At 38.3% G+C, this 123,843-nt stretch overlaps 5 protein-coding genes across 7 annotated transcripts; 2 read left to right on the top strand and 3 right to left on the bottom strand.

Annotated features, from left to right (window-relative positions):
* Nucleotides 1-3,224: 3,224 nt before the first annotated feature.
* On the bottom strand, nt 3,225-17,109 carry LOC139133185 (steroid 17-alpha-hydroxylase/17,20 lyase-like). Of its 2 annotated transcripts, none has more exons than XR_011552545.1 (5): nt 13,934-14,391; nt 7,694-7,972; nt 5,536-5,701; nt 4,842-4,945; nt 3,225-4,394 (listed from the first exon to the last, which is right to left on the bottom strand). XR_011552545.1 is itself a non-coding variant. In XM_070699619.1 (5 exons), the coding sequence occupies exons 1-3, from the start codon at nt 17,037-17,039 to the stop codon at nt 5,567-5,569; spliced, it is 1,092 nt and encodes a 363-aa protein (XP_070555720.1). In that variant the 5' UTR covers nt 17,040-17,109; the 3' UTR covers nt 3,225-4,394; nt 4,842-4,945; nt 5,536-5,566. The 2 variants fall into 2 exon arrangements, 1 of the variants encoding a protein (XP_070555720.1); XM_070699619.1 differs by lacking the exon at nt 13,934-14,391 and adding an exon at nt 16,362-17,109.
* Nucleotides 17,110-40,689: 23,580 nt separating this feature from the next.
* On the top strand, nt 40,690-52,616 carry LOC139133184 (uncharacterized). The gene is made up of 7 exons (XM_070699618.1): nt 40,690-40,833; nt 42,898-43,083; nt 43,542-43,757; nt 44,542-44,698; nt 45,622-45,787; nt 46,221-49,076; nt 50,378-52,616. Exons 1-7 carry the CDS (start codon nt 40,797-40,799, stop codon nt 50,630-50,632), a joined length of 3,873 nt encoding a protein of 1,290 aa, XP_070555719.1. The 5' UTR covers nt 40,690-40,796; the 3' UTR covers nt 50,633-52,616.
* Nucleotides 52,617-52,883: 267 nt separating this feature from the next.
* LOC139133182 (N-acetylglucosamine-6-phosphate deacetylase-like) lies at nt 52,884-80,859 on the bottom strand. Of its 2 annotated transcripts, none has more exons than XM_070699616.1 (11): nt 80,648-80,859; nt 76,772-76,873; nt 70,944-70,982; nt 70,402-70,574; nt 64,001-64,167; nt 62,766-62,894; nt 62,195-62,302; nt 60,900-61,018; nt 59,134-59,290; nt 57,447-57,575; nt 52,884-55,555 (listed from the first exon to the last, which is right to left on the bottom strand). In XM_070699616.1, the coding sequence occupies exons 1-10, from the start codon at nt 80,742-80,744 to the stop codon at nt 57,449-57,451; spliced, it is 1,218 nt and encodes a 405-aa protein (XP_070555717.1). In that variant the 5' UTR covers nt 80,745-80,859; the 3' UTR covers nt 52,884-55,555; nt 57,447-57,448. The 2 variants fall into 2 exon arrangements, with proteins under 2 accessions (XP_070555717.1, XP_070555715.1); XM_070699614.1 differs by having other exon boundaries at nt 52,884-55,580; nt 57,415-57,575; nt 80,648-80,858.
* Nucleotides 80,842-86,450, top strand: LOC139133183 (NADH dehydrogenase [ubiquinone] iron-sulfur protein 5-like). The gene is made up of 3 exons (XM_070699617.1): nt 80,842-80,981; nt 83,351-83,584; nt 85,832-86,450. Exons 2-3 carry the CDS (start codon nt 83,363-83,365, stop codon nt 85,901-85,903), a joined length of 294 nt encoding a protein of 97 aa, XP_070555718.1. The 5' UTR covers nt 80,842-80,981; nt 83,351-83,362; the 3' UTR covers nt 85,904-86,450.
* Nucleotides 86,451-88,911: 2,461 nt separating this feature from the next.
* Nucleotides 88,912-93,036, bottom strand: LOC139133181 (sialate:O-sulfotransferase 2-like). The gene is made up of 4 exons (XM_070699613.1): nt 92,882-93,036; nt 92,138-92,150; nt 91,028-91,321; nt 88,912-89,399 (listed from the first exon to the last, which is right to left on the bottom strand). The coding sequence occupies exons 1-4, from the start codon at nt 92,930-92,932 to the stop codon at nt 89,116-89,118; spliced, it is 642 nt and encodes a 213-aa protein (XP_070555714.1). The 5' UTR covers nt 92,933-93,036; the 3' UTR covers nt 88,912-89,115.
* Nucleotides 93,037-123,843: the final 30,807 nt, after the last annotated feature.

The following is a 123,843-nucleotide window of genomic DNA, read 5'->3' as shown; positions in this document are numbered from 1 at the left end:
TGTGACTCTTGGCGCTGTGCAATGGACAGAGACGCACTTTTACATAAATGCAAAATATGTGTGCAGCTGTTGTTGTTTTGGTAGACTAGCTACCGGCTTCTGTGAGAAGTCCTGTCCGCTTTGATAATGGCTGATCACTTAATCATGTTTGAGTTTGTACTAAAAATCGAGACGTGCGATTCTCCTTTACGTTATTACAAACCTGTGGGCACACATGGGCTGGACAGCAACGAACGTCAACAACAATATACGGTAAGTTGACAACTTTAATTCGGCATATTACATTTCCAACAACATTTGTATTTTTATGTTCTGGGGAGTCAGTGTGCTTTGGCACATTCTGAAAAACTTTGTAGTCAAACATTAATTGATCCACCATAATTGTAAAAGCTACAACCACCCTTCCCTAGGCCATGGCAATAGCATACTAATACTTTCCTGATACACATAAACACACTGTCTGTTTCTCTGTCTGTCTCTGTCTGCCTATCTCTTTGTCTGTCTCTCTAATACATGTATCAGTTCTCTCTCTCTCTCTCTCTCTCTCTCTCTCTCTCTCTCTCTCTCTCTCTCTCTCTCTCTCTCTCTCTCTCTCTCTCTCTCTCTCTCTCTCTCATCAGTTTTCTTCAGATGATGTCCTTTGAGAATGTTAGGGGTACGACATATATATAACTTTATTGTGCCATATATCGGAAAAATCGATACAATCAGACAGAAAGCATTGGGGATGGAATATACAGAAATAAATATATGACAATCTCCACCCTATTTAAAGTACAAATATACAAACTTATATAAAGTTAATGTATCTTCAAGTGAAATTAATTAATACTTTTTAAAGTAAATGTGAATATCTTATTGTTTAAATATGGAGAGGCTGAAACATTAAAACTTATATGATGTATATTATTCTTGAATTGTTATCTTATGTTAGTCGCTAGCCCTACGTACAAACAATTTTCGACCGAAAGAGCTAACACATTGTGGCCTCAAACCCAACATGACGATATCAGTCACTGTAATTTTTCGTAGCGACCTATTTGATAAATTTAGTAAAAAGTTACAACAAAGGAACCGGCGCTAACCTTTATTAGAAAATCTTCATTACAGAGATCCAAAGAATGTCCAATGTCAAGTCAATGCATTATAGTGTGATTTAAAATGTTAAAAGTGAATCCGAAGCAGACATACTGAGGCAGCAGGCATTACTGAAAGGATGTGCTTCCGTAAGCGAAAGAGGGCGCTAAGACGCACAGTTGTCTCAATCTTACTACCAGATACAAAGTTGATGGGTTAGCCTTTCCATATTCAACACTATGTATGCAATTTGTAAGCCCATGCGGCCTCCACAAGTAAAAAGTTGAATAGTGCAATGTTATTATAAACATACTGATCATTTGTCTTGCCATTCGTCAGTTTGTTGTGTATGTATATGTTCGAGGTGAGTTGGTTCCGTTTCATACCCTTTTTGCGTGCAAATAAATAGGCAAACGTATGGTTTCTATCGAATCAAGAAATTGAACCCTTCAATTTTTTCTTATTTCTACACACATCATGCATGTCTCTAAGAGTAAGCTCAAATGTGTGTATGCTATATAAATGACTCCCTCTGTCATGCTTGTAAAAACACTGGATACAAAATCATTACATGTATGGAATAAAGACTGACGAAGATCTGTCGAACACATTGATTATCATCAGATTTTCTCTGACTGGGAATGTACCTTGAAAATGTGGAAATCATTAATTCTCTCTTAGCAACTGCTACAAATAACACAAATATACAAAGAAATCTTCGTCAGTCACTCGAACAAGGGACGAAAGAAACTGAAAATGCAAAATCACGTTACGAACAACCGAAAACATTTTTTCGCATCGTTGACAAGACTATAAATAACAGACATTGAACAGCGAACTAGCAATCTGTACATTTGTTGGGTGTTATTAACTTCACCGTACATTCACTGCGCCCTCAAACGCAATCTCGGTTAAACGATACGTCCCTACTTATATTTTTAATTGAAACTACTGAGGAGGTTTACCGACTCTGCGTCGGTCATTCCCGAATGATAGCTTTGAAAAAGCTGCGATAAGAAACACTTGTTTTTAAGACTATATATATCATCTTACAAAGAGTAGTTCAAGTGGAATGCTTAACTTTGACCATAACATCGTCACCAATGATCATCAAGGTAGTATGCGCCTCGAAATTGAAACACTTACACTTTTGCTGAAACTTTTCTCAAAACAACTTTCAACCCTTCTTTTTCTATATCAAGAATAACAATCTGGAGGTCAGCGAGCGCGTTTGGTACTGGAGAAGCAGATTATCAATATTTATTGACATTTGAAATTCAGAATGGCCGCCACCCGACGGGTTGACATGTAACTCTACGGAGACAATCAGTTTACAAGACTCTTTTCACTCCGTCAGCTTCAAAATGAGCCCCCACGAAAATAGTATTGCAAAAATTTGACTGTTCTGTTCCCGAGATGCATTCTACCTCAACAAAAAACCCTGTGCGTTTGTATCGCATGAAATGTCTACAAAGCTGTAAACCCATATTAACATTGCATTGTGCGCCAAAATTGTTAGTTTATCAAAAGTCACTATATAATAAAAATAGACAGAGTAACTGCAAAACGACAAATACGACATTGTTACGAAACAATCAAATATTTACACTTTTGGAAATCTAACCGATGGTATTTTCTATCTACTGATCCTAAACGTTTCCCTTACCTTACAGATTAATCTTCAAAAATTTGCGGTCATTTTTCAAAAAGTGCCGTCCTTTTGATAACGTCGTGCAATATACTGACTTCTTCCATGGCATTCCAGCAAAAAATTGTTTTCATTCAATTAGATTTTGCTCTCAAGGCACATGAGTGCGCGCCTCGAAATTTATTAGACATAAACTTTTGTTCAAACTTTCCGTAAAGAAACCTTAGACCGGACCCCTTCGCAATCGAGACTAGAAATCAGGGGTCACCGTACAGAATTTTGCACCAGAGAAACAAATTACCCAATAAGATATTTACGGACAGTCATTCGAAATTAGAACGACGACCGCCAACTCTGTTTCAACTCTATGGGGAGAATTACATTTCCGATTTTCACAAAAATAAACCGGGGAACACTTCATTTACTCCTAGAACTTCAAAACGCGCCACCAAAGTAGACAAAAAGCAAAAATTTAAAAGTCCGCATATCTGTCCCCGAGGCGAATTCTAATATCAATCCCAGTTTCAACTTTAAAATAATCTTGGAGTGTTAGTGTGAGTTCATACCTGTTATTCCAAAAGACATTTAGATGTTTCAGTATACATATACGAGTAGAAAATTTCCCATGGATTCCTTTAAATTTAGCCTAGAATATTAACATTCAAATAGGCCCAGCTGACTACAGTGTTAGCAAAGTATTTACAATTATAGACTTGATACGTATTTATATATTAATTACAGAGACACACTAAAATTTACAAACAATGTGTGTACTACAGACGTGCGTCTGGTGATGACTCGGTGAAATAAGGAGACGAGCCGAGGAGTCTCCACAAATTGACGTTTTTCTAATATGGTTCATTTAAAATGAGCATGACGACGGGGCAATCTTTTTGACGTGACCTTTCCAAAAATTGCCGGTCCGCCTTCGCCGACATTGTGATCAAGACGATCCCATTGTATTGAAAGTCACAGAAATTGACATTTGGCGAAGGCAATTTGAACGCACAGACAAAAATAGACCACTACGTAGTCTATCAGATACCCGTTCCTAATTGTGGGTGTTATTTGTGATAAACGGCATTCGCTTTGGATTTAGGAGAGTACAGATCGCAATCCTGTGCGGAAGCATTCCTAATACACCAATCAGCTTTGAAATATTGCTATCCTTTTACGTCACGAAATAAATAGCGTAAAATTTGAAGTCCCTGCGAAACAAAATTCCGACGAAAGTGCCTGTGTCGTCTTTTTTTCCAGAATTTTCTCTGAGCACATTATTGCTCTACCATATATCAAGAATTAAAGCCTTTACTATTGTCATTCCTTTTATATTAGAGCAACGAACAGAAATCTCAAAGAATGTTGCTTTTGAAACGCTGACCGTAACTGACATAACGGTGAAAAATCCCCACGGCAGTACGCCCTCAACAAGGGGTTAAATAAACTTTGTATGGCTTTACCAGTCTAAACATATTACTCGGAATTGGCTCCAAGTCTGGGAAAGGCTCCCCAGGCACGTCCCCGAAATGAAACCTCTGAATCAGGCAGCCAAGGAACAGGAACAGCTCCATCTTGGACAGTTTCTCACCCATACAAGAGCGACGCCCAGCGGAGAAAGGGAGAAAACTTGGCGGGACGACAACCTCGCCTTCCTCGTTCAAGAACCGAGCTGTATCGGAGTACAAAAAGAATAAAATCAGAAAAGAAATACCTTTCAGCTTCAACTCGTCACATTTCAGTATTTTTTGCTCAAAATAAATAAATGTAGAACATTTCGTCGGTGTTCAAGCGACGGTTAAATATTTAAAAGGGACCGTCGTCGGAGCTGCGCCTGTGCGAGTTTCTTGTTTAAAAACAATGTATTTGTGCACGATATGCACCTCATTATCATAGCTGCAACATTAATCATACGATGTAGATTATGACAGACATGTTTTAACTTTCATCAATTAAAATCGAACCTTGGATACAGTGTGTTCTTTGGTAGTGTGGGTCCCATACGACCTTTGACTGTATCCCTTTAAATGCCCCCTCTGGGAAAATGTCTTTTTACGTCACGTTTTCACGACGGAGACTCAACAAGTGATAGCGCCCTCCCTTGGTTAAAAATCCTTACCGGGGTCGAATTTCATGGGCTCCTTCCAGTACTTTGGGTCGTGGTGTACCCACCAGAGATTGCACATTACCATAGTGTCTTTCGGAATGTGGTATCCTCGGAATCTGAAACAGAGTTAGAGAATGGCTGTGATGGTTTCTTGTTTGTAGCGAGACGAACTAGTACAGTACTGTAAACCCGTGAAACCAAGAATTGAAAGTAAAGGTCTAAGGAGATACGGATGTTAATCCGTGCGTCTTTCACTATCGACCACTTGCAATGTGTAAGCCTATCAAGTGTAGGCTACATAATAAGAGTATATTCGAGTATTGTTAAATAGTATTTTAGCGAAGGTTTCTAGATGGGTCTTCACTTGTTCGAAGGCATCGCGTTTGTATATTGTCTAGGCACCGTGAAGCGTTTGCCCTATTTGCGCCCAACGCATTACGTTTCTCCGAAGTAACAGGCAGCTGACAACATGTGAGATTTTTGAGGAAGACGATATCAATGTTGCCGAAGGGGGCGCTTTCCTCGGATGGCAGGCGAGCGCCCCGCCCTTTATACAATAGTGCATGATAATGCATGTTGCTCCGTTTTTCAGAAGATTAATCTCGACCTCGAGTAAGTGCAGTTCTCGCCTGTAGAGAAAGTTAACTATGACTGATGGAAAAAAAAGATAAGTTCTTTCGAATTCGGCATATTAGGTAAAACTTACTTAGTATCTTCCGTTGTGCAGTGTGGTGCGTTCAGTGACGAAATGGAACTACAACGCAATATCTCAGGACAGTGGCGTAGAGATACGGTAGTGAGGCTTTGTCACTCCATTTCGGCAACCGGCTGCCTATGACGTTTGCCATATCAGTGCGTATCTTGACTTGTACCTACAATAAACGAACAAGATTTACTCGAAAATTAGACACATGTTTACTTCAGCGCCACTGAAATTAAAAGCATTAATTTAATATGGCAACCCACGCAAAACATACACGAATAGAGACTTTGACATTTAAGTAATGTATGCGGTTAGCTGTAATTTTACTTGCATTGCAAAAAATTGTGTAGCAGTATTGTATTGTTTTATGTTACCTACTATATTGAATTGTATTGTTTTATGTTGAATGTATTGTATTGTATTGTATTGTATTGTATTGTATTGTATTGTATTGTATTGTATTGTATTGTATTGTATTGTATTGTATTGTATTGTGCGTCAAGTAAGGTCATTTAAAGAAAATTCTTTGTTTGCCGTCCTTGGATTTTTGAAAAACCTACCAGCCGGCCATGGGAAAAAAGTACAGAGACAAAAACACGAGTGTATTAACATAAAGTCAATTTTTAATTTGGTTTCTTTTCGAAAAATAATATACTTATTTGCAATAGTGTTCACATTGTGTTTGTTTTCTTAATTTTCTCTAAAAGCCTATCAGCTCGCGGACGGCAAACAAAGAATTTTATTTAAAGCGCCTGAGATTAAAGATTTGATTGCAGAAACGGATTTCCCTATGGGTGATAATTAGATTGTGGAGGCTCTGTTCAATGTTTTCTATTGAAACTGTATCAATGATGCCAAATGAATTTCATGATGCGGGTACTTTCACTATTCACGGAGTCATATTTCTTTGGTAAAGTTATCATACTTGAGACAGACATTACTTCTCAATGATGACGCTGTTCCGAATAATTAACTTAAGGTAGAACACGCCTCGGGGACAGATATTCGGACTCTCAAACCTTGTCAATTCTTTCTAAACTACCACTTGTGGGTGTTCATTTTAAAGCTCCTGGTGTAATAAAACTTTTCACCGGCTTAGTTTTTCGAAAATGGAAAATCCATTTTTTTTTCTCCATAGACTTAACACAGGGATGGCGGCCATTTTGAAATTCAAATGTCGTGAGTATTTGTTTCTCCAGTTCCAAAATTTGCACGCGCGGTGAACCCTGATTTCTAGTCTTTCATTTGAAAGAGAATGATTGAAATATTCTTTGAGGAAATTTGAGCAAAAGTGAAAGTATTTTACTTTCGAGGCGCATACTACCTTAAAATATCATCAAGACTCATGGAGTCATCACGCGTGACATTGAAGGTACTAACGAAAGGCACTGTGAGTGCCTTTGACAAAATTCTGGAAAAGTATATCTAACTAGCAACAAATCCCGAATAAAAGTGCAATGTTTTAAAGACCGATACTGAACGTTCAGGCCAAGAACCTTTCATGACGTCTACAGATTTGAAGTTCGTTTACATCACATTCTGGAGCCTAGAGCATTTTTAGGACTGCGAACGATAAATGTAGCGACTGTCGTCAGGACTAACATTCATTTCCCGCCCACGTTATCTCCAATACACTATCTGATAACCCAAAGACGGTTTCCATTTTACTGAATGGACTTAACGAGCTAGTGATAATGGGTAAGAAAGTCTCCTTCATTCATGAGGTTGTAAAAAATAGCCAAATAAAAGGTGCCGAACAAAAGCGGCTCTCGAGTTACCCGATGGTCTCAGATATTGAAGAAACTTGATGAAAAGGTGATGATATTTAAAAATGAATTCAAAGCTGCATTTAACGTTGCTGTAGAGGAAATTGCTTTGATGCATTTCATCGGAGAAAAGATGTCTCGGAAACGGTGGGAGGTGAACTGATTTGAGAGACCGACACAGAGATGCACAGAAAGATATCTCATAGAGGCTTCGGGACATAGATCAGTGGCACCCAGAGCTTCAGAGAAAGCTATGAGATATATACTGTCAAAATGGAAATTTGTAAACATGAGGTCATCAGGTTGAATACAGCGGATAGTGAACTTTTGATCCATACAGAGGCAAGGTTAGGTCAAAAAATCATACATTAGAATAGATAAAAAGAACTCTTTACCTCTTGATAGTTCACTATGTACGCGATAGCCCATTTCATCGTCTCTGAAATGGTCTGAAAGCCGCCAGTGAAGATTTCCCATATTGTCATGACAACCAGATCTTCATTGACATCCTTACAGTTTCCGGAGTCTTTCATGGCCTTCAGGAGGGCATCAGTGATGTCCCGTATGTTTGAAGGGTCAAAGGTCGCCAAATGCTCTTGAAATTTCGTCTGCAGCAGCTTATCTCGTCGTGAGACCAGCTCTTCGATCAAGCGCAGTCTTCTGTTTGGAAACACCTGCATGTAATTATTTGAAAACGCACAAAGCAGGTTAGAGATACTACTAAAAGGTCAAAGGTCATTCGAATGTAACTTTTGGTGTATTTTAAAACTCTGTTAACTTTTCTTGTTCTACTCCACATTTATTTCGAAATCATTAGTTATCTGCTTGTTTGTACGGCTTCGTGGATGCAATAATCGAGGAATACACAACACGCAGCGACGGTATACCACGAGATTTTGACCAGTTCACGACATGTGAGCACGAGCAATAGCGAGTGCATATATGGAGTGAACTGGTCAAAATCGAGTGGTACCCGTTGCATAGGTGATTTATTGCTATTATATCATAATATTAAATTGAAATTCTGGCCTGAAACGTTAAAAGGATTTTTTCCTCTGGCTGAGAGCTCGTGCCTGTCACAACCGTGCTATCTTGCGAATATAGCACGGTTGTTTTCACGTCTTGACCAATCAGATCGCAGTGTTTGCGCGTATGCGCCACCAACATATATTGGTACGATGCAATCATTGTTGATGACTAAATTTTATTCTGGACTAGAAGACATTGGTCAAAGGTCATTCGCGGCAGATTGCACACACTGTGTTGTGTTGGCAAGACTTATATATTTTTTATTTCAACATATTATCTTTTGGAGGAGAACTCAAAATAATGTAACGTTATCAAAGTCCCGCATCGTTGTCGAGTCCCGCATGGGTCACTTTTCATTCACCACTGTTATCAAAAGTTACGGTTCTAGTCCCAACGGCTTTCCTCGCACTGAAACGATCTTGCTCGGATTGTAAGTTCACGCCTGTCCCTCTTCATCTCTGTCCAATTATAATCCAGGTTATCTGTTATTACCCTTGGACAGGTTTTCCTCCCAGTGCAAGAGACTCAAGACTGAACAACTTTGCAAGTTGAATCATAAAGAAAGGAATCTTGAGAAGGGTCGTTCATCCGATGGCGAGGTATGCATACTAATGATCAATTTGCATAATGCAATGTTGTTTTGAAGTACGACTGCCACTGCCCACGGGCGTGATTGTAACAATACATAGATGATACTCTTTTGCTGTTTACTGCATTGCTCAGTATTTGTAATTTACAACTGCCAGTACGCTCGCCTTATTATCTTTTTAATTTGGTAATAAGATCATCCGATCGCACGCGATGCATTCATACTCACGAGAACGCAACTTGTATAATCGATAACCGGTCGAGTTTAATGTTGACAGATATTTCGTACGTGCAGTCGGACAGACAACATGATAGCTTCGGATACAGCTCGGTTACTAACCCATGCAAAGTTCAACATAGCGGAAAATAACAGGAAACGGAAGGACGGTGCTCGTGAAAGCCGTGGATGCCAGCGCTGAATGGAAAGGTATGATAGCGCATCAGAAGAAAGAATACTCGGGAAAAGGCGCTGAGAATTTATGAGCGGTATGTTGCTTGGGGCGGAAAGCGGTTTGACCGGCCGAGGAGAGGGGTGCAGTAGAAACTGGACGAAATAGACGATTAATAGTGCATGCACATTGAGATGCACGGCTTCTCACCTCGCATTCCGTAAGCAAACGAGACAGGTGATGAGATAGGCGGTGAGAAGGTGAAAAGCTCAAACTAGAGTAGGTTTTACGTGTGTGTAATTTTAGTAAGTATGGAGTCTGCAAGTACCTGGCGCCCCCTTGTTCGGAAGGGATTTCGGAATTTTGATGTGGTAATGACGTGGCGAATGAAAAGCGAAGCAAGTTGAGCTGTAGCCCGTACCCTAAGGTACGTGTCGGCTCGCTTGATCTCTCAAACTTCCACCTTGTCACGACGCAGCCGTTGTATCCGGTACGCGGTCCATTATTAGGCAGTGCATTATCGTAGACTTGTTATTGAACATCTCGGGTATGTAAGTACCTGAATTTAATCGGCGTCGCCGTTTGTGTTCGTACCTGTATTTAATTGCGTTGTTTGTTTCGATTGTGCCACAATTTGTCCGTTATCGGCATCAATTTATTCCACGATCCTGCGTCTGCTCAGCTCACGGTACGGCATATATCTATATTGAGACAGTCTCTCGTCAAACCTATGTCAATTACGCCGTACCAAGTTGTGTTATCTTGGTGAACAACAATGAAAATCAGTATATGTGTTACGTTTCGATCTGATAGGTGTCAAAACCCTCTAATATAATAACCTATTACAAGAATTTGTTCACTTGAAAGCATGCACGCACTACATACACGTAAGGCGACGTAGCGCAATGAGGTTACGGGTTCAGCCAGCGGGGACTTTGAAATCGGCCTTGGAGTACGTCAACTATCTGTGTCAGAGTCCTCATTGTAAAAATGTGTTTTTATAAGAATTTGTTCGTTAGAAAGCGCGTGCTCACAAAATACACCCCGATTTATAACAGATCTAGACAACAAGGTTATTGCTGGAAGTTTGGGTTCAGCGAGCCAGAGCGTTTGATAGCCTGCATAAGAAACCGAGGCCGCAACATGCAGAGTTTTGCAGGTTAAGTGACGATTGCCAGGGTCAAGGGTCAACAACTGAGAAATAAGTTCATAGACCCCTCGCACGTTAGTGTTGTCTTTACCTTACTATAGACTTGTTGTAATGGGGACCGGAAGTCTTCGATATATCACTGCCACCTCCTGAACAAGCTTTCACCCCTTTATTGAAGAAAGATGACCTCGCGTATAAAAAGCAACTGCCGGTTCGTAATAAAACCAACAAAAGTTTCGGTTCCTGGCTTGTCGACCGTATTTTAATCAACCAACTATGTCGACCTGTGCCGCTCATTAAAAAAATGATAGCCGCAATCGTACAAACGTAACTTGCCATCTTTCGTGATCCAAGCAGAACCGAACGGAGGGTAACGCTACATTCACCTAATCTACACTGCAAGTTAATGCTACCCTCCCCTTACTATCACCTTTGAAACTTGGCTGAAAATTCCTCGGACCGCCTCACGTGCACCCCGGGCAAATATAATCAAATACAATTCGTCTTGAGTACGCAGCGTGAAATTAAGATTTGTGCAAAAACTCTTTGGAAAGAGTTTTGAAAAGTTATGGCAAGGAATATTTCTGTGCTTACAATTTGAAAAAAATGTGCCTTTGGTACAGTTAAGTCCTTAAACGTCCCTAACTTTGCAACCAACGCGAGAAAATGATTTACACCATATCTCTAAGCCATATGGAGAGTACTTTTATTATGGTTGTCGCAATGGCCTCATGTGAAAAAAGTCATTAAAAGTCACACTCGGAGAAGATAATTAGGTCTGCGGGTTTTCCCTTTGCTGCTTCGTCAACCTGGTTTCACAGTAGCTCTTGCAGTTTCCAATGAGGCATAAAAAGTCTCTCAAAGACACCGCCCTCCGTGGAGCGACCTTTTGGCGTTAGTGGTGACATATGTACACTTCGTACTTACCTCCTTCGCGATTGTGATTCTACATGGATTAGTACTAAAGATTGTTATTAATATTAGTAACACCTTCAAGTTGTACCAATTTGAAATATTTTACTTGGAATAACATGCAGTAATTTTTCGCTCACACCTTTTTTTCGTTTGTTCATCCGGTCCTCATATATTTTATTAGCCTCCTTCCATAGGAGTCTTTGCGCCATTCCATGTAAAGAATACGGCGAAAAAGTGTACAGATTTGTGTGCATACATACACGAACTATATGTTCTGTGGCGAAAAATGATGTCCATCAGTCACATCATGACGCATATCTTCGTCGCAACCGCAGAGATAAGATAGTGCGTCGAACTTTCGTACAGTAACACAATTATTCAGGGCCGAACTCTATTCGACAAAAGAGTGCCTTCGGTTTTTGAGGGCGATAGAAGTGATAAAAAGGAAAACGGTAGAGTACGACAATTTAAAATCATACTTTACCGCTATGACTGTCCAAAAAGCACAACAATAAGCAAAGTTTTACTCTTGTTACAAAGCGATCGTTAGATGAAAGTATATTACAAGACCAACACTACCAACCACATAAGCTTGTACAAACGCAAGCGCGCACAAACATACAAGACACACACACATACACCGTCATACTCACACAGACTCACGCATATATCATATACGTATATATATATATATATATATATATATATATATATATATATATATATATATATATATATATATTTACGCATATATTACAACATGCATAAACACACTTATATCTATATGATTACATATATGAATGTATGGAGACAGACAGACAGACAGACAGACAGACAGACAGACAGACAGACAGACAAAAAGACAAAAAGACAAAAAGAGACAGACAGAGAAAGACAGAGCGAGAGAGACAGAGAGACAGTCATGTGACGATCGCTGAAATGTGTGAATCTGAGACAAACTCACGCCTATCAGTGCACATTGCCGTTCTTGCAGAGGTAATCGTAGTTGTGTCTAGGGTAAAACCTCTTAACTGGAGATGAGGCTAAATTGACATTTACGATACAACAGTTCGATGAACTGCTTTCGTAGCGGACTACGAACCAGGAACCGATAGTTTGTAATTGATAAAGCCAACTCTCTGCGTCATATCGAGCATTACGTATGTTTTTGAGGTTTTTAGACAAATGTTCCCGGTGAGAGGGGATTTTAAAGTGATATGCACTCTGAAATTTAATCTCTTTTTTCTTGATTCGGATATTTCCTCTATTGTCGAGGCAGTTTTTAGAAAAATAGGCTGAGTGGGATGGGAAAAAATGATAGCAAATTGTGGAACATGAATGTAGAGCGCCCACGCATTGAGGAAATAAAAACTTTGCCGGGAGCATCTTTCCAAAGCAGGGCTTCACTGAAGTAATCCAATCATCATGATACCACAATCGTCATCGATGCACCATTCATAAGAAGACAATCATCCGCTTTGCCACTTTCTTCTTCCAAGATCTATCGTCTTGACGAAAACTGTCACTGAATGCTACTGCTTGGTTCTCGGCTCGCTTGATCTGCTCCCCCGAGAACAGCATTTCCATGGCTTTCATGCACAGAGAAAAGTCTGACGAGCTCGTATGTATATTCCGTCACACCTGTAGAACACAGGATCATACCCCCCCCCCTCCCCTTCACAAAAAGCAATCAGAACTCGTCTGGGAGTTCTATGAATGATTAATTAGCACATACAAACACACATCCTGAGATAGTAGTGAACTAAACTAAAGCTTAGACAGGGGGGCCAGCGTTTCCCAAACCTGACAATTTGCCGGCAAAGGCATCAAGGACAACTGCTACCGTTCCCGGCAGCAATTTACCCTCCGTTCCTAATTTCTCCACAATTTTATTTGGCCGTCGAGATTCGCGTCGCCCTTCAGCATGTTCAGCGGGCGCATTTCAACCACGGTTTGTGGAACTGTGATTAAACGAAGCTGCCAGCCAGGGGAAAACGAAGCGAAACCAAAAAATCCGGAACTGTCCAAACTGCGCGCATTTTTGCGCTCAGTGTCACGGTACACACCTGCTCAGCAACGTTGGTATAGCAAATACGGTCCCTCCAAAAAGGGGTACGGGCCGCGAGCCAATCGACAGTGGAGAAAGAGCCGGGCACAAATGGAAGAGTGGTTGGTGCTGGGCAAAACGATTTGAGGCGCCTGACATTCAAGGAAGTTTTGATCCCTAAGAGGGGTAAATATTAAACTAATTGCTCACAGTTTGGTTCACCAGCTTTTCGGGGGTGCTGCGGTTTTCTGAAGAAATAAAGTTCCTACAGTAGCTGTGAAACGGAAAAAGGGTATCGGTAGGTGCCATGGCTTTGGGGGAGAGGTAGGAGGGGAGAGTGCTGTTTGTACCATGGGACGGTAGAGAACAAAGTGCACTGCGTCATCGTGGCATCACATGACCCCGTTCTGGCTGACAGCTTCAGCAATTTGGAATGATTCCGAACAAAAGTAAAGCGTCATTGATTATAGTACGTGTTGAGGAATCAAGAAGTGGCTACAACTAATGATAAGCTTACATGTACTTTTTAGCTCTACATGCTCCCGTTTTCCCATGGCTGTGTAACGTGCAAAACGACTGCATGCGTGTGGCCGTCGACTGAATACAATCATGTGTGCGTTCTGACAACAGAAAAATGCAACAACACTGAGCAAACACAAGCAGGATGTTTTTCTTCCGAATACAAATTTCAACCATTCATGGAAATTTCCACCCTAACAGGCAATCGATAGAACATTGGTAAACCGGAAAAGGATATTATGGGGATATGAATACAGGCCTTATGATTTCACTGACGTCATAGCATTTTGCGATAATCGCAAAGTTGATGACGTCATCTTGTAACAGTCCTTGCGTGCGGCGGGAATACGTATGTACCCGTATTACCTGAAACCAGAATGATCAGCGGAAACTATCGCTCTAAACTGACGTGCGCTTACTTATTCCAAGCTTTGTAGAAATGTGCAAACCAAATGCGAATTTCCTATTAAGTATTGATCAGGCGATGTGCTGAGGGCAATTCACATGCGAATGTGTACACATACCTGCTGTTCTACACCAGGAAACAAGTATATACCAGCAGTACACATGGAATGAAAACTGTAAACGAAACGTTTTCGCAGAACTCATAGATGCGTACATTAATTGACAAGAGTAAGATTAGATAGAAACACGGGCAAACTTTTAAGTCTCACTCGGTGATATAAGAGAAATTAAAAATACTACATGGGTCTATACGTGTGTACGTGTGTACATGCATACATACGTATAGATAGTCAGATAGACGAAGATTTTTCCCGAATTGAATAAGTCAAATTATCTTGTTTGGTTTGTACGAGGCGCTAAATGTAAAAAAATCAATTGCACAATCACCCTTATTTCAGAGATAGAACAGCTAGAAAATGTATATAGAGAGGAATTTTAATATATATATATATATATATATATAATATATATATATATATATATATATATATATATATATATATATATATATATATATATTAAAATTCCTCTCTATATACATTTCCTAGCTGTTCTATCTCTGAAAATAAGGGTGATTGTGTAAATTAATTTTTTTACATTTTGCGCCTCGTAGGTTCGCCTAAGATATGCATAAATATCGATGCGTCTGATTAAAATATTCTTTTTATCGAATAATTATATTTTTGAACTTCAGAAAATTGCGCAGTATTTATTTAAAAAAATGCTTTACCCAGACTTTCTAAATTTCAAAGCAGTGTCTAAGTTAATTTTCACAGCACACACACACCCATTCAAATAATCACTAGACCAAGTCATAAATGAAATGCTTTCTGAGTCCGTATAAAATCTTTAACATAATGCTTTTCTCGAGTGATCAGCGGCAATAGCTAAGATGCAAACTATATCAGCCAATGTGCCAAAGACATAGTATGTATAGCACTGGTTGCAGCGTGAAGAATTTTGACTCGATGCAAAACATTGGCAATTATCTGTACATGATAACTGCCAGCGTTTACAGATGATATGTTCGATTGACTTCAATATAAAGATCAACGCAAAAACAAAATTAAGTGGGACTATATGTAGAATTATCGTCTAATTATCCGGTATATACTACCACCGGAAGGTATATGCCTAGTACAATCGCCATTCAAACGGTGCACTATCCGACTGACTTGGCATCTATTGTCGTTCTAGTACGCGGGGTTTCTGAACTCTACGTGTGACAATCCGCTTCGACGATTAATCTTACTCATATACGAAGCAACACATTCTGTCAAACAAAGACATAATCACGGTCATATAAATTATTTCAACTATCGTGCATTTTAATGGTGAAACGCTCCCATGAATAAAAAGTTTCTTGTATTACTGGTAACTTATGAAAGCTGCGACTTAAAATCACCCTTGATATTATACCACACCTGTCCAACGAAACAAAATATTTGGTCCGAATGTCAATAATTGACAATTTAACGAGCGCGTACACATTCTAATGGCTGATAGGGAAGATCGTGACGTCAAGCTTTTATCCGAGAAGTACGAACAGTATTTAAAGTCGGATCGGCCCATGGGTCGAGCCTACGATAACTTGTTTTTTTTTCTTTAATTTAAAAATTTCTTAATTTCACAAGATCAATTTTGCGAGAAAAAATACAAGAGATGCAATATTTCGCCATTGTTTTTATGTTGTCAGAGTCATTACATGGGACTTTTGTATAATCTCGGAGCAGATTGCTTTGACGACAGTAATGTCATTGCAAATTCAAGGCCAAAAAGTGGCTATGCAGCTAGCAGCCTATAAAACATCATTGAATGTTACTGGAATATGAAATACAGCGCGAAAGTCAACTGCAGGTGATCATGCGCAGCAGAGCAGCGCAACATTCGCATTGCAATATTCCAGGTGAACAAACGGGAACCACAGTACTACAGTGTTGAGTTTATTACGGAGCGCTTACCTTTAATATCGGAAGAACGTCAATCGGGTCACCGGGCGCAAGTAGCTCGATCGATTGTCGATTGTCCCGCATGATCATTTTGAACTCCGCGTCGTCGACGCTGTACCGCTGGTTGAAGGTGATATTGCAGATGAAGTTCATGACGGTGAGGTAAATGTCTTGACTGATGTCGACCGGCTTGCACTGCTTTTCTGATAGGTTCTTCAAAAGATGACCAGCTTCTACCAGTATCTTTTCTTCGGCCGATGTCGCGCCGTTGCGGAACGCCGTGTGCGAGTGCAGGGCGAGGGACACGTACTTGCGCTGTCTCGTCCACTGCGGTGTGTAGTCGCCGAAGGTGATGCCACAGTTGTTACGCGACAAGAGACTTATGGAGTACACGTACGGCCTGCCCGAGAACTGATCGGGCTGGCGCACGAAGGCGTCCTTGATAGCCACGTGGTCGCTGAGGACGATCGCCGGCTTCATGCCCAGGTAGAGCGTGAAGACCGAGCCGTAACTTTCGGAAAGTCTCTTCAAAATTTTCCAGATCGATTCACTTTCAAACAGCGTTGGCAGATTACCGATCAGCGGTAACGCCGGGGGTCCCGGGGGCAGATGCCAGCCCACCTGTTTTGAGTATCGTGTTACGTAAAGTATGATGCAGATTAGAATGAGCAGTATAGTTGTCGCGTCCATCTCTCCACGTTGTACCAGGTCTACGCTGTGGAAAGATGCCCGTTCATAGGACCAGTGCTTTCTTTGCCAACTTAAGTCAGTATGCTCCCTATAGGCGCATCGGCTTGTTTATATGTACGCCACACGTGCACAGCGCCGCCGGCTTGGCTTGAGAAACCCCCTCACAGGTGCAACGACTACTTAGCATAACGGGCGGAAGACGGCAGCGCGTCGTCAGCGCGACGGCGTAATCTCGCAATCGGGGCTTGAATTGGATTTTTGATACTTAAGTCATACCATTTTAGGCATAAAGAGCTAATCGATACTAAGTTGGACAAGATCTGATACACACAGTGCAGCTCAACCCAGTACGGTTTACCGGTTCAAGTTGACACATATTACACCCCCCCCCCCCCCCTTTCAATGTATATTTTGACTGATGCTACTACCGGACATCTCAGGTCAGTGCCCGGTCGCGTGACACAGTTCGTACCTATGAATGCATCTTCCCTTCGCTGCGTACCTTATGATGCTATAGGACTTTCTGAACGCTACTTTCAAAATTTTTGACGCTGCGTTTGCAACCGTCCCTTTCAAGTTGCAATGTTCGGTGACGCAGCTCTATCGTTGTGACCGCCCGTCGACCCAAGCAGTGTGGCCCCCGCAGAACGACCCCGCACGTGTACGCGTTTATAAGAAAGTCAAACACTTGAAAAGGCAATGCACTCCACATTCGCACGCAGGGTCTGTGTAACCAGACAACTTCACATATTTTTTTTGCCTATTAGAAGTTCTGTTGGGTTCGTATTCTAATGGTTCGGCAAGTTTCCCCTCCTAACTTTTAAAAATGTAATTTCGATATCTCTGAGGAGAAAGTAGATCAACCATGAAACCCTGCCACAACCCTGATCGTAAATACAAAGCTTGAACAACTAAAGTTGACAAGCTCGGCGGCTCCGTATAATTGATTTTTGATTCGTTGTCCTTCGTATCATTCTCCACATATCCTTCGTTAGTTATGGCATATGTGTAAAATATATATGATACATGTAGGAGTGTAAAGCACGAGAACAGGAGCAAGAACGAGAAATCGTTCGAGAATCGAAGATGGAATACTTTAGGCTGAGTACTACACCTGATATCGAGCATGCGCCGTTTGCAAGAGAAAAAAAATCTTTAGAACTTGAATTGTGGAGAAAACTCGCGCCTAGCAAATATTGCTCATTGCGTTTGGCGTCAGCCCCCCACCCCTGCATAGACGTAAGTTTGGAATTGTGTAAAGCCAACGATGAACTTATGATTTGAACTCCCCCCCCCTCAAAAAAGAGGACAATTTGATAAGAACAAAATAAGGCCAGTGATTAAGTATCATGCATATACATAGAATTTTCATGGCGTAACCGTGGAACACCGGTAGCGCTCAAGATAAACTAGTCCCACTAAGCACGGGTTTGGTTTTCTAGCTTTTGACATTTTGATTATCCACGTCGACGCGAATACTTGCCTCGTTTTAGCACCAGCCATCGATCATGCAGAGACTCATAAAGAAACAGGTAAAGTTACATATTTTCAGAACTCATTATCGTGATTCCTGAACCTAGACGCTCGAAGACGACGTGTGAATAAAACGTAAAATTAAACGAGAATTCATATTCAATGAATTTATCTTTGTTATTCTTTTTTGGACTGGAGCTCTGCGCTAATATTACAAGAGGTAAACATGTGGCAAGTCAGCCTTAAGGCAAGAATTTCATGAGGTCGTGACCGAAACAAACATTCTTAGCAATTTATCAAGTTGTCCACGTTTTACAACTTTTTACCCGACTTTTGAGAGCGCCAAAGAATGCCTAGTAGGGGAAATTCCGGATTCCTTCGGCTGAGTGACCCCCACGTCCCCTGCACTGGGGAGCCCCAGCCGTACTCACTATGACAGTCTCCTATTCTCGTATCTAGAGCGACGAATAGCCAGCTAGCAATCGCCAGAAGGTTTGATCAAGTCAACTACACTGCGTAAATTTCGCTTTTTACAAAGATCCGTGCGCAAACAAGAGGATCAGCACAAAGAATCAATACACCCCACCTCTGAAACTCATATTTTAAACACGTCACCACACAATAAAACACTTACCGAAGAATAAAAACCGTGTCAACAGTAAACAAAGACAACAAAGGTAGTAAAATAAAAGTAAAAGCGAATGAAAATGAAAGACATTCATCAGTTGACGAGTTTTTTGACAGAAGGCGTAGAGGAACGAGTGGGCGATTTTATTTCCCCTATAGTCAACGCTGGATGGATTTTTTTCGAAGCTCTAATATCTCGCTTTTCAAAGTTATCGCAATATATTACCAACCCGCTCCGAGTCGTACGGTGATCCACCCACGCGGTTTTGAATGAGTGTACGGTATTTGGTACAGAACAGTTCAATAATCTAATGACGTCCAATTTTTAAACAATATACGTCTATTTGGAATTTCGCTTTATCATCCGCCTCGTGTTTGCTTAAGCCTTGTATCTTCTTTAGTTTACATTTTCTCTGAAATACCAAGTGTCAATGCAGCTCTATGGCGCTGTCCGTCGAGAAGAGGCCGTTATAAACATCCATATCACCCTACCGCTTTCTACTAATCTGCCCCACAGATCTTTTTTTAACAAAAGCGTATCTTCATGTAGCACGGCATTTCACGCTCATAAAGCTACTTTATGCGGTGCTTCAGGAAACATCTCCGATTTCCCCGGTCAGGCCTATGTAAAGATGCTGATAAAGAAGGACCGCGGTTACGGTGAGACGGTTAGACCTCCTGACTTGTGGCCGAAAAGTCCTTTCATTCTCTCAGATTGTGCCTTGTAATCGTTTTCCAGCAAAGTGAAACCAGAGGCCGAGAAGGCCACGATTCGCCCTACTTCAATAAACCACACCACGCTCTTCACGCCTACACTTTACACGTCTTTTATCTACGGGTCACGACGGCCGTTCTATCCTACGGAAATCCGCGCCCTGTCGATAACTACCCCCTACGGCTTCGCAAAGAAAAAGGTGACGGGAATCGTGCTATAGCGTTTACGTGCGATTAGTGTTGGCATGAATCGCGCCGTGTAGCAGAGTTACCGAAGGTATTTGCACGGTGCCGCCGCCACTGAAAGCGGTCGGAAGTTTTGCGCCACTCTCATATTTTGTCGCGTGACAATGCACGGTAACTGAAAAATGAGTCTTCTCAATAAAAGCTAGACACGCTTCAGTCGCCGACAGTAGGTTGCAATGTGGTTAAAGCCCATGACCAGAGTGCATTACACCGTACGCATCGCGTCGCTGTTATGCCGTTGAGAACCTCGGCCCCTTTGGGTAGTTAACCGGTTACTCGCTCGGTACTTCAGGCAGATACACATCAACATCCAGGAACACCTTCACTCTTCAAATCGTGTAGTTCCAAAACTAATTTAAAGTGTACTCTATCTTTATGCGTAAATTCGAAACACATAAGGGACTGGTCAGTTTCTTCGGCCTGGGGCGGTCGATTCATGGGGGTCACCCTGTTTTTGACTGTAGTGATGGGGGGGGGGTCTCCATGTTTTCGAAATGCCCAATGGGGGGGGGGGGGTGTCATGTGTGATTTTGAATTTTGACACAGGCTCATCATTGCCTAAAATGCATCGCGTCAGCCACAAATTTCATCATTCAGTTGCATTTTTCGGCGCCTCATTCGGGCGCGTAACTTTAATAATCAGATATATTTTTCAGCGCGTCCGACTTATACATATCAGGCACACATATATCAGAGATATCTGTATGTTCAATATTTTTCAGTGTGCTCTTCAAGCGCATTACTTTAATATATCAGACATTTTTCAGCACGTCCTTCCGGTGCATGACTTTAATATGCAAGACATATAAGAGATATCAGGATGTTTCATATTTTTCGGTGCGCCCTTCGGCGCCATACTTTAATAAATCAGAGATATATGTCAGAGATATCTTGATGTTTGCTAAGTGAAAGTGTACCATTATGAAATCTACAGTTCATATGGAAAGCATGATACTTTTCTGTAGTCTCTATGAGAATTCAGTATGCAACATGCACAGTTTGATACAGTGACTTATTTTAGAGATAGAAAAATGACAAGATGTCTTTCGTTCTCATTGATGCAACTATTTTCCTTTGTGTCTCAGGTTTTCTCTAAAAAGATGCTTTTTTATGACTAAAATAACACTTAAAAAGGCAGTTTTCGTCATTATTAGCTGTGCTTTTATGGTTTCAATGTTACAGGAAAAGGTCCTCTAAGACACTGCACACATCAGATTTGGCTAAAATAGCTCTCTATGGCTGCTCAGGAGATTTAATAGGATGGCTGGATTCATGGGGGTGGGGGGTCACCCTCAGTTGTTTTTGACTTTAGTGATGGGGGTCACCCATCAAAGTTTTGGATTTACTGCTTTTTCCTCTCTGACATCAATGATTGACATTCATTTCTGTACAACAGTTCAGCACATCTGGTTAAGCATAGAAAGTGTGAAATAAATTCACAGCTCATTCAAAATGTACTGTATTCAAACTTTAAAATTGACTCTTTGAAATTCCTATCTTACAACTGACATGTCAACAGAAATTCCTATCTTACAACTGACATGTCAACAATTTCATTAAAAGGGTTCAAAGGGTTAAAAGTGATAGGCTAGGTGCCCGCTAATTGCAATATTGTCGCAATATTACAAATTACTCATAAAAACAAGTGTGTAACTTAAAAAGAAAAGCAGATGCGCTTACATTTTTAAAGCGACATTACTTCACCATCCAATTGTCCCAAATTAGTTCCAATCGCGTTATTGGAGAAAAAAGAAGTGATTATAACAAAAAAGCAACAACGTCATTCAGTAATTAATTAGCCCGTCGCAAACCTTTTGTAGGCAACAGGAGAAGACCAGTGTATTAAATGACGTACGCGAAAACAATTGCAGGGAGAAAAACGTATTTGGCTGAAATATGCTTAAAATATTCAGAAGCGTAATTAGCAGGGGGTATTTTAATGCATGCTTTGCCCCTTGAAAGGTTATATTTCATCCAAAATTTACTGCGTATTTCAAAAGTTTATTATGTCACCAAACGGGATGACCATTACATGTAGACACGTGATCTCGTCAATTAACGGCCATCCAATCCAGTGAAAGAGCATCCATCGCTTTACTTCCATCATACAAAAGTTACATCGTTGGGGGCCTATGGGCATAGCTTGTCTGAAAATATTTAGTGCCACACCAGGGTAAAACTGAATTAAATAGATGACTATCAGTTTTTCAGAAGTGTACCGCTTTTTTGCGTGCCAAATTTAGGAGCAATGCGAGCTCCAGCACGTCAGGGCATTCATAGGGTAAGTTGGTATTTCGCATTTACACTAAATAGAGGAAAGTGCCATTTTCTCAATGCAAACTTCTAAAGCTAAAGGTGAATTTCACGTAGTGGGAACATCAGTGGGTTATCGACTGAGTGATTAAGACAATATTAAGGTGATATTACAACGGTCTCGCCCTGTCATTTTCTCGGCAAACCAGTGCGGATGACCTGACAATGCACTGCGCATGTGTACTAATCTACAACCCAAAGCTGCTGAGCACTGAAGAATATAGTATTTCATCCGGAGCATATGAGTCTATTGATTTTTTTGGTGGTTCCCATTTCCGTTTAAAGAAATTCTCATCATAGTTCCAAATGTTCTGAACTTTGCGTATGACACTGAGGTGAACAGTGGCCAATCGGGGAAAGTCCGAAGTTGGAGTTTTAGCTGAACTTGTTCTCTGCTATAGAAAAAAAATCAACCCGATAAAAAATCAAGCAAGAAAATTTCCTTCCAAATTAAGATAATTAACGTGAAATCCATCAGTAATCTGCTGGGACTTGATAATTACGCACCGTTTCAAGTGATTCTTCGAAGAATCGCCGGGATTAAAGGACGATTTTAGAGAAAGGTCTAAATCCCTCCCTTTCAACTCCCTCCCTCCCGAGTAATTCTGAACACGCCCTAGAAACAGTCATATTTGACGCATCATGAACGCTGCCAAACGGCACGTACAACGATCATTGATGATACGCTAAGTGTCAAAGTCTATGTAAAAACCAAGTTTTGCCCTATGGTAAGGATACCCTTTAATCTAGTCTTTTGGAGCAATCTTATGACCCAATGCATTTCGGGGACAGATATGTTTAGTCTCTAAAAATTTTTACAAGATTTTCTTAGTCTGCCACTTGTTGGTGCTAATCTTGAAGCCCTTGGTGTAAATAAGGGTTTCACCGGCTTATTTTTTTTGAACATCTGAAACCTCATTTTTCCCAATAGCGCTAACACAACTCAAGAACGGACATCAAATACCGGTATTCATTAGGTAATTTGTCTTTCTACTGCCAAAATTTGCACGGTGACCCCCGATTTATTCTTTGATTTTAAAAGAGAATGTCATGATCGAAGGTGTATTCGAGAAAAGTCAGTGCAAAAGTTTCAGGCCATCACGGCAGTTTCCAGGTGGATACTACCTAAAAACCTCAGAGAATTAAACACTTTTCTGGTCACAATCTCCCAAAGGATGTGTACTCGCTACACATCACGTGACATTTCTCATCAAGGTAGGCCGGGTGGCATTGCTGTGAGGCCAGCGACGACAGGTGTTAGAAGATACCAGCGCGACCCTTTTGTTTGAAAGAAACGTACGCGTCCTTGTCGGCGGTAAGAAAATAGGCGCCATTGAACAGACTGGAGTACAAAAAAAAACTATTTGTTTTTCCGTTTTCAGAGTCATGATAAAATGTTTTCCCTTACTGAAATAGTACGGCGAACCCTTGCGACCTTGTCAGTCATCCCTAGATCGCCGACCGCAATTGTGGGTCCACTGTACTTTTCACAAGGATAAATGATTGATCGGGGGAAAAACACACTGACCCCAGAAAACACCCTTTGCGAAAGTACAGAACTTTTCCTTGAGGCTCCACTCATTTGAATAGCCCGGATATCATGACAACGGATTAAAGTACAAGGGCTAGGGGCTTAGTATAACTGAAGGTAAACAAACTTTATAAAAGTATACAGCTATCTGTCGACGTTAATAAACTATTAGTCACCATAACAAAGACTATGGAACATTGCTCTGCACTCTGTAACTTGTTCTGAAAATGGCGAAACTATCTAAATACAGGTTATATCAAAATTGTCCGAGTTTTGCTGACTAAGCATATACATTTCAATGGCATGGAAGCTGAGACATTGACCCAAATCAAGTTCAAGGGCACTGTTCGTCGTATCTATTCACGGCGAGGACAGCGACCGCAACCTGCAATGCTACCGTGTACTAATCTACGCGGTATTTCAACTTTTGCGAATGAAAATTATAAACTTTAAAACTTGAGACAAACAATGAAAACAGGACTAGAGATATTAGAAAGATATAACACAGTAAACAAAAAAAGGGTTGTGATAATCTGGAACATAGTTATCATAAAATGTCAGAATACAAGTTATTATGACTGCAATGCGGCCGATACACTTTCTTCCATACGTGTATGACGAAATTGGCTTCGCCAACCGAAATTGTTCATTGTCTCGAACGGAGCCCTTCAGCGACATCCGTCAAAAAGATGTTGTGTCAAACACGCTACAGCCCGAGATTTGTTCCCTAATCGGAGTATTTGAATGGTGTTGCACATGAGGACACGTGTTGGTAATGAGGGCGAGTTGTCGGCGATAAATCAACATTGTTCATACTGGGTCGACAAGTTATAAACTGAACGCTATGACGCGTAAATACATTAGAGATAAGGAACAGAGTACGACGTGGACAGAAAATACAGTAAATACAGGTACATTTGCAGTAACAAGAACGCTCCTTGGGGCAGTATTTTTGGCACGGCAGAGCATGTAACTCATATCAAAACTAGGATTTTAAAGAAAGACGCTGCTTATAAGAACAAGGCTCGTTAGGTAGGGGATTCTCATAATTATCCATTTTCAGTGTTAAATTTTAGGAAATAAAAGGGATTCTTTGCATAATTTCAATCTCTGAAGTCGTTTCACTGTAATCTAATAAAAATACATGTATTGTGGCAGATAAATCATCGGTCACATGGACATCTTGCCTTTGCAACTCTATAAAGGCATGTCTTCTTGTGAATTTAGCTCGCTGAGGGCAATGGACAGTTCCTTTCGGCCCTTTGCTGAGGTAAGGTCCAAGCTATAAGTTAAGCTGAAACCTGGAATACATTGAATGCTTCCCCTTGTGCTGTTGCATAGCACTACTGTTGATAAATTATCTGACCAGTTTTTTAGGACAGAGATGTACAAAACTTATCTGGTGATGATAATTAGACGCAAAGGCTGGAGTAGAAATGAAAAGTATGTCAATTAGCAACAAGGAAGAAATGTATAATACCTTTTTGTATTATAACTCTTAAAATAAATATAAAGTATGTGGTTACACTATGTTGTAAAGTATCCTCAACCTTCAGGTAACATTATGGTATTTTGGCCAGAGTATTCCAGTAGGGAGCATGTCCATGATTAAACGCTTTTACCATAGCTCACATTGCTTCTCCTTACCCCAAGAGCGGTGGGTACCTAGGCCTGTATGTAAATTGGCTACTTGACCCCTTCATGACCTTATATCCTGGCATTTTTGCTGATATGAGGGAATTCCTAAATGCAACATTTTCCCCTGAAAAATGATCCTCTGTGACAATGCACAGTTTCCCTTGGAAGTGAGGCCTTGTGGAAATGTGGATGAATGTTACAGAGTTTTTCATCAACCTGGTAGACATACATCAACAGAAATACCAGGATGTGTGGTCTAAGAAGGGATCACGGAAATGGCCATGTATAGGGTTTGGTTCAATGCCTGTTTTGAAGTGCACGATTATATGTGCAAGATCTGAAGAAATACTAGACTAGCTCAAAGTCTGTGTAGGCATATAAATATCAAAGTATAACAGCAGACTGTCCCATTAGAAGTAGGCTGTAGCATAGTTCGTTGAATGAACGCGATGGCCCACATCAGCCAGTAACTGCCGCCGAGAAAAGCCAAGCGACTTGGGCCAGTCTAAACAAATACTCAATTCATCACAATCTGTCAGCTAAAGGGAACAAAGGAGACAGAATCAAAGCAGTCACCTGCGGAGAGGAGAGAGAACAGAAAAACATGGAAACTCAGAGAAAAATCATAAATTATTTGGAAACTATTCAAAATACAGATAGTGGCAGTGAAAGTAACATATCAGACTCAGAGCTTTTTGTCGAGGAAGAGGATGATGATGTTGTAATCCATGAGATTGGCAGGAGCAGAACTGATGAATAACTTTTTGAACCTTCCGAGACACAGTATACAATGTATACAGGTTCTGGAAGAAGAGCAGGATCTTGGAAAAATAGTTTTCTTTACACCGGTAACGTCTTGTGTCATCATTCAAAATTGGATCAATACTTACTCATGTAATGGGGATCGGGGAGGGGATCATGAAATTTTTATCATTGTAAAAGGGGGTCATCAATTTTAGGGGCAATGGGTAGGCGGGTTCACTTATTTTGACAGATGTACAAGAAGAAATTGCCGGCCCGCCCGCCATAATAACTGGATGCTTCCCGTATAGTAGCTATAATCCTTCATGCTGGCGAGCATCTGTTTGGTATCAGTATGTGAGCGACGGTTATCGATACCTTGCCCTTTTTATCGTTTCCGAGGGTAGGACTTAGTAAATTTTCACTGAAAGAAACTAGCGCAGTGACGGTTTTGCAGAAAATCTAAAATTAAATCCAGAAGGTGTTTGGTAAACGAAATGTTTAATCTCTGATGGATGATTGAGCACTTGCCTTCGAAAGCACCTCCGAAATGTCACTGGTTCCCCGCGGGATTTGGTCGCTTTGTCGCGAACACAAAGGTTTTGTCATTTCTCCTCTGATCTTCACAACACAATGACAACACTAATATCGTCATCTCGCCTATTGAAAACTTATGACGTCATTGAAAATGGCGTAAGTTAATTCCTAACAGCTTTATTCTCATATCTCTTACGTCTGTATAACGCTCTTCTTTTGTGACGAAAATGTCAAAGATTTCTTCAAACGTTCACTTAATTCTTTTACAACCTAACGAATTTCAAACCGACGCCAAGAGTGACTCCACATCCATAGATCTTAAGTATGTTCACCGGTCGTCTGTGATTGTTCGGGCGCCAGTATATGCGGGATTGTACAAAGGCTATGGTACGAAATGTGACAAGATATAAGGTGGTCGTCAAAGGGAAGAATGAGTGTGTGGGTGGGTTTATCTGCGAGGTAGTATCATGCCGCAAAGCACTATACTCCGTTCGTTCAACTAAAACCTTGGAGAGTTGAAAAAGCGTTCGGTACTGGTTTCACACTCCGCATAGTGACTCAAGAACAAACTAAAAATCCCAAAATACATACATACATACATACATACATATATATATATATATATATATATATATATAATATATATATATATATATATATATATATATATATATATATATATATATATATATATATATATATATAATATATATATATATATATATATATATATATATGCAGGTGACGTATTTGTGTGTGTAACATGTATATATATATATATATATGTATATATATATATGTATATATAATATATTATATATTATATATATTATATATATGTATATATATATATATATAATATATATATATATATATATATATTATATATATATAATATATATACTCAAAGTTGATATATAAAAATACAGAATAAAATGAGAATTTCCGAATTTTCGTGCAGATAATGTATTTGTATAAATCTGTCGAGGGAGACAAAACGTATTAAGACATTTAAATGATTTGCAAGGATCGAAAGCAACATATGTGAGTGATAGCAATGAAGTCAAGTAATATGACGATTGTGATTATGATTGCGAGAGAAATAAAGGTCATTTTCATATTTCATGTGCATGTTCATGTGTTTCTGGCTTTAGACAGTGTGAATTCATAAATATTCAAATGAGTTGAATATCGTGGAACTTTGAAACACTTCAGCGGGTCACTATTTCGCCAAAATCACTAGGTCCTTTAGAATATGTATACATATCCCCCACGTATTTGGCATCTGTCAGTTTCTTCGAATTTGAACAGATTTTCTGATTAACTAACAACACCACATATATATGTATTCAAAGAGCCTGCTTGCCCACAGTCAATGTGAAGTGCACAGTCCTGAGACGAAATTTCGCACAGCCAGACTTAGAATTAATCCATTTTACGGATTTAAAATATATGAATTTCAAAGTGTGAGTAATGTCGTAGTCAACAGGTTGGAAGGAAATTTGGTAAGCTGTACAAATGTTTGAGTGGAGGAATGCGCGTGCCGTAGTAACTTGAATGATCCAACTCCGTGAAGCCTCAGCAACTTGCCGCATGCGCTCCCTCGGTATCATCGTAAGTGAAAAAGGCCGGCCTCCCATTGGCTGAAGCCTTTCTTGTCATACTTCAAAAGTTTTCTTTTCACTCGAACACTTATTTGACACTTCAAGGTGTAATCTGATTTGCCTCTAACGATAGTGCAAAGAACTTCTTTTGTGCTCGATCACGTGATGTCGCATCCAGGGTTCGTTTCCTGTGGTCGGCCTGTTTTGAGTGGGCGATCGGAAAACACACATTTTGAACCGACTGTTACTAATTATACACTTCCCCCAGCACCTAGCACGTTCCCAGGGCAAAAATAAGTATTTCGTTCAAAAGTCTGCTTCTGATTCTCTAACGTCTCGAAGTTAACTTTCTCGAAAAAAGTTCCTACAGCCATGTACTTCAGAGTCAAAAGAATGGATTAAATTATTTGCACAGGAGTAGTGCCTAACATTCAGCCACAGTGGATAAGGCTCCTACCAATTATGAAAAGTGCAGTTTGCAAAGAAAAATAGGTGTATACCGGTATAACCCCCAAAATATTGGCAATTTTGATTTTATTCAGTTACCAGTTGTGGGGAGGATGGTTTTGGAAGAGGCTGGCGACCCAATTGTCATTGCTTTGTCTTTTGTATGCATCAGCAAAATAGGGATAAAGACTTGCAGCGCATCATGATAGGTCAGTGCCGTTGTTTGAACTGTACGTTTTCTTGTGGGGTTTGACTCCGCAATTAACGGCGAATATTTGAGCTTCGCTCTTGGTATGAGTTTAAAAGCATTCAATGAAAAGCCACAAAGGGGTGCTTGAAAGTTAGACAATACCAACTTAATTTGAGAGAGAGAGAGAGAGAGAGAGAGAGAGAGAGAGAGAGAGAGAGAGAGAGAGAGAGAGAGAGAGAGAGAGAGAGAGAGAGAGAGAGAGAGAGAGAGAGAGAGAGAGAGCTTATATTGCGTGGTTTCAGTCTATGTCTGTCTCGAGATGTGATTGTTAAAATGGCCAGGTAGTTGTATTGTTTATTTTAACCGTTTGAGATATAGCTTACACACTTGAGTGTGCAAAGATATTAACGACATCGTGCCTTTTGACTTGAAAATCAGACCTATCACCGTACGTATAGAACAAGAATAAACTCATCCTGGAGTGCATATGATCTCAGTATCAATGTGTCAATCGGACATAAGCACATTTTACAAAGCCGATTCAATTTATAGTTAGAAAGGGGTTAACAAGAATAAACTGCGTACCTCTTGAACCGGGAAATAGTTGTGTCAGTGTAGCAGTGTTTGAGATACCATCAGCGTGGCGGGTTTTTCCGCATTTCTTTGGATAGTATTCGCCCCGCGCCCGAGCAGGTCGCCTATATCGTGTGTATTGACGCTCACAAAGAACCATATGCATAGCAATCGCTTGGAAAATAAATGATGACATCATTAGCAGTCTTATGATATTTCATGTCATTCTTTCAGTTATTTTTTTACGAAAAATAGTAATCAGGTGTTTATGTATAGCATGTCTTCTTTACTTTCTTTGTAAGTTTTGGGGTTCTACTTACCTTTAGGGAAAAGCACAACATTTGCAAAATTTCTCCAATATACTGGAGTGTGCTAGTATACGATGAAATGTTGTGGGGTCGCAGATTTTAAAGGTAGAGTGCGCCTTGGGGGGCAGAATCTCAAATATTTAGAATATTTTTTGTGGTCCACCGCTTGTGGGGGTCATTTTAATGCTCTTGGAGTAAGAAACTTGTTTTTACAAATTAAAAGTGTATTTTCCGTCATAGAGTTAGTATAGGGATGGCGGCCATTTTGAATGCCATATTTTAGCAAATAGAGGATTTCTAATTCCAAATTTTGCACCGTGACCCCTGATTTTTATGCTTGATTGTGGCAAGAAAACGGTTGACAGTTTCATTGAGGAACGTTTGAACAATGGTTTCGTATTTCATTTTCGGGGCGCACACTGCCATAAGAAGAGTAGGTCGCGTCACTGGACACTTGCTTGTGTACATGTATTTGCTCAGGGACGAAAGCTTCGCGACCAAAACAATGAACACGAGTCTGCGGTCCAGTAAAAGATGTTTGAAATATAGTTCTTCATAGTGCGGTCCAGTGTCCATGCGTAAATTCTCACATGACAATTTATGCATTGATAAGATACTTAGTAGAAATGCACGGCGTTTAGTTAGCGTATTCGTTCGTCAGTACACGATACTAAACACCGTCTGCGCTTAGAAATACTCTGCACCACAGACCTCAGGTCGTTGGTCCTGCGAAAATCCAAGGGACCTAATATTGTCATTTTAATAAGAATCAATTTGAAATTACCATCTGTTGTTCTTTCGTTCATCGGACACCGATTTCATGCCCAAACAGAGGCGCGATTTATTTTCGTCGCACGGACGGATATTGCTTTTTCTTCGCTGCGAGCAGTAACGAAGCGCCCAGCCCAGTTGTGCGCCCTGGCGAAATTAATTCTTGTTATACAAGTTACACTTGACAATACAGATTGACTGATAAAAGACGAGACCTTTGCGAAAACCAACTGTTTGATTCTTCCGTTATGAGGGTCTTATTAAGAAAATAGCCGTAATTAGAATGAACTTACTTGGCGCTTAATAGTGCGAGAAGCAACCATTATTTCACAGCCTACTTTTTGAATTTATGATTACCCTTCTTTTGAATTGCCGGACGTACGCATGATTACAAATATTCGCGTTTGTCTTGCTGTTGCTCTTTTGGTCGGGGTAAGCAAGGTTGTCATGGAAACAATGTTATTGTTGACTTTGATGGAGTTGACCTGAAATGTGAAAATTTGAAGCAGTGCGCCAGGAACTTAAAGTTTTACTGGGGAGAGAAGGCGCAGTCTATAGGAATATTGTCAGACGTGAATCGTTGAATCAATGTATCGAATAAAAGCACGAGGCGGACGGTAGATCGATCAATCGATCGAAATAAATCTATTCTTTTAGGTATAGAGGCTCTGAAGCTTGCACAGAGTTCGATGACCTTGCTGAGATGGTAACAATGCATTTTGAATCCTATGAGAAAACGAGTCTCAGAAACTTGTCTCAAAAATTTCCTAGTCTCAGAAACACTGAATCTCCTTGATGGCGAATTTCTTCTTGCCAAGCATTCATCTTAAGCCTTATACAGAAATTTACTTACCTCGGGAGTATTACATTGCAATCTGGATTAGATTAAAAAACACAGAAAGAGTTTATGGTAGTTGCACATTCAGTGAATTTCTTGCATAACATTGTGTGAAAATGAGAAAAACCATAACTTTTTTATATGTCCACGTCTGTCAGTAATCCTATTTATACCTCTCCGTCACATCAGCATTGGGGATTTCTTTTACATTTCTGTAGACAGTTTTCAGCATTATGTGACTGACCGTCTGTCTTTGTATCTACTATTTTTATATATCATATCTAAGACTGGTTTTCCTTGTGTCGTGTAACCGTAATTGCGGCAATAAAAAGATTTTAAAAAACTTTTGCATAAAGGAGGAGAGTATTGGTAGTTGTAAATTTACGAGGTTAAAACATTTTAACGATCATTGTCAATCTTTTCGAAATCTTAAGGACTTAGCTGTTGCTACAATATTTCGCATCTTTTATATTAAGTAGCTGAAATATGAAAACCTTTACAAGAAAGAGTTGACGAGTAGTAGCGAGTATTTCCAAAAGCCAAAAATACACGACTGGAACAAGTACGATTCGGTTATCCTATGAATTTCGAAAATATGCGTATATGACGAAGAAAAAATGAATTTCATGAAAATATTGTTGAGTAGCTCCCCGCACCAGCACAACCTCTGCAAACGAATTCAGAAGCGGTCGAATTGCTGAACCCGATCAATAAGTACTTGTATACCCTGGATCCCCGGGGTAGCTATATTCCTCTTGCAACAGCAGGTACACTTATAGGGCCTCTGGTCATATACTTCATCAAACGTATGCGTTGCTAAGAGGTTGTGTACATTGGGTCAAATAATCAGATAAGAGAAACCAGATTTTGTAAACTTCTTGCCTGCTTTCTGTAACATCTTACCTGTGTCTAGTCGTTATCTTATTCCCTGTTATTCGATCGCAGCTCCCTGTCTCCGTCTCTTTTTATGTGTCTCTCATCTCTCCTCATTCCCTGTCTGTCTGTCTGTCTGTCTGTCTGTCTGTCTGTCTGTCTGTCTGTCTCTCTCTCTCTCTCTCTCTCTCTCTCTCTCTCTCTCTCTCTCTCTCTCTCTCTCTCTCTCTCTCTCTCTCTCTCTCTCTCTCTCTCTCTCTCTCTCTCTCTCTCTCTCTTTCTCTCTCTCTTATACATACACACAAGTATCCATATCTTTCAAACAATCTTACAGCGGTGAAGATAGTTTTCGCAACTGACTGTAAGCATTTGCGAAGACACCACTCGTTGAGTCGACGCTTTTTCAACATTTGTAAACATCGAACCCTTATCAGAAACGAATATTGATTTCATGTAAATTATGAGCTGAGATTTGCTACAATGGGCTAATTCATTTGTTTACATTACAGCTAAAGAATTCTCATCAAGGAAACAGCTTTGTTTGAACCCTTTGTGACAGCAGAAAGCAAATACACCTGAAAAGAATGCAGGACCTCTCTGATACAGCTTTCATCCATGTGCAGGAAATCTTAAGTTGAAACGGCAGCCATTGAGGAAAGGGGGAAAAGAAGCAAAAACTGGCCATATTACTGTGCTTTTTTGTAGGTGTCGCAGATATTTGTTGAACAAATTCAAGTTATATAGTAAATGTTACCATGGTAAAAGTCGTTGTACAGTAAGCATTGACGTTCACAAAAATTAAGAGGGCATCGGGTGGAGATCCCTTTAATTTTAAGGTTCGGCCCCCTCTCACATTTAGAGTGTTGAGTCAAATAGCGATGAAGTCAATAAATGAAGCCGGTTTGAGGTACGAAAAATAACTTCCTAACTGGTGAACAAGTATATTGCTATTGTGACGTCGTCAAATTCTCAAAACTGTCAACTTAATTGACATGCGCAAACTCACATAGATGGCATCTTGAGTGTATCCGGTAACATAAAGTGTCATCCAGAAAGCAAAGGTCAGCACTTTTCCGACGCATTGTGCTGGCAGAAATTGCTGCGTCATATGGGGAGAGCGAAAACACTGCTCTCACCATGACGTAGTTTATATGATGAAGGTGTGCGTTGTTTAAAGGCGGAGGAAGTGCTGAAATGGTAAGAAACTCATTTGGAGAAATTTTAAAGAGTGTGAGACACAAAATATTATGGTCAGATACAGCACCTCCACGACGTATCCGGCAACGTTATCAAAATACCCCTTAATTTCTTCGGCACGGTTGTGAACGAGCCCTTTGGGGAAATGTTGCAACTAACTTCAAAAAGTAGATTGAGGGGGAGGGAAGGGGTGTTGTGTCACATTGGTACGTTCACTCGGCCAAAAGTATCGAGACCCATTTCCATTTCCCACAGCCCTTATATGGAATCGAAAATGCATGACTGACTTATTGTGCTCATATCGTGCACATATCGATTAGCATCACTCAAACTTTGTCAGCGACAAACTTTGCGGGGTCAGCTTCTTGATTACATCGCTCAATACAAACACCATGAGAGTGCTTTTTGTCGTATCGACATGTTGTAGTTTGTACAATCTTCAAAACAAATTCGGACTGTTTTGTTAGGAGGTGACAAGGTGACCTCCGAAACGAATAACAGAGATAAGGTAAGCACGCAAAAAAGCAAGTTTGTGGTTGTTTTGTCACAAGGGTGCACGTACGTGCATGTAAGTTTGTGATGGAAAAGATGGCGAGAGAGAGGAGAGAGAGAGAGAGAGAGAGAGAGAGAGAGAGAGAGAGAGAGAGAGAGAGAGAGAGAGAGAGAGAGAGAGAGAGAGAGAGAGGGTATGGCTAGTGAAATAATACACTTATTCGACCTCAGAGGCACGGACGGGCGCATTACGCAGAGGGACAAACAGACAGCAGCCTCGAAAAGACCCTTGGAAGCCAGGACGGAAAGACATATGCGGAGACTGACAAGATGACAAATCAACGAACGGGCAAAGCTTCAACGACAGGCGGACTTCATCCAAGATGATAGAGGTTCTGTCCGACCTAAGATCAGTAAAACATTAAAGAATGCAAAAGAGAACACGAGTTTTATACCAAGGACAGACATATATAGCCAACAATATAGCCATTCAAGTAAAATACGTATAAAATCCCCAGGGGCATAATAGAATCAGTGATGGTTATCAGATAAATGCTTAAGAGGTAAGGTTTTAGAGGGATATTTGAAAATTGTCGGTGTAAGCAATCTATACAGGTGGGTGTTTTGGACTGTGCAAGTAAAGCGACGAATGCAAACGGAGGGCTGATTTTCTCACAATATTTTGATATTTAGGCGGAAACTGCATGCCAGCCCCGTGTTTCAGTTCTTGTATTTACGTATAAATCAAATAACTTTCTTTATACAATAGGTCTCAAGAGGTAACAGGGAGAGAGTGACAGAAACTTTAAGGCAGACCAACAGACAGACAGACACACAGGCAGAGAAGAGGGAGACAAAGACACAAAGAGACAGAGACAGAAGGGTGGACAGAGAGAGACCATAAAGACAGATTAACAGACAGAGAAGTGGGAAGAGAACAATGATAATGCGTGTGGCTTTTGACAAGATCTGTCACGTGATCACTCTTCAGGTATCATTTCTACACAACCATAATGCGGAAAACTCAGTGAAACGAAGACAGGTAAACAAAATCCTGTTGAAAGGTAGACAGAAAGACAGAGATACACGGACACGTAAGTAGAGAGAGAGAGAGAGAGAGAGAGAGAGAGAGAGAGAGAGAGAGAGAGAGAGAGAGGGGGGGAAACGTATATGGTAAATAAAAACAAAGTTAAAGAACTGTAGAATTTATATCACAATAATTGGGGTATCAAGACTCTGTTAGGAGTCTATTTGAACTATCGTTACCAATTTGAGGGAGTTAAATGTACACAGTACTCTCTTTGATAGTTCCGACAGTTCCTGTAAGTGCAGGTGACCTGTGTATTTTCCCCTCGATATAAGGACACAAAAACGCCTTTGCCGGCACAGAACAAGGGCTTGTCTTCATTTCAATTCAAAGTGTGCAAGACTAGGTGAGTGTCTAATTTAGTGGACTTTTGTTTGGTCTTTAACCGACTGACCCACGAAATCATTTTTAGGTTACTATGAATGAAATACATGCACTTTCCAAAGTAGCCGTTATCAGGTACTCCATGTCGCCATTCTGGTTTTCTTTTCGTCGCGGCGGCTTCTATTGACCATCTGTGACCTATGCCTTACACTCGTGGGACGGATAACATTCACGTTAAGGTGAAGGCTTTTCGATGCCCAGCAACAACTACCGCGGCACATTTGCCGACCAACGCTGACCCGACGACAAAATGTAGGTCTGGATTCCTTATGCGACCGACACGTCACTGAAAGGTCACGCGACTCGACAAAGCTCTGAAGTTCGATGACCTCCGGTCGGGCTGATCAATCATTGCAAAAAAAATAGATAAACTTTGTACGGAATTTCAGTGAGAAAGATAACATGTACTAGGCATTATATCAGGTACATCCGAAATGACGGAGTCAATACTAGTGAGTGTCGAAATCAGTGAAAGAATGAAGCAATCATAAAGTTTAAAGGTCCAGGGTCGTCTGTCGCGAACATATCACCATTTAATTTTCTTTCTGTTTACAACCAATGGTTTTACCAACTGCCCGTTTCGCTTGATATTGTTACTAGTTGGTGGAATCGAAATCTCCCCCGTTTACATTTGATGGAATTAACGATGAAAAATCCATCTCTAGGTCTCTTAAACCCATACGAAGTCGAGATCCAAAGACAGGCACACGATGCTTGCCACAGTAACATAGACAATTGTCTGTGACGGTGTGCACTGAACATTCGCTCCGATTTAATTATTTTTACCCCAAAAGCTGAGGTATTTGTTGTGGTTGGCAAGCTCAAAGAAAGTTGCGCAAGTCATTTGCACTGCGAATGTACCAGAGGAGACCTTTTGAGATATTTTTGTCTAAAGTTCTAGCGACTCTCTTTTATTGTTTGACATGAATGTTGGTATCGACGCCGCAGTTTGCGCTTTGAATCAAATCTCGCACACTGCATGCACGAGAAGCGACCCACATTCTTTAAAGGTATACCGTTACCTGTTCCAATTTTGTCACAGTTACCCTGGAAAGAGAAAATCTAACCAATCACAGATTTTAAGCGGGTGGCCGCTTTTTAAAAACAGCGCCCGCACACTGGCAGTTTGAATACCAAGGAACTCCCATTTGACCATATATGGGCATTTTAAGATTACAGGTGACTGAATACCTTTAACTTTTCCCACTACAACGCGCGCGATAAACTGGTGCACTGATTAAGAAACAAAAATTTAGTTTATTGAAAAGTGCCTTTTTCGTTTAAAATTTATTGGTCAAAATGTTGAAAAACGAAAGGTAAGGACGGACAACACAACAAGTGTCTTGCAAAGTCGTGTCACATACTGCCTTTACAGTAACTATTTCTTCTCCAGAATTTAACATTTTAACACAAAGCTTCAGTATGAAGAACCTTGGAAATATATTTTCAAAAAACTGGCGTCACTTTTCTGGTTTCAAAATAGATTTGACAAGATTATTTTACAAAGAACTTGGCACACGACGCTTGTCTCCCTCTGGCAGTGTGCAGGGGGTCTCGGAAGGCTGTATGTGATTGGCAAATTAGTATCATTTATAGCAACTTAAGGAGTCTTAAGCCAGGCCTTCTCTCTACTTGATTGGCTGTTTGTAGAAATAATTCAATAAGAACAATGGTTGGACCATCGAACCCTAAGGATTTTGTGGTTTTCATCATAATTTTGTACAAGTCCATTTTCGAGACGTCAAATTTTCTTGTCCACTGGCAAAATTTTGCACATGTGTTACTATGCTGTTCAAAGCATCGGGCATCATTCGGAATCGACCAAAGAATTCTAATTTCTATTCCTCTCTTGTCAATGAATCGCATACAAACGACGATTTTGAATTTGCATTTGAAAAAAAAACCAACAACAACACATTTTTATCAACAGCATAATTTCGCTTCCAAATTCATGTATGCGCGTCAAAAATCACCGTAGTTGACAACTTAAGGCACTATGCATACAAGTCTTAACCCGGAAGTTTTAAACTTTTACTCATAATTTGCTAAAGCTTCCATCCTAGACACGGAATGAGCATGTGGCGTGTTATTCTGTCTTTTATGACATTTGTCGGTTTTTATTAAACCCGCATTGGAAGAAGGAGCCTCATGTGAAGGTCACTGTCACGTGTGTATGACTAAATGACAAAAAGTATGCACTTGACTCTACAACGACGAATTCAACGAGGCCGACGTTGAAGTTTCTGAGGCCCTAAAGGTCCAGTAACCGGCCAGTATGGTGCCATATTAAGTGCGTAGATAGCAGAAGAGAATCCGGCGGTACTATCAACTGCATAGCTAGCGGAAAATCTAAGTTCCATGACCTGCTCACTATGCCACTGTATTTACGTACAGAGCACAACCCACGTCCAGTTTTCCTGAAAAGACAATATGCGGCACATTTGTCTCGTGTACATTCTATTGTGAAATGTCATGATCTGGAAAGGGCAATTCAATTTTCTTATACCTATCCCAACAACTATTACATTAAATACTTCTTTCAGATTCCGTGCTCCAAAGAAAATAACAGAGTGGTATTTTATACCCTTTCAGTCAAATTTCAGCTCCGCGAACACTAACAATAATTTGTTAAAGGTCAAACTCATTGTTTGAAAGTTCACGTGAAATGTGTCGGCTGCATGGGGCGGGGGCTGGTTGCTCAGGGACTTTCAAGCACTCCACGTGTAAGAAAGAGAAGGAAATGTTTGATCGCAGAAAAACATAACCCCATACGTGATGTCGAAACTGGCGTTTAATTTTCTAAAAATACTTCCCTGAGCTGAGCTTAAGTCCTTTCTTCTTGATACTGAAAGTGCGGGCGTGCTTCGGATAAACACCTATTTAAAATAGTCAGTAATTTGGAGCTAAAAGTCTCGCCGCTACCTCCATGTTAGGAAGAATAATGGGTTTTTTCTGCCAAGGGATGGAGAGGTGGTGACTGCTTTTGTGTCAAATTAGTGTTGCCACAGGTATTGGCTTCAGGTGATATACCGTAGCACGCCCTCAACGCCAGACGTTCCCTATTCTTTGAGTGTGGTTGCACTGTGCCGCAGCGCAGGAGGTTTCTCTCGTTTATCTGTTAGTCCGGCATGTAGCGCGATGCGGCTCAGGCGGCGCTCCAAGCAATCATGCACCGGGGCTACCTCTCTCTCGCCACTAAGATACGCAAGGCTCAGAGCTCTGTTGATTAATCTCCGTTTTCTTTACAACGAAGGAGACTGACCTGGTACGATACCTTCACTCTAAGATTGCCATGCTTTTATTCAAAATCGAGCAATAGTAAAGCAAGGGTATATTTACTTGCTGGGTACCTGGTATAATTCATAATTTGACAAAAACAAATGGAGTCAAATAATAGCATCTCAACGTAATATGAGGATGTCTTCGCTGGGGTCTGCATTGCTGGTATGGCGGCAGGGCTGAGTCTCCGGGGGTGCCACCACTGTACGGAGTGCGGTAGTCGGACATCGACTCGTCCCACTGCAATAATTGTAGCCCTTGGTTGGTGGGGATTGGGCTTCTGTCGTGCGGCTCGCGCCTTGCCCCAGTTGGGGCAAGCCGCGAGCCGCACGACAGAAGCCCAATCCCCACCAACCAAGGGCTACAATTATTGCAGCTACGACTCGTCCCACTACCCTAGTGGCCCGAAGCCAGGCTATCTTCGCCACACTTGTTTTCGATAAACTGCAGGGGCCAAAGGGATATCCCCTATCCAATTGCACACTGAGTGAGATAAGGATCTAAATATCTAAGGTTTAGGTAAGGTTGCAAGGCGCTCTAATCTTGAAAAAAATTATGTTTGCCATGAGATGTCACACAGTTTCAATCCCCAGATCATAACTATTGTTTTATTTCGTGTTTTTATTTCTCAGTGAGCGTTAATACAGAAAATGGGTGCATTATCCTTAAAATTGTAATTGCCCGGTACTAGGGTAGCTGCCAATCTGCCTAAAACCAGATCTAGATGTATGGCGACCTTTCCATCTTGGGGTTTTCTTTGCTGCTGTCGGCTGACGCTGATAGTCGTTAATGACAGTGGGGCAGCGTTAGTATTGGCGATGTTGTTGTGAATAATTTTGACTCATGCACTTACAAAGCAATTGTTTTCTCCTCCAATGAAAAAAAGCTGAAAATTCTGCGATAATGTGCTGTGTACAGCAAACACGGCAGTAACTTAATTACACCAATACACGTTGTATTACTCATACCATGTTTTCTTACCGTGACGCTTACGGAAAATGGCCAGCTTTCTTCTATAATCATGTAGATTTTGACCGCTGTTTTGGACTCTAACGAAACGTTTAACCCAAAATATACACTTTTGAACTATCTTTTTGTAGAAAATGCAGCTTACGAAGATGTAGGCTTTTGACTCATATATGACCAGTCTAAAAAATGTAGAGTTTGTGCTTTCTGGCTTTAACTCACTGTTCAGGGTACAATTGCATCAATATCTTGTTCACTCACTGTTTCCCATATAATATATACACTTAAATGTAGAAAATGAAATAATTTTACTTTTGCGTAGTAGCCACCTTAAATCAGCATAACATTGAAGCCATGAGGTAAAATAACTGCACTCGCAACCAGCATATTTTGGCCAGACGATAAAGTTCTCCAGTACTTTTCTGTGACATACTATACGTCATTGAGAAATTATATATATAAGCGGGGTTAGTGTTAAAATGTGAGGATGGATATGAGATTATGTTACGGGTGTATACGTGTAATACATGTGTATATATACGGTAGACCCAGGGATGGTAGATTACTGTAGAGCGTTGTCGTGTTTGTTGGAATTAATAATGGTTCGCGATTCGTTCATAGGTATGTGCGCATGCGCATGGAACTTTGCGCAGAACGTCATCGAACTTGACCGTCGCGCGTGGGCTGTTGTTCGAGCAGAAGCATGAAACTTGGCGTTCCTGCTGTTTTCAGTGTTTTGCTGTTGATGCAGAGGCAAAGACATTTGTGTCTCTGTAAATAATACCGAGGCGGGAAAACATTCTTCGTGTAAGGCTTAGTGTTTCATGCCGAGTATTTCACATGGACGCAACGCCGACTTCTCAAGCGTGTGTCTTGAACGGTGCACTCTTGACGTCGGACTGAGTAATACCACTACCGATCCGTAACAATGTCAGACTCAATGTGGAAGATTTGGCGACGTCGAGGTAACATTTTCGTGGTGTTTTTTTATTTTAACCAGGTGATTGTGGAAGTAACGCTAGTTTATAGGCGTTCAAAGTCCTCACTGCCCAAATTTCATCCAAGTGTCACGATATTTTAGAATGTTTCCGGAAACCTGCTTTCCCAGTGTTGTTTATATTTTCTCGGCGGCGAAGGTGGGGGCGCAGCTTCCGCGACAACTTTATAACGTACACAGATGACAATTTGGCGGAAAAGTAGGACTGTACTTAATCGGGGAAAATTTCGTTGTGTTCCAAAATGTTCCCAGTTCAGAGGTTACTCCTTATACTCTTATTGCTATTTCAAGCAAAAGTCATCATGGTGATTATGCATGCGTGTGGTTTACGACACTACGGGAAAACTTGCAGTTACGCTCGACAGCTTGAATTTACTGTATCGGAGACTTGGTCATTCTCAACACTGTGCATGAGGTGAAGCCACAGGGGACTTAGGCTCCTTGTTTGTTTGTCTGTTTATGCGTTTCTTTGTTTGTCTGTCTGTTTGTTTGTTCATGCATTTGTTTATTGGTTACGTATATTGGTCAGTGCATAGACCCTCAAGAAAAACGTTTTTCTCGAGGGTCTATGGTCAGTGTTACATTTGTGTTCATGTTTTTCAATAAAGAACGGTGTCTGTTTGTTGACAAATATAGTCAATGATACTTTAAAAAGACTCTAATACAATCCAAAATATGAAACAAAGCATACTATACCCCTCCTTTGCCATTGGGAGTATAAAGCACTCATGTGTGTCCATCACTCTCTCTGAATACTCACCCCTTATGAGGACCAAAGTGAGTCCTTAGAAGGGGTGAGTATGCAGAGAGAGTGGTGGACAAACAATGAACCTAAGTCTCCTGTGGTGAAACACAGATATCCTGTCATTGTCGAACTACAGGCACATGTCAATGGAGGCCTATTGACTCTATAGGGAGCATGCTACTACGTGTAGTATAGGCAAACATGCTGCTCATAGTATCTCCTATAAGTCGACTTACCCCATTAAAACTGAAATGGGTGTGTACTACTGGCTTTATTTCCCCTCTGTACCATATGATATATGAAAGAAAGTCACGTTGACAGAATGGTGCGGAGGATGTTTTTGAATATCATACTGCATGCTTACAAAAAACCCCATAACCTTTGTGAACCACATATGATATTTGTGCAAATGGAATATATACAGTACTTTATATACTAGCTTCAACAAATCATACTTACCATATTCAAACAGGATTATGTGAAATTTGGGCTAATGCAGTGATGGGCAGTCTCAGAAGCTTTTTAATATTCCATCAATAATTGACTGAATCTTCGTGTTCCCATGAATTACGTACTGCATGCTTACAAAAAACCCCATAACCTTCGTGAACCACATATGATATTTGTGCAAATGGAATATATACAGTACTTTATATACTAGCTTCAACAAATGATACTTACCATACTCAAACAGGATTATGTGAAATTTGGGCCAATGCAGTGATGGGCAGAGTCTCAGAAGCTTTTTAATATTCCATCAATAGTTGATTGAATCTTATTGTTCCCATGAATGATTTCCAATCAGCCAATCAGGTAGAGAATAGTCAACCATAGAGTTAAAACAGGGGTGGTTGCCATTTTGAATTTCAAAACAGTATCAGTAAATCTTGGATTATTTATTTCTTCATTACTATATGCAGTAACCCCCGATTTTTACTCTAGATTTTGAAAGAGAATGGTTGAAAGATTTCTTGGGGAAAGTTTGAGAAAAAATTAAAGTATTTCACTGTGGAGGCGCATACTACCTTAAGTTGCTGTAAATAACTACAGTCCACGTATCAGATAGTGCCTCCCTATAGCCGCTGCAGATTGCCAGAGAAATTTTTGCTGTGTGCAATAATCTCTCTCTCTCTCTCTCCCACTCCCTCTCTCTCTCTCTCTCTCTCTCTCTCTCTCTCTCCCCCTCTCTCTCTCTCTCTCTCTCTCTCTCTCTCTCTCTGTCTCTCTCTGTCTCTCTCATCTGTCTGTCTCTCTGTCTCTCTCCTCCCACACACCCATGATTGGTAGATGGAACACAGAAAAGGGAGAAAAAGGATACACCAACACCAGTAGTCATTGCCTGTCCCTTCAAGGTGTGTCCAAATGAATTTGAATCCAGGAAGCAGTTGGCACAGCATTTGCAGCAATTTGACCATATAACTACTTATGGATGTTTTGATCCCACAGAAATACCACCCTTGAACACATCAGAAAGTAAGTAGAAAAAAGAGAGATTCACAAGATGTAAAGAAAGTTTTCACAGGCGTATTTTATCAAAATCAAAAGTTTCCCCATAGAGTTAACTTAGTTGACATTGGGCCATATTGAATTCCATTCCAAGTATTAGTAAATGTTGGGTAGATTTTGTAAGAGAATGGTTTAAAATTTCCGTGAGCAAAATTTGCACAAAAGTTAATAGATGCATCACATCAACATAGCTGCTGCTTTTAAATTGTACCATGTATATTATGACAAAATGTTTTAACTTTCATCAGTCGTCAGTGTACCTTGGATACAATGTTTACATTGGTCGTATAGGTCCCATGCAACCTTTGAGTGTAGTTCCAACACCTTCCCTTTAATATTTCCTTTAGGAAAGTTTCAAGGCATATACTACCATAAGTGGTACAAACCAACTGAAACCATATATATCGACTCTGGTTTTTTTATAGGTTGTATGAAGAAATTCATCTGCTCAGAGTGTCTATCCATACTCGATGAAAGCATTGTCAATTTACATATTGAAGAAACCAAACACTGGCCTTGTTTCCCAATAAAAATTGTCTATTACTCCTGCCCGACGTGTTTCCAGTTTTTCAACTGCCATTCCAAATGTGTCTTACACATGGATTCAATGGATCACCATCGAGATCCATTATGTGAAACTGGTAAGCAGCTTGAAATTGTTTCTGGTCTTGATATGCAAATTTCAAATGGCAGCTGAGAAAACAGTAGTAGTTTTTTGCCAGACTGTAAGCAACTTCTATCAAGTTGCACATCTGACAGTAGTCACAGTTTCGTTGCCACTTGCGTACCCAAGAATTAGTTCACCTCACAAGGGTCTAGTCATGAGTCAAACAAATATGGGTACATTGTGTAAATTTGTGTTTGAGAGCACATTAGGCTCCTATCCTAGGGGAAGCCTTATGTTAGATTTGACACTTGTTCAGAATCAAAGTTGTTAGTTTACATCAAATAAGTAAAAAACCCAAGACACTCAAAGATTTATGGCAATTAGAATAATTGCCAGCAGACATACCACAAAAAGTGATTTAAAGTTATTTAACCAGGCATTTCCTGATGTTTATTTTTGTTGTTTCAAAGTGCTGCTTTTCTCACAAATGGTTTAAAGGTAAACTGTCACCTGTTCCAATTTTGCCACAGTTACCATGGAAAGAGAAAATCTAACCAATCACAGATTTTAAGTGTTTGGCTGCGTTTTAAAAACAGCGCCCTCACATGGGCATTTTGAATACCAAGGAACACCCCTTTGACTATATATGGGCATTTTAGATTACAGGTGACTTTATACCTTTAATCCTTTTCCCACAGTGGTTTAGCCAAATCTCAATGTTATCAATGACGATTGTGGACGTGTAGACAGGGTATCAGGGGTGTGACTTAGGTTGACCCATCAGAATTTATATAATGAATTAATTCTCAACCCTGTAGATCCAACCGTGTCAAATGCTTTACCAATTCCAATATCTCAAGAAGTCTTCCGGACTATTGTCATTTCACTGAGATCATTCAAGCCACAGTATTTTGTCTGCAGTACCTGTGAAGGGGTTGTGCTGCCCCCAAAAGGTTTATCACTGCATCTTAAAGGGTATGTATAGTTTAACTGAAATATGTGTGAACATTATGGACTTCTATATGAAAAAAAATGTACGGTATATGTGATCTTATGGTAGTATGTATCTCTAAAGTGAAAGACTTAAACTTTTGCTCTTACCACATCAGCAATAAAAATCTGGGGTCACAATGCAAACTTTGAAACAAGTGAAACAAATCACTAAACATTTTGCGATATTTGAAATTCAAAAAGGCCAGCATCCCTGTGTTAACTCTATGGGGAAAAATAAAATTTTTGATTTTTGGAAAATTAAGATGGTGAAGTGTTTCTTTCTCCAAGAGCTTTAAAAAGAACCCCTACAAGTGGTAGATCAGAAAAGAATTGTAAAAATTTGAGAGTCTGAATATCTGTTTTCAAGGTGCTTTCAACCTTAATGGAAGGATTTCATCTGAGGTGTATTTGACTGGAACAGATTTGTTTTTTATTTACACTTACATAATATTATGATAAGAATGTTCAATCATTCCTACTGTGGGAATCTCGATGAGTGTCACACTTCAGAGTGACGCTATTTCTCCATTCACTTGGTGGAAACATAATCGTTACTAGCTTTGACGAAGATTAGGCTAATGTTGGTGTAAAGTGACGTATCGGCATTTGCATATACATGCATAAATCAAGAGTTTTGACACACAATGTAACTGTTTGGAAAAAAAAACAGTCCACGATTTGAAAACTCAAATTGTTTTTATGTCCAAATAAATTATGCAAGAATGCCATCCTTGATAGATAATTGTTTTACAGGTGTACACACCTGACAAATGAGGGCCTATGTAGATCATTAGATTTTATATGTTGGAGCCTGACATCTAAACTTGGCCAAATGAAGTACTTTAAAAGTTTAAAGACTTACACTAAAATGTAATTTATTTATCAACTTTTTTTTCTGATAACAGTTGTTCGAAGGCAAAGTTTTCACCATTTCCACACCACCCAGTTGCCAATGCTTTGCGTCTTTTTTTAACACCTCCCTGGCTGTGTTCTGTCTGTGGCTCATACCTGGACCAGACCGAGCCAAACGTCACCCGACACAAAGACATGTGTCAGAAGCTGAAGGAAAAGGTGTGTGACAAGTATTGTTGGAACTATATGGAGCCAGCGTTAGCATGTATAATTAGTGCATTTATGTGTTTTTTGAAAAGCAAAATCTTTGCCATATCTTTCTTGTTAGTATTTTGCTTAAGTAGATGGCAAAAAACGCATTGATAATTATTTTAGTTATATTCTGTATTTCTGTACAAGTTTATGCATGTCTGATTGTCTGAAATTCAACTCTGACAGAGATATCTCCAATAGCAGTAGTTACTTTACTGAAATACCTAGTATCAGTGCTGTATAAAATGGTCACTGGGTGCTGTTATTATCTAATTGAATGAGAAACCAAAGCTTTAGACCAGCATTGTCATGTAAGACTTGTGGTGACTGACAGTGAACACAAATTTTCATGGAGATTCCTACATTTTACTTTCTTCATTTTCTAATCTTTTGACATTAGAAATCTCGCTATTGTGAGAGGAAGTTGACCAGTATTACCCAACATGTGCTCTACAACAGCATGGCACTGATGTTGAAGTTGGCACCACCTCTATCATATAAACTCAAAGATTCACCGAAGGACAGTTCTTGTGACTGTAAACAAGCTGCAGTTCATCAGACCAAGTCAGCGGCGAAGAGATCTCAGATTAAAAAGTCGTTGAACAAACGAATTCCAGAGTTGAGCATTCTGAAACGCAAATTTCCAATCCTTCGTGCACCAGTACTTAACATAATACGGTTCGATGTACAGAAAGTGAAATGTCCGCCTACATCTACTTCAGCCAGGAACTCAGATGGAGCTAAATTATCTGGAGATGTGAGTAGCTCTGGAAGGAAAAGAACTTGCCATGAGTTGCTTCTTGGCAAAGGTCCTGTTACTGAAGACGTAAGACAAAATGCAGATTCTCAGGATGCCATATCACAATATTCTGTACGCTCAGCAGGTGAAAAGGAAACTCGGCCATGTCTCGATGCCAAATGTATTCAAAGCTGCACACACACTACAGCCTGTGGTTCAACAGCAGAGTATGTTGAAGCGTCAACGGATGAAAACAATAATGAGAGTCCGTGCTCAGCAGCAGGACTGACGTTAAGGAAGGCCAAAGCTTTTATGAATCTGGTCAAAACCTACCAAAAAAGGCTGGAAGGAAAAGCCTCCTGTCCTGCTGGTGTTGTTGAGGACAAATGTTGTGAGAAGACTGCTACCAGTAGTACACATGTTTCACATACTAACACTAACAGCTTGAGAGAGGGGAATGTTGGAAGGCAAGCAGACAGAACACATGTCGAAGAGTCTTTATTTGATGGCTTGGATGAGTTATTGAGCAAGTCCAAAGATTTGGCGTCGCCAACAGCTGAGGCAAAAGCCAAAAGTAAGAAAACCGCTCCGGCAGAGGGTAAAAGCTCAGATCTGGACTCAAGTTCAGTCAAAAGTTCTCATGAAAAACAACAACATCAACAACAACAACAACAACAAAAGAATGATAATTCAAGTCGTACAACTGAGAAAGAAGGGTCCCTAAAACAGAATAGTGTGGATCAAAGGGACCAGTGTAGTGAAGAGACAAAACTCGAGACCACAAGTCGCACAGAATCTTCCAAAAAGGTGAAACAGCATGTCAAGCCAGTTCAGAGGCAGCCTTTTCGCAGCGGTTGCATATCATCTTCATCACAATCATTGGCGTCTCCATGTGCACCATACAGTCCAAATCATTGTTCAAGCCCGTCCATTCAGTCTGCCAGGTCTGGGTCAAATATAACACCATATTCATCAGGGCAAAGTGGACATTCACTGCAACCAGGGCATCGGACATATACCAATCACACACCGTCCCAGTTTGGCCCACAGTCATCTCAAGCATATCAGAGAAATACCGAACCCTTTCACAATGGCCCAACACCTCCGCAGTCAAGACCCCAGAATGCCCACTTTTCACAGTCTGTGGTTGGTTCCCCGACGCCGGAGTCACAACCGATGTCTACTGCACATCAACAACTATCCCAGTATCATTTGCCTGATCAAAGGCAACCTACAAATAGTCAGCAAATGCCTTCCATATGTGGATCGCAGTCGAATCGCGCGTGTCCTGGAAATTGCTCAAATTTTTCACAAGAACGAGTAGCATACGGTCAACATCAGTCATTTCAGTCAGGTCTACCTTGTTCACAGCCTTTGCAGTCAAGAAATGCCCAACATAGAATGTCTCCAATGGGTTCACCGCCATTTCACGCACACGTAAGGATGGTTCAAAGTTCCCCAGCGTGGAATAGTCCACCATCACTCAATATGCAGTCAAGAAATGCCAATCAACCGATGTACCGGCTGAATGCCCCACGGTACCTTGCACAACAGAGAAATGCTCAGAACGCCCCATCTTGGAACTGCCGGAATGCCATGCCACCACCAGCCCTGGAACAATTCAGAAATCCTCACAATTCCTCACCTTTGATTGGTTCTCCACCACCCCAAGTACGTCCCCAAGGTATCCACCACCCACCCAGCTTATTGGGCTCCCCACCGCCTCAGGCACGCCCCTTTTACGAAGATGCCTGGCCGACAGAATTCCATGCACCACCAGGACAATTTCAACATAGAAATGACCCATGCATAGATGTTCCACATGGTACAGTGACACGCCGAGCCAATTGCCATCAGTCACATTGCCAGTTTAGTTCTCCTTCGGTACAAACGTACCAAGACAGACCGCAACCATTATGGCGGACGTACCGTGGAAACATACCTCGGCCACAGGCACATTTCCCACCACCAGTGCAGCAATACAACGGAAGGCAATACATTTGGTCCAACAAACCACGACAGCCAAAATGGCGAACTGAAACGCCAGAGCTGAAGCCATACATGCATCATCTTTTGTATGAACACAGAGCAGGGCAGCAACAGAGCCAGGCATGCACAATGGAATGTGAACAGAATAAACAACAACAAACAACAACAAATGATACAAAACAACAGAGACCAGCTCCGGGGCAAGAAAACAAACAAAAAAAGAAGAAACAAAAAACTATAGATTCTTCTTTAATGGCGAACATTAGCTGTGAACCAACTGTTGAACACTTGCTGGGAATGACACAAATTATTTTGGTGGATTTGGACAACTGGCCACAGTTATTCAGCTGGCTGCCTAAGGCCCTCCCAGCAGGGTCATTTGTGTGGGGGTTTTATGGGGGCGGTGTGACCTGGAAAGCCCCCTTCCAGGATGAGGTCTTCTGCCAGCTGGTGGACGTGGATTGTTTCCATCTACATCCAAAGTGTGGAACGACCAAGAACGCAGCTGATTTCGCTCTGTGCACACAGGTAAATACAAAAAGGTGCATCTGAATTTTGAAAATAGATGTACGCCAAGTGTTTCTTCTGGTGAGAAACATGGGCAGGACAGTTGTCAAAAAAGGCAAAAAGGATTTCTTTTGTTTCTGTTAAGAATGATAACGATTTCAGCCTATCAGACTAAACATAAGATGATGAATTTTGAAAATGACTGAGTACTGGTCTCAGGAGTATCAGTGACCTAGCAGACAATCTGTGCATCTCAGTTACTTCACCCAAAACTGTTTTATCTAGACAGTTGACAACTTGTATCTGTTACAAGTTGACCCCGAGTAATTTGTCAAGGGGAGGGGGGGGGGGGGGACCAGACCCCCATGAAATGGTGTTAGTAGTAACACTTTAGAGATGCATATACAAGTAGAACATTTCGTAGTAAAGTGGGATATCCCCCTTGTTGATGTCATCCTGGATGAAACATCGCCAAAAGTGCTTTTAAAGCTCCATTGTCTACATCTTGTAACAATAATTTTATGATTTGGAGGTATGATATGCCATGTTGTTTTACTGGTCAAGAAATGTGTGTGTGTGATTCCATATTCCACTGTAAATATTATCAGCTGAATTTAAATGCACATATCGTTTGGTGCACCCACTGCACAGCTTCATATAAAATATTGGCATTACAAGCCTAGTCAGTGAAGTAACGCAAAAGCTGTGTAATAAACTTACACTGTTCTATTCACTCATCAACATTGCAATGAAGATTACTGTTCCTTGAAACATTCTGTAACAAAGGCAGGGCAGGTATGATATGGGCACTGTGAAAATGCTACTTTTATATGTAGCTTGCCCAAAACTTTTGAAGTTGGTCTCCTAGGTCAGTGTTGATGGACACATCAACACTTGCACATCAACACTGGCAGAGCTTATATTTCTAAAGAAGTTAAAACCAGTGGGGAAAATTGGATGATGGCTCATTGTGACAAAGACATGCATACAGACACAGATACAGGGCTTTATTACGTGTTCAATGACAGTGTATGGTGAACTGCCCACGTTGCACTCAGTTTGCACAGACTTATTCATTAACACTATGTTTGTTGGGAAAGGTATTTTGTTGATTGCTGCTTCTTGGTTGTTGCATACTGTTCAAATCTGTAATAACTAGAATGTTTGTATGAGTTTGGTCAAAAAACCTAAAAACCTATCTTATTTGAAAATGTTTGCATGTTGATTTGTAGTTTGTAATTTTGTTATGGCACCCTGATGCCTTGTTTACATTGGCAGAGTTTTTTTAAGATGAATATTAGTTTTTAAATTTTTGTTGCTAGGCAGGACGACTTGATGCATTTCTGCCAAAGGAAATCCCCTTTGTCATTCTGTCTTCTGACCGCGGATTCATGGAGCTGAAGAAACAACTGGTAGCCAGCAACAGAGAAGCGCACCTACTGGATCCAAGGGCAAAGGAAAGTGTGACAATCCAACAATTTTTCACCCCGGATGTGATCATCAGAAAGCCGGAGGAGACGAAAAAATCGAGGGAGGAAGAAGAAAAAATTACAGGGTTGGAACCAATGGAACAATAGTAGCTTAGGCGCGTATAACTACAATGTCGTGTTCAGAGGGTATCACTTGAAACACTGATATAAGATGAAAACATCTTATTCATGCAGTCTAATTGCTGCCAAAGCAATTTATTTTTCAGCTGTAACGTCTTGCTAGGCTTTACCAACCCTTTCCCATAATATAAATGTAAAAAGCTACCGTCGCTTATTTGCAAAATGACTTTGGATATATTCTGTTTGTATTTCTTTTCTTTTCTTTTTCTGTCTGAATTCTTGCACAAAAATTTTCAAGTTTGTGGAGAAAGCAGGACAGTGAACTGGGATAGGACATAACAAGGAATCAAGGAAACTGCAAATTTTGAAACGTCAATTTGCTCGAGAACACGTACGGTTTACATGAAAGAAAAATGAATATCTGTTTGTCAGGACAGTGAATCGGGACAGAAATTACAAGGAATCATGGGAACTGTCAATTGGAAACTTTAATTTGCTTGAGAACACGGTTTACATGTCATTTACATAATAATGGCATGCAATGCCCTCATGCAAGCTGAACAGGATTATGAAGACTCAGAAAGGCACTTTCATTGAAAATGACCAAGTTCCGAACCAAAGCTCATTCATTTATTGATGAAATTCTATGATAGAATGTGTTAATATATATATGTGAATCATGCAATAAAATAACGTGAACAGATTTGAAGAGTTTGGTTGTTCTTTATATGCCAGTAGATGTAACTTTTGATGATTTTTTCCCACTATTTTTGCTTTTGTATGTCAGTGGCAAATTCTTTTTCTAGTTCTCACAACATGTTGAAACACCTACTACTATATAGCTTGTCACACGTAGCATCTATATTTGTAAGATGCACTCTTTTATTGTTTACATTTAAATTCTGGTCCAGAGCAGAATTCATTTGTCAACAATAACAATGCAGTCCACACATGTACAGGCTGAGCTGACAAGCTGAATACCAGTGTATTGCAAATTGCGTAGGACTAATAGGAGATTAGAACTAGAAACTGCAGTTGACATACAAAACAAAAATAGTTTAAAAAATCAAAAAGTTAACCAGACGTTTGCAGAGTTCAGAATCGCTAGTTTGAAGGTATGTTGTGCAATAGCAGGGATGTAGAAAATTTTGGTTACAGGTGGCAAAAATAACAGTACAGGCTGTTACACGTAGTGTATCTGCACATGAAGTTTGTGCAAAATGCCCTAAAGTTAAATTTCCACAGCCGGCAAATTTTAGCTGACAGCCAGTTGTTTTTTGCCAGCTGCCGGCTATTTTCTACATCCCTGAATAGGTATCAGGGTGAAAAAGGAAAAAATTCCTGGAATATCAGATAGGTTTTTGAACTGTTTCCAGGTCCTAAATTCACACTATTTCTCTCAGATGAAAGGAAGTTGAATGTCAAATTTGAAACGTACCCTGATACTGTATCATTTATAATACAACAAAATTTATGACTCATTATTTCATGTAGGTATATCCGTACATGCAGTTTGAGTGTAATGTACGTGCCTTAAGAATTTGGATTATTGATTGTCAACAGTATATCATCTTTGAGGTCAAAATAGGATTTGAGCGAGGATGCAGTTTCATTAGGAGAATTCCTGCTTTTTGCCTAAAGCAGGGGCTGTAGATAATTAAAATGTACACACGGTAAAAATGAAAATCAAAATGGCAGTGCATGCATGGGTATGTTTAACCCTCATAGCGCCAAAGTCAAATTTTGTCACCTTTATAAAATGTGCCCCAGTCAAATTTTTTTTCCGATTTTTGCCAAAATTTTGGTGAGAAATTGTAGCAAATGAAACGTGATGTCCATTTGATCCAAAGGTATCAAAAAAATTAGAGAAAAATTCATAAAAATTGGTAACATGTTGCACTGAAATTTTAGTGGGAAAAATTACATCACTCAAAGGGTTAAACGTGTACCATTCACATGGCCAACCTAGGATGTTCCTATTCAAATCAATGCACTGATTTGCACTCACATCGAGGCATGCATGTATATATATATATATATATATATATATATATATATATATATATATATATATATATATATATATATATATATATATATAATATATATATATATTATATATATATATATATATAATTATATATATATAAAATATATATATATAATTATATATATATATACATATATATATATATTTTTTTTCTTTCTTTTTACTTACACTCACATACTCCCTTGTAAATGTATTTCAGAAATTATGAAGCTTGTCAGAGTTTCCACATGCTTGTCAACTTCCATTTTATTCCTTGTGACTTAAAAATCATTAAAATATATTTTGTATAATTGAATTTGCAATAAATGTTTTTGGAAAGAATACAAAGTTCCTGCAAAAAAGATATATATTGTCAGTGTTATGGAAAGTCAATCTCAACTCATGAGGGTACTGTATGATTATCAATGTAAATCCTTCAGATTGCCAATGCTCTGTCGTAGAGTTTGAATAAATTCCAAAACTCCATCTTGATGTGTCACTTGTTTATCTGTGTGAAGGTAAAATATTCCAGACTCCAGTATCATTTTTAGCTCACGTGTTCACACATTTGAGCTAATGTCATAGTGATGTCTGTCTGTCTGTCCATGTGTGTGTTTGTGCCTGTTTACACGATAACTCAAAATCGGCTAAATGGATTCAAGTCAGATTTGGTAGACAGGTACTGTATGCTAATTGCATGAACTGATTAGATTTTGGTTTGTGTAGCTTGCATATTACTGAAGTTATGAACTATCATTTTTTTTCATGTAACGGTTTCTTATGGAGACAGTAATGACAGTGTTGACATATATCAAGAAATACTGCACAAAATTTCATGAAAATTTTCACATATGACAATCTCAAAACATTTTGGTGATACTGTGAATGTCATGTCAATTATCTGCCCACTTGCATATTAATGAACTCCTGTAATTAGTGACATAACTCTGAAATTCCTACACAAAATTTGATGATACCGGCTACAGATATTGATCTGATAGATATTTAATTGTACTGAGAAGCATTGGGCATTGTCAAGTTAAGAAATAGCTCATTTGCATATTTAATGAAGTTTTGTAATTAGTCATATAATTCTGAAATAAGCACACCAATTTTTTATAAAATCTGCTGAAGATACTGATCCGACAAATATCTGACTGTATTGTGAAGAATTAGTAGTGTAAAGTTAATTGAGGACTCATTTGCATATGTAATGAACTTTGTAATTAGTGATATAACTTTGAAATTATTGCACCAAATATGGTGAAACCTGATACAGTATTGATCTGATGAATATCTAATTGTTGTGTGAATCACTGAGCAGTGTCAAGTTAATAAATAACTCATTTGCATATTAAATGAAGATTTGTAATTAGTAAATGAAGATTTGTAATTAGTCATGTAACTCCAAAATAACTGCACTGAATTGATGAAATCTGCTGAAGGTACTGATCGGACAGATATCTGATTGTATTGTGAAGCATTTATTAGTGTGAAGTTAATTAAGCGTTCCTCTGCATATTTAATGAACTTTGTAATTAGTGATATAACCCTGAAATTATGGCATCAAATACAGTGAAACCTGCTACAGATACTGATCTGATAAATATCTAATTGTCATGTGAAGTACTGAGCAGTGTCAAGTTAATTAACGGTTCATTAGCATATTTAATGTACTTTGTAATTATTGATATTACTCCGAAATCACAGCATTAAATTTGATAAAACGTGCTACAGATGTTGATCTGCCAGATATGTAATTGTCCCATGAAGAATTGAGCAGTGTCAAGTTGATAAACAGCTCATTTGCATATTAAGTGATGTTTTGTAATTAGTGATTTAACTCAGAGAGTACTGCGTGAAAGTTGATAAAACCTGCTACATATAATGATCTGAGCAATATCTTATTGTTCTGTGAAGCGAAGTACTGTGTAATGAACCTGTTGTAAACCATGTGAGCACATTCAGTTCACATCTGGTAAGGACTATGAGCTTCCACATGTTCCAACATATTCCGTTTTGAATTACAAAATCACCAAGACCTGACCAAGAATTCACTTACTCATGGAAGTGAACAAAATTTTGTTACACATAACTCTCAGCTAGATATCTCTTCAATATAATTATGCATGATTGTTAAAAGAACCTCCACATTCTGCAAGTTCATTGAAAAGTTTTCATTACACACTGTTTTCAACATTGCGGAAAGTGTAGTGGCACAGTACAGCAAATCAAAGTTGAATATAGCAAGAGAAGAACCAGTAAAAGTCTGCCTGTTCTAACAAATCTAGCATGCAGTTGGAAGGCTAAGATCAAATTTAGTACAAGTCACACATTTATGCAAAAATATACCCCCTCCTGTACCATAATGGAGGAAAGCAAACTTTGCGCTACATAATGTATGAAGCAAAGTCAAATACATTTGGTTGTGCAAAGTCTGCCATATCCATTATGGGCCGAGAGCAAGTACATCATTGCTGTTATTTTACAGTTTTGGGAAATGACAGTGAATCTTTACATATAGAAAACATCTTGGCCACAATGCTGGATAATCAGATACATTATCAGTAATAATTTGAGGGTATGACATCACAAAATTCACTGGCATTGACAAGCTGTTAATAATACCACAGATAATGTGAATGAATCTACTGCACCATAAACAAAGAGGATCTAAAAGCTAAGTTTGCTGGTCCTAAATACATGCTATGTTTTACATGTACTGTAAAAGCAGATTGCATTGGCCCAATCACCCAGTGAAGAAGGAAATTCATTGATCTGGGGGAAAAAATGGGGGGGGGGGGGGGGCGTAGCTCGTAAATGACGGCATTTCTTGTAAGCAGGTGTGTGTTGTGTCATGATAATCAGATCAGGACACTTCACAATAGACCTGAGGCCAATAGTCTTATAGTACAAGCAATGTCACAGGCGGCCCAAAAACTATTACTGAGTTTTTCTCACAATTTTCTCTATCATTTTCTCTCCTTTTCTTCATGCTCTGACTGATCGGACTAAATAAAATAAATGGTTATATAACCTAACCTAGCCTCTGTGACTCTTTATTTATTTTACACTCCATTACAAGGACGTATATCTCTCATACACACATGTTGTAATTAATTAGTCAACACAACTACTTATGCTAATCCGTGGACTTATCAGGGATTTTACGGGTTGGTCAACATCGCGAAAGATAGGAAAGGTTACTAAAATTGGCTCCTTTTTCATTTACATCTCTATCTTTGCAATGTTGACCAACCCTTGATAAGCCCACGGATTAGCATAATTAGTTGTGTTGACTAATTAATTACAAGATGTGTATATGAGAGATAAACGTCCTAAAGAGTCAAGAGGCTATAGGTTAGGCTATATAAGGTGGGTTTACACGTGTATTTTTTTAAACCTGAGGGAATCTGATTAGTCGCTCTGTAAATATTCCTTATCAGCGATCTAAGCGATCTCACGTTTACACGTCATACACAAGGTATAAATTTAGTTCGGGTCAAGCCAAAGAAATAACGCCACCAACAATACAGTAGTCTTTATAACAACATATAGCCCGTACATCGAAACGACAAAAATCAAGCAAGCCCTGACAGAAAACTGGAGTGAACTTGAAAAAGATGAAACACTAAAAAAACTGTTCCAAAACCAACCAATAATCGCATATAGAAGGAACAGAAATATAGGCGACACACTTATAAGCGCCAGACTTCACAAAAACTACAATAGCTCAAACTCAGATTCACACGAACCTACACAAACACAACAAGATCAAACAGTAGACATTCTAGCTTCCCTACCAAACGTAAGTGGAACAACATATTACCAAATAAAAACAATCAACCATTCAACAGGTCTCACCAATCAAAAATGAATTTTAAGCGACTGATGAAGAAAATTCTGTTTTCAAAGCGTAGCGCCAAAGGATTGCAGTGTCACAGTAGTCTCTCTGCTTCAGTGCGGATTAACACAAGACACCTAGATTACGGGTACGTCTCGCCATGGCTAAGCAACATTTTACATAAAACAGCCAAACATGACATACACTTATATTATACACAATATCATACACAAAACGCAAACCACCCAAATGTGAAAGATGTGTTGAGTTGCTTTCCCTTTACTACCAGTTGCTTTCCCTTTACTACCTACAACTCATCGTAAAATGGCACCGTTTTTCTAGCTCTGCCACTACGACGGTTGTTGTTGGACACAGACTTGAACTGAGCTCGCAACCGTTTGATTTTGTTGTGGCATTGTTCCGCTGTCCTCTCGAGTCCCTTCTCCCTGGCCTTGGCAGCGACGACTTCATACACTTGCCGATCCCTCGACGTGCCGTCCATCATACGGATGACGTTTTCGTCTCTCCAGATTGACATTAGTAGCCTGATCTCTTCCTGTGACCAATTGTTGCCGCTATCGCGAGAGCTTCATACTTGAACACCGCCCACTGTGGTAATGACCGCAAGCCCGAAGACAGGATAGGCCTATAGTTCGGCGTTTAGTTCGGTGTTCTGGTCACACGTGTAAATAGGCCATTGTTTAGTATGGAGCACCGAACCCGGACCAGCCCCCCGACACCGAATTAATTTAGTTCTTTGTTAGTTCGGTGTTGTCTGTTCACACGTCCAACTGACACAAGTTTAAATTTATTCCGGTGTCAGCTCCGGACTTAACTCACACATGTAACCCCCCCTATAGTCATTCATTTTATTTCCTACATTCAGTCAGAGCATGAAGGAAAGGAGAGAAAACTGAGAAAAACTCAATAATAAGCTTATTAATAGTGTATGGGCCGCCTGTGGCAATGTTTAGTCTTTTGAATAGACAACTTTTCCAGCAACCAAAGTCTTCTGCAGGATGAGGTCACCGTCAAATAATAGCAAATCTGCTCTCTTGTTTGGTTCAATTTTGCCGATGTGATCGAGCTTTGCTATCCTGAAAAGAAAAAGATATCAATCAGGTTGCAGCTCCAGAATAAACCATACTTTGATTTGATGTTGGCATAATAACAATAATGTGAAGATAATGTGAGGGCTCAGAGGGACTGTGGTGAGGGTAATCATGAGTGATCAAATCTTACCCTGTGTAGGCTATGTATTATGTTCTTGTTGATATGTATTTCTGCACAGTTATTGTGCCTGTCCATCTGGATGTGTGGCCAATATACCTATCAATGTTTTCCACCAGTTGCAGGGGCATAGGTTGGGGGAATATGGTATAACTGGGGAAACTGATTGCAAATTGTATCCCAAGACCGGCAACTTCGATCGCAACGGTATCCACCACCCCCAGTGTAAAACATTATCTATTGCATGATGCACAATAAGTACAATGAATCAAAGATGATATTTGTTTCATACACTGATTTTGTGATAAAAGAATTCAATGCAATGAGACGGTAAAGAGCATTGACATGCCATGCATCGAATACTAGAAAACATGTGATATTGCATATATCATACCAGTATATTGATGGCAAAGACACTCCAATCCGATTGCTCTACACATGAAAATAAACAGTGCAATAGACCGGTACATGTATGCAATACTGTACAGTCAGAACACATGCCAGCTCTTCCTGATTTTTACTTTATATGCCATGATTGCAATATAGTAGCTGTTACAATATAAGAGCAATAAGCCACCTCAGTTAACATATGCAATCACTATTACATGGGCATACAATGTACATATTGTGAACTGGTAAAAATCATATAAAATCATGGTTTATTGCCGAAGTGTCAGCTGGTAAGTATATACAGTACATACCGGTACATATATATGGGTGCTAAAAGATACCCGGAAATTTGAGGAAGTTTCCAGATATTAAACAAAGTCATGCCATCATAAACTAGACCATACTGTGTAATTCATAGAGCTTCAATGTTCCACTCAGTGAACATATTCATCAGGCCATGGGCAAGATGCAGTAGACATGATACATACAGTGGTATACCGGTATATTATCATGTCTTGTGTCACATCAGTGTCATTATTATCGGCAAGTTTTTAAAGGCCCAGCTGCTGTAACTTTTGAATTTTTTTTCACTATTTGTTTGATATATGTCAATTGCAAGTTCTTTTTCTACTCCCCAAAGCATGTTAAAATACCCAGTATTTAGCTTCTCAACACAGCATTTATACATTGTTATTGTTTACATTTAAATTCTAGTTCACTTGTCAACAATAAATAACACATTTACACATGCACAGCCTGAGTTGACAAGCTGAATACTGTGTATTCAACACGCTGCTGGGAGTCCAACAAGAAACTGTAGTTGCCATTAAAAACAAAGGATGTGTTCATTTGCATATCTGTGAAAACAATAAATTCACTAAACACAATGCATGTAAATGATATTTTGTAGGCTACCCAGATTTCATTCTTACTGTTGCACGTTTGAGGTTCAAAGCTGAAGCTAATCTGTACATACTGAAATTGAACAAAACTACATTGTTGAACACATAAACAAATGACATGAAAACAACGTACTTTGCAGGGGTTTCTGATACCATTGCTGCGGCTTGTGCAACATCTACGTTTAAAACCTTGACAAGTGATCGGAAAGCATCCATGACGGAACAACAGCTTCCTGCCAGTGTCTTGGTGCCGGAAATGAAAAGGCATTTACCATCCTCTGACACTTGCACTGAAAGAGAAAATAAAAGGAAGAAATAAAAAAAAACCGCAATTATACGGTGTCGCTCAAATTGGTATATACCAGTATGGGTTACCAATGATCAACAATAAATGTTGTTTCTATCTGTTCAGTGCAGGAAAATTCTACGTTGATGTTATGACAATGATTTCTGCACAGTACAACCAGAAAAACAACAAGAAATATTTAAACCAGAAAAAAAGAATGACAAAAGTAAATAAGGTCTGAAACTTTAGGTACTGGATGTCAACTTTAGCAACATGCACAGCACTACAGCTAGCCCCTCTTAGTTTGAGCATAGACAGTCTTTCCCCCTCTTCTGTCTATGGTTTGAGATGGTCTGTTAATATTAACAGTTCATAAACAATAACAGGATATGACTTAAGCCTGTTTCAGTCACTGGCATGCCATCACTCCTGCACATTTGCAGGATTTCCCTTTTTCTTACCTCATTTGCACATTTTTGACACTGACATGTTCATTTGAACAAATTCACATCTCAACCCCTGCATCTACCTGTACACCAAATACTGAGATTGTAGCTTTGGCGGTATGGGAGCCTTTGTGTGTGACGGTCATACATCCGCACATTCATACCCACAAACATACAGACGCCACTGACTCATCATATAAGCTCTTTTTGGTATTTATATACAAAACCAAATATGAGCTAAAAACTTCAAAAGACGGTTCAAAAGACTATCACATCTTTAACAAGTTTTATGACATTGCTGAATTTCATTGTAAAAAAATTAAAAAATATTAAAAAATATATTATTTTCTGTCTTAATCATTTTATCTGCATACTGACTACTGGTTACTGTGCCATAGAAATATTCTATGTCATGCAATCATAAAAGCCTTTTTCGTAAGCTTTCTTGAAGGATGTTTTCTGGGGCTTTGTCTGTTTTGTGGTTTATCCAGCTGTTATTCTATGGTACAGAAATATATTAGGGTGCAAACAGAAACACTGATTTTCAAAACGTATCGCAAGTTTTTTCGTAGTTTTGCTTGTCTTTTTTCTGTTCTTGAGAAATGTGCCATATGTTCAGTGGCTCGGAAGGTTACGACTGATGATAGATTGATATTATTCACAGCAACTTACTTGCAAAGGGCCAGTGGCTGTAACTCCTGATGATTAATTTCATTAGTTTAATTTTCAATGTCAACTATAGAGTAACCTTCTATTCCTCAGGGAATCTTGAGATACACGGTATTCAGCTTGTAAACTCAGCCTGCACATGAGTAGACTGCATTTTTTTGTTGACAAGACGATTCTGGTCTGGACTAGAATTGAAATGTAAACGATAATAGTGCATTGTATATGCACAGACACTCTGTTGACAAGATGAATACCTGGCATTTCAACATGCTTTGGTGGGTAGAACAAGAACTTGCATTTGACATACAATACGAGAATAGTGAAAGAAATCATCAAAAGTTACAGATACATGTATTGCCCTTTCATAAGTCTGAAACTAAGGCCATTGTATACTATACCTGATTGGCTATTTAGAAATGATTCATTGTTGTTGATGGTGTTTAACAACCAATTAACTACAAGCTTCCAAGATGCAGCACAGTGCCAGAGCAGACTTACTTTTTCTGCTGTTGTAGATAATCTCAGCGCCTGGTTCTGGCTTTGCAGTACAGTCTGATATGAAGGCTACGTTGCTGAAATGTCTTGCCTTGAGAAGAGTTGATATGGTCATTGCATGCCTGTGGAAGGTGAGGGGAGATGGAAACAAACACACATCAGTTCATGACAAAAACATGGAATCTACACTCAGGGATGACTGAATCCATTCACATGGTTCTCCATAATGGGATTTTAGGGTTGGGCAATCACGCTGTTTTTGGAGCAATCTATTCATATGTTAATAACCATACAAAAGAAGATATTTTCACAACAAATGAATATGCAAATGATGTATTGTTATGTAAATTGACTGTTCCTCTGTTTTTCCGATCTGTGGAGAACACTGATTCAGTATCACTGTAAGTCCAGTTGTCCAGTTTGTTTGTCCTGTACACATACTGTTGGGACCACTGATTATCGAAACACATGCACAGCATACAAACACATTGCATTTAAGTTCTAGCGCCCATTCTGGCAGCAACGGAATGACTACTTCACTGGACTGAGCAAGTGGTGGTCTTGGATCATCACTGCCATTGAGACTTGATTTGTCCAGCATCGACAGATAGTGTAGGAATATTTTAATGTAGTAACCAGATACCGATACAGTGACTCTAATAAACCTTGAAGATGAACGATATGATCAAAACTTGCTCTGGAGCGATGCAAGTCAGTTTTCTTTTCAGAAGCAGTGATTATGATACATGCAGATACCAGCTTAGAAACCTTCTTTTATACATGTAGTTGCCCTTTGCTGTAGATATTTTACATTGTCACAAAAAACCTGAACAGGGAAGGGATGTGTTCACAGTTGCAAGAATCACCAACAGATGCCAAGTATATGTGTTCTGCAATTTCAGCATATAACAATATACTTCACCATCATCCATAGCAGCAAGTTATTTGGAAACATAGTATTGACATTCTATGGACAAAACCGTTCCCTCATAGATAGATACGGTAGATTCAAAATTCTGCAGCAGAAATATAGCCACTGAGGCCCTAATTAACGGTTTTTTGAGGATGTACTCCAAATAAAGACGATTGTTTATAAAATGGTCAAGGGATGATATAGTACTGGTAGTCTTTAATTCTAATACAACACTATGACAATAAATTAATACGAGTACATCTGTGTAGAAAGCCTACAAGTTGTGAATAGTTAGACGATACCTATATTAACTGCTACTTTTGTTCATCTCATAAATAACTTCTCTGCTTCAATTCCCATTATTCTATGATTTAGTTTGACTCACACATGACGGAGATCTCCGATGACTTCCACAGTTGGTGGCTGTAAACCCTCATACTCTGGTAAACTCGGGAAATCTTCAGTCAGGCCGAAGTTCACTAGGCTGGGTGTTCTGCAGGAAAATAGCCAAAATTCAGACTTTACACATATTCGGGAGTGATGATCGATGTACTGTGCTGGTTACAGGCAAGTGTCACGGCTACAATCTGATTTGCACGTAAAAGTACAAATACATTGCCAACTCTGAGAGGCTTCCTTGCTACCAAATTATGATGGAGTATCACTTTGCTGATGAACACTGAATGGATCATCAAGTTGAGTACTTGTGTTTGAGGTCAAAGTTCAAAGCAGGCAGTATGAAATACAAGAGACAGATCCAGTGTATCACACAATCACGTATCTGAAGACAATAATTTGAACATATATTATCAAATGTTAACTTATATTAACCACATCTTTTAAAAAAGACAGAGTTCAGAATCTCATATGCATATAGATTTCTTGGTCACACTAAAGCATTTTCTGTACGTCGGAAAGGACGATATTGAATGCACATGTCTATAGGAGTATCTGACCTGTGGTGAAAACTGCAGACATTGAAGAGATGGGTGATGTGAAATTGAGTTGAAGGTTGAAGTCGTAATGCACCAAGAATCTCTTCTTGTGTTGCAGCTCTGTCATGGCCGAGTGATGGGACAATGCCTCTGAAACAAACCAAAAGCCATCGGATGAGTTAGTCTTTCTGTTAATTGCATTTAATCCGTAGAATGCAACTACCAATGAAACGATTTTGAGAAAAACTGGCAATTTTATGGTCATTTTTGATGACATGAATACACTTCTGTAGATGAAATGGCTCAGGTGATTGAATGGTGAAAGTTGACTAAACTGTATTTATCTGAGCATGGATGGAGGAAAACTGTCAGGAAAATGTTAGGAAATACATGTAGGTGAACGGCAACGTCAGGACTGATGAATAAAGGAAGTTCACAATATCATGTAAGGGTCGAGACTTCCTTGAATCTCGTGTATCACGATATCTGTAATAGCCATCGCGGTCGGTTGTTAGGTTGCTTTGCAGGTGACATCGACAACTCATCATGAGTTATTTTTATTTTTGAAACAATTGCAAGTTTTGCACGAAACATTTGTTAACTTTTGACTGGAATCAATGACAGACTAGGTTTGTCTTGGTTATTGAAGGAAATAAAAGTCCATTCTTTGTCGAAATATTGCTCCATGAACTGACAGATACAATGTTTCAACTATTCAAATGTTTTGTATAATTCTCATAACAGAAGTCCAAGTGTTATTTGGACAACTGATATGTCAAACTTTACCAGCCCTCCAACTACAAATGTCATTTCCATGTGTGAAAACACCTGTACATGCACTCAAACCATATGGCCGTTTTCAGGGCCAGCATGTATATCCAAACAACTGTTTGGTACCGTCACGTTCAGTGTAGATTTGGAAATGTGGGAGGATGGGTGGGGGTGTGTGTGTTAAAAACGTGGATCTCTTTGACTGTCTATAATTAAATTGATCATTGAGGCTAACGCCATGATTTGATGATTGTTTTCGATGTCATTCTCAATGTAAACTATGGACTCTGCCTACGTTTTGTCCAAAAAAGTGCAATGGAACTGTTGGTATTACTTGTCCTGGGAAGCTGAAACATACTACATATACCGGTAAGTAAAAATAGTGCATGTATCAAGAAAACAACCTTTGTAAGGTTTTTTCCGACTATCCTGATAGAACTTCACCATAAAAATCTCCCTTCGTAAGGTTTTTCACTTTACTTTACCTCTCAAGAAGAAGCTTGATTCTCTGATAACCAGACTTGGCATCTATGCGAGGACTTATTGTCATAATTTTACAGCTGGGCATCATGTCGAGCAGAGCACGGAATTCTGGGATTGGCATTTCAACCTCACTCTCAGGTAGACCACCAAAGTCGTTGACAATCGGACCCTGTAAAGACATGAAATTATGCACTGTATGATTCATTCTGCAAAAATAAAAATTCATGCACCACCAGTATTTTGAAAACTTAGGGAAATCGATACTAAAATCTATGATGTAATGCCGGAGAACAATACCAATGAACATGTGATTTTTAGCTCATATTTGGTATATGGTGTATTTTTTATATACCAATGAGAGCTTATATGGTAGGTTGGCACCGTCTGTATGTATGTTAGTATGTGCAGATGTATGTCCGTCCACATCACAAAACCCTAAACCTCAGGACCTATTATCTTGGTATTTAGTGTACAGGTGCTCCGACAAGTGGAGATGTGAATTTGTTCAATGAACATATCAGTGTCAAAAATATGCAAATGAGGTAAAAATTGAGAAAATCCAGCAAATTGCTAAAACTCTCTAAGTGGAGGACAGATTTTGTTGAAACTTGGTATGCAGGGTCTTTATGGTGATTCTTGTAAGATTTGTTCAAATTGTGGTGAAATTTTGATAGTTTTATTTTGGGGGCAATTTTTCCCCTTTTTTGGTCGAAACATCTTGTACTTCTCTGAAAGCACTCATCCCATTGCCTTGAAACTTGGTATACATGACCCTAGGGTTGGCCTCTGTCAGGTTTGTTCAAATTGCGGTGAAGTTTTCATATGTGTATTTTTGGGGCAATTTTTCCCATTTTTTGCTCGCATTTGGTATATGTATATATACCTAAGAAAGGTATATAAGGTGAATTAGTTAATTTGCATCTCATTTGCATGTCTTTGTGTATGTTTGTGTGTATGTATATATGTATGTATGTATATATGTATGTACCGGTATGTCTGTCCACATCAAAAATTCCTAAACCGCAGCGTCTAACATCTTAGTCTTTGGTGTACAGGTGCACCTAAGGGTGGAGATGTGATTTAATAAAATGAACATGCCAGTGTCAAAAACATGCAAATGAGGGAAAAAAAGGAAAAATTCTACAAACTGCTAAAACTCTGTAACCGTTGGTCAGGTTGGGTTGAAACTTGGCACGCAGGTCCCTTTTGATATTTTAAATAAGGTGTGTACAAAGGGGTGAAATTTCCATGTTGTAATTTTAGGATAATTTTTTCAGTTTTTTGTAAAAAATCTTTTCTGAAACTGCTTGTCTGATTGCTTCAAAAGTTGGTATCCATGTTCCTCGGGATGACCTCAGTCAAGTTTGTATGAATTGGGGTGAAATTTTCACATATGTAATTTTGGGGCAATTTTTTTTTTCTCAAAAATCTACTGATCTGATAGCTTTGATCTTTGGTTTACATGTTCCTAGGGTTTATCTTAATATCACATATTGAAATTAGGATCTGCAATTTTGTATTTTTGGGGCAAGTTTTCTCACTTTTGGTCAAAAAATTTTTTTCTCAAGACTGAAGAACTTGTCTGATTGCTTTGATATTTGGTATACAGATTCCTAGGGTTTATCTTAATATGATATATTGAAATTAGAATGAAATCGGCAATTTTGTATTTTTGGGGCAATTTTTGCCATTTTCGGTCAAAAATGTATTTCTCAAAACTACTGGTAGGATAGCTTTGATATTAATTACATACGTTCATAAATGATAAAATCTTTAATTACTATCTGTACTTTTGCAGCTACATGTACATGTATTTTTGCCATTTTGGTCAGGCTGACATGAAGAGGGCTGTCAAAGATTTCCTCCTTCATCAACACATGTGTCACAAAAAGTTATTTTCTACATAACACAGAGGATCTCTATCTGCTGATAGGTTGCTTGTTTTAAATTTTCTGAGAAATATCTTCAATTTTGTGATTTTGTGAAGTTTTTCTCCTAACTGTTGGAAGAAAACAATGTTTACTTTTCACTGCAGTTTCTGAGTACATATGTTGAAATCTCTCCATGTAATCTGGCATATGGGCAAAACGTAAACATTGGGTGAATGTTATGTATTTCAGTCAATGTCATCTATTGTTCATGAAAATAAAGAAAAGTTTGCATTGTGCCTGTAAAAGATAACATATTTGTCAACACATATAAACTGCCCTGTGGGTCAATTGTCCTAGAAATTATAACATAAGTAGAAGGAGGACAAGAAACTAATCAAATTGATATAATATATTGACCTTGAGTGTCTGTCTACGCAACTATTTATCATTACATCCAACTGTTTGTTATATCTTTATCAAAGCACTCTAGGAGGCCAAGACCAAGTTTGTAGAGCTTTCAAGTGAATAATTTCCATATTAAATGTGGCCAGCATCAAAATGTTGAATGCTTAGATGGTTATCTATAACATAGATGGTTATCTGTAACAGAATAGAATCTTGTAGGTATTTATAAAAGAATATGAAAAAAATATAATTTTTCTTAATCTGCAATATTTCTAGTGTTAAGAGAGTTATTACTTTATTATTTGGTACATATGTTCGGAGGGACAGTGTATGTGATATTTGATATCTATGTATTTTTTAGTTTTTTTTTATTTTTGGTCTAAAGTCTTGTTTGCAGGAATTACATGTCAGATAGCAGGTATCAAATTTGGATTTTTAAGTCCAAATATTGATGAAATTTTGATAGGTCAATATGAGGGCACTGGATGACAGAAGTTTGTTATTGTTACATGTAATATTAACCAGTGCAGCTGACACACTGTTTTACAAAAAATTAGCATGGAAATATCCATATGTTGTGTTTAAAAGAAGTTTTGGGGTAGAGATCAAGTAAAGTTTTGCCTGTTTTATTAAAAAAAATGGCAAATATGATATTCTTGAAGTCCCTGCTTCAATTGCAAAAAATTGAGAATTGCTGCACATTTTACCTGTGTATTTGTGGTAGATACATGCTCAACTGTACTTATTTGTTCAAATAAAGTCAACATTATCAAAAGAAAATGCTAATGAGCAACAAAAGTGTAAATTTAGTGAAAATCTCAATAAACATTATTCAGCCAACACACCATATTGTACAAAAAGTGTTGCATTGAAGTCACCACGAGTGAATCTAAAAGAAGTTTTGGTATACAAATCTTGGAAACAACCAGCCTTTCACTTACAAGATTCAGGACAACATAAGTTCACAAAAGGTGTCATCTGTATAGACAGTAAACTTTGCTACATAATCAAGCAAGGTCAGGTTACTAATCACAAACTCTTACATCTGTAGATGTAAATATGACAATTTTGTATGAAAAAAATGCTTCGAAATTTGGTTTGAAAGGTTTTTGTTTCTTTCCATTGTCATATTGTATATTTATGGAATTGTTTGTCCGTGTAAGTCAAGTAATGGCTTCTATATAAATCCCTGGTTTGATGCTTTTAAATTTGGTGAGAAGGGCTTTAAAACAGATGTACAAATCTGATGCCACAGGCTCCTTGGTATATATAGATTTATGCCTGGAAGTTTCCCCATTTGTCTATGATACTGCAATGCTTGTTTAACTGGGTGGCAGTTTTGGACATATCATCATCATGTAGATGTGGCAGCATCGTACCCAGTGTAAGCTCTAAAGAATGCCCATTACTACATGTTACCTTTATAGTCTCCGATTGTGCAACCACAGACCTTAGAGAGACCAAATATTGTCTACAATAATTCTATGCAATACAGTATTTAAAGAGGACACCTTTACTTTGGTATGGCAGATTGTATCACTAATTATGATATATTAGATTGCACGGTATTGCGTAAGTGTTTATGATCAACGGTTGCAACAGTTTCCAACCTTTTCATACTTCAAAGGACAGCGTATCAAAATGCATTTGATTATGAGTTTCACAAGCTAAAGGTCCATAAAAGCTATTAGATATCCTGCATACACTCACTCTGGCTTGCCACATGTAACCAAATGTGAGCACAGTGTCATTGATGCGAGTTTTGGTTAAGAGAAATTATTTTCTCTGAAATTGCTTGTCCGATTGCTTTGAAGCTAGGCATGCATGTTCCCAGAGTTAAACTTAGTTAAGAATACTCACTCAGGCCTGCCACATCAAAACAAATGTGAGCCCAGTGTCATTGACGCTACGATTTACATGTTGAACTGTAACGATTAAAATCGGATATCAATCTGTGGGTCACAATGGTAGTGAGAGAAATAACGTGGTGAATTACGTGGATATACGAAAAAGTCACCATCACCATTTTGTTACCACCAAGGTTTTCTTTGTGAGCAAGACGTCTAATGAAATTTACTTTAAATATTAGGTGACATGACAATCAAGACCTTGAATTTAAAGCCCAACCAGCTGTAACACTTGAAACTTGTTGACCTCAAAATATCTTCCTATTCTCTCCTGGTTTTCTCTGAATTCTACGTTCTGAAGGGATATGGACTTTTACTGCATTAGGAAACCATTCCGTTGTGAAAAGTTTGACAAGTAAATTCAAATTTTAATGGTTATTTGATTTTCTACCATTTTCAAACATTTGTAATATTACAAAGGAAAGAGAACATACAACGTCACAGTTGAAAACATTCACCCCTATGCGTTACATTAGACTACTCTGTGCAGTTTAGGCCGAACAAAAAAAACTGTGCTGTTCCGATAACTCGACCTACCCTATTTTTTACCTGCCGACCCTAAACTTTTTAGAGGTACATGTACATGAACCAGTGTTCGCGGTGACTTTTTGGTCCTCGCGTACGGCATACGCATTAGTCTGCTAAAATTGCGTAATGGCTGGATTTGAGTGCGTAATTTCACTTCCGCACTCGATTGATGAAAAAACTGACTGTAAAATATAATGTTCCGTTGAATAAACCTACACTACATATTCGGATTGTACGATGTAACATTATTTTAATGAAAACAGTTAACGAACAACTTGAACAATGTTGATTCTCAGAAACGTAAACAGCCAAGGGTATACATGCGACTGTAAAACACATTGGGCAACCCAAAAGTTAGAGTTATGGCAGCTTGTCCAGACACTTCTGCAGTGTTCAAAATTTATCGGGATTCCGTCGAGCTCTACCGATGAATCATTTTTTCACGGACTCGTAGAGCAAAGTTTAAAGAAAACAGATTTGTCTGCTTCGACGCCATGCTGCATGTGTGCTTGATCAAAATTTGGGAACAGCGAGACGCGATGATCGTGCGCGGTTGGCATTTATATAATTTGTCGCAAGATTTCTGTCAATCACTCACTTTGTGTCATAAGTTTCAGAAACTATCGCTCGCCTGAAAATTAGCAACGTAATTCATAGGCACAGCTGACATGATAACGTGCCTAACGTGATAACCTGTGAACTTTGATGCTGATTTTTCAGACAACGCCAGAGAATCCGAAACTTTCCACACAAAATGAGTGATTGACAGAAATGTGTTGCAACAAATTTCGTCTGGTTGTCACCTGAGCTCAGTCGTGGGGAGTACTTTCGGTGTTATCCTTTGCGTATAGAAAACGCATAACAATGAAAAAAATGCGTAGGGAGTCAATTTCAATGCGTAAATACGCACGATTTTTTTGCGTAAACGCGAACTCTGATGAACACGGAAGAAAAAAAAAAGAAAGAAAAATCTTGTAAAATTATGCGTTCGTTACTTGGCATTTGATTTTTGCTTGAACGAGGATGTCGTTTATGTTTTTTTCTTTTATATGTATGACTTTTCTGGAAATGTTGTGGCCAGTGTTTGACCGCCCTGAACCTCCGAAAAATGCACATTTAAAAATAAATACATTTTGGAAAAAAATTCCTGCCGACCTACCTACCGTATTTGTCAAAATCATGTTATCGGAACAGCACAATTTATTTTGGGGGGCCTTATGTGAAGATTTCAGTGCAGATGTGTACAGTACCCATGAGTTTTGCTTTTTCACATGGGGCCGCAATTTAATGTTTGGGCAAACATTTAATTGCAGTGTAATCTTATCTTGTTCAAAATTGCATATACAGTCCCAGCGCGTAGTTAATAATAATTGTATACTCACACCTAAATTAGTACATTCTCACAAACTTATTTTAGCTTCGAAGTAAAATATCATGCCAAAAGATACAGCTAGTGGGTGTTTAATTCCTCGTGCCTGATTTAGGTTTCATGACATCTAATGCTTGATTTCCTCAATGCCGATATCTGTTTATGCAAATTAAATTAACATGCATTGTTTCAGCATGCAAATTGATTGATAACAAGTCGTCATCAATGGAGAAAAGTCATTGGCCCTAAAACTCTGCTATGTAGTTTCATGAAAATATCAACAGCTAGCGATACTTGTGATTCCACTGTCCATTGTAACTCACTTCTCCATTGATTCCTTCACACACGGCACCTGGGTTTCCATCTGTCTTACCAACTATCCTCTCCACTGTTTCGATCGTCTCAAATGTGCCGGCACTCTTGGCATCTCTCGGATAGACCATTGTTGCCAGGAATGATGTGACACCGTACTCTGGAAATCTCTTCTGTGAATATTCTGTGTTGCCAAATAAGGAGAAAAACAGTAGACAATCATGAAATCACATATTGCTGACAACATTGACTTTTCATTGAGTTTGGTCATTGTACTCAAACAAGAAAACACTACAACTTACAAGATTACACTTTGGTACATCTTCTTTTCACGGCTGGCTGATTTATAAACAAATTCTAATTTTTAAAAACATAACTTTGATATGAAATACGGTGGAAATTGTGCGTGGCTGTAGAACGTGATGGCAATATATGTTCTTTACATTATTCATAAACTGTTGTGTACAGTTCCTTCTTCAGAAGTTTCTACAGTGAAGGAAAAACTGAAATGTGTCTTTTAAGTTAAAAACCCAGGAAATCATAAATCTCTCACCTGGATTCTTCCAAAAATTGACCAAGTCACGATCTCCACCTGGTTGGCAAAGAGAAATATTCTTTTGTCAAAGTAGTGTGTGGCACAAGTGAACTTGTGAAGATAATATTCAACTTTGACCTGTGGTGTTTTGGTCCTTATTTGTTGGTAATAACTTTATTGAAAGTCTAATTTAATGACGCTGTGCATTGGAACAACGCGCTGATTTGTGTTCATGGTTGCCGAATAAAAAAAAAAAAAAAAAAATGACATGAGTATTTTTGCAATCTTGCGAACAAGGGACCAACATACAGTAGACGCAGTGTCCTTTAAGGATGTACGATCGGAAAAATATAAGCGTACTGCGCCGATTTCCGCGCAGAAATGTATCCATAGTAACCACGCGCGCATAGTGACGTTCCGAACGTTTTTGCGTTGTACAAAATGTCGTCTGCAGGTAAAGGAAAATCGCACCGAGAAAATGTTCAGCGTGCCCTCAAAACACGCTGGAAGGTACGAGAATTTAGCAAAGAGATAAAAAAAATGCAACATGACCGTAGCCTGTACAGCGTAAATCAGAAGTGTGACGTCTGATTTGCTATTCGTGGTTATAATTCCAATGGCAATGATAGTGTCGCAAGTAGACCTACCGGAGAATGGAAGAATGGCCGTCGCATAGTCGATTTGAGTGAACTAGCCGAAAATCTTGACACTTGTGTCAGTTGTGGGCTTGCCTTTACGATTGTAATCGTGTATTGGAGAAACGCCAAGTTCACGGCCTCGGTATAGTGTGTGACAACTTACTTAGCCTGCAGCGAAGTCAACCTAATCCCCACCGATAAGCGTTACGCCAATAAATATTACGTGATTTTTTGTATGCTGTATTAATATATAGACTGAGCTAAAAGTAGAAGAACCTAAAAGTCTTTGCTTTGTTCTGTCATTTCCCTCTCATTAAAGTTTAATGGTAGGTTTAAATCACGACCATGCCTGGACAGGGCTGTGAGGTAGCCACGGCAGGTCAGCGGCATTTGAAGAGCGCTCTCGTGCGACGAACCCGGGAGAGCATGGTTTATCGCCAGAACCTGTAAATCCTAGTAGGTTTTTGCAAAATTGTGAAAATCGAGCTCGGTGACCTACTAAACAAAATGTGGTTCTGGAAAATTCACAAAAAGTGCTATTATTTGGCAAAGTTTGAGAAAATTGACATTAGTAGAAACTATCAATAATTAATAAATTACCCTCTCCCATTCCTAAAATTTGGGGCATATTTGTTGCATTTTGGTTAAAAAATGAATATGATGACTTTTTCACTCAATTTTAATGTAAGTAAAATCTTCAAAGTAGCTTAGGTTTATAATTTCTTTATTCTTTTACAGTGTAAACGTGAAAAATGCAATCATGATATAAATATGAAAATGATGACCTGTTTTATTGATTTTAGTGATTTTGTGAAAAACCGTGAATTTTTAATGTCATTTTGTAAGAAAACAAGCGCGGTGACCCCATGTTTTTTTCCCAGTTTTGGACTATTCACATATGTAGGTATTCAAAAATCCCCATTTGAAAAAATTGACATTACTTTTACTTTTTCCGATCGTACATCCTTAAGCCTGCTGCTATACAATAGTATGATGATACTGGGTGATGCAAAGTTTGTTTTTGTAAATATTTTTCAAACGAATATCTCCTGATGACACAATGCAATAATTACCACACAAAGAACAATATTATATGGGAGGCATGAATTCATGTTGTAGATATCAGGGTTCTCCCAGAGGGGAGTTTTAGGGGTAGGCAACCCCTCTGTTTTTGGAGCAATCTATTCACATGTTAATAACTGTACAAAAGAATACATTTCATGACAAAAGAATATGCAAATTGTGTACTGTTATGTAAATTGGTCACCCCTCTGTTTTTTCAAGCTGTGGAGAACACTGAGAATACTGTGCAGTTTTACCCTTTCAAAACCATGGTTTGGCAGCCTTACACAATGCTTGCAATGGTGATCCCATATACCGGTACAGGGAATGGGTGAACGGGTTTAAAGGTGAAATGAAAAGAAAAAAAAATTTCCAAAAAATTACCGGTACCCTGGTCTATGTATTAAGTATGTACAAGAAGATTTGAGACAAAAAAATTCAAATAAAACGTCTAAAAAAAACACCCTTTCGTTTCACCAAAAACGCGATCTGCAAGACTGACCTAGAATCAGTTTGTCAGTCGATTTCTCAAATTCGCTACCAGAGGGCGTTTATTGACGTCATGTGAGTCAAACATAACGTCGCTCAGTGACAGCGAGAACGTTTACACCTTATTCAGACCTCAAAGACTTTGCGAGAGAATAACAATATTTTGGCCTAATACTCTCAATATTTCATTTTTTTCTATTAATTTAATAACATGAAAGACCAGGTTTGAAAATAAAAATAGCGCCAATGGCACTTGATCACAACTGGCACATTGTGTGAAACTACTCTATCTCTGGGTACACCTGTACATGAAATACTGAATGGGTAGGTGCTGCGGGTTTGGAGTTTGTCAGTAAATGCACACAGAAAACAAAGTCCCGAAGTAGCGAATTCCAGCCATTTTCAAACCACACTGTTTGTCAGTGGGGTAAGCAATATTCGCAAAAAATCACATTTCCAGGCTAATAGACTATGTTTACGAAATCACACATCCTTATTACAAAATAAAAAGATCTTTGTCTTTAAATCAATGCGCCAGTAAACAGGTCCAGCAGCTAGTTATGTCATCAAGTCTGTAATGTTATTGAAGGGTCATAACAAATGTAAGAAATCTAAAACATTAAATATGTTGTTTTTTATCAATTTTATTACCAAAAGCGCATGAAAATCTCTGATACTTTGAATCAGCCATCCTGCATATTTGTAACATTCATCAAAACCTCATTTCTGTTCCAACAACTCATTAAATAGTCCACAATGCAGGATTGGTGTACATTCCAAAACTACATATATGAAAGACCCCTAAAATCAATTAGTTAAAGGGGGTTAGAAATTTCCCAAAACTATCTAACCGCTGCTCTGTTTGGCTCCATTTTTCGGAATCGGAACCTTGGAATTAGTCTGAATGTCTCTACCAAATATCAATGCAGTCTGTTCAGCAGTAATGACCTATGGTCATTATGTTAAAAAATACCGCCAATGGCGCTTGGACATAATGACCGCCTAGTATATATCGGCATTTATCAACAACCACACTCACTGTGAATTAGACAGACCATGAAGTCAATGAGCAACGTATAGCTGACAGACTATTTTTCACATTGCGATTTTAAGCTCATTTTCATGAGAAAAGAGACATGTATATGTATATGGAGAAAAAGCAGAAGACATATTTGTAAATTGTTTGTTAAGTGACAATCATATATGCATCTCTTGAAATTTTGTGGTTATAAGGTATTATAACAGTAGTGTAAGAATAATGAGGTATGAATAAGTTAGTAAAGCTAAGTTGACAGTAATTAAGATTACAAAATTATACACTAAGCTGAGGAAATCTGACTGAAATAAATGTTGAAAAGTAGCAAAGTCATGGTCATCTTTTGTCTAATACCTTGTGTAAGTTCATGAACTTTACATAAATCTTGCTATAGATTTGTTGCTAATGGGCAATAACTGTGTTTCAGATCATTTGAGAGCAATCTATCCATGACAAGGTTTAAATTGTAATATACTTCTATTTAAAGGAGAGAAACTTCTCAAATAATTTTTTTCCCTGTAATTTGCTGTGAGAACACATGGACAGATACTCAGGACTCTATGCTGGTGCTACCTTGATAACTAACCTACAACTTGTAACGTCATTGTCTAACCTGTTCACCCCAATTTCCTGTAGGCAGGTCCACACTCTCCATTGATAACAATGGGTTTGGGCCATACCATTGTAGTGAAAGACTGTAACATGTGAGGTTGTGGATACTTAATCTCTGGAATGTCAAAGTCTGCATATTGACTCAAGGATGTTTACTTAACAAATGCCTAGGGTCATCTCAAAAGTGAGAATCTAAACTATGAAATATGTTTTTTTTAATGCTTTTGATGCCCAAAAGACCATAGAAATCTCTTATACTTCAAATCAGCCATCCTGCATATTTCTAACATTCATCAAAACCTCATTTCTGTTCAACAACTCATAAAACAGTCCACAATGCAGGATTGGTGTACATTCCAAAACTACATATATGAAAGACCCCTAAAATCAATTAGATAAAAAGGGGGGTTAGAAATTTCCCAAAACTATCTAACCGGCGCTCCGTTTGGCTACATTTTTCCGAATTGGAACCTTGGAACCAGTCTATGTATCGGTATCAAATATCAACGCAGTCCGTTCAGCAGTTTTTGACTTTTTGTCGTTTACGGAAATGGACGACATCAAACACCGGTTGAAACCACCTCTATATCACAACTTCCAGTTGTGATAAAAAGCGCACAACTCTGTAAATGACTCTGTACACACGCGCGCACGATCAGAAATTACAGAATACCAATTACCATTCGCTATGGTGTTGAGGCTATGACACCCCGTACAAGTGCGTTGAAGCAATCAAGGTACCGGTACTCCAGGTACCCAATGCTGGAAAATCTTTACTACCAGCGATGCCGGCTGATGATCGACATGGCTGAAGTATTCCAATCCCGTTCCCGGTCACGAAGGCTAAAGGAGACTGCATTCACGGATGCAGGAACTTCTTGACTCCCTGAACTGGGACATCAATGTCATCCACGGGATGTTGGAGATAATTTGCCGGCGAGCAGGCCATGGCCTGATACTGAAGCAGTATACTGATCATTAGATGATCAAAAACCAAACGGCCCTTTTCAGGCCATCACATCCCCAAAAAGAGATCATCCGTTTAATAATGTTAAGATTATCACTGACGCTCACTCACTTGTTCATTTGTCCTAGACACAGTACATGCAAGCGTTGTCAAAAATTGGCGCATTCGTGTCACACATTTTGCTACTTTTTACGGTCAGTGTTCTAAACTGCAGCATGCTGTGCTGCGACATTGAAGTGGCGGTGATGCCAAACGAGCCGAATTTTGCAGGATTGTGGGGGTCTAAACTTATTACAATTTTCATCACTTTGTGTTTGAAAACATAATGGTCTAATCCACTGAAAATATGAAAAATACAATTATTATTTCTGTAAAAGGAAGGACTGTCTTTTCGTACAATCCACTTTACTGTAAACAAACAACTTGCCGTTCTGAATGCTATAATAATAAACACGACTGAGGTCGGATTAAGTTTTTTTCGCCTACATTTCAATTTCACGTTAAAATTATGACTGAATTGTACACACGATCATCAATGACTCCGACACAAAATGTAATGCCAGTGTCACAGTTAAAATTAATAGTCTAAGATAAGGAAAGGGAAAATATGGGACCGGCCTGCTGATAATTTCCTCACGCCGATGTTTCTGCATGAACCTTTTATGTGCGGTCGTTCAATATCGTACACGTACACCTCTCCAATCTAGCTGGAGTACTTGCCTGACGAGGAGCCTTCAAATGATTTTCATCAGTATTGTGGTTATAAAAAAGTGTTGGAATAGCATCTGGCGGAATGACTTGCTTTCATGTCACTTTTAAGCCATGATGATTGACAACAACTATAGGCGAGCTTTCCTCATAATGGTTCAACACCCTGAAATCATTTTAATGGAAGGAGCAGTTCCAAGAAAATTCTTCAAATATTCAGCTTTGTTTCTGAGCACTGAATTCTGGACTAAATGTAATGCATCATGCCTTCTAGTTCTGCATCCTCCTTCTGAAAAAAATTATTAAGGTATTTTCAAAGTTTTTTGTTACGTACCCATGCCATGGTGATGAATATCGATGAATCCTGGTGTTACCAAAGCTGCACTGTAGTGTTTCTCTGCTGCCTTGGTACTCTCATTTTCTCCTATGATGATATCTGTGCAGTGAAGGTAGGTGTAGGAAAATGAACGCAGTAAGTTGATTAGCTCATTTGAAGGAAAAACTCATAAATGACTTCCTTGCCAATGTTGGAAATCATTCCTAAAATATTTAACACTTCTACCACCTATTATGTACACTTCATTATGCAGAGTAGTATATGACCATCCCAAGGAATCTAAACACTGGATTTGAACTAAATCAGACATTAGGTATTAAAACTGGAGCTTTGACCTTAAATTAAAGGGCCAGCAGCTGTAAGCTTTGATGATTTTTTCACTGTTTGTTTAGTTTGCCAATTGCCAGTTCTGCTCCCAAAAGCATGTTGAAAAACCTACAATTTAGCTTGTCAATACAGTGTGACTGTGTCTACACATTTGTTTCCATCATTGTTTACATTTGAATTTTGGTCTGGGCCAGTATTCACTTGCCAAGAATAACAATATGCAGTCAACACAACTACAGGCTGAGTCAATGAGCTGAATACTTTGTACTGTATCTTAATCATGCGCTTTATTGTGGTTGACAGTAAGCAAAAATAGAAGTGAAAGAAAATCATCAAAAGTTAAAGGTATTCGGTCACCTCTCTTTAATAACAATCACCGATTTTACGTGGGTGGCCGCTTTTTAAAAAGGGCGCCACTACATGACCTGCCGTGGCATACTTAGCAGCATGCGTCTGCTTGACCTTTGTCATATCAAATATGGAGGACCGACAGCTACAGGTGTTATGGGGTCGTATGCTAAGCCCCACTCCCTTTACCATATATGGAATATGCAAAAAAAAACAGTGACTGTGTACCTTTAATTACACTTTCAGAACACTTTTGATAAAGATTGCAATGCAAACAATGTTCTCATCATATTAAAATAGTAGTATCTAAATGAGTTGATTCTGAAGAACATAAAAGAAATTAAGAAGCTATGACATGTGCTTCAAAAGATGTTTGATGTTAATTATGGAAATTGGCAACCTAAAATTTACATGTGCAGATCTGATCACCATCCTTTGAACAAATTTGAAAGAATTTATCACTATAAGCAGTGTTGTAAACCTTAAAGGGGTAGTCCTAAATCCCTGGTTCTCGAATTAGGCCTTGTTGACGTTTGATATTTACTTGACTGGGTTAATTTCTGTCAATGACACTGAATGGGTATGAAATACTGTTATATTTCTGTATCTGTTGGTAGAATTTCCCTGTAATACCAACACAATTACACCGGCATCAATTGGAAGTGATTGATTCCATTAAGGATTCCATGTATGCATTGTTTACCATTTGCCTCATCGAGGTCAAAGGTCACTATCAGGTCCACTTGTGCATATTCCAACAGATCTTACTCCTATGGTGAATACATAACCTAGAAAGTTAGATGACTCTGTGACTATACCTATAAAACTGACACCGAAAGCAGGGAAAATACGGAATGTGATGTTGAAGATAGTGTGTTTTCCCAAGTCAGTTAATACAAATCTCACCCCAAAATATATCCCAGTCTTCACATCAACAACCAGCAAAACATCTGACATGCAACAGCAGCCATCTTTCCATAGCATGATGCATCTGTTTGCACTGTATAACATTTATCACTATGTGATATTATATACATAAATATTATAATTTAGGTCACATCCTCATATGATTTACCTCGTATTTAAACATGATAAATTTATACAATTTTTTCTTTAGTAAGTGTTCATTTTACATTACTGGGACATTCGTTATACATGCTGTCAATTTATGTTTTGCTAGCAAGTCATTTGTTATGCAAATCATTATTAAATTGTGCTAATCAGCTGCTACAATTTTCAGTATTCCTTGGGGAAGCACTGATAGGACCAATATACCGTATATCCCTTCTGATTGGCATCTTACTGAAAGCCTATGTTACAGTGCACCCTTCTCCCATCCTCTACCAGGTATGCTTGCATTGACATTCCCTGTTTAAAGGTATACAGTCACCTGCAATCTAAATATGCCCATATATGGTCAAGGTGGCGTTCCTTGGTATTCAAAATGCCCATGTGAGGGCGCTGTTTTTAAAAAGCAGCCACCCGCTTAAAATCTGTTATTGGTTAGATTTTCTCTTTCCATGGTAACTGTGGCAAAATTGGAACAGGTGACAGTATACCTTCAACTCAACTACACTCCTCAACGCTTTATGAGCCACCAAGCCTCACTCAGAATTCTCATGTAAAATGGGTCCAATAACAAAAATGTACACTACATGAACCATACCATTAAGCAATCATGGAGCCAAAAATCTTCATGATGCAATTCACATGTTGGGCACTTCCATTGCTCCCCCTTTAGCACATCCATCAAGTAAATATTTACTTACGAAAAACATCAAATGGGAGTACAGTGTCAATGACACTATTTTTGTACATTTGTCACACACACATACGTTGACATTTCCTGTAACCTGACAGGTTGCTGGTTGGGTACTGTATTCAGAGAATAGTGCAATGACTTCAGTAAAATCATGATGAGAATCGCCTCTATTTTCCAAAATATTTCTGTACACTGGAACAAGAATATGGAAAAATTTCCTTAGAGCCTCTCCAAAAGCTTTCCTAGCTCCCTTTTCCTAGAAAGATATACCGTATCATTTTACAAGTGGTATAGCCACAAACTGATGATGTCAAACTTGTGTGTACTTGTGGAAATGAGGTCAAAGGTTATGTTCTAAAAGGGATGATAAATTATTTTGGGGGCAAGAGTTAGGAATGGGGGAAATGATTGAAAAGAAGGATCCAATTTTCACTCCATTCACTTCCTATTGTAGTACCCTGACTCTATCCACATCTTCTTCAGCCATGCTGATACCAATGGGGGAAGGAACAGTTGATTTATAACAACAGGTAGAGAAATTGTTATTTTTCAGTTAAACTATTTTTTAGACAAAAACCAATACTGCTGCTGGGGCTCAAACCAAGCACCTTCAGCAGTGAAGCATTACCTATAACCTGTACTCCACAAGAAAATGTTGCACGAAGGGGATGCAATGTTCCATATAAATGTTAGTGTGATAATGCTGTGCAGCAACTGGGTAATTTATAATGTTGACTTGTGATGATTTGAAATTCATTTACACATAAAATTTTCCTTCTTTTATTAAATTTATGCCTTCGCATTGATTGCTTTATTTTTTTATTTATTTTTGGCATTTGTTGTGTTTGTTGTGCAGATTTGTTATTGTTTTAATATGTTTTGATATCATTTCTTTCATTTGCACAGTTACTCAAAAACTGTCGCTTGATTAGGATGTTCTATATGTTTAAAACTTTGTGTTTGGTACTAATATTGTTTAATTTTGTCGTTTGCTGTAATTTTTAATAATACATCTGATATGTGTTCCCTTTTTGACATGATAAACTTTATATAAATGTTGTTCATCACTCAACATGTACGAAATGCAATATCGAGGTAATGTGTGACATGCTTCAAATGAGGGCTAATGTGTAGCATCCCGGAAAATATTATAACATTGGTTGGCAGAATTTTTACCGTTATAGACTCCCTAAGCTGCTGTGAATAGTGACAATCGACCAATCAGATATAACCTTCTGAGCCAGCTACACATCAGCACTCTAAGGAGTCTCAAGAGTACAGTGATTTCAGGTATAAGGGATTCTTGCCAAGGTTATTTGACTTGGTTGATATTTTTCAAAATGAGATGACCCCTCCTCTGTGCTCTGTAACCCCCCCCCCCCCGCAGTCTCCCTACGGTCAACCAGGCTCCCATGCATTAGTAGAAAACTGCTCACCTTTGATGATATCATTTTCGATTAAAATACGCAAATCTCCTTCACGCAATTTCCCGCCTGGTAAAACAAGCTGATTACAAGAAATACATGTAATCATTCTAACAAGAAATACCGGTGCATGTAGATTATTATTACGGCTCCTCTTCACAACACCTCCATGGCGAGGCGTGTACGCGTGTCCTCCCCCAATACACACTTCTGCACTTTGACCTCTCACGAGAAAACACGATAATCACGTCGGTCCGCCATTACTCGTGTACTCGACCGGTCGTCCGTGCACCGTATCCTAACATCTGAACATAGACGCTGTTATTTTTGTGTGAGAAAATAACAGGTAAGCATCTCCTATCTGTCTAATGCTATGGATTGCATGTCGTCACATTGCCTTTCTAGCATTCATATGTGTGGCAAATAGATGTGGAAAAGTAGGTAAGGAATTTGGTGGAAAATCGTTACAATACTCATTACATGATAGCTCTCCGTTGGGCTGCAGTGTACTTATATGTACAACAGGCTCTGCCATGCAGAGCTACGGACGCGTACGTGCAATCATGGTGTTTCGCAGGCAAACTACAAAGCCATGTCTGTGTCCGTTTAAAGGCTATGGGCCCGTTCTCATGGCCTTGTCAATTGTTCAGTGATTGAGAGTCGGTAGTTGTGGCGTACTGATCGCCCTCGGGTCTGGGTCATCGCCACAGACTACCTCCATGACAGAACCGGTTCCCGGACACTTCGCACCAAAACCACTTCCAGACACAGGCGTTCTGTTTACTGGGTAGTCTGTTATGCTACGCTCAGACGTTCTGTTCCATAGTCTTATCACCTTATGGTGATAAGGCTACGGAACAGAACGTCGGAACGTAGCATAAACTAAACTTTTACAAACTACCCAGTAAACAGAACGCCAGTGCTTCGCACCATACCATCTCGTCCCATATACTACCATTTGGCACCAAACCAGCCTCGTACCAAAACCACTTCGCCCCAAAAACAATGCCACATTGCCCCAAACTTATTGCCAACAGGTAAAGCTGAAAATAACCAACCACTGCCATCGAAGTTTTCATCACCTTTATGTCATCCCAGGACTGAAGTCTTGAAAGTGTACACATTCGAGAAAATGATATCGTACAATTCTGCGCACGGCACCTGAGTTGTAGCATGGAGTAGTTTGCGTGTTTCTTTTTTCTTATTCTGCCGTTTATGGTTTCATGCAACAATAAATGGTTTGTGGTAGCCAAAATGTCCTGACACATTAATGCTTCCATTCCAAGTTGCAGGGTAAAAATGATACATCGTGGCATCGTTGTTTTAGGAGGAGTTAATGGTACTATACTTTGGGCCAAGTGATTTTTGTACGAAGTGGTACTTGGGGTGAAGTAGTACTGGGGATGAGGTGGTTTTGGTACAAAATGGTTTTGGGACAAAGTTGTGTAGGGTGAACTGGTTTTGGTGCAAAGTGTCTGGACCCCAACAGAACCTAGCTGCAAAATTGTATCGCTACGGTGGGGCGGTCGGTGATTTTTTTTTTGCGACCTCGCTCACCAGTAACGCTGCAATGCCGATGGTCCTGTTGAGTTCCAAATAAGTGCATCGCACTGGACGAGACGTGATGATTTGAAATGCTACATATTTACTGTATACACACTAATCTTGTCGTTTATTGGGTTTGGAATTTGTTCATCATGTCGCTTGGGTTCCATAAACATTGAGCATGGGGCATACCGGTATGTGTTTCTGGGAGCCGCCATTACCAGAAGTTGGTAGTGACGGCTCCCAGAAATGTTTTTTGAACGAGATCGACGTGTTTGAACAAATTCTAAACCGCATAAACAACAAGATTAGTGTAGTATAGTGTTTAGTCTTCAGTAGTGATAAATCGGTACGACCAAATGCAGTAAATGTGTAGTATTTCAAATCAACATGCCTCACCCAGTGCGATGCGCTTCTTTGGAACTCTGCAGGGCCATCAGCATTGTAGCGCTTCTGGTGAGCGAGGTCTCAAAAACCAAAACTCACCAACTGTCTCACCTTAGTGCTACAATTTTGCAGCCACACAGAACCTGCCATGCAGAGCTACACAGAACTGTATATACATGTATATACACCGGCTTTTTCAGTAGTTCATTACATCATACTTTACGACAACAGTCGATGTCACTGATGTAGCTCCCAAAATAATGAAATGTATTTAGTCTTTGAATAATCATCCTGTACCGGCTTTATCATTGAGTGTACAGGACTCATTCTCTACTTCTGCAACTACATGCACCTTGACAATAAGACACCGATTGTTAGTTTAATTTGGATTTGTTGCTTCAGTTCAGACACTTGTTTTACCCCAATTGATATATCAGTGTTATCTTCTAGCTTTGCATCACATCAACAGTAATTAGCAGTCTAGTACTAGGACAGAAATCACAACTCAGAGACTCAAATCAGAGACTAGAATTCACAAATTACCAGTACTCCATTAACCACTAGTTACATCAGAGATGTGAGGGTAGAAGTCAGACATAGCAGATGTTGTCTTCTTTACTCTGTAAACACTACATCTCGTAGAACACAAGTAGTCACATAAACCAGGAACTTTTTTCAAATTATTGTGTTTTAAAGGGCACTTTGATACTGTCAACATGATTTGAAGGAGATAGTATTGCAAAGGAGATTTCTTATTGATAAAGAATTTTTTTTATATTATAGGTTGACAGGACAATGCCACTCTTCACTATACCAAAGTGGGAATGGGACAAACCTTTGACTGGTCACAACATCCGTGAGAAGTTCTTCATGCAGAATGGGCATCCCTTATCCAAGTGTGCCGACTTTGAACTTGACTTCCTACATTGTGCTGACGGCCTGGGAAGGAAGAGGGCGCTCCAAGAGTGCAACCAGGAATGGGAAGATTTTATAGAATGTGGAAATAATATGAAGAAGGTAAACTTCTACGTTGCCTTTTGAATGATAAAAGAATTAATTATTCATGGGGATATCATTTCACAATTTTCGCTGATGGGTTAAGGTGGTTGGAAAGGCTAGAGCGTCAGTTATAAATTTCAATAAAACTATTAAAATATAAAAGTAGTCAACATTATCTGTGGAATAAAAAAAACTAGACATTTGGGCACAAAGGCATTGCAGAGTTATAGCCTGTTAAAACTTCTGAAAAACTGAGCAAATAAGAAGAAGTTGGGGAGTCCTTAGTGTATTAACTACATGTATGGTAGAGGTCCCCTAGCTTTTAATAAAATGTTTGAAAAGGGAAAGTCATTATTTGCTGTTTTTCAGGAAAGTTTGACAAGGCGGTGCTGGCATTCAGAGTGAGTGACTGCTATTGTAAATGCATTTTTAGATTCTTTGAGTGTCAAAGAGGTGTCAAAAGTGAGATTAACCAAAAAAACTGCTCTATGACTTCAAAAGAGGGGTGCAAATATGGCTTGTTTTCAACATTTTTGACAGAATAACAGTTTTCCTACATAATTTTATAGCAATTTAATCCAACTTTGAAATGAGATATGGACATGGAATTTTTACAGCCTATTAACAAGGTTACAGATAAGATTTGTACAGCACAATTTTCCTGTATTTGAAGTACTTTTTGAAAAATCACATTTTGAAATTTGAAAGAATTTTTAATAATTTTTTGATATATAAACCCATGTAAAATCATAAAAACAAATTTTATTTACAAATCCTGCCGTACAAATCTTACAATAAATAATGTCAACATATTTATAACTAATTTGGTAATATTCATACTATCCAATTATTATTAAATTCAAATATGTAAAAAAAATATGAAAAATTAAATTTTAATATTTACTGGTGTCATATTTCAAAATCATGGCTGCGAATATACAATTTTTATATTCTTTGGAGAAAATATTAACTAAGGGAGTTATCCTGAAAATTTGAACTAAATATCTTGATTCTAACACTTGAAACTTGACATTAACTCTGAGAAAAGAATTGGTACAAAAATAGCCTTTCCAGCCACCTTAAACCCCCAAATTACAGCCCAGTCAAAAATGTGAAATAAAACAATAGATTCTATTGTTTTACCAATCAATCAGTGAAATTAAATCCCAGTTAAACTGTCTCAAACATCAAAACAGTGAAATTAAATCCCCATGAAACTTAATGATTTTACAGTAGAAGGTAATGCACAACATACCAGGATTTATGTCTGAGAAAATCGTATAGCAGCTCTGGAGAGTATTGTCTGAGACATGTAGCGTCAAGGACAATACCGAAATGTACAATGTTAACAGCCATAAGTCACCGTATTTTGTGAATAACCCTGTCATTGTACACCTTTTTAAGTCCAATTTTACCAAAAAATTTAAAATTATAGTGCTGTGAGAATGTCTTATTGTACACTGTGTCATGCTATGAAGAGCAGAATGGGAAAACATTCACATGTCTTCATCAGTGTATAGAACAAAAATTTAACCTAGCACAGTGATCGTGTTAGAAATTGTAGTTCCACAGCCTAATTTCATAAAAATTAACAGGATGTAGACTTACCATTATTCACTGCATGAGTTATGATTGTTAGATGCAAATTTTCTGAAAACAATTCCTATTTTCATCTTTTTCCAATGTTGACATGTAAAGCTGTTCTGGTCAAATAGCATCCAATAACACAAAAAGTTATCAAACCCCGCATCAATGAATATTCAATATAATGCCAACACTTAGCTTATGAAACGCATTTTTGTCATCATATCAACCGTGATGCAATTTTACATGAACTGCATTTCTGTCCTCGTATCAAACGCTGTGAAATTTTTCATGAAATGCATCGTCTTTCCTTCTACCAAACCACACATATTTTGAACTTGCTCACCAAATCATCCCTTTAATCACACATCTAATGCTCCGAGCACAATGGATAAGAATCCTTATCCTAAGTGTATGGACAAGTATTATGTCAGTCTTCATATCTAGAGATGACGAGTCATTCTCATTAGAGTATATTCATGTACCTTATACTCTGCACTGTAAAGTATCACAGTACCTCAGTGCCCCATGTATACAGCAGTAGCTTTGCAAATATTTTTGGTGAAGATGCTGATGAGCTACTCAAATAAGCGTTTTTTCCCTATACATGTATTCAGTACCACCTGATGGTTGTAACAACTTTTTGATCTTTTCTCTCTTTTATTGTCCGTCTTTCAACAGAGTGCCAGAAGAGCAGCCATCCGAGAGCAAAGAGACAAACTAGTGAAAGAAGGCAAATGGCCCCCAAAATGATGACAGCAAGACTCGCCAAAATGTAGAAACTGCATGTACATATAGGAAATGAATTGTTTTCAAAAGTGTTTTTAAGGAATAGCATTGTTTGACTGGTCTGTTTGTGCAAGAAATACAAAAGGTACAATGATCGCCCTAAATTCTGTGGTAGGTGCCCTCACTGCATAGAAAAATTGTATGGTATCTGATTATCCCATGTCTTGGTTGGTGCTTCTTGCAAACACGTATGTGTGTCACCCTTTTGAAATATGAGAGTTCACTTTGCTCCAGTATCTGAATGACCAAAGAAGTGAATTTTCATTAAGCTCAGTTTTTCATTGGAAGTACAAAACTTTGCGTCAACAGCTTACTTGAATATGAAACACTGTGTTCAGAATTTTTGTAAGCAGTCCCTTACATTATACTGGGGATGAAATGTCTTTATAATGATGTACACAAACTGACCATCAAGATAAAAACCTTTGAGATTTTTCTTTTGAGACTTTTGGCCACATTTGATGTGCGTGAAATTTGTTTTGCTGTTGAATAAAAACAAAATTGAAATTAATAGTGCATGATTTTGACTTTCTAGTATGATTTCAACATTTTCATTTGACAGAAAAAAAAATATCAGGCTATTGCAGACTTCTCAGGGAGCTGTGGAGACAAGATTCGTCTGAAGGAGAGTATACTGTGTTGACTCCAAACCAAGAAGTAGATTCACCCAGTGTTTTGGGGTCTCAAAACTTGTGTAAATTCAACTGTGCCGATAGTAAGCCTGTTGGCTAAATTTGCCAGGACTGGTTATACATTTTTGATCTCAAATGAGCAGTTATTTACTGGTCAGACAGATCAGTTGAATGGCAGTGAAATGCCAGTCCAAGCACAAGACATTTTCTTGTCCCTGACCATGGTCCTCTCAATTTTCAAATATAATTGAAAAAGAATAGAATAAAAAACGTTGTTGTATAGATAGATAGGACGCGATATGTTCTACAGACTCAGTACATCAAAGATATCACGTGATTGCAGTACAAACAACCCCATATGTACATCAGTGTTGCCGCCAGGAGGCGCCCTTGCGACAATATCCCCAAAAAGGAACCCGTTGTCCCGCACTCTTGCTAACTGCGGGTCACCTCGGGCGCACTCATGAGTCGAATGTGATGGGTGTAGTCTACAGTTAATATCTGTTACTGACGATGATCTTTGTTTTGCATAATTATTTTTAGGCTTACACATGTACTTTAGGAGCTAGCTATATGATTTAAAGTAATTAAAAAGCTACATTTGATATCATAATTTGCTTGACTGTAGTCCGCCTGAGCTCTGATTTGCGGCAGATATGGTATACTGCTTCAATTGCCTGAAATTCAAGCATAGCGAAGCGGTCCCGGTAGCTTGAATTTTGTTCTGTGAAACTAATGTGTTACAAAATAATGCAAAATTTGATTGAAAACTGCTTGTTGTCCCCAAAATGTACAAAATGTCCCCCAAAATAAATGGTAGTGGGATCTAAAATTCCTGGCCGCAACAGTGTACATATATATTTCTTAGTGCGTTTGTGTGTGTAGAGCCATTTGAATTCCACGTTTAACCTATGGGGCCCTTCAAGTTTACCTGACAGTGTACAGCTTGTTACATGTAACAACAGTTGTTAACTTGTTTGTTGGTAAACACAATAAATGTGTGAAATAATTGGAAAACAGTAATAATTTGTGTGTTCAGTAAACATTATGGAGGGAAAATGTGACACATTGACGAACTTTGCAGAGCACTATGGAGACACACTTGAGTGTATTTGAGATGTGCCAGCCAAGATGAAATCAGGCTGTGGTGCAGCCAGTTTTGATGGGAAAGAATTGAAGTGTGGATGACTTTGATTGGTTAGCAGAGATGAAGCATGTCAGAAAGATGCATTGCAAATATAATGTTTCAACACAGGGTATTTGGAAGGAACTGACGAGATGGCAATCTGTCTTCATTGTCAAGGAATTCGGAAGTAACTATCTCTGCCGAACATTTCTCAATATGAATATTTCTGTGATCTGAATATGTGGTCATCGCCAGACACACAATCTTTGGCCCACACTTTGTATGCTTTCAGAAGACCCAATTACTAATTCATTGAGTTGATGTTATTAAGGTAGTATGCACCTCAAAAGTGAAAGACTTAAACTTTTGCTGAAACTTTCCTCAAAGAATATTTCAACCATAGTCTAGTTCAAAATCAAGACTACAAATCGGAATTTGTGAATTTGGTACTAGAGCAACAAATTACCCAACATTTACCGATATTTGAAATTCAACATGGTTGCTATCACTGTTTCTGTGGAGAAAATTTTTTTCCATTTTCAAAAAAACACTGACAGAAAAAAGTTTTCTTACACCAAGAGCTGTAAAATGAACTCCCACAAGTGGTATATCAGAATAGAATTGTGAAAGATTGAGAGTCCGAATATCTGTCACATGTCCCCATGGCGCATTCTACCCTAAAGTTATACTGTCACCTGTTCCAATTTTGCCACAGTTACCATGGAAAGAGAAAATCTAACCAATCACAGATTTTAAGCAAGTGGCCGCTTTTTAAAAACAGCACCTCACATGGGTAATTTGAATACTAAGGAACGTCCCTTTGACCATATATGGGCATATTTAGATTACAGGTGACTGTATACCTTTAAGCTACTGTAGGTCTAGTGATGCTTTCCTAGTATCCAACGAATTGTAACAGCAATGACAATGGCCTTTATTATTTGAGTTATTTCATTAAGCTGTAGTCTTTCAGTATTTTCTGTCCATTTTCTCTTCTTAAGAGAGAAAAATAACCCCCTGATAGTGGTGTAATATTGAACAACAAATGTATACAGTATAGAACATTTGACAGATGTGACACTGCCTTATACAGGTACAAGTTTTAGGAAAAAAGGTCGGATGCGGTCTGCAATTTACAAATTTCCAATTTTGCGCTAGATACGTTGCAAGTGAAAAAAGAAGAAATTAAGGGTTTGAAGAAGAGACATGTCATGTAATTTCAGAAGTTGCTTTATTGTCAATAACGGTAGGTATCAATGGACATCTCAATGAATGCATGCATGCATATGCTTTCAAATAACAGTATAGATTGTACTGAGAGTAAAGCAATACCGAAAGACCAGATTATCAAGCCGACACAAACGACCGTGGTAAAATCCTCAAACTGCTACTGTCCTTCAACAAGTAGGACAAGGCTTTTAGCATGGCGGCAACCTGTACACACCATTTCTCCATGTTCCGCCACAGTTCTCCTCGTCATCTCCAACACAGTGGCTGGCACAGTCTTCTACCGCCTTCTCACCGTACTTGTTGTAGTCGGAGCCGCAGAAACACTGCTTGCTGTACTGCACGCCTGCGTATCTGTGACCGTTATCGTAACAGGACTTCAGACATTTTCTGACCGTCATGTCGTCTGTTTCATCATACACTGGCAGAGCTCTATCATCTTGGTCTTCGTAGCATCCAAGGTATTCAGCGTAATCTACAATGATTGAAATCATGGATGCATGTAATCTGCCCATGAAAATGTTCCATATACCTCAGAGCGCTCAGTCTCTGATGTTTTGTCGTTGTTTGTTTGTCATGAAGATTTGTTTTCTTTAAAATAAAGCAATGGAGGAAACTGAAAAAGTAAAATGAATGCCAGAACACCACGCACACTCTGCCCGAACTCGTTGTTTGCTTGTTTGTTTGTTTGTTTGTTTGTTTATGAAGATATACATACTGTTAGGGTAAATAGTGATATTGCTGCGATGAAACATGGCAATGTATGTTGGTTTGAAATCAAGCTAGGAATTTAACAAAGATGTAAAATGAATGCCTGAACATAACGCACACCCTGCCCATTTCATTTTAGGTCACGTGTTCTTACACATGAGCTAATGTCACAGTGATGTCTATCTGTCTGTCCGTCTGTCTGTCTGTCTGTCTGTCTGTCTGTGTGCTCAATATCTCAAAAACGGCTCTTGAGATCAGAATCAAATCTGGCACATAGATTCAGTTTGCAAATGGCAAGAACTGATTAGTTTTTAGTGGGTGTTGCTTTCTTACTTTTTGCTCATTTGCATAATTAATGATTTTAGAAAAAGGATATACATTGAGAAAGAATGCACAAAATTTGATAAGATTTGCTACAAATGCTGATCACATCAAGATATATCAGCTGTGAAAGTTAATATTGGTTGACATCAAAGATAATTTCTAATTTGCATATTTAATGAAATTTCATAATTAGGGATGTTTATCTGAATTGACATGACCAAAGTTGACGAAACTTGCTGTGTACATTAAAGATACTGTGATACGACATTATTGAAAGTCATTTAACATTTTTACTTCAGTCAATTCCTAATTTGTATATTTAATGAACTTTTCTAATTAGGGATATGTACTTGGATTTACTTGATCAAAGTTGGCAAAACATGCTATGCACATTGATGATTATACCAGGTTATACCAATACTGAAAGTCATTTCGCATTTTCTTGTCAGCTTATTTATAATTTGCATATTGAATGAACTGTCGCAGTTTAGCATATATAGCTTAAAGGACTTGACCAAAGGCAATTATACTGGCCATATAAAGTGGTGATACAATGACAGCAGTCAAAGAAATTAATTATTTTTATTTCAGCTAATTGCATATTTGAATACTTAATCACCTTTAGAATTAATCGATCTGTCGTGAATATTGTTCATTTTGTTGATCATAACACTTTCAATGAAGTTGCAAACATGTGGCAAAGGTTCAAATTTCACATAACTGCAATATATAATGAAACACGTGAGCATTTTCAGTTCAAATCTGGTGTTTTATGTTTACTCAAAGTATGTATGTAAACAAACAACGACAAAAAACATTGTAAGACTTAGCTCCGTGTACGTTAGACTGGACGATCCGTCGCTCAAGGGCTCTCTCTACGCTCCCCCTCTTACAGGTGGGGAGCGTAGGAAGCGTCCGCGAGCGACGGATCTTTCAGTCTACTTGTGTATACGAGAGTGAATGCAAAACGCGACGCTTGCAAAATTTGTCACATAAAGAATAAAAAGAAGAGGTTTGAAAGAATTGAGAGTTTACAAAACTAAGGCTTGTAAAGCATAATATACTTACGTATTTTGTAAGCGTTGAAGCGCCAGTTACCGCCACAAATCTGATTAGGTCTGCCAGTGCATGCCATCGAGCACTCGCTGTCATCCACTTTGCCATAAATGTCGTACGTATCACCGCAGAAACACTGAGTGCCGTATTGAACGCCTGCATAGGGTGCTCTCAAGTCCGGACTTGAACAAATGCCGAGACACTTCGCGGTGTACATGTCGTCATCCGAAGTGTAGAAATACCAGTTCAGTGCTCGTTTGGAATCGTCAACGTAGCAACCCAAAGGTTCTGGGAACACTCCTCGACCTGTAATTGAAATAGACGAAGTAACTTACGTTCCGTCTGCTAGGATACACATTACAAACAGTGGTGTTTGTCAGAGCCCGTGCAGACTCCGATTGAATACGAACTTGAGTTGAAAATTTAGTCCATTTAATCTTCAAACGTCAGAATGGAACCCTCTCTTTCAGAAACAGGAGATGCTCGCGAACCACTGACCCTTGACAACGCTGATATCATCTTTTTTATTTTACTTTGAGAAACGTTTTCGTTGTGTTTTCTCAGAGAAAAACACCTTTATGAAAGTTGATTTACTTCTAACAATACAATATTGCTTTCATGAATATAATAGTACACCAAATATCTCAGTATCAATACTATATGAAGTTTGACGACGTCATGTATTTGTCACGTCATCATATTTATGTTGTGCTAGCTGTCCTGACCAACAAATATTTTGCAGGACTACTAAATTATCAATTTGGGATGGTAAGCTAGGCCGGGTTTTCAGAACATGACCAACCTATTCCTTCGGCCCACCCCTTTCCTAATAAAGGTATACAGTCACCTGTAATCTAAATATGCCCATATATGGTCAAAGGGGCGTCCCTTGGTATTCAAAATGCCCATGCGAGGGCGCTGTTTCTAAAAAGCGGCCACCCGCTTTAAATCTGTGATTGGTTAGATTTTCTCTTTCCATGGTAACTGTAGCAAAATTGGAACAGGTGACAGTATACCTTTAATAAATGAAACCCTTATTTTAAAACAGAAGTTTACCGGTTAAAGCATATTAGGCATGGAAGGCGTTTCCTCAAATCGAACAAGTTAAATTCATAAACTCACCCGTACAGTGCGCCTGTCGAAAGAAAAGAAAAGTATAATTTTGTTATTGGACATGATGCTGAATATTAAATATTCCAGTAGCAGTGTTTGTGTAAGAGACATTTTTGCTTCGACTACTCACGACTTGCACTCTCACAATGATTGGGAAGCAGAGATGTTCAAGGCTCCACGAGACATTCTTATTGAAGGCGTATACACATTTTTGAATGCTCATTACATAATTTCTACATCATCGTATTTTCAGAAATCGCAGAGAACCTGGATTTCTAAAATGACGTCTTTCTTCGGATCTAAAGCGCGACAACGGGGTGAAATAAGAAACGATATCAAATCGTCTGAGTGGTAAATGTCTTGCTTATGATATTGGAGTGAAAATCGGCGTGTAGGGCTCGTGTCCTGAATGTCCTTATTTGCCGTTTTTCACGATTCGTTATCGAATTCCTTCATTCATGTGATTATGTCATGGTAATTTCCCCTGTTTTGTCCAATATTCATCTTTTCTACAAGTGGAAACATAAGTTATGGTGCCATTTCGATGATCTTACAAACTTAACTTTAAGCCAACTTAGTTTGCAGCGGGAATATCAAACAGGATTTTTTAAGCCATAAATAGTCCATAGTAAAATGTCTTGCATATTTGACAGTTCTTTAACAATGTTTTTTGTTTTATCATTCATCATGACTACAAGTCATAAAGGCGTATTGTTAAATTCACATAGACATAAACAATCAAAATATACATACACTGTCCATCGCCAGGAAAAGCAGGACCACTGCCAAACCAGGGATATTCATCTTGATGTAGCTGTGTATCTCCGGATATTCTATGCTGCCGATCTCGCCGACTCAGAGAATGTCTCTAACCTCCGACTTCGCGGAATGGGTGACGGTAATCGGCTCCTGTTGGCAAATTTAACGGATTCCGTTGCGCGTGGGAGGCCTTTTTTGCATAAACTGTGCTGATTCTGCGAAAACAAATTCCGCTCTCTGAATATTTGAACGTACAATTTATGATAATGGTGTGGCGGGCCGGGGTGGCGGGAAACTTCCAGAATCAGGCCAAACTGCAAATGATTCGTTGGCCGCAAAAAGAGGCCTATGAGTGTGTTCCTGTGATGGCTGCCAAAGTGTACAACATTGACCCGGCATATTTTTCAAAAGCAAAATGAAAGTTGGAGGTATGGGTAAGTATTCGTGCTATTGCATAAAACTGTAGATGATAGTGCACTTTATAAAGTGCCAAAATGATTAATAAAATGTTCTCTCCAATGCTACCCGACAATTTTGGGTTATGTATCTAATTCAGGTCTGCTAGCAACTTTGTTTGATAAAAATGTATGTGTTTCAGCAAATTTGTCATATCTGAGTACCCTCCAAATATGATCCAAATGGCTACTAAATCATATTATCTTCCTGTCAAAAGTTTATTTCATGTTTGTGACATACTTCTGTAACAAACAAAAACGCCGGATTACATACCAGCATTGACTTTTATATACTACACTGTAAAGTTAAGTGTTAAAGGATAGAACACCAATTAAACGCCTTTTTGTAACACTTTTTGAACGCGTCTAGACGTTCAGAAATTTAACACTACGTGTTCAACCAACGTTCAATTTTTTAACACACGTGTGCAGATTTTGAACGCAACGTGTTCATCAGACATTATATTGAACACCACAGTGTTCCATATCTGAACACACGTTGCACATGAAATGCGTTCAAAAAATTGAACGCATTTACGCGTTCAAAGGGCTGTAACACTTTTTGAACGCATGGACGCCGTTCAACGATAAGTGTGTTAAAGGCTAGAACACATAATGCGCGCTTGTTGAACACCTTTAATTTTGGGCGTTCAGGGGGTGTTCAAGCCTTGAAATAACATTACAGACCACTGATATACAGTAAAATTATTTTATTCTAAAAATACACAAAACATTTCTAGAGTAAATACAATAATTTACTGTAAAGTGGGCAAATAAACATTGCCAATTTGTATGTAAGTTTGTCATAGGAAACTACCAACGGTATTAACACCCTCCTATCAAAAGCATAAGCAATAAAATTCCCCATGAACACAATAGATCGTTTTAAAAAATATGAACAAAGTAATGACAAAACAGGTTTTACTTAAATATTGTGGATTACGTTTTAAGGTTCATACTTGTTTAAAATATACAAAAAATCATCTGAAAAAGCTCAAAATTTGGCTTACTTATTGTGTTGAAAACACATATATGTATGGACGCATACTTCATTGTTGTAAGATGGTTTCTTAAAGACATTTCCTCTTGTATAGACAATTGTAAATTTTGAAGAAAAAAAAGTTAGTCAAGGCTTCTCTAGTGCACATGGTATATAGTTGTCCACATTAAAGTAAACACAACATGTCAAGTTGTCAAAGTGTCACAGTAAGGCACAACATGCAGAAAGTGGGGAAAATTGGTCCTTGGCAGGGTAAAACCTTTTTCCTTGTCCAACAAAGTCCTTCATAAACAAAAGGTTTGTTTGTTTGCAATATCTTTAGATAAACACTGAAATAAATCGGTGACATTTCAAAAATCTACTTCTCAGAAATTAAAAACATATTCGTAAAGACCTTTCAAATTCTGGTGTACCTTGCTATTAATTTTTATACAAATGTTTTTACCAAAAATTGTAAAATTCACCCTTAAAATAAAAAAATGTAGATTTCATCATAACGTATATATATCACATCCTGGTAATCCCTCATATCTTAAAAATGTCTGAAATGTCTTTAATTTCTCAAAAATACAAAGTTCCAAATTTCTGCATAATTTGAACAATCTGAAAAAGGCTATCAGTTGAGATCTATGTCTCAAATATCAAAGCTGTTCAATTAGTAGTTTTGAAGAAGATTTTTAAAGATTCTTAGACCAAAAATGACGAAAATTGCCATGAAATATACAAATTTGAATATTTCATCACAACTAGCAAAAATTTGACTAGGGTCATTCTTAGGGACATGTTTACCAAATATTGAAGACGTCAGTAAAAGAGAAGAAGATTTTTGCCAAAAATAGCAAAATTAGCATCAAAAATATAAATTTGCATAGTTCATCATAATTTGAACATATGTGATTAGGGTAATCCCTGGGGACCTGTAATCCAAATATTAAAGAATTCGTACAGGCTATTTGAAGAAAAACTTTGGGATGTACAAATTTAAGGGCAATGCTACACATCCACCTATTTAGCTGACGGCAAAGCTAAAAACCAGTTGCTAAGAACAAGAGACGTGTTGAGCTACAATACAAATTCTCTTAGGTTTGGTAGCATGCTATGATCAACTAAATGTTAAAAGGGCATAAGCTTCCAAAGACGTGAAGTCTCCTTCATCAGATGCAAGGGGGAATGAAAAATTGAAGCAGAAAGTGACAGAAAATTCAGAGTGAAAATTTCAGAAAATTCAGTAATTCTGTCAGAGTAGACATTTTATTACTCTGAATTTTCTGTCGCTTTCAGCTATTATTTTTCATTCCACCCTTGCATCTGATAAAGGAGACTACACGTCTGTGAAAGCTTATCCTCCGGCAACATTTAGTTGATCATAGCATGCTACCAAAGCTTAGATTAATTCAGAAAAAATTCAGAAACTTATCAAAATTCAGTTACTGACCCTCGGAAGTTTAAATCAACATTAGAGATGAACTGAGGTTCTCAAGCTTGTTTCCAGACAGCTACCTGTACACTAATCTTCTTCATTATCTGTACCGCCAGCTTCTGTAACAACTCTTCGATTTTCAGTTATATCCAACTTTTTACATCCTGAAAAATGCAACAATAGGTAATATGGCGAGATGAGACTTTAAATGAAAGACAAGGAGCTGATTAGGTTAAGGAAAAGGGGATACTTTCATATACAGTGCCTCTTTTCAATACTGTTACAAAATATTGGCTTCTTCTTGTCATCAACTGATTAAAATAAAAAAGCCAATCTCTCCTATGCTGAAACAATACATTGTATACTCTACAATGTTTAATTGATTTTTTACATGCGATTGTCTCTACTAAAAGACATGTGTTAGCTGTGATTACGCAGCGGTACTATGCAAGGCGTATCGATCGCGCTCAGATCAAGGGTTATCGCTGCAGTTGTGTTGCAATGACCCTTGACCCGAGTGAGATCGATCGATAGGCCATGGCCAAAGTACCACTGCGTATTCACAGCTTGTTGTTGGTATACCAGCCACTAAAAGAAAAAAAGGTTTCTTCACGTAGTTAAGGCATTTCAAATTACAATACGATTAATTTCGAAGGATATTAATACAGATGCTTCAAATCTAATACCTTTAACTATTTTGGAGAGAAAACTTACCCTTTCTGGTCTTGCTTCAGCACGATCACGACTTCAGGGTGCGCTTACAAGAAAAATGTCGCAACTTCCGTTTTGATGCATCATGGGATAGGAAAAAGCACCAAACTTGAACACCAAGTGTTTAGAAATAGAACGCCTCTTGCACGCCGATGTTAAAATTAAAACGTTCATGATGGTTTTCTGATTTTCTTTTCAAATTTTCAAAATTTCAACACGTAATAAACGTATAAAATTATTTTGTATACTTTCGTTTTTAGAAAAAACATGCTTTCAGCAATTTTAGACCGGAAATATTTTTTCATTTAGTGGAAATTCGTTACACCAAAATCCGTGTACGTTTGCCGGACAGCGAGGCAGTAGTAAATTTAATATAGCCATTGTAAAGTAAAAAAACCCAAAAGATTGGTAATTGTTTCACAGTATTGTAAAATTTCTGTGATGCTGAGTTTTTGAACACTTGAAGGAGATGGTTGTTAACACTACGTGTTCAGGTTTAGAACACCATTGTTAATAATATGAACACTAATGTTAACAATATGAACACTAGCCGTTCAAATTTGAACACCGACACGTACATTTTGAACGCGTAAAGACGCGTCTAGCGTCCGCTATTTTTACAGTGTAGTTAAAAATAAAGAAATGGTAGAGTTTGAGATTAGCTATAATTTGCCACATAAACTTTAGGGTATTAGGATAGGTTTTGGTCCTATTTCATGACAACTATAGAAAATATTGCATATTACAGTATGTTGTTCTAAAGACCCGAACAAACTAACAAACCAAGATATGCTAAAAATAAGCTTAGCAGATGACTTACAAGAAGACAGGTTTAACAAAACTCTTACGAGTCGGCGTCACTATGATTTTGCAGTACCTTCAAAATATGACTTTTTTCGGCTATTTCATCCCGTATTTTTTCTTTTGAAAGTCTGTTTCATATTTCTGACATATCCTTGTAGCAAATAATACAGATTTCATACTAAGCATTGCCTTTTGTATAAAAAGTTGAAGAAAGATTAGAAATGGTAGAGTTTGAGATTAGCTTTGACAGCAATTTACGATATAAACCACAGGGGAAAGAAATCAGTCCGCTGGGGTGGGGAGGGAGGGTTTTTGTGCAACGGTTTACCTTATTTGATTTTATTAATTTTGACTGTGATATTTCAAATAAAGAGTTCAACTCCAAACCGTCTGACTACTTTCTTTATTACTACAAGTAATTTTATTAATTTTGACTGGTATTTCAAATAAAGATTCCGACTCCACACCGTTTGACTGCTTTATATATTACCGACAAGTCCTTATTTCCTCTCCAACTTGTGTATACACCACAATAATTGCTCCGAAAACATTGCCAACTTGCTAATCCGCTGTCCGTATCAGCGGATTAATTGATTGAGTCAACACCACAGCGGTCCCACACGCAGTCGAAATCCTTATTTGAAATACCACAGTCAAAATTAATAAAATTACTTGTAGTAACAAAGAAAGCAGTCAGACGGTTTGGAGTTGAACTCTTTATTTGAAATATCACAGTCAAAATTAAATAAAATCAAATAAGGTAAACCGTTGCACAAAAAACCCTCCCTTCCCACCCCACGGAACTGATTTCTTTCCCCTGTTTATAAACTTTGGGGTATGGCGTAAGTTTTGGTCCTATTTCATGAAAAGTATAGAGGATATTGCATGTTATCATATGTCCTCTCGAAGACAATAAAATGACATTCTAATGATACCCAACAAACCAGGTTATTTTAAAAATTAAGCTCAGCAGATGACTTACAAGAAGGTGTGATTAACAAAAACGCATGCGAGTCGGCAATACTATGATTTTGCGGTACCCTTCAAAATATGACTGTTACAGCTATATAATCCCAATCAATATACAATGTTATTGGTGACAAAATAATTCTTATCCAGACTTAATATCAATTGGGGATTTTGGTGGAGTGGAGCTCAAATCTATATAACGTGAATGCGGGGAGATAAAGAACTGGAACAAAATCACGGAAAGTACATCGAGAGTTACAGCTGAAGGAGGTTTAGAAAGGGACGCACAATGATTGACTTCACCTACCATAGCCAGATACTAGAAGATACATCGGTACATTTCAGGAAATACTTAACGTTTACCACTGACAAACTTTGTCCCAGGGTTCATAAGAGTAAATATTTCATACTTATGATAGATTTGCGGTCGCATTGACGTTATTCAGCACCAGACACTTATAATACCTAGAACGCAACAGAGGTTCAACAACTGGTCAAACATCTGGTCAAATGACAAGGTAAAAGTTAGTACTTAAAATTTCAGAGCCAGTGTTATTTAATTGCTTAACGTCACAACTATGAAACAATCACAAATCTATTGGTAAAACACAATTTTTGTCCTATTAGCATTCCTATGATAGTAGTTACTCGTTGTTACTAAAATATCCTTAACTGTTTGAATAGAATTTCTCGTAAATAATAAACCAATCTACTCTCAGCATTAATATACCTGCATATTGTTTCAAAAACAATTACCTCAGTCTACAATATTCGTCATAAGCGCTCACAGGGCTAAGCGTTGTTACACGTAATATGATTTCCAAAATTAGTAACGTCTAGCAAAGTCCCGCACTGAATTTAGTATTGAAATTTGAAAAGTGAAGGGTAGGGATTAACAAAATGTCAGAAAAATGTGTTAAATATTTAAATTGAGACCTATCTTTCAAGTCCGAAAGAAAAAAAAGGTGTTTTTCGGCTAATGACTAGCAGGCTTTGTATGGATCGTGGGAGATACTGGAGTTTTGTGGTGTCCTCAACATATAATGCAAATATTCAATTTTTTACCTAACCTGATCGACATCCCCATAGATCATTCGAAAATTGTGCGATATATAATAGTTCTAATAGTAACGCTTTTCAATGTGGTTTACATACATAGCAAATAATTCAGAAACCCTGATAATGACTGTTTTCGATCTTGCCTTACTATCGAGCAATTAACCGAACTAAACTACCGCTTCAAATTGCACTTCAAAAATGATATTTAAATAACAACACAGGATAGCAATAAGGGCCAGATCACGATTTGTTGCCCTCTCAAGGCATGGTGTTCATGACAGCAATTATCGATGATGCCGAAGGTTAGGGTATCACCGATGTTACTTTGAACAGCGAAGATAATTCACGTCTATGTTAACACAGATGTATGCTGAGGCCATGTTGGAAGCTCATACAGAACTCAAAGAGGTGAAATCTAGACATCAACGAAGTACAATTACACTAGACTATGTCATGGATGAGCACTAACCCTAAAACAAACTTGTGAATTTGCTTAACTCTGCCACTCTTGTCTTTTCCTTCACAAAGAAAGTTGAAGATATTTCTGACGGAAATATTCTGTCCTCCGAGGACTTGTAACAGGAAACAGGAAACAGGAAACACCAAGTTGTGTATAGCGATGGGTCCCCAAACTGTGTTTTGCACCTTAGGAAAAACACTGTCATCATGTGGAACGTCATCACTATTTACTTATCACTTTAGATTAATTAGAAGCTTTAATAGCTGAACAGGATGATTTGTGTAGCATATTTTCAGCAAAGTTAAAATTGTGATCTTAATAATGTGGAATGGTCAGATGATAGTAACGAAAGGATTCAATGCGCCTTGATAAAACTGCGTCAATTTTCACCGATACTCGGGACATAATAGCAAAATGCGGCACTTTGCATTTCAGCGATATTGAGCTTCTTATAGTTTGGGTCAAAGACTTCTAGTATTTGCAAATATTTGAAATTAATAACGGTTGCCATTTTGTGTGACATTCAAGAGGGCAATTAATATTTGACTTTCCCTGAATTATACCGAAATTAAGCTTCCCTTTGCTTCCATGGATAGATGATCTTTTCCAAACCTTGGGAACACCAATCATAGACAAAGAAAGGTTGCTTTGTCGGCCGCCCGTATACTGGCACAACCATACCCTAGAAAGACATTTGCGAACTTAATTTTATTTCAATTTTAATTTATTCTTTATTTCGAGAATGTGCTCAGAAATAAAAGAAAACCAAAAAGAGGGAAATAATACTCAAAAACCCCCTACCTCCCTAATGGGCATACTTTTCACACAGAACACAGCTAAGAAAGAGGTTTAAAATCAGTCTGAAAAAATCTTGCTGAGTCGAATTACATCGGAGGATAAAGCTTCCTCGATCTGGTTATTTTTACTTTCCATCAAACGAAAGTAGAAAGTAGAAGGGACCATCTGTTGTTTACTTTAAAATGTCATGATGCAATGACCGACAAGGTTTCGTATGTACTCAATCGGTATCTTATAGCAAGTGGCTTAAATAATCTATGTTGCCCTAGATATTCAACAATTGAGGGGATCCTTGTTTAACATCATGACTGTTAATATGAAAGCTGTCAGATATGACAGAGCTCTTTCTAACACGATAGTATTATTTTCGGTAGCAACATATTAAAGTTCTAACAAAGTGCAGCTAAACAACATTCCTGTCGAGTAACTTAAAAAACAGAGTCCAACGATTTACTCCGTCAACTCTTTCGTGACAACTAAGAAGCACAAGAAAACTGGACTATTGTGGCGTTTGGAAAATTGTCTCTTTGAAGGGGAAAACACACATACGTCCGTAGAATGACAGGTATTGAAACCAAATATAACATCACTATAATATCAAAATATTTCTTCTTATCTGTGAAGCAACAAACAGACACCTGGTTGCCATTGTTCCGCTCTAGCGAATATGAAATACTAATTGTTTTATTTTTCCAAGAATTGATATAAAAAACGTTCGTTGTTTTAGTTTTTATAGTGAAAAGTTCTTTCTATAATACAAGGTGCTGGTACCCCATACACAATTGCCATGTTATTGTTGACAGTAATTGGTCCTTCGGTCGAGACTTTTTCTCTGCAATTAACATAAACTACGTTATCGCTGATATTCACATTGAGGTCAGAATGCCGATGTTTTAACATATAAAAGTGAAGCTACTTCAGTGCTGGTGATGTTACCCACAATCCTCCTTGCTTTGTCCACAATGATACCGCTTATTGAACTGCAGCAATGGTTTAAATTTTCCTGAGGAAAGTTTGACAAAAGTTTAACCTTTCCAGTACTTGCCGCATGATCCCCTAAGTCATACATTACAGGTAATATGCGCCTCAAAAATTTCAAACATCTGGCCAAATGAAAATTTAATAGTACTTAATATTTCAGGGCAGTGTTTTGCGTAACGTCACAACTGTGAAACAGACACAAATATATAGGTAAAATACAATTTTTGTCCCGTTAGTATTCCTATTACTTGTTGTTGCAACCAGTCTACTCTCAGCATTAATGTGCCTGCATATTGTCTCAAAGACAATTACTTCTACAATATTCGTCATAAGTGCTCACTGGCTAAAACTTGTTTCACGGAATTTGATTTTCCAAAATAAGTATCTTTTGTCAAAGCCCCGCACTGTAATTAGTATTGAAATTTGAGTAATGAAGGGTAGGGATGAACAAAATGACAAAATGCTTGAAATGTTTAAGTTGAGGCAATTTTTTCCAGCCTGAAGGAACAAGAATGTGTTTTTGGGCTTATCACCAGAAAGTTTTCTCTGAGCGCTGATAGGAGATGCTAGAGTTTTTCTGGAATCCTTAACATGCGATTCAAATATTCAGGTTTTTTTTTACTTAACCTGATCGATATCCCTATAGATCATTCGAAACTTGAGCGATATATTATACGATTGCCAACGATTGCCACTCTGTGTTAAAAATTGAGACATAAGATACCACTACCGTTCATTAAAGCCTGTACGTGATAATTAATTTATTGAGGCAACACACATTAACAAGATCACTGCTATAGCATCAGGTAAAATTGTATGTCCCATGCAGACAGTGTGTCTGCGGAAATCGAAATAAACAAGACTTTTGCATGGACCAGTGCATGGTAATATTACATTGTATCTCAATCTTGAACACAGGGTGCCAATCGTTAACTCTCATTTACAACCCCAACGGAGCTAGTTTTGCCTTTGTACAAACAGAATTTCTTTCTTTATCAAATAGTCTTTATCAACACTAAAGTGGCCACGGGTGTAACTACTGTGCTAATGATAACCTTTTTTCAATGTAGTCTACTTACATCGCAAATAATTCAGAAAACCCCATAATGACCGTTCTGACTGTGACTTGCGCCCTACTATTGAGCTGTAAACGAACGAAGGTGCAGCTGAAAATTACAATCAAAGATGATATTTAAATAATAACACAAGATAGCAAGAGCCAAATTACGGTTTGTTGCCGGCTCAAGGGATGGTGATCATGACAGAAATATCGATGATGCAGAATGCTTGGGTATCGCCAATGTTGCTGGGAACAGCGAAGATATCTCACGTCTATGTTAACACAGATGTATGTGAGGCCATCGTGAAAGCGCACACAGAACTCAAAGAGGTCAAATTAACACTTGAGGTAAAAGTTGTTCACTTCACAGGCGCATACGACCTTAAAAGAAATACAGTTAGCCTACACTAGACTATAGTGTATTTTTTCAAGAGTACCAACCCTACAGCAAACGTTTGAATTTACCAAATCTTGCAAATCTTGTTTTTTCCTTTACAAACACAGTCAAGGGTATTTCTGGCAGAAATATTCTGTCATCTGAGGACTTGTAACAGGAAACAGGAAATACCAAGTTGTGTATAGCAATGGGTCCAAAAACTGCTTTGTACATTAGCAAAACACTGTCATCATTTTGAACGTTAGCACTGTTTACTTATCACTTTAGCGTCACAGCTATAGATGCTGGAAAAGATGGTTCATGTTGAATATTTTCAGCAAAATTAAAATTGTGTACTAAATAATCTGGAATGGTCAGATGATGGTAAGGATGAAACAGTGCACGTTGATAAAATGCGTCAATTTCCCTTTTAGAATTTAAGAATATTTGAAATTAAAAGTGGCTGCCATTTGTGTGACATTCAAGAGGGTAATTACTATTTGACTTCCACGGAATTATACCGACATTAAGCATCCCCATGCTTTCATCTACAGATGATAATATCCAAGCCTTAGAAACATCAGTCATACACGCAAAGAAAGGTTGCTGTGTCGGCCACCCGTATACAGCCTTAGCCCAAAAAAACATTTGCTAAGTTAATTGTAATTTAATTTTTAAATTATTCTTTATTTCGAGAACGTGCCAAAAAAATTAAAAAAAAAAAAACAAAACAAAAAAGACACAAAACATACCAACAACCCCCACATCAGGCATACTTTCCACATAGAACAAACTCAACCGGTGTCTAATAGCCAGTTGCTAATATTATCCATGGTGGCCCAGATGTTTAATAAACGAGGGCATAATGCACGTCCTTGTTTAACACCATGATTGTACATTAAAGCTTTTTAGATTGCTGAGCTCTCTCTATCACGATATTGTTCATTTTGGTAACAACATAACAAAATTCTAGCAATATACAGATAAACAACATTCCTGTCCAGTTTCTTTCTAAACAGAGTTCAACGATTTATTCTGTCAACGCTTTGGTGATAACTAAGAAGCACAAGGAAACTGGACTATTATGGCATTTGTAAAAATCGATAGTATCTTTGAAAATCAAACATGTCAATGTCCGTAGAATGACAGGTCTTGAAATTAAATTAATGATCACTATTATCAAGATATTTTCCCCTCTGTGAAGCAACAAAACTGACACCCAAAAGGTATGACGACCCAAGATTTATTAGCGCGGATCACCATCGTTCAGCTCTAGCGAAAGTGATATACCTTGTGTTATCTTTCCAAGAATTGCATAAAAATGTTCGTTGTTTTTAGTTATTTTAGCTAACAGCTCATTCAATAATACAAGGTGCTGGTACTCCATATACAATCGTCATGTGATTGTTGACATTTCTAAGCGCTTTTATTAGGGACCTTTTCTCAGTAACTAACATAAACTACATTAACGCTGATTGGTCACACCGGGGTCAGAATGCCGATAGTTTAACGTACAGCATTGATACTAATTTTGTGTCAGTTATGTTACCCTCAATTCTCCTTGATTAGTCTACACTGAGACAGCCTAATGAACTGCATCAAATTTTTCTGAATAACTTCGTCCCTACTTCAAAATTCTGACAGCAATGTTTTGATTTTCATGTCGGACTCTCTTTTATAAATTTCCGTCTTGGATCTTGAGAAGATCAATAATTTTGTCATGGAGGAGAAAGCAAGTTTTTTTTAAATTGTCGGGAAATGTTTTTGACATCCCTACACAAAGGTCAGGCTAGCCGAAGAGAGCAGAGTTACTTGCATTGTAGTTTGTTAATAAGGAAGAATGTGCCTTTTGACAGATATTCTGACTCTCAAGATTTTAACGATACATTTCTGGTCCACGACTTGTTTGCAGTCATTTTAAAGCTCTTTGCAACGTCTACTTTTTCCCTAAATGGTCGCAACGGGGATAACGGCCATTTTGAATGTCAAACACCAGAATATATTATAGCTACTGTGCTAATGATAACCTTTTTTCAATGTGGTCTACATACATCGCCAATAATTCAAAAACCCCATAATGACCGTCTTGGCTGTGACTCGCGCCTTACTATCGAGCTATTAACCGAACAAAGCTGCCGCTGAAAATTAAAATGAAAAATGATATTTAAATAATAACGCAAGGTAGCAAGGGCAAGATTACGTTTGTTGTGGGCTCAAGGGATGGTGCTTATGACAGCAATATCGATGATGCAGAATGCTAGGGTATCGCCAATGTTGCTGGGAACAGCGAAGATATCTCACGCCTTTGTTAAGACAGATTTATGCTGAGGCCATTGTGAAAGCCCATACAGAACTCAAAGAGGTCAAACCAACACTTAAGGTAGACAAGTCTTTCACTTTAGAGGCGCATACGACCTTAGAAGAAATACAGTTAGCCCACACTAGACTATAGTGTATGTCATTGATAAGCACCAACCCAACAAAAAACGTGTGAATTTACCAAATTTTGCCAGTCTTGTTTTTTCCCCTATACAAACACAGCCAAAGGTATTTCTGACAGAAACATTCTGTCCTCCGAGGACTTCTAACAGGAAACAGAACATACCAAGTTGTGTATAGCAATGGGTCCAAAAACTGTGCTTTTCACATTATCAAACACACTGTCATCATTTGGAACGTTAGCACTGTTTATATCGCTGTTACATTACAGCTTTTGAAGCTGAAAAAATCGGTTCGTGTAGAATATTTTCAGCAAAATGAAATTGTGCACTTAATAATCTGGAATGGTCAGATGATGGTAAAGGATGAATTCAGTACACGTTGATTAAATGCGTCAATTTCCCTTTTAGTATTCAAGAATATTTGAAATTAAAAGTGGCTGCCATTTGTGTGACATTCAAGATGGCAATTGACTTCCACGGAATTATACCGACATTAAGCATCCCCATGCTTACATCTACAGATGATAATATCCAAGCCTTCGGAACATAAGTCATACACGCAAGGGAAGGTTGCTGTGTCAGCCACACGTATACAGCCATAGCCCAGAAAAGTTAATTGTAATTTAATTTTTAACTTATTCTTTATTTCGAGAACGTGCCAAACAATTAAAGAAACAAAAAAGGCACAAAACATACCAACAACCCCAACATTAGGCATACTTTTCACATAGAACACAGGTATACAAAGAAGTTTAAATACAGTCATAAAAAATCTTGCGCAAAAAGTTGCTGTGTCAAATGACATTTGAGAATACAACTTCCTCGATCAGGTTACTTTTACTTTCAATCAAACGAAAGTAGAAATTAGAACGGACTATCTGTTGTGTACTTTTAAGAGTCATGATGCAATGACCGACAAAGGTTTTGGGTAAACTCAACCGGTGTCTAATAGCCAGTTGCTAATATTATCCATGGTGGCCCAGATGTTTACTAAACGAGGGCATAATACACGTCCTTGTTTAACACCATGGTTGTACATTAAAGCTTTTTAGATTACTGAGCTCTCTCTATCACGATATTGTTCATTTCGGTACCAACATAACAAAATTCTAGCAATATACAGATAAACAACATTCCTGTCCAGTTTCTTTCTAAACAGAGTTCAACGATTTATTCTGTCAACGCTTTGGTGATAACTAAGAAGCACAAGGAAACTGGACTATTATGGCATTTGTAAAAATCGATAGTATCTTTGAAAATCAAACATGTCAATGTCCGTAGAATGACAGGTCGTGAAATTAAATTAATGATTACTATTATCAAGATATTTTTCTCATCTTTGAAGCAACAAAACTAAGACCCAAAAGGTATGACGACCCAAGATTTATTAGCGCGGATCGCCATCGTTCAGCTCTATCGAACGTGATATACCTTGTGTTATCTTTCCAAGAATTGCATAAAAATGTTCGTTGTTTTTAGTTATTTTAGCTAAAAGCTCATTCAATAATACAAGGTGCTGGTACCCCATATACAATTGTAATGTGATTGTTGACATTTCTAAGCCCTTTTATTTGAACCTTTTCTAAGTAATTAACATAAACTACGTTATCGCTGATTGGTCACACCGGGTTCAGAATGCCGATAGTTTAACGTACAGCAGTGATACTAATTTTGTGTCAGTTATGTTACCCTCAATTCTCCTTGATTAGTCTACACTGAGACAGCCTAATGAACTGCATCAAATTTTTCTGAATAACTTCGTCCCTACTTCAAAATTCTGACAGCAATGTTTTGATTTTCATGTCGGACTCTCTTTTATAAATTTCCGTCTTGGATCTTGAGAAGATCAATAATTTTGTCATGGAGGAGAAAGCAAGTTTTTTTTAAATTGTCGGGAAATGTTTTTGACATCCCTACACAAAGGTCAGGCTAGCCGAAGAGAGCAGAGTTATTTGCAATGTAGTTTGTTAATAAGGAAGAATGTGCCTTTTGACAGATATTCTGACTCTCAAGATTTTAACGATTAATGTCTGTTCCACGACTTGTTTGCAGTCATTTTAAAGCTCTTTGCGAGAGTAAAATTGCAACGTCTACTTTTTCCCTAAATGGTCGCAACGGGGATAACGGCCATTTTGAATGTCAAACACCAGAATATATTATAGCTACTGTGCTAATGATAACCTTTTTTCAATGTGGTCTACATACATCGCCAATAATTCAGAAAAACCCCATAATGACCGTCTTGGCTGTGACTCGCGCCTTACTATCGAGCTATTAACTGAACAAAGCTGCCGCTGAAAATTACAATCAAAAATGATATTTAAATAATAACACAAGGTAGCAAAGGCCAGATTACGGTTTGTTGCCAGCTCAAGGGCTGGTGCTTATGACAGCAATATCGATGATGCAGAATGCTAGGGTATCGCCAATGTTGCTGGGAACAGCGAAGATATCTCACGCCTATGTTAACACAGATGTATGCTGAGGCCATTGTGAAAGCCCATACAGAACTCAAAGAGGTCAAACCAAACTTAAGGTAGACAAGTCTTTCACTTTAGAGGCGCATACGACCTTAGGGAGCGTTCAGTTTTTACGGCTGGGGGGGGGGGGCCCGGCAAAATCTTGTCGCTGGTGTTCAAAAAAATATAGGCCCCCCTGCATTTTTCGTGAAAAAAAGATGACCCCCCCTTTGTCAGACGAAAAAAATTGATGACCCCCCCCCCGCTTAAAAATAACTAAAACCCATACGTCAAATTTACCCGCATGGTTTGGATTTGAACTCCGGTACGCCGCGCACTTTATTCGTGTAGCAGAGATGCCAGTGCACAAACTTCTCAGCCACATCCATTGAAACGTCTGTTAATTAGGACGACTGTAAGGCAATTTTTAACTTCATTTCAATAGACAACTCATGTCCATGGACATTGTATAAAGTGAACTTTATTGGAGTGGTTCGCCAAAGGCAGCCCTCCGGTTAAGAGGGTCATGGGCCATAACGTAAAGTCAACTTTATTCTAGTGGGCCACCGGTACCACCGGTAAAGAGGGTCGATCATGGCTATTGCATAAAGTAGACTTTACTCGACAGGGCTGCTGAAGGCGCACGGCCATTAAGATTGCCGTGGGGTATTACATAAAGTCAATGTATTGGAGTGGGCCGCCGCAGGCGGCCCGCCGGTAAAGAGGGTCGATCATGGCCATTGCATGAAGTAAACCTAATTGGAGTGGGCCGCCAAAGGCGTCTGCCTGTTAAGAGGGTCATGGGTAATACATAATGTATATTTATTGTAGTGGGCCGCCGAAGGCGGCCCGCCGGTAAAGAGGGTCGATCATGGCAATGGCATAAAGTGAACTTTATTGTTGGTATTATGTTTTTGAAAATGTGGTGACCCCCCCCTTTCTTACCAGTGAAAAAGCGATGACCCCCCCCTTTGCGGATTCCAAAATTTTGATGACCCCCCTGGATTTGCCGCCCCCCCCCCGGCCGTAAAAACTGAACGGTACCTTAGAGGAAATACAGTTAGCCCACACTAAACTATAGTGTATGTATTGATAAGCACCAACCCTACAATAAACGTGTGAATTTACCAAATTTTGCCACTCTTGATTTCTTCCCTTTACAAACACGGTCAAGGGTATTTCTGACAGAAGTATTCTGTCCTCCGAGGACTTTTAACAGAAAACAGAACATACCAAGTTGTGTATAGCGATGGCTCCAAAAAATGTGCTTTGCACATTATCAAACACACTGTCATCATTTGGAACATTAGCACTGTTTATTTATCGCTGTAATGTTACAGCTTTTGAAGCTGAAAAATTGGTTCGTGTATAATATTTTCAGCAAAATGAAATTATCTGGAATGGTCAGATGATGGTAAAGGATGAATTCAGTGCACGTTGATAAAATGCGTCAATTTCCCTTTTAGTATTAATTAAAGAATATTTGAAATTAATAGTGGCTGCCATTTGTGTGACATTCAAGAGGGCAATTAATATTTGACTTCCACGGAATTATACCGACATTAAGCATCCCCACGCTTTCATCTACAGATGATATATCCAAGCCTTCGGAACATCAGTCATACACACAAAAAAGGTTGCTGTGCCGGCCACCCGTATACAGCCAATAGCCTAAAAAAACATTTGCTAAGTTAATCATAATTTAATTTTTAACTTATTCTTTTTTTTCGAGAACGTGCCAACAAATTAAAGAAAACCAAAAAAGACACAAAACATACCAACAACACCCTCATTAGGCATACTTTTCAGATAGAACACAGGTATAGGAGTTTAAAAACAGTCATTAAAAATCTTGCGCAAAATGATGCTGTGTCAAATAACATCAGAGAATAAACATCCCCTTTCAGGTTAGTTTTACTTTCCATCAAACGCAGTTGAAATTAGACCATCTGTTGTAAACTTTCAAATGACAGGATGTAATGACCGACAAAGGTTTGCAGAAATTGCATAAATATGTTGTTTGTTTTTAATTATTTAAACACTGAGACCGCCTATTGAAGTGCACCAATTTTTTCTGTATACTCAATAACTTCGTCCCTACTTCAAATCCCGACAGCATTATTTTGCCTTAGTTGTTTTTGATATTCATGTTAGACTCTTTGTTATAAATTTCTGTTTCGAATCTTGAGAAGGATCCATCACTTTTCAATTGAGGAGATAGCATTTGTTTTAAATTGTCGACCAACATTTTGACACCCATACACAACAGTCAGGCAAACCGAAGAGAGCAGGGTCATTTGCATTGTAGTTTGTTGATAAGGAAGAATGTGCCTTTGAGACAGATATTCAGACTCTCAATTTTTTTATGATACATTTCTGTTCTACCACTTGTTCGGGCTCATTTTAAAACTCTGGGCGCGACTCAAATTTCCAGCGTCTTATCGTTTCTCTGTATACATGTAGTCAACACAGTGATGGTGGCCATTTTGAATGTCAAACACCAGAAAATTGAATGTAATTTGTATCCCTGGTACTAAAATATGCGTGGTGATCCCTTATTTATGATATTTTTTTGATTGTTAAAGAAAATGCTTTAAATTTTCCTGAGTAAAGTTTGACCAAAGTTTAAGCCTTTGCAGTTCTCGGCGCATGATACCTAAGTCATACATTTCTGATAATATGCACTACTCGAAAAATTGAAACATCTGGTACACTAACAGATAAAAGTTAGCACTTAAAATTTCAGAGCCAGTGTTTTCTAGTTGTGTAACGTTACAACTGTCAGACACAGATCTGTAGAAATACAATTTTCGTCCTATTAGCATTCCTACCATAATAGTTACTCTTTGTTACTCAAAATATCAGTAACTGTTTGGATACATTTCTCGTAAATAATAAACCAATCTACTCTCAACATTACTATACCTGCATATTATTTTAAAAACAATTATCTCAGTCGAAAATATTCGTAATAAGTACTCACTGGCTAAAAGTTGTTTCACAAAATATGTTTTTCAAAATTGGTAACGTTTTGTAGAGTCCTGCACAGTAGTTTGTACGGATTTGAATATTTGAAGACTGTTAACAAATTGATAGAAAAATGAAAGTAATATTTATATTCAGGCATATTTTTCTAGTCCGAAGGAAACAAGAATTTGTTGTTCGGCTAATCACCAGCAGGCTTTGTAAAAGCGCTCGTTGGAGATTCTAGAGTTTTCTGGTGTCCTTAACATATAATACAAATATTCAGGTTTTTTACGCAACCTGATCGATTTTCCTAAAGATCATTCAAAACTTGTGCAATATATTATAGCTACTGTGCTAATGATAAAGGTGACATTTTTATTTTCTGTGATTCTCATCTCCCGATCGACCGTAAATTTCAGCCCCGACATGAAAAAAAACAAAAAAAACTTTTTTATTTGCGCCGCCTCTAAGGCGATCATCCTAGCATGTATTTTTCATCTGGGCTGCGCGATTGCACGATTCCCCCTCTTTGGTTAGCTGTGAAAACGCAGCTATCTGTTGGCGGGGTAGCGTGCGTCACTGTCAGGGTCAAAGGTCAACCCCGCCAACAGATAGCTGCGTTTCCACAGCTACCCGTCTTTGGTGTGCTGGGCGCCGCCAATTGTACATAGGAGGGGCGACCCATCGCGCACTACACTGAGCTTGATGGAATGGCATAGGTGTCACACTTCGATGCATTTGACCCGTTATCGGCACCTGTTAATAGTGTGATAACAGGCATTGTAGCAAGAATATATACATGAAAGGAACTAATTTTAGTTCGATTTTGATACTTTGTGAACTGCTTCAATAAAATGCTGTTGAATCAATACCACGGGTTAATTTCGGTACGTTGATTTTGCATATGAAAGCCTGTCAGCCAGTTGAGAGTTACGTACACAAAAGTTCATTGCCCCAGCTCGATTAGGTTTCTGTGTCACATTTATCTCTGTACGATTGAGAAAAGGAGACAACTGAAGTTTTTGTGCATAGTATGAATGTCCACAACTCTATGAAAATAATTCTGGTAGCAAAAATTGACACGAAAAATTGGACTTTACTGTTACAGAAACGTTCGTGTTCAGTTCAGTCCCGGAGTGAATGGTATTGGCACTGTGAGGGGACGTGCATGCAATGAAAGTCACAAGAAGGCTGTGATGTCAATGGGTCCAGTTTTTGAATTAAATGAACAAACACTGACTTGGTTTTCAGGCAAATAAACCCTAAAGTTAACTGTTGGTGACAACCAGCCTTTCTGTTTTTTTATTTTCCCCATTCTAAAATGACTGACAAAATCTGACATCGAGAAACTCATTCAAAACAGCTGAGACCAGTCCAACCTCCTAAGTTGTTCGTTTTAACTCTTCTGAGTCTGCGCACAAGACTACAAGACCAGCTAAGTCACTAGAAAAAGACAGCTCACTGGTTTGTATAGAGCAATGTCGATCCAAACTTTACAGTGGTTAGGGATGATATAAGCACAGTAAAAACATGAAAAACAAGAAAATTATTTTTTCAGAACTACTAAACATTCCTTTATAACTACTAAAGATTTTTTGTTGCTTTGTGTAAGTGCACACAGTTCAGTTAAAAATGAAAAAAAAATCCCTTGCAGGTACAGTGGAAATGGCTAGCTGTTGTTATTATGCTTGAATGTACTTCAAACCTTAAGAAAAGCAAACATTCAGAATATGTACATACAAACATACAGAATACTGTAGCATACAAAATGTGCTACAATTTTCCAGGAATATTAATGCTTTTGAATATTAATGAGCCATGCACCACTCTTGGCAGCCCTATAAATTCACAACAGTGATACTCAAATTTCTTGACTTTTGAAAAAATCTTATAGAGGATGGTGTTTGCAGCAAGCAGCTTGGATTGTGTAAGCAAGTGATTTATGGCTTGTAGTATGTGTATCACACGTGACATCATTGCAACATTAAAACTTATGTGTAAATGTTTCAGTTAAAGCCCCCCCCAAATTTTAAATCCCCTCAAAGTTCCTGTAGAAGGGGACTTGTCCTGGTGTAGCATCCTAGATGAAACACTGCAATGAACTTAAAAATTGTAGAGACTAAAATTAGAGAACACTGAACTGAAAGATAAGAAATTGCACTGACTGAACGGACAGAACATTGAACTAAAACAAATACACATTTTTTGTACTTAAAAAATTGTACAGACTGAATGGACAAAACATTGAACAAAAACAAATAGATTTTTTTTTGTCTTGTTTTTTTTTTATTTCGCCCTCCCGCCCTCCTCTGGAGATGAGAAACAAATAAAAAAAGGGCCACCCTAACCTTTTTCAATGTTGTTTACATACATCGCCAATAATTCTGAAAACCCACAAAATGACCATTTTCGCTTAAGATCGCCTTTAATCGAGCTATTAACCGAGCGAAGCTGCCGCTGAAAATTACAATCCAAAATGGTATATATAACACAATAGCAATTAAGATCACAATGTGTTGCCCCCTCAACGAATTGTGCTCATGACAGAAATTATCCATGACGCCGAAGGCTAGGGTATCACCAATGTTGCCGGGAATAGAGACGATAACTCGTGTCTATATTAACACAGATGTTTGCTGAGGCCATTGTGAAAGCCCATACATAACTCAAAGAGGTCAAATCAACAAATTAAAGAAGTACAGTAATGAGCACAAACCCTACAACAAACTTGCGAATTTTCTAATTTTTGCAACTCTTTGCGACATTGTATTTCATTTTGGCCATCGTCGATCTCGGCTCCCCAGTAACAAGAAAAAATTGTTGACACGAATACTCTCAGGTACTCTGCGCGTCGACCATACATCTTGCTGTTTTTGGTACAGTTATCAGTTTGAACTGCTAACGGGGCGTTGTAAAGAGACTCACGCCACCTGTCCGTGTCTACCGAAAAGGTATACCCTTAGATCACAGATTAGTGTCCGATGTCGTACGGCGGAATGGCCCTGCATTACGACTGCCTCCAGCTATACTACCGGGCTGCCAAAATTCGAATCGGCGCCGTAAAGGTTTATTTTGTACCTTATGGAAAATAAAAGTATAACTGAAATGATGTTGTTTACATTTCCCATCGCAAAATGCTGTTGAAGCCGCTTTCCCTCGCACATTGATACTTATATGATTTCATTTGTTTTTAATTGAATATCTCACACATTCAAAACAACTCGCTCTGTCCATCACTTTGCAACGGTGATCGACTAGCTTTGACACCTCGGGGCATCCAAAATAACTAAAATTAGAGAAGAACTTAGGGAATCGTCGTATAGATATTTGCTTTTTCTGTGGTGCTTTCCTCAGGCTATTCACTACCGAAACACCATCCGTCAATTGTAAAGTGCAGACAACAACTTTTAAAGCGCGCACGTTGCTTACGTGTAGGCAAACAAAGACGAAAGTATACCCGCAATTGGACACATTCTTTAAAATATGGGCAAGCGTGCAGGCTTTTACTTGATGCGTACGTGAGGGCGCTTTCATTTAAAACGATGTCTTTTGACATAAATCGATGAAAAGTCCAACTACCAAACTTGAATCAACAGTTTAAGCGACGGAGAGTGTCTTACTCTCAAGCCATGGCAAGGGTATTTCAGAGATACAAGCAAGAATTTGACAAGTCTTATACATCATTCTGACATTACTTTATTTATTTTCAGTGAAACACAAAAAAATCATGTAAGTCACAATATACTACACTACAATGAAAATATTCTCTTTTGCGTATCGAGTTTTTGTTGTTTCAAAGTTCAGCGTGCACGAAAAAGGTACTCGTTTTTGTTTTGTTTGTTTTTGTTTGTTTTGATCAGGCATCATTCATGGCCAGTGTATTCCCTGCACTGTCCTTAATATTTCAATCTGGAGATTGAAGCGGCCGTTCTCCGGGGCGCGTCTGTCTAAATTTGCTGTTGTTCAGTTTCGGTCGCAGTTTCTTCAACGATGTTGTTATCCGGTTCTTGTTCAGTTTTTGCTGTTGACATTTCCCAAGTGTAGAGCTTGTATAGATCGGATGGCTGGTTTTACCTGATGAGTCACAGTATTTTGACTTTATATCTTGTTCATAGTTCTTATCGACCATTGCCTTCATAATAGCCGTATTAGGCGAGCGGCGAATCCACAAAAAGGGCCTTATTTTAGGAGTTTAATGTACCCACCTTACATACGGCCACATCATACGTCATTTGAAAGCTTATTTTCTCTACTTTAAGAAAATTGACGATGTGGAGCTGCCAAGTAGGGCCATAAGCTCCTAATTTGCATAGTTAACGAGGGTACCCAATTTGCATAAATGTGATATAATATTTGAAATTTATTGTTAACTTCTCTAACGATACGTTTAAACTATCGAGTTATATATCAAATGAAAGGTCTTTCCATGTAGAATACAAAATGGATATTCAAAGAGATATTGAAATTGATTTCACTGAAATATTTTCATGTTTATATGGAAAACAATATTTTCCCCTTTTGAATAACAATATTTTAAAAAAATTAACACATACAGCCACAAAGCACAGCCACATCATACATCATTTGAAAGCTTATTATCTCTACTTCAAAAAAATTGACAATTTGGAGCAACCAAATCGGGCCATAACCCCCTTTTTTGCATAATCAACATGCATACCCAATTGGCATAAATACGATATAGTATTATAAATTTATAGTTAACTTCTCTACACATACGTTTAAACTATCGAGTGATATATCAAATGAAAGGTAGTTGCATGTAGAATACAAAATGAATATCCAGTGAGATATTGAAATTGATTTCATTGAAATATTTTCATATTTATATGGAAAAAATATTTCCCCGTTAGAATAACAATATTTTAAAAATTTTAACACATGCAGCCCTATCATACAGCCACATCATACGTCATTTGAAAGCTTATTATATCTACTTGAAGAAAATTGACAACGTTGATCTATCAAGGAAGGCCATACCCCTTTATGTGCATAATTTACAATGTTAAGCAATTTGCAGAAATCAGATATAAAATTAGAAAATTCATTGTTAATTATTCTAAACATACTTTTACACTATCGAGTGATATATGGTATTTGGTATGGTATTTGCATGTAAAACACAAAATTGATATCAAAAGTGATATTTAAAGTGTTTTTTACTGAAATGTTTTCATATTTCTGTTGAAATAAATATTTCCTCTTTTGAATAATGGTATTTAAAAAAATAACTAAATTATCAATGCAACCACAAGCATTATGATGTGAAAAAAGTGAGTAGAACATGGAGAACAAACAGCTAAAATTAGTTCTGAAAATTATGACTTTTTTGTTGAATGTATGTTTTAAATCATATGAGCACCTCTTCTTGTTTACAATATTATCCAATACCGATGTCTAGCTTTTATAGGTCAGAGGCTGATTCTTCGAATATGCCTTTTGTTTGGAGTATAATATAGCCATTCACAGCATAAGGAAACTTTTTAATGTTACTCAAGAATACCAACATTTTCTTGTAATGTTGTAACCATGAAAACAGGATATATATAACATTTTGATTTTAACATATATGATAAATGATTTGAACGCCAACATTATTTCGTAAAGATGTGTTGGGAAAATATCACCAATTACTATTAAGTGCAAACATAAAAAAGATCCACATGAACGACACTATTGTAGTTGTTGAAATGTAGCTCTGTAGCTGAAACAATGTGTCAGAGTAAGCTGCAGTCAAAGTTATGGCATGATGATTCATGATCCAAATCATTCATGTCATTTCCAGTAAATCTAGTAATTGTAGGAATTTATCATCCTCTTCTTCACCAGCATTTTCATGCGTAAAGGGTTTGCCATAGTTATCGCTGCCTTGACAGGAACAAAGGTCTGTGCAGGGAAGATTAATTTGAAAGCAGACACAATTGATGACATGTAATAAGAGAAAGCAACTCCACACATCGTTCATATCTTAGTTGTTTGAATTTTGTGCATGATATTGTGTATATTGTAAGTGTATATTGTGTTATGTTTGGCCGTTTTACTATTGTGCATAGTGTTGATTTGCCATGGCGAGACGTAGCCCTAATCTACGTGTCCTGCCCTACGGGGTAGCAAGACTAATGTGGCACTGCGATCCTTTGATGCTACCTTTCGAAAATAGAGTTGTCTTCATCAGTCCTTCATTTTCTTTTGGTGAAACATGTGCACTGATTGAATGATTGTACCAATCGAGTTGTTCCACTGAAGTTCAGTTTGTTCAAGTACGGAAGCTAGAATGTCTACTATTCGTTCAGGCTGTATTTGTGTATGCTCATTTGAATCGGAGATCGGACTGTTGTAGGTTTTGTGAAGTTTTGCGTAACGCTTATATTTCCGTTTCTTATGTATGTGATTAGGCTACGCTCATAAATAACGGTGAGGGGCGGAGGAATTCGGGTTGGATTCGAAAATTTTGGGAGATTGTAGAGGGGTACTTGGAGTTTTTGATCTGCATATAGGGGACCTGAAAATGTTTTGGTTCCCTTTTACTTTTTACGATTCCAAGGTTTTGAAAGTAAGTTAATGAAATTTAATGACATTTAAATGTCATCCGATTGTCCAAAGTTAGTAATAATTAAACAAGATTTAGAATCGTTTTGTCGCATTTCATTACTTTTATCTCGAAAATATCTTGTATTTTGTATTGTCTTGTTGTTGCATGATTGTTCTAATGTATCGTAATGTTTCGCGTTTAACAAGGCCCTTGAATGTTGCTGTTTGGTTTCTTGAACCACAATGTATCTGTTGGTTTTGTGCGTGTTTTGCAGCCGAGAATGTTCTCTTTGTTGCAACGATGACTTTTATAGATAATGAGGTCTAACGATATGATTTCTTGAGAAGAGCTTTCGAAAATTTGAAAGTATGATGCATTTGTTTATGTTTGATATGAATTCATAAAGCTCGTGTTGAGTTCCAATGAGAATCATACATCGTCTCTGAATCTCAGTCAGAGCGATATTTGTTCAGTTTGTTGCTCAATTATTCTCATTTTGTCTTGTGAAATGTAATGTCGGGAATTTCTGGTAAAACTGGAGATCCCGTACCGCACCCAAATACATGACGGTAAAATCCACTGTTGACTTGAAAGTGTTGTTTTTCAATATCATTTTCAGCATAGCTATCATGTATTATTTTGTTGGTTGTTTGATTGTGCAATCATTTGATGATCTTTCCTGATTTAATGCTCTGTCGACTGATTCCATTGCTTCATTGTGCGTTGTATTAGTGTACATTGAAACAATGTCTAGTGTCACCAATGTCGCATTGGCCGGAACTTTTATTGTCTCAATTTTCCGTGTAAAATCTTTCGTATCTTTGATGTATGTTGTTTATTTCTTCACGATTTGTTTGAGAAAATAGTCAATGAATTCTGATCTGTCAAAGGTTGGACTGCATCATCCACTTATAATTTGGCGGCCAACGAACTTTCCTGGTGGGCGTCATTTTGTTCACTTGTATTTTTAGCATGAGGTACCAACTTGTAAGTGGTGCTAGTATTTTACTCTTAACTGGAATAATCGCCATGGTTAATTAACACTATATAAAACAGCCAAACATAATATACACTGACAATATACAATATCATACACAAAATGCAAACAACGAAGATATGAACGGTGTGTTGAGTTGCTTTTCCTTCATTATATAACAATAAATACGAGAAATGAAACATGGTGCCTTCCGTCTACATATTCCACATTACTCAACTGAAAATATAGATGTAACACAGATGTAGTAACCAATGATGTCTCCATCAAAACAAAACTTCTAGAGAAATTGAAACAAAAATGACATCAATAATACAAAAGGGCCATTCAACACACAGCTATTTATAACAAGATTGGAACTGATTTGATATAATTGGATGGTGAAGTAATGTCGGTTTAATTTGCAAATTTAAGCTCATCTGCTTTTCTTTTTACTTGTTTTTAAGAGTAACTTGTCATATTTCAACACTCAACTATAGAGCACAAAACACGTTTTAGAAAATTTGCAAAATATGAAGCCCCAATTATCCCGAATTAGTTCCAGTTGGTTTTATGTATTCTTGTTGTTCAGCTATATGGGAATCAGACAGAAAAAGGTTCCAGTCTGCGTATCCATAATAAACAAAAAATCAATTGCAAAACAAATTCAGATATTTATCCCCATAACGTGAGCATTATTCGTATTTACTACACAATATTTTGAATATTAAAAACGAGTCAAGATGTTTACGATTTCATTGAAAATAATCAATAAGAATATTTTGAATACACGTTTGGAGTTCATGTTTCTATTCTATATGCAAATACCTTTCATTTGATATATCACTTGATAGTTGAAAAGTTAGTTTAGAATACATAACAATGGATTTTTGTAATTTTATATAGTATTCATGCAAATTATATACCCGAGTGCAGTATGCAAATTAAATAATTACAGCCTTATTTGTCAGCTGCATATCGTCATTTTTCATGAGGCAGAGATAATAGGCTTTCAAATCACGTTTGATGTGGCTGTGTGATGCGGTTCTATGTGTAAAAATTATTAAAATATCGTTATTCAAAAGGGGAAAGTATATTTTTCTAAATTAGTACGAAAACATTTTAGTAAAATCATTTTAATATCTCTTTGGATATCCATTTTGTAATCTCCATGCAAATACCTTTCATTTGATATATCACTCGATAGTTTACAGAATCTTTATAGTAGTTAACAAATTTCTAATTTTATATCGCATTTATGCAAATTGCGTACCCATGTTAGCTATGCAAATTAAGGGCCACGTCCGTACTTGACAGCTCCACATTGTAAATTTTCTTGAAGTACAGATTGTAAGCTTTCAAATGACGTATGATGATGCCGTACGATTTGGCTTTTTGTGTTAATTTTTTGTAAATATTGTTATTGAAAAGGGGAAAATATTTTTTCAATATAAATATGACAATATTTCAGTGAAATGAATTTGAATATCTTTTTAAATGTCTGTTTAGTATTCTACATGCAAATACCTTTCATTTGATATATCACTCGATAGTTTAAAAGTATGTTTCGAGTAGTGAAAAATAAATATCTAATATTATATCGCATTTATGCAAATTGGGTACCCATGGTGTTTATGCAAATAAGGGGTTACGGCCGTACTTGACAGCTAAATGTTGTCTATTTTCTTCAATAAGGGATAGTAATCTTTTAAATGATGTATAATGTGGCTGTATGATGTGGCTGTATGTATTCAAATTTTTAAAATATTGTTATTCAAAAGGGAAAAATATTTCTTTTCATATAAATATGAAAATATTTCAGTAAAACCATTTTAAATATCTTTTTGGATATCAATTTTGTATTCTACATGCAAATACCTTTCATTTGATATATCACTCGATAGTTTAAAAGTATGTTTAGAGTAGTTTACAATGAATTTCCGAATTTTATATCACATTTATGCAAATTGGGTACCCATGTGAATTATGCAAATTAGGGGGTTATGGCCCTACTTGGTAGTTCCACATCGTCAATTTTCTTGAAGTAGAGATAATAAGCTTTCAAATAATGTATGATGTGGCTGTATGTAAGGTGGGTACATTAAGGTGAGCCTGCCGCTCGCCTATATGCATCGCGGATACGTTGTTTAGTTTGGAGGGTCCGGATAGCAAATAGCAAGTTTTGCTGCGACTGCGTTTGGGCCATCCTCTGATGACGTGGTCTTCTACTATAAACCAGTAATTAATCTGCTCAGATCAATAGGTCGATTTCGAAGGTATAATATTCACAATATCATCAAATGTTCTGAGATTGTCATCTTTGAAAAGTTTCATGAAATTTTGTTCAGTATTTCTTGATATATGTCCACACTGTCATTTCTGTCTCCATAGGAAAACCAAAATGATATTGCATAACTTCATTAATATTTGCAAGCCACACTAATAACCAAAATCAAATAAGTTCTTGCAAGTAACATATGGTACTTGTGTACCAAATCTGACTTGAATCTGTTCAGGCGTTTTTGAGTTATCGTGTAAACAGACAGACAGACAGACAGACACACACACACTCACTATACTCACTATGGGTCAAGAGTTGCCAAACTCAACAATCGTTCTCCAGATTTTACCCACCACAACAGTTAACTCTCGCAGCGTTCATCATCCTTAATTCTTGCGGCGTGACCAAGAGAATACATCTCATTTATTACTCAAATCTAGGTATATAACTAGTACTCATGAATATTTTTAACTAATGTGCATAATGGCGGAATAATGTCACTGCGTGGTAAGGCTTTTAATAATATAATATTTAAAGCCTTTTCACTCCGCTCAAGGATATTACCATTATGTTAAGTATTTGGATCGGGATGTGAACGCCGTCCACCTCCTGCTCTGTCAGATTCCATTCTGGTGTCACCTACATCTCTATTACATCTCCAATCCTTACCTTCTAACACATATCCCATCCCTCTCCCCTACACATCATCCACCATCATACACAAAAAATCCCGCAAACATATTAAATAAATTTATTCTCTCGATTTTAATAGTAATAATCACAACCTTTTTAATGCTGGAAACTGAAATTACAGTCAACTTCCTTTTAACGGAAAAGCTATCGTAAACCCTGTTAGTTGCTATAAGTTTCCATACACTTCCATGCCATGTGTAGATTGCTGCATGTTGTTCTGCCAATTTTCAGAGCGTCCCAAAGCTGACAATAACGACAATTTCATGTAATGACTGACGGTTCTCTCCTCTTTCCATCAGGCAGCAGAGACAAGGTCCATCACTTCTTGTGTACTGGCGCCACCTAGCGACATACACGTAGTTATTGCGCGTGCACTCCTGAAACTATTCGGAGTCTCCCCTTCATCAAGATTTAAAGCCTATGTGCGCTTTTATTCGCTGATAAACCATCTGTAAAGACAACGGCTTATTCTCTATATTACCCGCCGGGGTTGTAGGGCGAAAAATATACCTGTGCGCAGATCAATATTGAGTTTCAAAGCTACTTGTATACTATATTGCTCCAAAGTGTTGACAAAGCCACGTGTTGGAAAACCTCTTGACAGCAAACATATTTGACTCGGTAACTCGTAGAGTCTTGCCAAATGTATGATTAAATATCAAACTGGAACTGTGTGCGAAACGGGGAATTTCCTGTGTTTTTACGCGGCCAAGATTACCTGCACGATCTCCCGAGAAGTACAATATCTTTAAAAAGACGAAGTCCCGCGCATACAGATAAGCTTTGGTCGCCGATGAAGATGTTACTTGTAGATCCATGATGTGATCAAGCACTCTTACCAACTTCGTCAAAAACAAAGGGCTGGCTTGTTTGACAGTGACATGCACTTTGGCCTGCTCTTCGGATGTCTTTTTGAGGTACTGCTGAAGCGTAGTACTTAGTATTGGCTTAGTTAAATACTGTGGGGTACACACTTGGGGGTAGGCAGGGTAGGTTCGGTTAGAGAGAGACAGAATAGGCCGGAGACAGCTTGTATTGTGTCTTACACTGTAAAAATAGCGGACGCTAGACGCGTCTTTGCGCGTTCAAAATGTACATGTCGATGTTCAAATTTGAACGGCTGGTGTTCATATTGTTAACACTAGTGTTCATATCATTAACAACGATGTTCTAAACCTGAACACGATGTGTTAACAACCATCTTCTTCAAGTGTTCAAAAACTGAGCATCGCAGAAATTGTACAATACTGTGAAACAATTAACAGTCTTTTGTGTTTTTTACTTTACAATGGCTATATTAAATTTACTATTGCTTCACTGTCCGGCAAACGTACACGGATTTTGGTGTAACGAATTTCACACTAAAGTGAAAAATATTTCCGGCCTACAATTGCTGAAAGCATGTTTTTTCTAAAAAAGGAAGTATACAAAATAATTTTACACGTTTATTACGGGCTGAAAGTTTAAAAATTAGAAAAGAAAATCAGAAAACCACCATGAACGTTTTAATTTTAACATCGGCGTGCAAGGGGCGTTCTACTTCTTAACACTTGGTGTTCAAGTTTGGTGTCTTTCCCTATCCCATGATGCATCAAAACGGAAGTTGCGACATTTTCTTGTAAGCGCACCCTGAAGTCGTGATCGTGCGGAAGCAAGACCAGAAAGGGTAAGTTTCCTCTCCAAAATAGTAAAAGGTATTCGATTTTTGAAGCATCTATATTATCGTCCTTTGAAATTAATTGTATTGTACCTTTAAATAGCTTAACTACGTGAAAAAAACTTTTTTCTTTCAGTGGCTGCTATACCAACAACTAGCTGTGACTACGCAGTGGTACTTTTGGCCATGGCCTATCGATCGATCTCACTCGGGTCAAGGGTCATCGCAATACAACTGTAGTGATAACCCTTGACCTGAGCGCGATCGATACGCCTTGCATAGTACCACTGCGTAATCACTGCTAACATATGTCTTTTAGTAGACACAATCATATGTAAAACATCAGTTAAACATCGTAGAGTATACAATGTATTGTTTCAGCATATGAGAGTTTGGCTTTTTAATTTTAATCAGTTGATGACAAGAAGCAGCAAATATTTTGTAACAGTATTGAAGAGAGGCGCTGTATATGAAAGTCTCCACTTTTCCTTATGATAATCAGCCCCTTGTCTTTCATTTAAAGTTTCATCTCGCCATATTACCTATTGTTGCATTTTTTCAGGATGTAAAAAGTTGGATTTAACTGAAAATCGAAGAGTTGTTATAGAAACTGGTGGTACAGATAACGAAGAAGATGAGTGTACAGGTAGCTGTCTGGAACAAGCTTGAGAAACTCAGCTCATCTCTAATGTAGATTTAAACTTCCAAGGGTCAGTAACTGAATTTTGATAAATTTCTGTATTTACGTTCTGAATTAATCTAAGCTTTGGTAGCATGCTATGATCAACTAAATGTTGCTGGAGAATAAGCTTTCACAGACGTGTAGTCTCCCTTATTTAAAT

The sequence above is a fragment of the Ptychodera flava genome, chromosome 5, assembly GCF_041260155.1.
Source record: "Ptychodera flava strain L36383 chromosome 5, AS_Pfla_20210202, whole genome shotgun sequence".
Lineage (NCBI taxonomy): Eukaryota > Metazoa > Hemichordata > Enteropneusta > Ptychoderidae > Ptychodera > Ptychodera flava.
The sequence above is the reverse complement of the archived record's forward strand: the minus strand, read 5'-3'. Positions and strand labels throughout refer to the sequence as shown.

Excerpts from the sequence above, each read along its gene's own strand:
- LOC139133185 (XM_070699619.1), bottom strand. The coding sequence starts at position 17,039 with ATGGACGCGACAACTATACTGCTCATTCTAATCTGCATCATACTTTAC. Across the intron at positions 7,973-16,361 it reads ACGTTCTTCCGATATTAAAG|GTGTTTCCAAACAGAAGACT; the intron begins GTAAGCGCTCCG and ends AATTACATGCAG. Across the intron at positions 5,702-7,693 it reads ACATAGTGAACTATCAAGAG|GTACAAGTCAAGATACGCAC; the intron begins GTAAAGAGTTCT and ends CGTTTATTGTAG.
- LOC139133184 (XM_070699618.1), top strand. The coding sequence starts at position 40,797 with ATGTCAGACTCAATGTGGAAGATTTGGCGACGTCGAG. Across the intron at positions 43,084-43,541 it reads ACCCTTGAACACATCAGAAA|GTTGTATGAAGAAATTCATC; the intron begins GTAAGTAGAAAA and ends GTTTTTTTATAG. Across the intron at positions 45,788-46,220 it reads GTCAGAAGCTGAAGGAAAAG|AAATCTCGCTATTGTGAGAG; the intron begins GTGTGTGACAAG and ends TTTTGACATTAG.
- LOC139133182 (XM_070699616.1), bottom strand. The coding sequence starts at position 80,744 with ATGATTACATGTATTTCTTGTAATCAGCTTGTTTTACCAGGCGGGAAA. Across the intron at positions 70,575-70,943 it reads CAATTTTTGGAAGAATCCAG|AATATTCACAGAAGAGATTT; the intron begins GTGAGAGATTTA and ends TTGGCAACACAG. Across the intron at positions 62,303-62,765 it reads GTCTGCAGTTTTCACCACAG|AACACCCAGCCTAGTGAACT; the intron begins GTCAGATACTCC and ends ATTTTCCTGCAG.
- LOC139133183 (XM_070699617.1), top strand. The coding sequence starts at position 83,363 with ATGCCACTCTTCACTATACCAAAGTGGGAATGGGACAAACCTTTGACT. Across the intron at positions 83,585-85,831 it reads GTGGAAATAATATGAAGAAG|AGTGCCAGAAGAGCAGCCAT; the intron begins GTAAACTTCTAC and ends GTCTTTCAACAG.
- LOC139133181 (XM_070699613.1), bottom strand. The coding sequence starts at position 92,932 with ATGAATATCCCTGGTTTGGCAGTGGTCCTGCTTTTCCTGGCGATGGAC. Across the intron at positions 89,400-91,027 it reads CTTCAACGCTTACAAAATAC|ATTACGCTGAATACCTTGGA; the intron begins GTAAGTATATTA and ends CAATCATTGTAG.